General features: G+C 37.9%; 1 protein-coding gene across 1 annotated transcript; it reads left to right on the top strand.

The window, feature by feature from the left end:
- Positions 1-8,885: 8,885 nt before the first annotated feature.
- Positions 8,886-118,034, top strand: GRXCR1 (glutaredoxin and cysteine rich domain containing 1; the record flags this gene model as incomplete). Its single annotated transcript, XM_080920109.1, has 4 exons — positions 8,886-9,269; positions 70,530-70,772; positions 105,289-105,354; positions 117,855-118,034. The coding sequence occupies 4 exons, from the start codon at positions 8,886-8,888 to the stop codon at positions 118,032-118,034; spliced, it is 873 nt and encodes a 290-aa protein (XP_080776235.1).
- Positions 118,035-144,179: the final 26,145 nt, after the last annotated feature.

The following is a 144,179-nucleotide window of genomic DNA, read 5'->3' on the forward strand; positions in this document are numbered from 1 at the left end:
ACAAAAGAAGGCTTCATATCCCACAGACTTTTCTACAACAAAGTTATCTTTTTGGGATGCCGCATTTAAATAACTTTCCAACATATTAATTATTTTAGTCGTTTTGTTTGAATTTGCTGTTGTACCTTGAGAAACATCCGTGTTTCAGGTAACAACAGATGGTTGAGTTTGCAAATAATCACTGGTAGAATACGCTTTCATTACTTGATTAAAATAAAAATTTTCTTTTTCTAATAAACTTTTCTAGGTAACTAACTATAATTTCATCAAATCTTATTTTTAAAAAGAATTTCCCCTTCATGTTCCTTTCTCCAAATCCATAAACCATTTCTTGTTCTCTTTAAGATTCATGGCTCTCTTTTTTCATTAATTGTTGTTTTACACACACACACACACACACACACATACACACACACATTCTTAAAGACACAAACACATCTTGCTCAGTCTGAATAATGTTATTTCCATATATTTGTTTCCAGGACTGATCATTTGCTATTGGATAACTAATTGGTGTGCTCTTATTTGAATAACACCATTTCTCCCTCTTCGGTATCCTCTAGTTGCCTGCAGTTCTTTGTATAGGTTGAGGCTTCCTGGGCTTTTCCCCCTGCTCACTTTAGTATATCTGTTATCCTTATTCAACTTGTGTTTAGGCAGTAGTGTTGGTGAAACATTTGGGCTGTACCTTCTGACATTGCGAGAAGACACAATCTTAGAGTGGATTCCTGGGTCCTCTGTCTCTTACAGAATTTCTACCCTCTCTTCCACAACCATCCTGAGTGTTAGGTAAGACAGTTGTTTTGCAAATGTAGCCATTATATCTGTAAGAAAATGATACAAAATTTCCCATCTTCCCTTTGTAGTGAGTTGTGTCTCCTGGAAAGCTTGGAGTCCTGGATGATAGGGTAGAAGAAAGGAAACTAAAAATACTCTCAAAATTACAGAGCTATTGGCAGGTGGTAGCTGCTTTAGAAGAGGAGAATGTGGCCCCTGGTAGGTTTCTCAGACTCCAGTGGATGCCCCAACACCCATGGGCATATGGACACTGCTAACTAAACTTAGTGTGTTATCAAAAAACAAAACTAAAACCAAAAACCAAACAGAACAACCAAACAAAAAAATTCTTCTCAAGATGATATTTTCCACTGCTATTGGCTGCCTTCTACATTACAGAGCATCAGTGAGGATGTTTGCAGATTTCGACTAGGTGTAAGAAACCAGTGGAGGAATAGACGGAAGATGATGGTTCACTTGCTGAGGCCTCTAGCTCAGACTCTTTTGGAGTATGCATTGTTGCAAGACTTTGATCCATTTTGAACAGATGCCTGGAATGATAGGTTAGCCAGGCTTCATGGAGAGCTAACGTCACCACAGCTACAGAATGTCATTAAGGCTTGATTGCAATCTCCTGACATGACAGAAGTGAATTAAACAATAGAGGCTGCCTGCTTGGCAGCTCTGAGTCTCCACTGGTAAGTTCAGAGCAGACACAAGGACCAGGGAAGAAGAATACTGACAGAAGTTGGGCAGGCAGACAGGACTCTTTAATTCAAAGGGGTGAGTGTTAATTAATTTATTTTGGGTAGACAGATCTGATTTCTATGTCAGACTACAAGCTGTTGCAGCATAGTTGGGGACAATATCCCAGCAGCTAACGGACTATCATGAACTGTCTGGGTGGCCAACCTTATGTCTTATACATTATCCTATGCCCACAATAACTATCTTGTGTCTGCTGGATGTCAATAGATCATTTTTCTCACCCTTTACCCTTTCTTTTATTTCTTGTGCTCATATGGTTGTGTGGCTCTGATCTTGGTTTCTCTAAGAGCTTTCCTGGATCCTTGAAGCTTCTAGAGCAGGTAAAACAAAGAAAATAATGAACGAATTAGACATTGCTATCCTAATTAGATCGCCATAATTTTAAATATGTAAAGTACTGTCATACTATTCATTCAAGATGGTACAAATGGTACCCAGAAAAAAACAAGGCCTTGAAATTAAAATTCACTGAAGAAAATGTTGGACTTTTAATGTCTCGATTTTCTGTCTCTTCTGGTGCTCTTTGACTGCCAAGAATCCATTTTCTCTCTACGTGACTGTTTCACAAAACAAAGAATGTCCTCCTTCTTTTATCTATGGAAACATTTATGGAAGTAAGTAGTTTTTAAGATCCCAAATGGAATGATGTATAAATAAAATGTGAGCTGAAGTAAATGCCAGTTTTTGAGAAACATTTAAAATTCTTTTGGTGTGAATGAAAACAAAAAAGCAAACAAAACTTTTAAGTGTCATACAAAGAGCTGATAGTAGTAGGTCATTTAAAAATCTAACTTTTATTAAAATTCATCAATGTACATTATTAAAAGGGTGAGTTTTAATGTTTAGAAATTACACCTCTGGAGATGGTATAGTAAATTTTTCTAAGAAATAACTGCATTGTTTATTAACTATAAGGATAGACTAAATGCTCTCATAAAAGCTAGGCATAGTATGTCAGCCATGAAGTAACCACACTCTTATTTCCTTTCTGATAGATGGATTCTTTGCTGTTTGTCCCTGTTGAATGTTGGGAAGCATTGTGGCACGTACCCATATTTTGCTGACTCTAGAGACGTTTCTCAGTACTGATGGTACCTACAGTCTCAGATGGAGGGTGGAACTTTGATTTATGAATTACTAACAGAGGAAAATCGAAGTGCTGCTTAACTGTGGTGTAGATTTTGCTGTCATCTAAACATTTCATTTTAAACAAATGGAATATGTTTGGATGCCTGTACACCTAGGTTCTGCTCACACGTCACTTCTTAGCATGCATATGGGGTCCAGTACATGTGAAATGAGAACAGTGTAACAGGCAGTTTTATGCCAACCCATTTGAAGCTAGAGTCACTCACTCAAAAGGAGGGATCCTCAATAGAGAAAATGCCTCCATGAGATCTTTCTGTAGGGCATCTCTTAATGATTGATGGGGAAGGGTCAAGCCCACTATGGTTGGTGCTTTCTGTGGGCTCGTGATTCTGGGTTTTATATCAAACCAGATTGAGCAAGCCATGATGAGAAAGCCAGAAAGCCAGAAAGCAGCACTTCCTCATGGCTTCTGCATCAGCTCCTGCCTCCAGGTTTCTGCTCTGTTTGAGTTCCTATCCTGACTTCCTTCCGTGATGAACAATGACGTCGAAGTGTATGTCGAATCAACCCCCTTTTCCCCAAGTTACTATGGTCATGGTGTTTCATCACAGCAATTGAGTGACCCCAATTGAGACAACGACCCCGTGTTCACACCTAAAGTTGCAGTCGTTTGAATGAACTGTGCCTCAATTAAGCAGTACATTTTACACACAGCAAACTTAGTCCTTCCTTGGTCAAATGCATGGGTGGCGATGTATCGCTTTTTTACGAATGTACTTTGCTATTGACTCAAGGATCCTTCCAAGCTGGTGATGTCCTTTGAGTTTTGATACCTTTGTGTAGCAATGACAATTATGTAATGATTGTCAACAATTGACCCAAGGGTCAGATGTACAGTGGCCTCACAGATGTTTAATGTGAAAAAAAAATCATGCATTTGAACTTATAAAACCTACTAGGAATTTTCCGCGGTCCTCAGATCCCAAGGTTTGTCCTTTGAGGATTGACTGTATGCCAGATGGAGCACTTTACAGACATGCACTAAGAGCCACATGCTGCAAGTGGTGTTTGTGGTCTGGGAGAGCACTATCTTTTGTATGACTGGCAAAATCATTCTGGAAAAACGATCCTATATGTCAACAGAGATCTAAACCAGGTAAGTCAGATTATAGTAGAGTTCTACATGTAGAAAGGCTTTGGAAAGTGTGTTAATTTACCTCATAAAATCTGGCATGTCACAAAAATATGACTAAGGCTTTGTGGCCCTTTCCACATAATTGCATAATTGTTAATTTGGGACACTTGACTGGACACCATTATTTATTTATTTATTTATTTTTGGCATGGTATGTTTTTTCCAACCAGAAAAACTATAAATTGTATTCTATCATGCACTCCTTAGAGGGACTTTTAATTTAATTTTATTTTTTTACTGACCACTTTAGGATATATCTGACTCCTTTGTTCTACAAAAGAATTCCTTCTCAATTATTTGTAGACACAATACTGAAATCCCAAGAGAAGAGCAGAAGCATCTTCAGTTCCCTTAGTGAGCACAGGCTTTCTCTGGCTTGCTGCCTCTGTTTTGCCTCTCTTTGCCAGTTTTAATCTTCTTCTCAGACAGCTGCATCAATGGTCCTGTTTCCTTGGAAACCTTGATAGGCTAATAGAATTAGGATGTCTCAGGGCACCATTCTAGCATCATGCTCTTAGAACAGAAGAAAACAATTTTATTGGGAAATACAATTTATAATAGTCTAGCGTCTGGGGGTTATTCTTTTTAAATTTATGTCTTAAACTGGTACAAAGTTATGTATGTTTAAATTATAGTGAGTTAAAACAGTCAGACAAATAACAGCACATAAAGTCCATATTAAACAGCAGATTCTGTTATGTAAGTTTATCAATAGGATACTCTCGAAGGGTACTCTCATTTTTACTTTAAAGGTTTGAAAATTCTATGTTTTGTACAAGGCCATTCTAAATACAGAAAACCAAAATGACACTCTAAGGACTTGGCCTCCAAAGATTCCCCATTCAGTGCTGGCATCTGTTTACAATCTGTTTTGGAAAATTGCTTTCTGTTTCTGTGTTAGCTTTCTGCTATCAAGATAAATACTGGAGATGGCTGTAAAGAGCAAAGGTTTGGCTCCCAGCTTTGGAGGTTCTAACTCATAATTAGTTCATGGCCAGTGACCAACCTCCAGTGTTTGCAAGAGCAAAAATCACATGGGTATGTGAAACTAAAAGCCAGCAGCACACAAGGGTTAGAGCATTCACTGCAATGCAGGGCATTGAAAGAAATTCCACTCCAAATCCAGGGACATGGTTGAAATGACTTTCCGCCACACAAAACTGTAACCAGACATAGATGAGTGGGGAGGGGCAAGGTTTTGCAAGCAGGATGAGTTTAATTCTGATGCTATATCTTATAATCAGGACACTGTTGGATATTCCAGTAACAAAACTGACACAAACAAGAAATGTCCAGACTTAGATCTAGCTGCTCGGTTAGTGTTTCTGCTACTAAGTGAAGAAAGTTTATTTAAAAATTGGATTTATGAATTATAATATTTTTACAGTTTCAGAGCTTCTATAATTTATACATTACTACTTTAAATAAATAGATGTGACTTATATGAAGCATGCCAACGCTTACTATGTATCTGGGTTGATTATATGAGTTGTTCTATAGTTTCAGGTTTTAGAGAAGAAATTAAAAGGGAGTCTTGTTTAAGAAGAATTTTATAAGATGGAAGTCATAATTGTCTTTGGTCATTCTGATATATTTTGATTTTCTGAACAAGCCAATTGGTTTTCTCCTCAAGGACATTTACATATATGCCCATAGCTTTGCAGGTCCCTCCATCTCTGCCTCTCAAGTTTCCACGCATAGGTATCTCCTGATTTGGGGGAGACTCCAGGGTTACACTACCTTCCCCTAAAGGCTTATCATTTCCACTTGGCCTAAAAGAGAATTCTTACCAGGTCCTTTCCTGTTGTTTCCACTTGTGTATGCTTTGTAACCAGTCTCACATTTTCCATTCTGTGTTGTTTATGTTTGTATTATATCAGTTTATCCCCAAACAGGGATGTTTCTATTTCATTCACCTGTGTAGACTAGACCAAGAAATTATAATATTTGGTAGGTACTCAATAAACATTGCTAAATGAGGCTGTTGAATAGGTAGAGAAAGATATAGAAAGCAAGAAGGCCAATTATTTCAAAGAAAAGGAGTTCATATGCACACCAAATAGTCTGTATTAACTAGAGATAGCTTTTAAACTGAGAAAATAGGAAATAATTTTACATATTTCTATGTATCATATCTATGTTAGGTTTTATATTTGAGCAGCATTTAAGATATTTATTTTCTGGTGGAATGAAGAATGCAAAGATTTACCTACTGAACATACAGTCTAACTTTATTTTCTATTAAGACAGATATGAATTATAATTACTAAGGGTATGTTATACATCATGCATATAGCTCATCATACTACAGATGTTTCTGCTATGTGAGAACCCTGTGTAAAGGACAAAGATAATTCATTAGAAGGACTAAAAATTTTAGAACATTTTAGATATACATACAAAACTTATGTGCCATTTGTACATAGATGCGTATGTATTTATAGTATTTTATAGAATATTTTAAGTGAGTCATCTCCATTTTAAGGATGAACTGAAAGGCCAGCAAACTCATAGCTTGCAGCTAGCACTTTAGTGCAGGAATATTTACTATGATACCAAAAATCGAAACCAAACCAAAACCAAAACAAAAACCCAAGCATGTTAAATCTCAATGACCAGATTGTTTCAGAATATACAGTAGCAAATGGCAAAGGCATAGATATTAGCATAATTAGATTAAATTCATATGTCTTAGAGTTAATGACAGAGCTAGGTTGTTAAATGAAAGAGTAGGATAGTTAGTAAATTCAATATGAATCTGTATTTAACTCTATGGCATTATATAAATTATACATAGATTATGCCCACAAACATATCTATTATACTACACTATTATATAATAAATACACGACATAATTTCTCAATACATAATCATATGCACAGTAGTGGTAATGATTGTACAGGTCTCTTTGACTCTGTCTTAGTGAATTATTTTTGGTCTTTCAGTAAGTGACATTTTTCTTCAATAATAAATATTTTATTATTAATTCTCAGAACTTTCATACAGTGCATTTTGATATTTACCAACTCTTTTCCTTAACTCCTCCCAAAACCACTGCTATCCTGTTACTCCACTAACTTTGTGCTCTCTCTCTCTCTCTCTCTCTCTCTCTCTCTCTCTCTCTCTCTCTCTCTCTCTCTCTCTCTCTCTCTTAAACTTAATAACTCATTGACTCCAATATGTGCTGTCTGTGTTGTGAGTGTGCAGTCATCCAACCGCAGCATGGTTGACCTGCCAGGGGTTACACTCTTAAAGCAAATTGGATCTTCCTTACCTGGAAGCCATCATTTTCCATAGCTCTTTAGTTGTTGGTACAGCAAATCTGGTTAAGAACCCAAGGTTGGGGAGCTCACATACCCAAGGGTGGACCCACCAACTGTTATCTTGATAAATAGACAGTATCAAACAACCCTATAAATTCATCTCTCTCAAATAGGTTAGTACAGCTCTCAGACCTTATCAAAATAGTGTCTGTCTGTAGAGAAACTTGCAAGTGGTCAAAGTGCAGGGAATAATGACTGTGGAGTACTTAACCACACGGTCCCTTTTCTGCAGGGACCTTTGCAGAAAAGGGGGAAGAAAGATTATACAAACTAGAGGTTGGGAAGGGCAGGAGGAAGACAGCATCTTTTGGCCATGGCTGGACTTCTAGACTCATGAACTCACAGCAGCTATTGTTGGCTGTATACAATACATGGCCAAGCCAATCTGAAAAAGGGGTCAGAGGGCTTCAGCACATGTTCTAAGGGTTCTCAGAGATGATGGACAGAAGACTCTGCCTTAACCGCCTTGGTCCACAGGGGATTAATTGCTTTTTCTCATATCTTATTGGCCAATTCTAGCACTTTATTCCCTTTGACTTTAGAAATTACAAGCAAGTCAGTCAAGTGTTGGCCTTCTTCCACTCTGTGCACTGGAATAAGCGCACGTTTTCAGTGTGTCCAGCAAAATTTTAGTGCCTTTTGCCTTCAACTTTTTCTAGTGAGTAATTTATGAGTTTTGAAAAATAACATAAACAAAGAGATAGATTAAGGACATACAAATATTGACCATATAATACAACGTGGGTTAGGTGATGCTCTTCTAGGGATACAGATAGCTTACTGTACTCACTAGCAACATTTTCACACAAACTGCTAACTTCTGAGGCATCTTGACTGCTTGCCAGAGTGATGGAAAACACACTGAACAAGCAGAGAGGACCTGCTCTGTAGGCAGTCAATGGGCAGAGCATCTATCAGTGCTCATCACCTGGATCTCTGTGGCTGATCTGGCTGGCTTGGAGGATTTTCCATTCATCCTCTGTTGCTCCACATCTCCTTTCCAAACCCCTCCCTCTCTCAAAGAGAGTAGTCCCGACTATGAGAAGTAGGAGCACAACCAACCTGAAGTTCCTTGCATTTACCATGTGTTCAAAGTTTGCCTTTAGCAAACTCCCATGGAAGGAAGATGTCTTGAAAGTTCACCTCATGTGATGCTGGTGCAGTCAAATTGGCTCCTTACCTAGAATTAACAGTGCTGGTCATGTGCACGCAGGAAGGATATCCATTGGCCTTTAAAAGATCATCTGGAGAGAGTGGGTGAAGAAACCAACAGGTGGAGATGAGTGGTGTACCTTATCCTCCACATCTGATTCTAGATTTTGTTTCTGACTGCTATTTTAAACAGCAAACTATAGCATTGTTTCTGCTATTATCACTTCAACACACGTTATCCACTTTGACGTTTGAGCCTTCTAGGTTCTTGTCACATACCTACTTTCTGTCTCATCTCGGGCCACTTTCTTGCACTTGTTCTGACAGAGTCCACGATGGACATTTAATATTTAGAGACCGGGATCATGTTGCGGGTTTTAGTTTAATGGTAACCATAGTACACACACACATTTATTATTGATAGCCAAGGCACAGTGCATGTCCTTGGGCATCTTCTTTTCTTCCGATGTCACGGGAGGGCTGTCGTCTCTGAAATTCGGCTGGGCTGTAGCTGTGGCAAGGGGATGAACTGACAGCAGATCCATAATGGTGTAAGCTGTTCGTGTGGGTGGAGGTGATCATGCTAAGAAGGGACACAAAGCCAGAAAGTGACAGGCCTCGGAAAGTCCGGTTTCGGGTTGCCTCATCCCACAGCGGGAGAGTCTTGAAAGAGGTCTATGAAGATGGACAAGCACCAGGCTCTCTGGATTCTGAATGTGCTAGTGTCTGTGCAATAGATGGGCTAAGTGACTCTGAGGGACATCAAAATGGCCACATTGAATCAGAAGATAATGAACAGGAGAAAGATCAGGATAACCTGCTGGTATTAGCCAGGACAGCGAGTGAGAAGGCTTTCGGGACGAGAAGAGTCAACATTTTAAGCAAAAATGGTACAGTCAGAGGCGTCAAATACAAAGTGAGTGCTGGCCAAGCTCTGTTTAACAATTTGACCAAAGTGTTACAGGTAAGTCATTATACACTTTCCTGATCTGAGCTTTGTTCCTCACTCACCATCTCCACCCCTTTCAGTTCTCCCGGATAGAGTGACCATCTCATTCCTCCAAACTCCTGCAGACACTCTATGTCTAGGACACTGTGTACAGCCACCCATTAAAATGGGCTCATTGTCCTTGGTAAACTAGGTTGCCTTTGCGTCACCCACGTTCTGACATGAATGTGATCTCCTCTGATGGGTGCTGGCTAGCACAGGAACTCTGTTTCTTAATGAAGAAAGAGGATAACAGATTATAGTGTTTAACACATTTCTACAAGACCTAGATGTCAATTTCTTTTTGGTCTATCAAGCTGTTGACAAAGCTTCTGTATGACAATGGGTTCTGAATGTGGGCATTTCCTGTGGTTAGCTCAGCTTTTTGGTACTTGAATTGCTACATGATTTGGTGGTCTGTTCATAAAGCTGCTATTTAATTTTAGTGCTTTGATATGTTTATAACTTCTCAAAAAAAAACTGTCACCTATGAATAAAGATCATAATCTCCAAAGCCTACAAGAGAAACTCATTTCCTCTCTTGGTTTTCACCCCAATAATGTTTCAAATGCAAAATTGAGAGGCAATTTTCAAGAACCTTCAAGAACAAACTTTACAACTAGATTATCTTAAGTATCTACTTTCATTGTTCTCTGTGCATCAGAAACTTTTCTGATAATCTCATCTACCCCGAGCTTTAAAATAACCAGCATTTGCAATCGCAGAATTTGACTTTGTCTTTAGTTTCACCCCAACCATCATTATCATGAAATAAATGTTCTTTGGTCTCTACAGGGAGCACTGGTTAAAGGAGCATTGGTTTTGTACCAAGGCTGCCTGTTGCACTACTCAAAGGGGCTCCATTCATTTCCCTGTGAGAACAGTAGCTCTTACAGTAGGAACAAAAGACTTATGGAGCTGTGTGTAAAGAGAACAGATTTGATGCCCTGATACTTGATAAAGAATACGCCCATCACGAAGCATGTCCTGTATCTTGTCTGGCAGTGATGGAGATGAACAGGTTCCCATAGGTCTCTCACGGTACTAGAGAAACAGGTGAACAGTGGCAGCTCAACCTTTAATTACACCCATCATCTCAAACTTTCATCACACCCATCATGTCAACCTTTCATCACACCCATCATTGACACCAGGTGTGACTTCCTGGCTCTGTATTTTCCATAACTTCTGCAGAGTAAGCAGCAAACATCCTTCATGCCACCATAGCATAGTATTTTATTTCAGGGAGGAGAAAGTGAGTGGCCAGTTTCTTGGACTTGTGGTTAAGGTTTCAATATACAACCTGTCTGGTGAGTAAGGAACTGTGCTCAAAGAAACAAACCATTATTTCTGTTTTAGGTTATAAAATCTTAAAGCAATCAACTTGAAACTTGAGGGGAAGTGCTAAATAAAGATAAAACTATCCAGAGGACATGTGGGACACTTGGCTTCCTCTCTATTATTTCCTTGTGTGGCTAGTTCTGTGTCATTAAACACTGGAATCATTTTTCTAAAATTTCAGCTGTACAGGTTGATTAGATGGTATTTGAAAACCTTTGCTTTTTTACCCCTAAACTTTTGGTAGTACTTACTTAGAAGCTGGCCTCTAAAGTGGATGTCCGAACTAGTTCCTATTTTATTTGTTAGGTAATTTACACCACACAATACCAGATAATGAAGAATACACAATATTAATCAAAGTGATGGGCGGTAGTTACAGCAAGAAAAGAGACTGTGCTCACCTGGTTGTCAGGGGGACTTAGTAGAGGAATAGTGTCCAGATGAATCATTAAAGTATCTTCAGTTGATCTAAATTATAGATCTTCAAATTCAGGGCTGACTTTTTATTTATCACCCCATCCCCCTATAAATATCAAGAAGACAAGTCTCACTGAGGCTAATCTGGGACTCTGAAAACCTAAAATCTAGTCTAGCCTGGAGACACCCATTGGTTAAAAGTCTCAAACTAAAGCTTGGAGTTCGCTTCTGTTGGAAGCTTTTTGTTTGTTTGTTTGTTTGTTTATTCTTACATTTGTCAACATTTGAAAATATTTCACCAGCTGCATAAAACATAAATTTACCTGGGTCCTTAGTGTAAAAGAAGAGTCCTTCCCATTGCTTATGCTGTCAATGTTTAATGGGAAAAATGAAGGAGACATGCAGAGAGGCGAGATTTTGATCAGGTTAGGTTACTGGGAAGATCACCTAGGAGCTGATGATGAGCCATGTTTTCTAGTCACAGCTAAACTCACTGTTTAGTTGATTTAGGACAGACCCACAGGTGTTACCAGTGACATGTATGGTATGTGCTTCTCTTGAGCACTAGCAAGTCTACTCTAAGGATTTTTTTTCCCTAGCTAGTATTTTGATTTTACTCCCAGTTATTGGAAACAGTTATAAAAATCTCACTACTTCTTCCTTGCCTTTTTCCACACCAGAGCTAGTCAATTAACAGCTGGAAAACAAATCCTAAGAGTGTTGAGTGACACACAGCTCTTAAGGCCCAGTTTTCTGGATTAAATTGAGACATTGGTTCTTAGCTGTAATTTTCAAGTGTTTCTATGGGGCTCTGTGATACAGATACTTAGGGTTACTGAGGCTATGGCATATATTGTTATAAGTCTATATTTTAGATGGTTATCTTTCCCCGACTCTAGCCTCAAGCTAAGTTAGGATACATACCATTTTAGTTTCTATAATTTAATTTTCCACTTATCTAAATTTAAGACTATTAATGAAAACTGACTCCAAAAAGGGCCTTGTATACATATATGCTGTCTGCATGTATAAATTAATATTTTGTTATTGTAGATGTACTTAGAAGCATTTTAAAGTTTTAGGATACAAATGTGATATTTTGGCATAGCAGTTGCATTGTGTGCAGGGTTTTCTTGTACAATACTTTTACTTAAAAGTCTTATGAAAGAAGCAAGAAAATTACTGCTAAGTCCCTTATGATAAGTAAAAATTCATTCTTACTCTTTCATAATAACTTTTGTCAATATTCATTACAATGCATGCAATTCATTACTGTTCAATAATGCATGTTTTTACTGTTGTAGATCAAGTCTGGTTCAAAGTTAATAATACATATATTCTTACATTTTTTCCTCTTTTAAAAGTAAACAGCAAATATAAAAATGTTATCACTTCATTATGAGCTTTTATGTTTTATCATTTAAAAAAATCTCTGGCTTACATCTATGGAAGATAATATGTTCAGTTTTGGCAGTATATTAACTACTAAAGACATCATTTGTAATTGATTAAATTGTCAGGAAATTTCAAGGTTTCGCCTCAAGAAGGCCTAATTTTCAGAATTGTCCACTAAGTCAGAATGTATGATAGAAGTTTCTGGAAATCCTTTTATCTATCTCTGGTTCATGGTTGTATGTCTGTTAATATGCTATTATTCCCTGAATATTTCAGATGACTCTGTGGTTTCGATGGCTTATTTATAGCACGTTCTAAAATCAACAGTAATAATACCTCATGATTATTAAATAACTCAACACCAGGCCTTACTCATATTAGCTATGTATAGTGACATATTAATTCCTCACAGGAATCTTACAAAGTGCTACTAATTTTAGAAAATTATCTATTTTTAAATTCCTTTTTAAGTATGAGAAAATTAAATTGTAGAATTTAAAATGTCATTTGCCCAGAAAAATTGTTACAGACAACTTGTATGGATATTCTGCCTTCTTAGTTATCAGGAATTAGGCATAAACCTTAGAATATCATATAATGATCCCAAATATTTTAGACAATTACACTAAGAAAACTCTTGACTTATTGCCCACTGCTTCACCCCCTGACCAAGACAGGGTTGCTCTGTGTCGCTCTGACTATACTGGAACTCACTGTGTAGACCAGGTTTAAGCTCATCAATCTGCCAGCCTTGGCCTCCTAAATGTTGGAATTAAAGGCCTGCACCACCATTGCCTACCCTGTTCTTTCATCTTGATAACATTTGACACTGCTCAGAACCTCAGTGAACATCTTCATTATACTTCATTGTACTCAAAATTTTGTAAAAAAATAGGAAAATAATTATTATTGTGTCCCTCTTGAGAATGATTTTTAAGAATTCTCTTAACGCCACACTTACTTTCTGAAAGCTGTTAGTGAATTAAGTGAAACCCGCTTGATGGTTGTTTCCTTCTGTTCAGTCTTACTTGGGGATTTCCTATACAGGCTAGGGCTGGAGTTTGCATGCAGGAGTGCTGCCAGCTTGTTCCACTCTTCTCTGTATTACAGGTTCTTTTTACTAATGTAAAGACACCCATTGCATACTTACCATGAAGCAGAAGGCCTGTCCTTAATTGTCAGTGTTGTATTGTGGAGGATGGTCTAACGCAGGCTCTGAAAGACTTTATCTATGAATCTGGTTTTACTTTCTAACTTCAAAGGAGTCTCTCTGGTTTTTTGGACATATATTCTGAAATAGTTCATTTAAACTTCTTGAATGTTTATCTTTTTCTCCTTTTATTTATTTATTTTTTTTTGTTAGTAGGTCATCATCCCATTTGGTCCTTTGCTTTCCTTTTTTTTCTTCTTGTTTTTCTCTTTCTTTCTAGTTTAGAAAGTCTACCTTATAGACTAGGAACTGTAGGTTAATCTGTGTAACACGCACTATTAATTCTGATCCTCTAGGACTTGAGATAATTAGCACTCACCTAATTTCTGTGAATTTTGTTGAAGCCTTTAGCTCCATCAAATCACCCATTTCCCTCACTTTGTGAGACTCTATTTTATTTTCATGACATTTTAACTTGTGTAATCTTGACTTTTGGTTACATGAGACACTCATCGAAACATACGTTATATATAATACAATCCACCCACTTACAGTGTCCCATCAGATACCTTTAATGAGTTTACTACGCTGTGCATTCATCATTTACAAACTATTTAACAATGTTTTCATCATCCAAAAAGAAAGTAAGTGAGCACCAATCCTCATTTTTTTACTTCTACTTCTTGCCTTTCCTTGCTATATGAAATTTCTTATTGACTTTCTGTTTCCATTGCCTATTCTATTTCTAATGACTATTCTTGGCATTTAAATATATTCTTCCTTCCCATCTACCTGTAATTATGCATCCATTGGCCAACGGCTCCACATTTCTCTATACTTAATGATCACTCAAGTGTCTTCTAACTGCTTACTCTCTGTGAGGTCAACAGTCTACATGTATAGTCATGCGGCATTTATATGTGTATTTAGCCTAGTTTCAGCTAACCTGAATGTTAGCAATGTTGAAATTTTTCATTTGTTTAAATAGTAGGATAGTGTTCTGTTATCAGTATGCCACAGTCTCATATCCATTTCTTCACTCTGGTGACTGTCATTGATTCCATGTTTGAGCTGTTTGGACTAGTGCTGTAATGAACACAGAGGTATAGATAACTCTTTGCTTGGGGTATGTGTGCCTTATTGCACTGAGTTGAGAGTGTGTATTTTATAGCTATTAAATAGAATGTTCTGTAAATATCTGTAAGGTCCATTTTGTGTAGAGTACTGTTTAAGTATGTTTTCTTGATACACTTGTGTATGGACAATATGCACTTTGTCCACCACAGAAGATGAAATGTTGGAGTCCCTATCATCATCAGTGTGGCCTGATTCTTCCTTCATATCTATTAGCATTTACTTTATACTTCCAGGTCTCAGGTTTTGGGTGTATATACATCTACAATTGTTATTTTCTTAAACTGACCTCTGTGCTCTTATAAGACTCTCTTCCTGGTATCTCTTCAGAGTTTTGGGTGGTAAAGTCTTCTTTATATAAAGGAAATGCAGATCCTCTTGCTGTCTATTAGTCTCCATTTGCATGGAATATTTTTTCTCAACTTTTTAACTTTCAGCTGACAAATTTCTTTAAGGTAAAGTAGGTTTTATTCACATTCCAAACAACTAAGTCTTAGTTTTTGTTTTCTAATCCAGGCATCTACTGTATGCTTTTTAATTGCAGAATTTAACCCATTTATATTCAGGTTAATTATGGGCAGACAAGGAAATACCATTGTCATTTCCTGCATTATTCTGAACTTGTTCTGAATTGGTTTATGCTTGCTTCTGACATATTTTTGTGACTTTACATAATTTTTCCTTGAGTAGTATGTTTTTACCCTTCAATCTTTGGTTTTTCAAATATCATTATAGGTTTTTACCTTGTGGTTACTATGATACTTACAAAAACATGTAGTTACAACAGACATTTAATCTAATAGCAATTAACTATGGTCATAAAAATTTTTCCACATTTTTACTCTACTGCTTTTCCCACATTGAGGTTTTAATGTTATGTATAATTTATAACATTTCATATTGTGCATCCTTTAATGAATCATTTTAGTTATGATTATTTTTTCTTTTAGGGGTGTGTGTATATATGCACATACATACACATACATGTATTTGCATTTGGTCACATATACTATGTTGAGGCTAGAAGTTCAACCTTAGATATTTTCTCATGTACTGTACACCTTGTTTTTGTTTTTATGTTTTGTTTTTTGAGGCAGACTCTCTCAGTGGAACCAGTGTGACACTCATTTGTCTGTACTGGCTGGTCAATGAGCTCTAGACATCCACCTGCCTTTCCCTATCAAGGTGGGGAATTAAAAGTAGAAGTTGTAGAATCCTCCACAATCACCTTTTGTATGCGTGCTGGGATGGAACACACACCCTCATGCTTCTGTGAACCTCCTTTTCTTTAATAAGTTTGCCTTTTGAATTTCATTTAGAATACATTAGAGAATTCTAAGATTGATTTAGTGTTTACATTTACTACTGCCCCTAGCGTTTCTTACAAGACAAGCTCAGAAATGAGCCAACTCAGTTGTGTGTCTGAGCAAGTCTTTGTCCCTCCTTTATATCTGAATGACATACTTTCAGATTGCAGTGTGTTTAGTTGGCAAGGCTCCATCACCCCTTCAGTAGCTTGAGCGTGTAATCTCACCCCTCATGCCATGTATAGTTACTGTTGAAATGTTTGATACATAGGCAGTTCTTTGTATTGAATTTTCTTCCCTATGTTGGTGTTTTCAGAACCATCTCTTGGAATCTGGACATTGATAGCTCAATTGAAATATGGGCTCTGGTGCTTTTATTTCAATTAAATCTGACTGATGGACTTCTCCTTTTTTATACCCTGATATTTTTATCTTTCTGCAGGTTTGGAAAGTTTTATGCTATCACTTCTATAAATAAGCACTCTCTTCCTATTCTCCTTCTTGAATGCTAGCAGCTTGTACCTTTGCTCTTTAGATGCTATACTGTAAGCCATTGACACTTTCCTCATTCCTTTTCATTCTTTTTTCTTTTTTTCCTCTGATTGGAAAATTTCAATGTCTGGGTTGCCACCAGCCTGCCCATCCAGAAATCCAGGCTAGAATTAGTAAAGATCTAGTGGCACCAAAGAACACCAGCAAAGGTTCGAAGAGGCCATCATCTCATCAAATAAGCAGGCATCAGCATAAAGACACCTGGACAATGAAAAATCAGAGAAACACAGCGTCATCAAAAGAAACCAAGAAAACTCTAGAAACTGACCAAGATGAACAGGAGATTTATGAAATGACAGACAAAGAATTCAGAATTGTCCTTTTAAAGAAGTTCAGAGAATTACAAGAAAATACAGACAGAAAACTAAGTGAAATTCGTGAAATAATTAACGAACAGCATGAGATGTTTGACAGAGAAATAAAAGTTAATCACTTCAAAATAAAAATTCTAGAGGTAAAAAATACAATAAGTGAACTGGCAAATTCAACAACACTTTTCAACAGAAGACTCGATAAGGCTGAAGGAAGAATCAGTGAACTGGAAGATTGGACATATGACTCTAGACTTTAAGAGAGACCACCGTTTTTTGATGGCTTGCTTATGCTGGAAGAGTTTCTGATATATTTTAAAATTTGTATAAAAACAATATAAATATTTATTCTATAAAATTATACACTTATATAAATATGCCAATGCCCGAGTCCTTATTGAATAGAAGACATTTACAAAATTATGAATTAAATAAAGTATACAGTAAATTTTAATTAAGAGAAGTTTATTTATGTGCACAAATACACAATGATTTGATGTCTTTTTTTCTCAAGTTTATCTTTCCAATAATAGTTATTTTGCCTAACTTTTGACAAATTATACCTTACAACATTTTCTTTGGAATAGAAATAAATTGTAATTTTCTTGAAACTCGTAAATTTAATAAACAATAGTAGTATTCAATGTCAATTTCTAAGCAACAAGTTGGAATTGGGGAAAAAGTTAAGTTGATTTGTTCTTTTCCTCTGTTTTATAGAATTTCTGGTCTATAACTTTTCTGCATGAAAAGCCTGTAGAAGCTCAGTTAGTACACAGTGGAGTAGAATAGTGAAATCCAGTGTCCTGATTTATCCCATATAGTTTATGGGAAAAGAGAAGGGGAAGCTAGAGAGTCTGAGCACGAAACTTGTAGGGAACTTGCGGGGTTGTCTTAGGTGTAATGATGAGAAGAGCCAGAAGAGCTACAATCCCAAGGGAAGTTGATGGGCCCAGAGATTGAGAGAAGTGACTTCATAGGTTAAAGCATAAGAGGTTCCCAGTACTCTACTATGAAACTGAGCCTCCATTTTTATTTATATATTTCTGGTACTATGGAGTTAGGTTCATGTGTTCTCATGGGAATCTCATGAGTACCTTCCTTTGACAGCTATTAGCACCACATTTGCATGGCATCTAGAAAAAATCATATAAAGATTTTTCCTGAATTCCTTCAACCTGTTCCAATTAAGCATGTATGCTTTCCTTGATCCAAAACTCTCAACTAGTCTTCAATTGATGCAGAAATGAATCACTGTTAGTTTTGTGGTTTAAAACAATGAAGAGGTATTGCTTTATAGTTATGGTGATCAAAGGCCTGCATGTTACAGGATTAAATCAAGGGTTTGGCATAGCAATTTCTCTGAAGATCTAGAGTATATTACTTTTATTTTACAGCTTCCAGAAGATGCACACATTTCTCTGCTCTTAGTCCTGGATAAGTCCCACTCCTGCTTCCATTAGTACATCTTCTCTGACTTTCTTGTGATTGCTCTGAGCTCACTCAAATAGCCAAAGTCTACTTATCATTATTATTAAGACCTGCAATGACTTGTTAAAACTCATATGTTAAAGACTTGGTTCCCAACTGGTGGTAGAAACTGGAGGTAGCAGATGGAATGGAACCTGATACTTTATAGAAGTTGGTCACTGGGAATATTTTACAGCTTTATTTTTGCCTGCCACTTTCATGTTCTTTTCTTCTATTTCCTGATCATTATGAAGTGAGCTTCTTTGCTCTACTGCACTATCTCTGACATGATGCTTTGTCTTATCACTGGATGAAGAGCTGCGAAGCCAATGGACCATGGACTAAAACCTTCAAAAAACGTGAGGCAGATTAAACCCTTCTTTCTCAGGTCTATCCATCACAGTTTATTTACAGATGAACTAATACTAATTAATGGAGTCATTGCTGTAACTATATTCAGTGATATTTTTCAGAGCTTTAAAGTTGCTTTGTAGAAAGAGTTTGGAAAGTTTTGCTAATGTGGACCGGAGTAGTCCAAGAATGTTGTGAGCACAGATTAATGGAAGACTGTATTGATCTCAGAAGATCAAAGTGATGATAGTAACAGAGATAGTAAAGAATGTGCTCTTGAAGTTTCAGATGGGAACGAAGACTCTGCTGAAAATTGGACTCGAGAACTCATGCTGCATTGTAAAGAAACACTGTCCATTTAGGACAGGCCTAGAAGATTTGTGCCTAGCAACCTTTAATGTAATAGACTACTTAATCTGGTGGTGAAAATGTCAATGCTTTTAGGTTGTGTCATGGTTATGGTTGGCTGCACAAAGCCTGATTTACAGTGAGAATGAAGACAAAAGAACAGAGTAGAAAGACTTCAGATCCTTAAAGTTGGGGCCAGAGGAAGTATGGCGGCTCACAAGATTAGTGCCATTAGAAAGAAATCAAATACCAGGAGAGAGAGAGGTTAATAGGGATTAACTTTCTGTGTAAAATTTGCCCCTGTCTCTTCTTGTATTTCTTTTCATTGCTCCTCTGTCAAGAGTGAGACCATTTTGCTCTACCACCTGCTTCTTTCTATGATCTCTGAAACAGGAATCTGGGAGCAGCAAACATAGGCAATGCTGACAGAAGCCTCAGAAATAAATCATTGGTCCTCTTAGGTTGTGGCTGATTTTATTTTATTTTATTTTATTTTATTTTATTTTATTTTGTGGTAGCAACCAGGACATACTGCAGCCACTTGAATAGATTCTCCGTGCCTACAAAAATCCTTTTGTCATGAAAAAGAACATGGTTAGAGGTTGTGAGAATTACGATATGGGCATTTTATCCCTTACTATTCTGCCAATTGTTCTAATGTGAAGGTAATTGTGCTAGAGGTTATCAAGTTTGTGTAATAGACTAATGTTTTATCCCATAATATATTTTGTTCTATATAGAGGTGTAATATTGCCATATATGTGTCATAGGCACTCAAGAGCAGAATACAACTCTAAACTTTGATGTAGGTGCTGGCTAATAAGATGGTAATAAATATGACACACAGAGGTTCAAAGTAGACGTGAATGTTTACACTCATATTTTCTGCATTGTTACCACAATCATGAGAAGGACATGTTTGAAAAATCCTGTTGTCTCAGAAGCATGAAAGAGGCAAAGATGTAGATCCAACTGACAGTTTGAAGCCAACCCTGTAGAGCTCATCCTTGTTCGGCCGGATTCCCAATAGTCTTCAGACTCATGAAGTACCTACATGTTTTATTTCATTCAGTTTAAGTGGTCTGCTGGACAGCGGAAGAATACTGAGTATCCTGCTCAGAGTTTTACAAATGGTAAGTTTGTCTGTGTGCTTGATTTCAGCAGTTGGACCCTTATTCCCTAAGCAACCATAGATGACTGCTATGACTAATAATGCAATGTCAAAGGCATATCATGATATATGATTTCTCAGAGCAAAAGCTTTGCAGAAAAATACCTTAAGTGTCAGAATCCCATGATAGTAAACTCCACAAAAACTGTTGGGGGTAGTGTGAAGCCACCTATTATCTACACCAGTGTCATTTAAGGCTAATAATTGTCAGGGTCACACTGTGTTGCTATGATGTTGGCTTCTGACCAATTTGCATGTCTTTTTTTGTTCGGTGATCAGATTCATGAAATTAAAATTTTAAATAGAACAAATCATCTATGTTTCCATTCTACACACTCACTAGCCTTCTTCCTGTGATTATTATGTTCTAGGCATCTGTTGTTCCATATTGATAATTTTGATTAGGACAAATTATCAGAATGAAATAGGAAATGTCTTAAGAGTAAAAATAAATGAATTCAAAGGTAAACATTGGCAATAAGGACCCTAGGGTTTCTTAGCAACTATTAGATATCAATAAAATTAAATACAATTAGGGAGGGGAGATAATCACAGGCGGAAGAGGGACTGATGATGTACAGTAGTTTTGACACTGTCCACCTCAGGTCTGGGGATTCCATGGTTTTCCTTATCAACTTCTTTTAAGAATGCCTTTTCAAAATTTATTTTATTTTATTTTTTACACTCCAGATTTTATTTCCTTCCTGGTCCATCCTACAACTGTTCCACATCCCATAACTCTTCCCTGCTCCCCTGTCTCCATGAGGCTGTCCCCACCCCACCCACTCCACCAGACCACTAAACTCCCTGGGGCCCCCAGTCTTTTGAGAGTTAGGTGTATCTTCTCTGACTGAACCCAGACGCAGCAGTCTTCTGCTGTATATGTGTTGAGGGCCTCATATCAGCTGGTGGATGCTCTCTAATTCAAACACAGGGGTCAGCAGCTTCTGTCGATTGTTTGTGTGCAAATATCTGTCAGCTGATTGTTGGGTCTTTCAGAGGACAGTCATGATAGGTCCTTTTTGTGATGTCAGGACTTGGAGCCTCCCCTTGAGCTGGATCCCCCTTAGGGCCTGTCACTGGACCTTCCTTTCCTCAGGCTCACCTCTATTTCCATCCCTGCAGTTCTTTCAGAAAAGAACAATTATGGGTCAGAGTTTCGAATGTGGCATAGCAACCTCATCCCTCACTTGATGCCCTGTCTTTCTGCTGGAGGTGGGCTCTACAAGTTCCCTCTCCGCACTGTAGGGCATTTCATCTAGGATTCTCCCCTTTCGAGTCCTGAGGTTCTTTCATCTCCCAAGTCTTTGGTACATTCTGGAGGGTCCTCCCAATCTCCTACCTCTTGAGGTCTTCTGTTTTCATTCTTTCTGCTGTCCCTCAGGGTTCCAGTCCTTTTCCCTCACTCAATACCAGATCATGTTCCCCCCACCCTGCCCCACTCCTTTTCTTCCCAGGATTATCCCACCCCCTTGTGGTTGTTTTCTTCTCCTTCCCAAGTGAGACTGAGGCATCCTTACTTGGGCCCTTCAGCTTGTTGACCCTTTTGGGTTCTGTGGACTGTATCTTGTGTATTCTGTACCATTTTTTGTGGCTAATATCCACATATTAGTGAGTACATGCTGTGCATGTCCTTTTGGGTCTGAGTTATTTCACTTAGGATGATATTTTCTAGCTCCATTTATTTGCCTGCAAAACTCAGGATGTCTTCCTTCTTAAAAGCTGAGTAGTATTCCATTATGTAAATGAACCACACATTCTGTATCCATTCTTCTGTCCTGGGACATCTGGGTTGTTTCCAGCTTCTGGCCATCACAAATAAGGCCACTATGAACATAGGGGAACATGTGCTCCTATGGCATGGTGAGGCATCTTTTGGTGACTATTATGTGTTACTCTTGCTATGGCAGGAAATTTATTAATAAGAGTCACTAGTTTGTGCATAATCACTGCTAGTACTTGACTATATACTACTAAATATCATGTGTTGGAAATGCATGTGTTATGTTGGAAGATAGGCCCTTTTAGGAATTTTTTTGAGTGATGGATAGAGCCCTTGTTAATGGATAAATTTTTTCTATCATAGAAATTGGTTGACTCTAAAAGAATTTGCTTTGCTTTCTTCTTTTGTGCATGTATCATCTTTTCTTCCAGCTTCCTCCAGCTTAAGACATACCATGTGTTCTTAATAGATATGGCCACACAATCTTGAACTTAACAGAAGCATGAGCACAAGAAAAACTTCTTTCTTTCATAAATTAGGCAGTTCAAACAGTTTACAGTAGCGGCAGGTTGTGGAATAAAAAAGAAAATTGATCCTGAGAAGGTCAGCAGGTTTATATACATATCTGAAAACGGGAAATAACTTTGTAGCTGGGTAAGAGATGAAGGGTAGAACGGGTTGGAAAGACATGTTGGAATGGCGATGCAAAGCTCTCAAGGGCGGTTTTGGTGAAGACTTAGAAGACAACAAAAGGTGTTGGAAAGTCTGGGATTTGCCAGAGATTAATTAAGTGGTTTTGATCAGGTCGGCGATAGAATCAAGGAGAGTTGTGACCATTTCCATGCAGTCTCTGATGGAAATGAGGGCCATGGTGTTGAAAACTAGGATCAAGCCTACTCTTGGTTTTGAAGCATCAAGGAGTTTGCTGAACTTGGCTCATTCTTAAGGGCTTTATGGACAGCACAACTTGAGAGAAAAAAAATTACTTTAAAGTGGTAAATCCCCCAAAGAAATGTGTGCTTTGGTTTCTTCTAACTGACTACAGGGAGCTACAGGGGTAAAGGAGTTACTGAAAGGCATACTTTATGATTAAAATAAAAAATATTTGAAAAAAAAGAAAATAGAAGCAATATCAAAAATCCACAGCCTGTTCATATAAATGATTACAAAAGCATCAGGAAAGTACAAACAAGGGCATCCCCAAAAGAATAAGTTCCTGGAGATATTAGTGTGAACACAGAGGTAGCTGTTAATCACAATAATGGAAAAGTGGAGTCATTTCAGCAATCTCACTGCTGCCTCTTCCAATACCTTCCCATGAATACATGATTTTGGAGGGCAGAGTGGGGCTTATGAAACTTCTATAGCCTCTCCATCCAGCTCACCTCATCTGCTCCCAACAGTCTGTTGCAGCACTCCACAGTCCTGGCATGGCCCTGGCAGCCAGTGTGTTCTGCCTCTTTAGGAAGAGATAGATGGCTCAGAGAATTCGTACTAGGCAATGTCTGCTGGAAACAGACATTGCCTAGTACAGAGTAGAACCCTGACACAGAGACCGCGAAACTGTAGAGTGTCTGTTGTTTAAGGTCTACTTCAGAAAGCTGCAGGCACTGGTGAGAATTACTAACCCCAGAGATCTAAATCAGAGATTGGATGAGTCTTAGGAGCAGGGGAGCTCTTCTTAATGTTTGAACTGTGTTGGGCCTGTGTTGGGCCTGTTTCTATTTCTTCTTTTGTGAGGGTCTCTTTCTCCTCTTGTTTCTTCTTTTCCTCTTCCTTCTCCTATTTCTCTCCTTCTTCCCCCTGTTCTTTCTCCTTTCTAAGATTTCCTATCTCCTACTTTTATAATAGTGGTATCTGTTATTTGCTTCCATGTTGCATTTTGGAGGTAGACTGTTTGTTCTGAGTTTACATGATTTTAGATGGAAATTCTTTGTCTTTAGTCTTGAATGGAACTTTTGACTTTTGAGTTGACTCCATATAAATAAAGCTTAGACATAATTGAGAAAGAAAAAAAAAAACGTATTTTGTATTGTGAAAAGTACATTTGCTTTGGAGGCCTGGGTAGGAATACTATGATATCAGCATGCTACCAAAAATCTCCACATTTTGAGACATTAATTATCGAGCATGGCAGTATTGAAAGATTTATACTAGTCTTGGTTGGTTTGGTCATGGAGGTGGCATGTTCAAAATGAGTTAGTCATTTTCTAGAATAGTAGTCAGCCATCACAATAGTTTGGCCCTCTTTCTTCTCAAGTTCATGCATTTCTCTCTCTCTCTCTCTCTCTCTCTCTCTCTCTCTCTCTCTCTCTCTCTCTCTCTCTCTCTCTCCCTCCCTCCTCTCCCTTCTTCCCCCTTCCATCTTCTCCCATCTTATAAAGTAGCATGGAACTCACATTAGATTCATCTGCCCAGTCTTGGACTTTTCAGCTTCCAGACACATAAGCCCAAACACATTTCTTCTGCTTTAGGCATTCTGAATCATTAGCTGTCCTGGTTCCGGAGTCTGAGGAGGTTAGCTGGCATTTTCAGGAAGTACATAGTTTGTTGGCAAGACAGGAAGGCTGTTGAATAAGCTGAGTCAATAGTCAGCTCCAGCATTGGAAGTGGGCACTTGGAACTCAAACTCAAGCAGCTTCCTGTGCAACCCAAAGGAAGTAAGAGGGGCCTGCAGGCTGAAGGTTCACCTCTTTTCATTTCTGTCAGGTCTAGTAATATAGTCATCCATTACTTTTCAATTAAAAGGAATATTCAACATTTACACTGAGGTTACCTTATATAAACTAACCTTCTGTACAAATTCCGCATCTCTTTCTAACTATACAGAAAAAAAAAAAAAAAAAAAAAAAAAAAAGAAAGAAAAAAGAAAAGAAAATTTGGGACAGGGATTTATAGATTATCTTTTTTTTCTTACAACTTTATTTAAAAAAACAGAGATATATGTATAAATTTTAAAGGCATTTTGGCATAAAACCATATGAATATATTTTTGTCAGTACTTGATTTTTTTTTAAAGGTTTGATAGTATGCATTGAAATCTTACTAGTTACAATAAGCATAAAGTACATGTAAAACAAAACAGAACATGAAAATAGTTAAAGTTTTCTTGGTGTGTATAGATTATTATAGATTATCTTAATTAAACCACACTTTCTAATTTTTTTGAAAGAAACTTCACACAATATATTCTGGTCACAGTTTCCTTTCCTTCACCATCTCCCAGTTCTTTCCCATTTCCCCACCCACCCAACTTTACATCTTCTTGCTCTTTTTCTTTAGAAAACAGACAAAATATTAAAAGTAAAAATAAACAATTAAAAAGCAAAAGAAACATCCGTACAGAAATACACACATTCATGCAAACAAACCTAATAAAAGTGTAAACTCAGAAATCATAATGTATATGCAAAAGACTAGTAAAATGAAAAAAAGCCCGAACAAAGCATGATGAGACAAAACAACAAACAGAAAGACAGACAAAACCAATAAAACAATGAAAGCTCTAAAGGCACTATTTTGTGTTGCCATATTCTATTGAGGATGAGGTTTGTTCTTAAGTGTGGTTTGTATACCCAGTGGGACTCCACTGGAAAAACTAATTTTAACTCTTAGAGATAGCTTCTGGCTAGAGATGAGGCCTTGTGTCTCCTTCTTTCAGTACTGGGGTCTCATCAGCCTAGAAGCTGTGAGTCAGTCGTGTTGTGTCTGAAGACACTGTTTTCCTATAGTCACCCATCTCCTCTGGTTCATGCATCGTTCTGACTCCTCTTCTGCATGAGCTTTGAGGGGAATGCTGACCCCAGCATTCATGGCTGGTCTATAATTATGAAATCTATAAATCTATCTGTATCACATTATCTATCTATCCATTTTTTTCATCTCCTATGTTTCTACTTAATTACCATGAGAAACCAGTATTCCCTGACTAAGTTATAAGTTTACCTTCTCAAAGACTTTTTTTATTGTAGAAAAAAATTTCTTGGCATGGAATAAGGACCCCAAAGAATGGGGTTGATGATGGATGCAAAGGAGAACTGAATTAGACACAGGACTGGATACATGGAGTAGCTGTTGACAGTGATTAGATGAGTCCTTTATTCTCATTTCCCCTTTCTGTTATTAGTCATTGATGACCAACTAGTGCCTGCACAGAACATTATTTGACTTGACTTTCCTCTATCAGACTGAAAGCAGTGCTTAGCTTCTATTCTTCAGAGTAGGCTAGAATGTCTGTCATGGTTTTTCAGGTACTTTCTCTACTCAGTGATATCAACACACCTGGGGTTTAGGAGACCTAAAAAAATTGTCTCTGACTCGGGGGCCTTAATGTCTCCATCACTGTCTCAGGGGTCTTAATGTCTCCATGCCCTGTGATGTGTTCCTTGTGTTGTGAGTATCTCCCACTGCCTCTCTCTCAGGGTGCCCACCTATGGATTATCCTAACTCTTAGAACTCTTCAATTTCATTGCTCCTCACCCCGGCATTGGAAACACACTCTTGACTTATTCAGAAGCAAGAGAAGACTCGAGAATTTGGAAATCAAGTGCCCATTTTTTTTCTCGTGAGAAGAATAGAAGAAACAAATTATTCTTTAGTAGTATTTTAAATGATTAATGTGCTTACTTTTTCTCCTTTGGTAAGTGACTGGAGTGTGCTATGGGGGGACATGACCTGTTTTCAGATGGAGTCTATGTTTTTTTTTTTTTGCTATGTATTCTAGAGAAATACATTTTTATATACTACAGTTTCTTTACTGGTAAAGAGAAGATAGTTGTAGTGACTGTTTCCTATGATGTTGATAACCTACTTTAAAACAAGCATTTTGCCCAATGTTTAGCTAATTTCTAGTGTCCAGTAAATACTGTTAATATTTACATATTTTCTCTTTAAATTATATGCAAGGTACTATTAAAATACAGAGAGGAGAAGAAATAGTGTCTCCCTAGGAAAAAAACATACCAGCCATTTATCCAATACCAAATGATCAGCCTTGAATACACATACATATAAGTAATATTCAGACTAAGCTGGGTGTATTTAGGATATACATAAATATATACACTTATATGTATATGTATGTATGTATACGCTAAAAATTAAAAAAAAATGGGCCATGAATTTGAAAGAGAGGAGGAGGTATGGAGGCAAGAAAAAGAAAAGAGCGGTTATAAAATTATATTACATTATCAAAAATTAAACTGCACATTACTAATATATTTTCCCATTTTAAAAATAATATTAATATCATGGGGAAAAAGAATTCCAGTAAGCAGTGAAGGTTCAAAGATTAATAACACAGAATTTCTATTCTGAGAGAATCTTGGTTTATTCTTAGGACAAATGTCACACATTGGTCATGCAAAGCATGCTATACACAGGAGCTTTTAGGGGACAGAGGTAGGACATTCTGATCCAACTGTGTAAATCTTGGTGAGATTTGGTTAATCCCAGACAGTGTCCTTTGGTCCTGAGTCTGCATGGGAAGCAGTGTATCACTGAAGGATTTCTTGCCAGGAGGCACTTGGCTCTAGGAGTCTTGGCAGTATCTCTAAACTTGGCTCAGCTGCCACAATAACTGTTTTTTTCTGAGGCCAATTCCTATATTTCTTGCCGTGGCTTTGGCCCCTGCCGTTGCTGTGGATGGTGTGGTTTTCCTCTCCTCTGTACCTGGCTGAGTAGCCAGTTACCCACAAGCCTTCTGTCTGGTTCCCTCTCTCACACTTGTCACCCCAGGGATAAGCTACACTTTCTGGGTAGAGGAAAATGCACTCTCTTCTGGCTTAATTTCTTGTGCTTTTCTACACCACCCTAGAATTATTTTTTCTCTCAGAAATGTTTTTAGTTCCAAGCCGTAGATGACACTACAAGATGGGGCTTAAAACACACAGGACTTCACATTTTACAGAGGAAGTTTGGAAGCAGCAGTTGCTAAGGCTATTTGGTGAATTAATATGTGATAAAAAGCTCAACTTTTTCTGATGTTACATTTGACATAGGGGGAAATCAAAGAACCCTCTCTTGGGGTTCTTTGCCTCATTTATTAAACAGTTTAAGAGTGAGCTCAAATAGAAGCTCAAGAACAGTCTCATTAAAGCTAAAAAAAAAAAAAATAACAAGAAGAAAACCAAAAACCAGGGTAGGCAAGCTGTGCACTTGAGCTCTGCTTCCTGGCAGAGAATGGGAGGTGGTGAGAGGAAACTCAAAAACAGAAACAAAAAGACAAAAACAAAAGGCATGCCATTTAAATTGGCCTGAGGTTAGGGACCTGAAAAACAGCCCAGGAGGATGGGAAGGAGGGTTTTCAAGAAAGAGGAAGGAAGCCCAGACAGTTAGGAGAAAAACCCAAAGTGTCAGGGAGACAGCTTGCTTAGAAAGAGAAAGAGGAAAAATGGAAGTTATTCCTGAATAATTTGTGGAAGCAGACAGACTTTTGATCTTACATAGGTACCATCCACAAGCTACTGCAATAGATGTGGGGCCTTTGGGAAGAAGACTTACAGTTCTTAAGGACTAATTATCCCCCACCCATCTCTTTAGCATGGCTTAAGTGAGCTTCCCTTCCAGGGACACCAGCCCAGCTGGGATATTAGGTCCTTACCAGGGCAAAGATCCAATTCTCGACAAGAAGTTTTTTCCTTAGCAGGCCTTCCTTTCTGTTATACTTTGCGATCCTAAGAGTGTATGTACTACATGAACAAGTCAGGCACCGCCTTAGGGAGTGGAAAGCCCGTGCAAGATAAGAAATAGAAAGGGAGAAGGGCAAATAAGAATATTCTGTTCAGGAGGGACTGTTTAATTAGGAAAAGTCTAGAAACATCTTCAGTATTTTGCCTCCTCTTCTTTCTCTCTGTCTGTCTTTGTATCTGTCTCCCTCTCCCTCTCTCATTCTTCACCCATACATTAATGCCAACCATAATTTCCCCTCCATTTTTCTCAGTCCCTCCCACCTACCTCCCTTTCCCCCAGATCCATTTATTCTGTTTCCCTTTAAAAAAAAAAAAAAGAAAGAAAGAAAAAATGCAGGCCTCCCAGGGATATCAAGCCAACATGGCTTAAAGTTACAGTAAGATAGATACAAACCCTCATATCAAAGCTGGATAGGGCAACACAGTAGGGGGAAAAGGATTCCTAGCTACACCATTATAACACGTATGTAGAGGACGTAGGTCAGAGTCATACAGGTACTCTGTGAGTCCATATGAGCCCTGGTTAATTGATTCTTTGGACTGTGTTCTTGTGGTGTCTTTGACCCCTCTGAGTCCTACAGTCCTTTCTCTCTTCTGTGAATTTCCTTGGGCCTCACTTAGTCTCTGCATCTACTGCCATCAGTTGCTGGGTGTAACCTTTCCTGTGAGGATTAGACTAAGTACCGATCTATGAGTCTTGGGGAATTTCATTAGGAATTATTGCACTGAATTTTTATCCTCATTCGTGTGTTGGTATCTATCTATCTATCATCAATCTATCTATCTATCTATCTATCTATCTATCTATCTATCTATCTATCTATCTATCTATCTATCATCTTTCTATCTATCTATCTATCTATCTATCTATCTATCTTTCTATCTATCTATCTATCTATCTATCTATCTATCTATCTATCTATCTATCATCTTTCTATCTATCAATTTTTTCTCCTTGACTTCAGGCCCAGAGCTTTTCAACTGACATGTGTGCATATTCTAATATAATCTTTCTTACTGAATGCTACATGTTGACCTGGTTGAAGCAGCAGCTTCCACATAGCATGCACATGGCTTTATTTCTTCCTGATGCAAGTCAGAAATAAAGCATGAAACACAACTGTGTTCATTCTCACATCTCCTTTCCTTCCTCCTTGTCTCAGAAGCCAATCCCCTCAGGGCCTCTGCAGGCACTGGGCTAGAAGTCATTTCACATCTGAGAACAATGCTCAAAAGCTCTCTGCATGTAGACCAGGCAGATTTATTCTACAGAAATCTTGAATAAACTCTTCAGGCTTGTCTGGTTCTGCTAGTCACAAACAAACCTATTTTTCATTTTTGAATTACTTGAAAGCATACTACAATATTAGGGATAGGAGAAAATACCTTATTGAATACCTGTGTTAAAAATATCTATTTTTTATTTATTGAAACTACATTTTTTCTTATATAATGTATTCTGAGATAATTTTTCCTTTCTCTACACCTCCTAGTTCCTTCTCATCTCCCTCGAATCTGGATTTATATCTTTTTTGTCTCTCATTAGCAAACCATTATTAAGGGATAATAATAAATAAAGAAAATATAAAATATTGGAGTTGGGCAAGACAAGCAGAAGGAATTTGGTCTAAGGGACTATTAGGGCTCAACTCCAGGACAAATGATGACATGTCTATTTAACATACCGAAGTATACCTAGCTGCCAGGTTTCCCCAACATCCCTCTGTCCCTACCAGGTATGGCTGGCATATCCCACCCCTAACCTATACTTCTTCCAGCTGCCCTTCCTTATATAACCCAGGTATTTTGGTTACCACCCTTTACATCTACATTTGACTCTGGCTCTCCCCTCTCCACTCTCCTCACATGGCCTGGCTGAGGGCCACGTTCACTCTGGGCTCTCCCAGAGGTCTCTGTTTTTGGCTATGCTCGACCTCACGCCCCTAATAAACCTCCTCCACCACACCTAAGAGCCGTCATGTGTTTCTCTTTTAATTTTGTTTTTCATTCAGGCACAAAAATCAGAGACCACTGGTTCACATACTCAGAAATCCTGTAAAGAATACTAAACTGGAGATATATGTATATATATATATATATATATATATATATATATATATATATACATATATATATATGTATATATATATATATATACACATATATATATGTGTGTGTGTGTGTGTGTGTGTGTGTGTGTGTGTGTGTGTGTGTAGTGTCAGGCTGTGGGTTTCTGTATTTGTTCCCATCTGCTGCAGGAGGAAGCTTCTCAGATGGTGACTGACTAAGGCACCAATCTGTGACCATATCAGACAATCACAGGGGTCATTCTAGTACTACTTATTTGTTTGACCAGTAGCATTTGGCTTTAGTCTAAATCTCTAGCCAATCTAGTCTCTGGTTTCTTCTCACCCAGGCAGTGTCAGGAGTAGGCCTTAAGTAAAATCTGATACTGGTTGGTTCCCACAAATTTTGTACCATTATTGCCCCAGGGCAATGGCTCTCAACCTGTGTGTCATAGTCATTTCGCAGGGGTCTCATATCAGACATCCTGCATATCATATAATCACACCACAACTTATAACACTAGCAACATTATTGTTAGAAAGTAGCAACAAAAGAAATTTTTATGGTGGGGGACTCACCCCAATGTGAGGGACTGTATTAAAGCGTCAGAAATGTCAAGAACCACTGCTCTGTCATAGCATGCAGGCAACACACCACTGTGGATCAAAGCCTATGTGGCTGGCTTGCTGGTTATATTTAACTTCTGGTGGGATATTTGGTACAGGAGTACCTTTCTGGACCAAAGAGCCTAGAGTGTAGGGGTGAAAACTCCTTATAGGTATCTAGCTCAGCTTCTATCTGTTCAAGTGGTGTTACCTTCAACAATGGGTCCTTTCTGTCAATTTGTAGAGAGCCACCTACAGTCGCAGCGACAGGTAGTATTTTAATAATACTTGGCAACAGTGATATTTTTAATAATAGTGTTTTGTTATTCCAAACAGCGAATTAGTGAGATGGATCTTAACCCTTTATTTTATACAGCTTAAGATGAAAGCATACCTCAATAATGAAAAAGACAGTGGAAGTGACTCAGCCTACATTTCTGTCTTCCCTTTGACCTTCCTGCTTCATCCCCAACTTCTTTATCTCAAAGATCCTTTTGATCTTGAGTTCCCAACAAACAGATCTGGAGATAGGATTCTTGTGGAAAGCAAGTTATGAGAGATACTCTCAAGAAGAGAAGGTTTATAGGAAGTAGCTGGTGCAGCCAAGATGCTGAGTAAGAAGTGACCAAGTACCAGCATCAGTTCATGCATTCTGGATGATACAAACTCAACCTCCCTGGAGGGTCAGGTTTCATCTGTCAGTCTGTTCTTAGCCCCTGGGTGTGAGCTTTAGCAGCCAGTGCTTTTGGCAGCTTAGAAGTAGGTTTGTCAATCCAGAGGACATCAGCTCAGTTCTCCTCTTGGCTCATTTGCTTCCTTGCCACTACAGTTGGTAGAATTATAGTTTCTAAGGTGCTGTGGGTCTTGAAATGATAACTTGTATTCAGCTCTTCCACTTTATTCACTCTATTTACTAACCCTGTACTCTGAGCTAGGACTTCTTGCTCACCTTGGAGGCTTGCTCATATTGGAAGGCCTGTCTTCTCAAAACCTGCAGTTTCTGAGCTCTTAGAATTCATTATACCTTCATCTGTTAGTGGTTGCTGTGTTTGCTCATTTTTTAAATCCCTCTGAGTGCCAAGCGAGGCAACTGAAGGTCAAATACATTTCACCCTGGCCCAATGTGACAGTCAGGGTCAATTGCCTTTGTTATTATGGAAACTCCTTTTGATTTTACTTATTTGAAAAGATTTGTTGTTGTTGTTATTGGTGGTGGTGGTGGTGTGTGTGTGTTTGTGTGTGCATGTGTGCATCATGTGTGTGGCCTTACAGAGGACAATGAATACCCTAGAATGAGAGTTACACATGTGAGTACTGAGGACCAATGTTAAGGTCCTCAGAAAGAGCAGCAAGTGTCCTTAAGCACTGAGCCATGTCTGTAGCTCCTTACACCTCCCCTTTATACCAGCTGGATAAGGGTTGTGATATGTCGAGGTGACACGATGTCCACTGTACTTCATAGTTTACTGAACTTCTAACTTGTTATTAGAAGAAGAGTTCCTTTCTGGGATCAAGGAATTATACTACTCTAACAATGCAGGGCTGTAAAGCAGAACTCCTCAGGTGGGTGACTGGGAGTGATGGAGAACGGTTCCTATGGTTACTGGACTCAGGAATGATACTGTAGCTATTGGCAACACATCACCATGTGATGGTGGCTGATTAGGTGTAAATGTCAAGCCGAAGAACAAGGCCTCTTCCCTCCAGGTATCTTCTCCTTGCAGACACAGCAGCTTGATCCATATTCATGGTGCTGCTCTAAAGCTATTTGGTGGCAGGGCTGGGTGGTGTGGCATGCAGTAGGGAAATGTTTATATGTAATCTGTTTATATCGCTTGAATCTTTGAAACTCCTAGAGTCTGATCTTAGATGAACTGATCTTTTTTTTTGCGATAAGATGCTACTATGTCTGCCTGACCTGTGATTTTAAGTGTGTCCATGTAGATATGTTGGATGCTGAAGGGAAATTCTGATGTCTGAGCATGGTAGATGTTCATATTTCCTAAAGCTTAGACCATGCCAGTAGCTTTTAATCCAATGTGAATCTCTCTTGCTTATGTTTTGGTCCTAGAGCTCCAAGGGTCTAGGGTCGTGGCTATGACTTTCATATTGAGACAGAGTAGAGGGAGATTCCAAATTGTGACTTTCTTTACTACAGATAATTACAGCATCATAAGATCTACTGAGATGTACACACTAATGTTCAGGGCTCCCTATGCCTCAAGTTAGAGCTGTTAAATCCTTCTTTTTGGATCTTACACCAAAACCAGTAGCCTCCTATTCCACTGGAAAATGGATTCCGAAACCCCAAACATCCCACCATCTATGGTGCTTCTTCTTTAGAGGGAAAAATTAAAAATCTGGTAACTGGTCCTTTGCTTTTATGAAATGGCTTCAGCATACATACCCTATGTCATTCGATTCTCATATACTCCAGTAGGAGTGAAAAGGTCTTGGCTTTAATTGTGATACATGTTGGGTTTATCTCAGGTCTGGGGGAATACATTTTTTCATCAAGTCATTTAGAACCTTAGGGAATTTTTGTTGTTCTTCCTCATTTGTTCTCGGGCTTTATTACAACAATGTTAACTGCTGCTTAAGGGCCAGCGTGTGCTCCGTGGCTCATGTTATGACTGCTGGTTGCCACACACAAACCTTTTGCAGGAAATAGCCCCAGATGGAACCACTTCTCTGTCTGGACAGAGGGGCAGCTTGAAATAGCTGGGGATGGCGCCACAGGTCGGTGCTGGAAAGAATGGAGAACAAAACCAGCATCCACTACATGCTTGTGGTGTCCATGTGAAGTTACATCATCTGGAAACAAAAGATGGGTACCGGGGAACAGAAGGATGAAGACTCAAGATCCCTGGATCTCCAACTGATGCACTGCACTAGAAAGCAGAGAATGGCAAATGTGCTTTGGGGAAAAGAAAACAGAGAGAACTGGTCCGTAAGAAACTCAGAGGTCAGCTGTTAAATCTATGGCAGTTTTCATTGGCCATGGTGGCAGTTTTACACCACAGAGATCAGAAAGTGCCACAAATTTGGGATCTTTGTTAGAAGCAATTTACTCTTGTCACAGGATCTTCACCTTACCCAGCTTGGCTTCCTGATTCTTGTGATTTCTGTTGAAAGAATGCAAAAGAGACACACAGAGTGAAGAGTAGAAGATAGCTAGACAGAATGAAGTAGGAACCTTCAAGAGACTCAAGTGGGCCATGGCCAATACTGCTGAAAATACTCTCAATTTTGAGAATGGGTGATGGCTCAGGCAGCCATTTTGCCAATCCACATGTAGGCAGCCTTTATACTATTTACATAGTTCTTGGACTACATGGCTTTTGTAAGGTTTGTTTTCCTGATCAACAGACCTATTGAGGTTGCCTCATATAAAGACACAGTGACATGTGATTGTTCTGCACAGAAGAACATCCTTCTCTTCTACTATCTTATATGGCTCCTGGAACTAGGTTTAGTAGTCATCAGTTAAATGACCATCTGGACAGTCTAATATGTCCCAGCTGCTTACAGGGCCAAAGACATGGCTTACATCCCTTCCTCTGGCCAGTAATTAGAGTTCTGCAATTCCAGTGCTCACTTTCTTTTTTTAAAGATTTATTTATTTATTTATTATATGTAAGTACAATGTCTTCAGACACACCAGAATCAGGCATCAGATTCCATTACAGATGATTGTGAGCCACCATTTGGTTGCTGGGATTTGAACTCAGGACCTCTGGAAGAGCAGTCAGTGCTCTTAACCACTGAGCCATCTCTCCAGCTCCAGTGATCACTTTTAAAGGCTGCTTGTTATAGGAGAATAGCCCCCTCCTCACCCCTTTCTATCCCCCAAATGTGTACCTAGCTGTACAAAGCTTTCAGAACTGTGGAAGGAGTGTTAAAACAACAAACAAACAAACACTTGTCAAAACAGGAAAGGCTGAAGAACAATAGTGTCTCTTGCTTTTCTGTTCCCCCCAAACCCTACTGTAATCCATGAACACACTGTATATACCGAGTATTATCTCCAGCCAGGGCTACTGCCAGCATTTTCCCTTTTCCAAAAATGCAATCAGAAAGTGCCATCTGGTTAGTCAATTTTTGGAGTCATTATTGTTATTTTCTCATTAAAAAATTCATCTGCCTCCTGGGTTTGATTAGTAGCTGTCTGTCTACCTTGCAGGGCATAGAGACAAGCTCTCATCTTTTTTTCCAGCCTCCAGTCTTGCTCTGAGCTCAGAGGATTGCAGAACTGGATGGCCGCTCTCCTGTGCCATAGCGCTGTTGATTCTCCGGAGCATTTATATTTAAATCAAATGTCTTCGTTTGATGTAGATGCCTGAATTTCTTGCAGGGGCAGAGTATGAATTATGGACATGCACTCGGGTAGTTTACTGAGCCAGCATGTCAGAAGCAAGAGGTGAGGAAGCTGAGAAGTGTGGGGGTGCAGAGAAGTATGGGGAAGGAGGAAAAGGGAAGGCATGGGTATATGAATTACTGCTATGGATGTGTAGGCTTTGGACTGGACTGCTGGGGCATTCTGAGGACTGTCGAAATGCCTTTCAGAATTGATGCCATCAAAGGAAAGGGAAAAGCATTGTAGACTTCCTCTCCAGTGCTACTCAGGGGTACTTGAAGAGATGAAATCTTGCTACACTTGTAGGCTAAACACACATATACACTCAGTAGGCTTCTGTTATGGCAGCTTCAGGGGAGATGGAGGAAAAAAAAAGCAGGGCAGAAAGCAGTATTGGGCACTGCAAGCTCTTACTGAGTTTCTAGTTGTACAAAGTGAGTTTATGTTTATATGAAAATGTTCATTGAAGTTGTGTCAGGAATATGACATGAAATATAGAGGTTGTGAGCTGGAACTGCAGATGTGTATATATGTGTTAATAACTACACATGCACAAAGGCACACACGTACACACACACACACACACACACACACATACAGATGCACACACAAATACACATATGCACACACACATAAATATATGTACACAAAAATACACACATGCACACACATGCACACACACATATACCATATACACACATGCACATACACACTTGTGCATGCATGTGTGTGCACACACAAGGTGTGGGATAGGAGAGGCTTGGAGAGGGAACATGGCAGGAAAAGGATGCTCTTGTGGTTTCCTATTCTACCTTCTCCAGTCTTATTTCTGGACATGCTAACCCTTACAACCTACACACACCAATGCAGACAAGATTTCCTATCCATGCCTTACCATTTCATATTGATAAGGGAAAACTTGGGCTATCATTGAGTTTGAGAATGGCTGAACTCCAAGTGGTTATGAGGTTCTTACCTTGCAAATTCCAAGGAGAAAATTCATGGACCAAGGAAGGCAAATTTTCAGAGAAGTTTAATGCAGATACATTGTTAGGAGCTTAGGAAAGGAGCCCGGGGTAGAGCTCCTGTATAGTGAGAATGGGCCCTAGGAAATAGAACATCAAGCCTGAGGCCTTTTGAAAGAACTATGGCAGAAGCTGGGACATAAAATGATGAAGATTGGGGTGAGTCCATATAGACCAACCACAAGGTGTCCAGTTGCCTTCTCTCAGTTGGCTGGTCGTGTCCTCATCAGTACCTTGTGGGCAAGGATTCCAGAGCCACAACCCTTTTCTGACATTTGTTGCCTCCAGCAAAGATATTCTTAGAACTGAACTGCTGCTTTTGGGTTCCTGCCCTACCTGACCACTTTCTATTCCATGTTCTCATCAGTAGAGAAATTTTTTTCCAGAAAAGTACCTATTTATCCATGGTTCAAGACTTTAACCTTAGATGAAACTTTCTGCTGGTGTACTTTAGTCCTTTGTAGTTTTTGTAACTTACACCATCACTCTGCAGAAATTCGTATTTCTACATCTATAGCTCCAAAACAGACACTTGCTTGCTACACAACCTGGCCAGCATCTAAGAAGGATTGTACCTTTTTATTTCATATTCTGAGTGGCTACAATACATAATTGACTTCATAATGAATGCCCTACAAATAACTGTGCACCACATGAAAGACTACATTTTGATATTGCTGGTAGAATGTTAAACTAGTATGTTGCCAAAAAATTAGAAACCAGTCTCATATAAGCCCTTTCAAAATGACTGAATGGGTAGGTTTTTAAAAAATATACTATGTAGCTAAATAAGCCTCCTATGTATAGAATCAACAAAACAGAGACAATGTAGTCAACAGAAAATACAATAAATCAGTATAATAGACTCAAGTATCTAAGAATTGGGAAGATAAGATACCAAATGGTGAATGATCATGAAAGAAAGAGAGCTAAATTGCTATGAGAATGTATGGGTGACTATGAAAATAAATAAAAGGTAAAATTCCTGTAGCAACAGAAATGATCTTTTGGGAATAAAATTTGGTTTGAAGTAGGCAATTTATTGAAAAGTTTACCACAGTGACTGGAAAAACAACAACAACAATAACAAAATCTTAGGTTCAAAACTCTGGTCACATAGAGTTCATTCTTTGTTTTACTGTAGGTAAATTTTAGTTACCTTATCTCGAAGTTGGAGTTAATAATTATACTCAATCCATGCAGTTATTGGGAGGACCAAGTCAATGATGACTTCTGTAGGTGTTAACACAGTGCCTGGTATAGCAGTTTGATTTCCTTACATAAAGGACAGCAAAGGGATGGGGTATATTTAGGTCAGGAGAGAGCTGGTTTATGTGTAGCAAACTTTGTGTGGGAAATAGTAGATATAATTGGGAAGCTGTTTGGATTTGTAGCAAAGATCCCAAAGGTTAAATAGAGCCAATAATGGGAATGTGTATATAGTTTTCCTAAATTATTTCCAAAAATTATTGTTTAGTAAGTCTTCTGGTATCATTATCAGAACTTCCATTTTAGTGTCCCTTTCAAACTAAAAATATCAAGAATAGAGGTGATTCCTGTGGATCTGGGGAAATGTCCTAACCTTAGGCTGTGTGTAAAATGCTTTGGGGGAAGTGATACTTTGCAAGTGGGGAGAAAACTTGAAACCAAAAAAATGTACAGATAATTCATTAGAATCTATTCATCATTTTACAAATTTACAGACATTGATATGCTCTCACTGTAATTCAAAATAATTAAGTAAATAACTGAAATTGTTTCATGAATCAAAAAGTCAGTAGTAAAAGGCTAGAACTTATCATAATTAAAGCACATAGCTCCAGTGTTTGGGATGTGCTTTGCTTCACACTGAAGTGGCAATCAAGGACTGTTGACAGGCATGGAGTTCACAGCTCTGTTCATCAGCTGGGACCATGACCTACAGGATTTGAGCAGCACCTTCAGCACTGGACATTATCTTTATGTAGTGCAAGGCACTGGGAGACATGTGATGCTTGTGCCATGAAACAGAGATCCCATAACCCGAGTGAAGTATGCTATCATTAACTAGCCACTATGTTGAGGGGACCCAGGTCCTCTCCACAGCATGAATAAGAGGAATGTTGGGGGTGGGCTTGTGGTGAACTTTATTCTTGGTTCATTGTTTAATGATAATCATGATCATGCAGAGTGAGCACATGAGGAAAAAAGTCATGTTGGGAGAGCAAGGAAGTCATGAAAATCTTAAATGGACAGAGGTTGTCTTTGGATCTCTGGATGTGCTAACATTTCCACATTACATGCACTGACTGTAGAGTTTGTAAGTTTGTTTTTGATGGAGCCTTATTTTTCACTTCCCCATCTGCTTTCCCATTTAGTAGTTTTTGGTATGCACCCCCGAGTCTGAAACCACATCTCAAGTGGAGATTTCAGACTCATTCTACGGCAGTTTGGGAGTGTGTCTTAGATGTAGTTAGACAGCAAGCAAATATCTTGCTTAGGTCCTGCTTGTGAGCCTCTGTTTTTAATCTCAGCCACATAGGGCTTTTAGGCAATGATTGGGCTTCCTTTCCTTGCAGCTGACAAGAACTGAGGGATGCCATGTTACCCTCATTCCAGACAGACTCTGCTTCAGCCCAGGGCTTTGGAACTTTGGCTTCATGTGATTACTGTTGTACTTTTTTTACATTCCTTGATATCATGTCTTGACTTTTAACAAATTTGTCTACTTCTGGTTTATGTCTCATTTGGAAGTACTTGGAACATTTGGTTGGACGCACCTGAGCTACACCTTGAGTAGACATCGCTTCAAAAAATAAATGATTTTGGGAATTCGCCACACTGATCTTCATAGTCCTGTACCAGTTTCCGATCCCATCACCAATAGATAAGGAAATCCTTTATTCTCACATCTCCTAGCACACCGGCTCTCAGTTTTCCAGTTGATCTTTGCCATTCTGACTGGCTATGATAAAATCATAAAATTATTTTGATTTGCATTTTTTTAATTGCTAGGAAAGATAAACCCGTTTTTTTTTTTTTTTGGTTGTTTTTTTTTGGGGGGGGGTAGGGGAAGACATTTAAATCTTCACATTTTCTTCTTTTCTTGAGAACTGTCTATTTATGTCCTAGACTCAGTTTTGGAGTCTTTACTTTTGTAAATCTTAATGTATTATAGATATTAAACATCTGTAGCTAGCTGGCAAATGTTCTCTGTTCTTCTGTGGGCTTCCTCTTTGCTTGTTGATTTAGTTGTACTGAAGCTTAGTTTTATCTTCCCACTTTGTCAGTGGTCAGCTTTAATTCTTGGGCAAATGGAGTCCTGTTCAGGAAGCCCTTCTCCAGATCTATGTTGTGTAGGGGCCACTGATGTTTTCTTTTAACAGTTTCAGGTTTTAAGTTGATTGTCTAGTAACAAAGAGTCAGCCCCGAAAACATTTGATGGGTAACATACATACCAAACAGATTATATTTAAGAATATATATCTATACCTGTATGTCTGCTATAACAATTAAATTACAACCTCAGAAAAATTTTTAAAAAAATGATAGATTTAAGTAGATAGTTCAGCTCTCAGCCAAGGATAGAAGAGACATTTTCCATTTGTTCAAAGATTTAAGAGACTTTATATTTCTTAAATCATTTTAGAAAAAGAAATTGCTCAAGAATGTAAATTTTTAAGGTAGAAAGTTATAGCCTAGGAGATCATATGATTTACAGTTCACAAAGCATGGGGTCTAACTTGAGAATAGTAACAAGAGATCCTTAGAGACAGTTGTTCAACATCTGGACCAGGTTGGATCGATAGACTAAATGGTGGTGGAGGGACCTCAGACACCAAGGGAACCATCTGTGGTGCACAGACATGTTAAACAAGAGAAAGGCAAAGAAAGAAAAAATGCCAAATAATAACACTGCATGTGCCAATATAGAAATAATAATTCAACTACAAGATAGATGAGTGTCCTTGAGACAGTTGATCTACAGCTCTCTGCTTTATGTGACATAATCGACATCCCAGAGATCCTATAGACTGTGACTCTATTTGAGTTTTTCTGACATTTCATCATTGGTGGAGTTAGGTTACACAGTTTTCAGAAGAATACTAGGAAATTGTATCCTACATAGAATATATTTGAAGACACGTGGTTTCTATTTTTATCTCAGCTAATGAGGTTAATCATGACCAGTGTGTTATGGAATTTTGTTATTTCTCTCCTGTACAGTAAAATTTCCCACTGTAATTAATTTTTGGAGATACTTTAATCATGTATCGATGTGTTATTTATATGTGCACATACATGTAAATGCCCTTATCAAACTTCTATATACAAGGTTAAAAATCATAATTGATTTTTATATGAATCAATTTTTTGAGTTATATTTGCAAAATTGACAGGCCTGGTGGTACAGACCTGTACTTCCAGCTATTCTGGAGGCCAAGACAGGGTTGCTGTAAGTATGAAGGTAGCCTGGGCTACAGTGGGTTCAAAGTCTTCTAAAATTATAATTTTATATATATATATATATATATATATAATCCTGTATTTTCCACAAGGAATACCATTTACCTTTCTCTCACAGATCCATTTATCTATCTACGTATTATCAATATTGTACTTGTGAGTTCTAGTCACTGGGTCATAATCTACCATTGTCCATAGTTATTTCTTATAAATGTTCCAGGTTTGTCAGGTGGAAGCACCATACAACAGGTTCTGGTATCTTTTCAACGTGTCCCTACCAATTTTGGGAGCACCTTTGTACTTTGGGACCCATGATTGTTACAGGTTTACTTTGTATTTTTCCTGGCTCGTCTGTGATTCAGTCTGCTGCATTGAGTGTAGAATGGTATTACACCCCAGCCAGGGGGATGGGCTGCTCAGTCCTGCATTGTTTGAAGCCCATGATACTTTCTTCTTCTTGCTGTGCTTACTTTTGTTTATCTTATTTTTGCTGCTGCTGACTTTATCATTTGCTAGGTATTGTGACTCGGATCCCCATCGTTAGCTGGATCTGAGATCCCAAATCTGTCCAGGTGGTCCTTATTCAGGCCTCTTCAGCCTTTTGGATCACTAACATTTAAATGGGGACTTTCGATATGTAACTGTGCATGCTGATGGAAGATATATTAATCTCTCTCCATGTAATATTTTGCCCCAATGCAGTTGCTTTAGAGTCTAAGATCATAATTTTATGTAACAAAATTTACTCTTTAAAAATAGGTTTGATATGAGGCTGTAATTTGAAGTTATTTTCTGCATTTGGAGGTGGTGATGTCTTTCTAATACATGTAATATACACACAGACACACACATTTGCACACACAGTTACACACAGGCACAGATAGACACACAGACACAGACAGATACACACACACACAGCACACTCACACATAGAGACACAGACAAACACACAAACACACACATAAGCACACACAGACACAAACATAGGGACACACAGATACACACAGGCACAGACAGACACACACACAGAGACATACAGACACACACACAGACACACAGACACACTCATACACAGGCACTCAAGTCACACACAGACACACTCACAGACACACAGAGACACACACAGTCACACACAGACACACCCACAGACACACATATATCTATGATCTATATATACCATAAATATACACACTATGTAAAAGTACTATACTTGGCATTAATGAAACTCTGGACTAGTTCACTGCTGAAAGCATCGTGGAGAGAAAAAAAACTGTGTCCCAATTTCTGCCATGTTGACAGCACAAATGTGAGCTGAGCACTTTATTCTGGAAAGACCGTGGCTTTCATTAATCTCACCCTCGCAGATGATGAATGAAAATTGTTTTGTCACACTAGGCAGGCAGCTCCTGCAGAGTAATGAATCCCAACTGAAGGGCTGGATGGATTGCCAGTAAAAATGTTGTGTCTGCAGCTTAGCTGAGACTCAGCAGTGAGAATTTTATGGGCGGTAATTCCAGACTCTCCCTTACATGGGAGAGAGTGACAAATGAAGCCAGAGGCACTCATGTTAATTACACAATGTCCAAAAGCAGCTGGCCAGCCAAGGAGGAAGGTTAACCACTTTCCTGGGGTGCATGAATGCTCTGTAAAAGAGTCTTTCTTAGAAGAAAAGGGACTTTGGGGCAGGCACTCACTGGGGAAAAAGATTCTCACCAAACCCCACAAGTTTAGAACCCAGGGATTCAAATGTTGAAGGAGAGAACTGGATCTCACAGGTTGTCCTCTGAGCTATGTGCACACACACACACACACACACACACACACACACACACACACGAATAATTAAGAATAATTAAGAAAATTAAAAAGTGACTTTGATATTTATGGGTAGACCCAGATCACCTGGGGTTTTATTAAGCCCAAACCAAATTCTGCAATGTGGAAACGAACAAACAAACAAAAGATCGGATAATCAAAGTGAAGAAGACATAAAACATTCACACTAATGTTTGGTCATTCTGGAGTCTAAGACCTGAACTGGAACTTAACTGGGGACATGGTATTTTCAGTATCTAGGACAGCCAGGTCATATGGATGTCTGTGTTGGTTGGTTGTGGATCTATCATGGTGCACATAATAGCTATCCAAAACTCACCCTCGCCACATTAACTGAAGGCAAAGACTACAACTGTCTCATGTATTTCTTGTGTAGTGTTTGGTCATTTCTTGGTCTAACAGTTCTATTTTTAGCTACTACATTCCTGGAAGAATGCAGGGCTTTGCTTCTCAATCACCCAGGAGAAGAAGAGACCAGCATCAGGACCACCAGAAAGACGGTAGGAGTGTGGATTCTCTGGCATCACTCGGAGCTACTGAAACAGAATGTACACTTGGGACAAGATACTCAGAACAGGTCCTTACAAAAACAAAACCTTGAGAAGCAATACCTGAGAGCACAAAACTTCTCCATTAGGAACTTTGTCTAATTAAGTCAACTTCAACAAAGTTCCCATGGCTAAGACTTGTATAAAGAGTGGAAGATTATTTCTCTCAATCCCGAAAGCAGAAGTATTCAATACTGACAATTTGCTAATTCCCATTTCCAACATGCCGTCTTCTGGATGCATCCCTGGGGAAGAACATTCTTCCTTACCTGGCAGAGACATTAAAGGGATAAACACACTTCTGAAAGCCATTTTCTTCTAAGGCATTTGTTTCTTTGTGAGAGAAGTGCCCTTGTGATACCAACACCTCCCAATACTGCTTCATTGTTATGCATCTAACACTGGTGCCTTTTAGCCTTTTAGAGGACATTCAATTCTTAGTATTGGCTTCAGGAAAATTTCCTCCTCTGTCTTGGTCCCTTTCCTTCTCCCACTATGGCAAAGGCTTATCCTGTGCTGAATCACTGTTTGATTATCAGATACTGCCCCGAAAATGACCATGTCCCTATGCTGAAGTTTTTGTACTTAACATTAACAGGACAAAATCACACTGTGTTTGTCCTGATCTCTGTTGGTTTTCATCATCATCATCATCATCATCATCATCATCATCATCATCATCATAATAATAATAATTATTATTATTATTATTTGCAGTAAATATCACTTTTAACCTTTTCCATTTTGGCACATGGGTTCCTTCTCAGCTGGTGTCCCATTTTACTCATATGAAAATCCTTCCAGGACTTTCTTCCTGAAATTACATATTACATGCCGGAATAAATCTATTTTAGGCTCAACTTGGGAGCTCATCAAGATGCCATTTTAATAACATCCAATGACCATTTGAAAATATCTGAGCTAAAAACATCTTATATAGTCACCAATATTTTTAAATCAGGAGAGTTTATGTAGAATTCAAACTAGTTTCATCTCGACAAAAATGGAACACGGCAAAATAAGGGCTGCCAGAATTTTTTCATTTAGTATCAGCTGGAGATGTAGAATCTGGCCCACTTTTACTTTTTATCATCATTTAAACTACAGGTTGGGGGTCTCAGGATTTCCCTTAGTCTCTTTTGTTTTCTGTACCCAGCCCATGTTTCTAGTGATTGCACATCTCCTATGGCTACTTGAGTTCGAAGTTATGGTCCGTCTTCTCTGATACAGTGTTTTAAAAGTATCCAGCTTGCTTTGGCTCTTCCTTTTAGAATTTAGTTCCTTTCCTGTCATCCTAGGATACTGTGGTTCTAGACATAGAAATACTGGTACCCCTTAGAAGTCTGCTTTGAGCAGAGAGCTGACAATGGAAAGGGATGCCGGTGGAGGGCACCCACAGGGCACAGCTTAGCTCTTCATAGTTCATATCAAACCTCTTAGAATAGTACAGTATAATTTTTTGGGTATTTGGGGCACATATCTATGGCTTTCTTTCTCAAGTTATTAAACCTCATATTTTGATGTGTATGTATATGCATACATACCCATACACATGTGTGTTTATATATTATGAATGGCTAAATAAAACTAATGAAAAATGTATTTCTTTGTATTCAAATGATCATTTTTATGTATGCTAAAGTACTTAAAATGTGCTCTCCACAATTTTGAAGTATTTCATGTTTTCGGGCGTATGTGTGCTGTTAATTATAGTCACTAAGCATTATAATTAATATCTCAGATTTGTTCCTACAGTTTGTCTTACGTTTTGTATTCTTTGACCAACCCCCTCCCCCACTGGTGGCTTTCTCAACATCTGCCTCTGGCACCCACTGCTCTGTCTTCTGTTTTCTAGTGTTTGATTTTTTTTCCAACACCTGTCTCTCCACACACTTCATCCGTTTTTTTAAATTTTCATTAAGATTTCAAACAAATACTACCATGCCTCCACACTTGTCTCGTATTGAAACATTGCTTTGCTTGTAGATAAATGGCTACAGGCAGAGACAAGTAAGCGGGCAGCCTGCCTCTGGCACACGCTGGCTGCCTTTCCCTATCACACTCCCCTTCCCAGCTTCCTATGCTTGGGTTGCTGCACAGAGAAAGCTGAAGGAACGTGATGAATGGTTTGCCTTTGCTTCTGGGCCAGCTCTGCCTGGTGCTCCCTCGTATTCTTCCCTACTATCTGCTGAGTATAGAGGGCAAGGGAAAAATGAAAAACTAGACTGACATCTAAATACATTACGAAATTAGTTACCAAGGCAACAAACTGTGAAATCCAGTGTATTCTTTGCCTTTGTCTTTACAATTATATGATAGGCTGACCTGAAAATCCATCTGGGGTTCAAGGTCTAGAACCCTCGTCTCTCCTGTCTTGTGTCTACGTCTCTGGTGATCAGAGCCTCCCAGCAATTGTGTGTAATCACCCCACAGGTTGTTCATTTATTTTAGCTCTTCTTATGTGTTTCACACAGCAAGCTCTTTGTTAAAAGCTATACTCCCATGGAGAACAGACCGAGAAAGCCTTGTGGGAGCAAAACTGATGCCACTAGGTAGGAGAATTCTGCAGTAGTGCATACGCAGAATGTGAGCTACAGAGGGTGCAGGTTTTGCATAAGCTCATGCCTTTGCCCACATGGAGAAAGTCATGATGATAGGAGAACCAAGCTTGAGTCCATTCTTATCCTGTCTCCTTTCCTTTTATTCTTATTTGAGAATTTCACACATATATTGTGCTTTGATCAAACTCTTCCCCATCCTTACCTCTCCAGTTCTTCCCCTATTTCCTACTGCTACATTTTCTGGCAGATTCTTGTTCTTCCCTTTCCCACCTCCCACAAACCCACTGAGTCTATTTGGTGCTTCCCGTGTGTGCATAGGAGCGGGGCAATCTTTCGCAGCATGTGTAGCCTCTCAGAACATACATCCCTGAAGAAAATGCACATGCCTACTAGCCATCTGTTGTTTGTTAATGGGGCTTCAGAGGAGGCTGGGATTTCCCCACACCCTCCCTCATACACTTTAGGACTTTGGCTTGACCTCCTGAGGTCCCCATGTCTGTAATCACCACCACTGTGAGTTGATTTGTACAGTGTTGCTGTTATGTCTGGCTTCCTGCCTCTTCTCCCTCTTGTCTTCTTCTTTCTTTCCCTTCTCTCCTTTCTTCTCATCCCTTTCTGTCTCTCTTCTTTCTTTTTCCCTCTTCTTTATAGACATGCATGGCAGACACTGTTCGCTTGCGAGTGTTATCTCATGGACACCACTGAAGTCAGTGCCCCACTCCTGATGTGTGGTTTTCACCCCTTTCTCTGTTACTAACAGAATATTTTAGAGTGCTAAAGAATGAGCATGAAGCGATTATGGTAAGCCACTTGCAAATGTCATGTGATGGGCACAGTAAACCACCCTCTAAAAGCTGTGGAATGGCTTGTAATACTGGTGTTGTCACTAATTCCCTAGATGAGACAAAGTAAAAGAAGCCACATTCAGCAAAGTCCTCTAATGAAGCGAGAGGATTTGACTCTTGAGAGGGACCCGAATTTACTGTTCTGTATTATCTGATATTGTTTTCAAGCCATCCACAGTTTTATTGAACTCTCTAAATTGTAATATTACTCTGTAAGCAATAGGCTGTCACTAGCAGAAACTTTTAGCTGTTTTCTGTAATGAATTCAAAGCTTTCTGTTAGTAATTTTTATATGTGAGAAATTATGCATTTGCTCTGGGTCTCCCTACCAAGAAAAAGAAAGCTTGTGAGATATTAGAGAAAACAAAACAAAACAAACTAGAATGCCTGTGTGGGTTTAAGAGACATTTTACATAGGCTACAGAGTGAGTGTGGCCCTATGTGTTAGTTGAGCACACTTTTACCTGGGATGAATTGATTTCATGCGGTTTGCAAGGGAAAGGCAGTTAGATGGAATGGAGAGGCCGGAGTGGGATTTTGAAGGGGATTAGAGGGGTGGATTGAGATGGAAGAGAACATGAAACTAGGTATCTGAAAACAAATTAAAGCCCGACTTTGTTTTACTCAGAAGTACAAGAACTGTCAAATTATTTAACCACAAATTCAAGTTAAAAGAGAGGCATTGATAGGACACATGAGGACCTTGAATTAGCAGCTCATCTAAGGATACATTGCAGCAGATAACTACATTTCAATGATTTCAACATTTTGTTTTTCCAACCATTTGATTATAATGTGTTTTTAGCATTCTTTTTAATTATCATCTCAAAAAAGTACAACTAACACTTTTTAAAGGTGCCAAATCTGTATAAGTAAAAATTTGCAGTCCGTTGCCTTCTTCACCCTAACAGGTGAGATGGAATCCCTTGGATTCACACCCATGCTTGTCCCTTTTCCTAGTTGGAGATTTAATGATTGGAAACACAATGAGATAGAGACAGAGGAACAGGGGAAGGGAGAAAGATGGAAAGGGAGAGGGGAAGGGGAGAAGGAGGGAAGAGGGTAAAAGGGAAGGAGGAAGAAGGGGGAGAAAGAGATAAAGAGAGAACTTGTTTTGGTAGGGCCTAAAATTAAATGCCGAGAGGCAGGAGTAGAAACAGATGATTGAATTAACCTCATGACATTTTTTACATCCCCAGAAGGGAGGCAAATGATCAAGGTCTTTGATCAAAGACAGCAATATAGGAGTGTGGCTAGAAGTTCATAGCAACGTGATTTGCTCGTAGCCCTTCCAAATACTTCCAAGAGAGAAGTTGTTCTAAATGAACATTTCTAGCTTCCAGAAGAGATGGTATTTCTTTTCCTCTGATTTTTCCAACCAGAAGTTGTTCAGTGATTGTTGTTTGTTCATTGTTACTATTGAACAAACTGGGGAGAAAGGCTCCAAATATCTATTAAATATTAGTTATGAGAATATAATAGACTTATAATAAATTTAAAATGTAAATGGGCAATTGAGCTAATATTCTTCATTATACAATTTGAAGATGGAGAAAAACCATGTAGACCTAGCATAGTCCCCTGGCACATATGAATGCCCTACATAAATTTCTTCCATTCTTTTCTTGAGGGTGATAAAGCCACAAAATTCACTTAAAGATGAATGAGAAACATTTAAAGGAAGCAGCTAACAGTCTCAGTAGCAAGGGTTGTATTGAAGTGTGACATGCAATATATGAGATATTAATATTCCCTGTTACACTAGCCTTCTTAAAAATAAACATTTAAAAAATTAACACTTAAAATTTCCACCCAGGAATACTATGTGAATCTTGATTCTCTTACTCAACTTTTCATTGAAAAAATGCAAATTTGATGGGAAGAGATAGTGTGAAGTCAGTTATTTAAATTGAAATGTTCGTTACCTTGTCTCTCAGTAACTTGAATAACTTGATAATCTTTACCAGCAAAGTGATTTTGGAACATCATAAAACAAAGAGGACCTGTAACCATCCTGTCATGTTTCAAGATGCATATGGAGATTTTAGCTAATCAAGTGTTTTTCAACAGTGTTTGAAGAAGTGGGAATCTATCAAGATTGTTTCTTCTACAGTGATCTTGAATATTTGAGGAGCTGAAGAGACAGCAGGAGGGCATCATTACTGACTCTTATTTATTTATTTTGAATATTCTCTGTCTTTACATTTCAAATGTTATTCCCCTTTTCCACATTCCCATCTCCTCTCCTCCTCTCCTTGCTTCCATGAAGGTGTCTTCTCTCTCAACCACTTTCTCCACCTCAGCGACTTGGCATTCCCCTATACTGGGAAAACATTCCTTCATTGGACCAAAGGCCTCTTATTCCATTGATGCCAGACAATTTCATCCTTTGCTACATATAGAACTGGAGCCATGGTTCTCTCCATGTGTGCTCATTTGTTGGTGTTATAGTCTCTGAAAGTGGTTCTTCCCATGGGGTTAAAAACCCTTTCAGCTCCTTCAGTCCTTTCTCTTGCTCCTTTATTGGTGTTCTCATGTTCAGTCCAATGATTAGCTGCAACTGTATCTGTATGACTGTGGCAGAGCCTCTGCAGGAATCCATATCTGGCTCCTGCCAGTAAGCACTTCTGGGCATCAGCAATAGTACTTGATTTTGGTGGGATGTGGGGTGAATCCCCAAGTGAGGCAGTCTCTGAGTGATCTTTATTTCAATCCCGGCTGCACTGTTTATCCCTGTATTTCCTTTCCTGAGTGTTTTGTTTTCCCTTCTAAGAAGGACTGAGGCATCTGCATTTTGGCCTTTCTTATTTTTAAGCTTCATAAGGTCCATGAATTATTTCTTAGGTATTCCAAGCTTTTTGGGCTAGTATCTGCTTATCAGTGAGTACATACCATATGAATTCTTTTGTGACTGGGTTACCTCACTCAGGATGCTAGCTTCTAGTTCCATTTATTTGCCTAGGGATTTTTATAAAGTCATTGTTTTTAATAGCTGAGTAGTACTTTATTGTGTAAATGTACCACCATTTCTGTATCCATACCTCTGTTGAAGAACATCTAGGTTCTTTCCAGTTTCTGGCTATTATAATTAAATCTGCTATGCTATGAACATGGTAGAGCATGTGTCCTTGTTTTATGTTGGACTGTCTTTTGGGTATATGCCCAAGAGAGGTTTAGTTGGGTCCTCAGGTAGTACTATGTCCACTTTTCTGAGGAACCGCCAGACTGATGTCCAGGGTGATTACCAGAAAGTAGTAGAACCTTGAAAAAGTACAGTCCTGTGGAAGACCTCTTTGCTCATCGAAGGCATATCCTCTCCAAGGGAATTGTGTTACTCTGGTCCCCTTTCTTCTTTTACTTTTTAGCCATGATGGGTGATTTTGTTTCATTATTTATTTATACTATGATTTGCTACCTTCCACAGGCTCAAGAGGTTATGGATTTGAATCTCCAAAACTGAGTCCAAAGGATCCTGTTCATGAATTATCTCAGAAATTTTTGTAATGATGGGTTGTTGAGTAATATGGTCTAGGTTTTCTGAATTGGTAAAAGGCCAAGTTGAAGAGGTATAAATAAATAAATAAACTAGTACAATAATTGAAACTTTGACCTTAATTTAAAGGTAATTTCTTCTGGGCTCAATTTGGGTTCGTAGTGGTCTGTCAGACCTTTGGTAGGAAGGAGGGCTTGAGGACGTTCTTCTTTTTTCTATTTTCTTCTCTTGCTACTGCACACTAGCATTTATCTGGCTTCTTCAGAGGTTTCTTATTAGATGGTGAAGAAGTATTTCACACATAAGCTCTGTGTGTTACCTTTCCCAAAATGAGTCTGCCTTTCTCGAGAAACTTGTATTTTTTTCATGTGTATATATAGTATATATGTATGTGCATGCACCCATGTTTGTGTGTGTGTGCCTCTTTCATGTGTAGGGGCAAATGTATGTGCATATGCAAATGAATGTGTGTGTGTGTGTGTGTGTGTGTGTGTGCATGTGTGCATGTGTGCAAGTGAAAGGCAGAATTGATTTCAGCTATCTTCCTCCATTGAATTCTATTTATTGGTGGGGAGGACATTTTGCTGAACAAAGAATTTGCCTATTTGTCTAGTGTAGCTTTCTAGTTTGTGTCAGGTATTCTTTTTTTTTTTTTGCCTTCTGAACACTTGGATTTGGGGTAATTAAATAGGTGCTGGAGATTCAAACTCAGAGCCTTACCTCCTGAGCCATTTTTCCAGTCCTTCATGGCACATGATACTTTTATACATGTATCTGTGATCTTCTATTTGGATCCTTTCAATGACTGACTTTTCACAAGCTATTAACTGACAAAATTCAATCTATTTATTATGTACAGCATGTTTTGTAGACATAGCTACATAATGCTGGGTAACATGCCCTACCCTATATTCTCATCTTTGTAACAGCATCTAAAATCCTGTAATTTTAAAAGAAGTTCTTTGAGAGGGTCATACCTCTTTTGATCATATTAGTTACCTCTCTAACTCTTTCTAGATGCCTTCCTCTTTCTTTACCTGCACTGCATCATACCCTACATTAAAAAAAAATCCTTCAAGACCAATCTGTAGTTCTTAAATATTTTTTAATGTGTGGCCTTCCACTGCACAGTGGTTTACTTGGAGCTATACTCTTAGAAAATTGTTTGTCCTCTGCCCAGAAGCTAAAAATTGCCCATAGCTCCAAGTTAGGGGTAGGATTGTATGTCCCACTTCCTTCTCCATGCTCAGATTTCGTCTGGTTTGTGTTTTTACAGGTTTATAAATACAGTACCTATCACTGTGAGATCATATAAGTAGCTAGCCTGCTGAGTCCAGTACATTATGCTGCCTTGTAGTCTACAGCCTGTGGCTCTTAGACATATCTGCTGCCTTTTCTACAGTCATCCCAGAGATTTGGGACAAGGCTTGTGGTATGTAGTTTCCATTCACTACTAAGGAGTTTTTGATCATTTATCCTCTGCACCTTGGGCAGCTATGGATCTTTATATCAATCACCATCTACTGCAAATAGAAGCATTTTTATGAAGGTTGAGAGTTACATAAATCCATAGGTATGATAAAACATTGAGGATTAGTTTAATACTAAGTCTATTTTTGCAATTTATAATTACAGCAAGTTCTATTTTAGGATCTCTGACCTATTGAGCTGCTAAACCTTAGCTTGATAACAGAGCCAGCTATGGATTCTATCTTGTGGTGTGGGAGTTAAAGTCACTCAGAGAGTGATTGGTTACTCCCATGATGTTCAAAGCAATATTGTACTAGTGGGCATGACTTGCCAGGCCAGTAACTTTTGTAGTTCACAGTGTTCATAGCTGGGTATGATTTTTGAATAATTTAGTTTGGATAGCATCTTCCAGCTCTATGAAAGCTCTCTGTGAGAGATGAAGCTTTTATGTCTCAACCAAGTTGTTTGCACCATGATCAATGATTAAAGTGTGTGCTTTAAACATTATTATTAATTATGCTTACTGTACTGTAAAACATAGCTTGAGCTTATTCCTCTGTCAAATGCAATTTTATTTCCGTGAACCATCATTTCAATTGCTATCCTTCCACGACATGTAATTTGAAGCCCCATCCCCAGCCAGGGTGCTGTACTGACTCCACCTTTGCCAACTGGGTCCTTATAACCTATCTCTGAATGTATCTCCACACCGGTGTCTCACTTGGGCAAGATTCATGCAGCTTCAGGATGCTCCCTGTTTCACAGCTTATATTAAAAAAAAAAAAAAAAGCCATATTAGCCCTTAAAGTTGATTTGAGTACAGCTTTCTGTTTATTACCACAGCTTTATTACACAATCATGGCTACTTAGACAAGCCTATTGCTTTCTGATTTTTCATTAATTGAAAGAGAAATAAGCCAGCCAAATTCTTTAGACTTCCTTTCTGACAATAGCTAGGTAAAGGGACAGAGAGATATTGTGCCCTCCAATAGCACATTCCAAGGAAATTTCTCTGCTCTTCATTTTCTGGTTCAACCGTCTTATCCAGTGTAGATGAGAGAGCTTATTGATGATGTAGATTGATTCCTTAGCATGTACATGGCATGAGAATTCCCTGGGGGATGCTGCTAACTCAGTGCAGGATGGAGATTCCATGAGTTATGCATTTTAAAATGGCATCTCTATCAGGTACTGTGCTTATGCAAGGCCTCAGAAGAGCATAGACCCCATCTTCCTGCTGGTGGCTAGGTTTTATTTAATGAGTGAGGATTTTTCCCCCTATGCAGTGAATTGCAATAATAGCAGGAATTAATTGCTCATGAATACCACACTGCTGGGAACCCAGCTCTCCAGGTTGGTGAAGAGAATGTATTTCTCCAATGACCACCATCCCAGTCTTTGAGATGCAGAAACAACAAGAAGGGCAAGTGATCAGTCTTGTCTTCCTAATCTAAGGAAGGAGAAGGTTGATTTTAAGACCGATGAAAGAATTATATCTTCTTATTGATTCTACCCAGTCTTGATTTTATCTCCATCTGCAAGTGAAAACATTGTTCCCTGTAGGAAGAGAGTATAGGAGGAGAGGTTTGGTAGAGTAAGTGGTAGAGTAGAGGGAGGAGGGGATAATGAGTAAGCAAATTGCAGTCAGATGAAAAGAATAAGTTCAGAAGCTCTATAGCATAGTAGAGCGATTCTAGACACAGTGAGTAAAGATGCTTGCTACTGAGACGGATGTGCTGAGGTCAGTTCCCAGGTCTTAGGTGATGTGTGGAGAGGAATGGTTCCCATAGCTCATCCATTACCTTCACTTTACTTCACTTATTATGAAATCAATCAAATATAAAAATGACAGAAATAGGGATCGGAGACAGGTCAGTAGGGTAAAGGCATTTTCTCTACAAGCATGAGAATCTGAATTCAAATCTCGAGCACCCATGTAACTATCTAAGCCTGGCTGCATGTGCTTGTGACATGTGGGGACTGAGGGCTCCTGGTCAGCCAGCATAGCTAAAACAGTGAGCTTCCACTCAGTAAGATATTCTGTTTCCAAGGTAATAGATAAGGGCAATAAAGAAATACTCATGAAGTCGTGCTCTGGCCTTCAAATATGTGGGTACTTACATGTGCACCTGCACAGTCATGTGGTGTGCATGTCATTTTTCCTTCCACATATACATATACATAAATAAAAATTGAAAATTACAGTAGTAGAAAATAGATAAAATATTGAACTCCAGATGTTTCTATCAGTTATTCACATTTCTGAAGCTACAGAGATGCATTTGCTGTCTTACAGGAATTGTAGAGGGACATTTAGCCACACTTTCTTCTCTTCCATTTTCATTTTGCTGATGGTAAGATCTCAGATACACGTCTTTGGGTGCATCTCTGTTTTCAGACTTTGTTGCCTCTGACTGCTATAGATTCAGTTCTTTCACTGACTCACAAAGAAGTTCCTTTCCCTTTCCCTCCACCATCTTTTCCTGTGGTGGAAGTGGGAGAGAGCATCTCCAAGCTCTCTAGATGTTAGAGATGGGGCTCAAAATCTAACTCTGCTTTGTAATGTTCGTGACTTCATCTGATATTTCACACAGAACATAATTAATCCCCATGACCAATTGCAACTGCAATATTCCTATAAATGGCTTGACAGTATTAACTATATTCTAGGAGTGTCTTCAGTTTATTTTTCAGTTCTGATTTTCTGACCATATTAGCTTTCCAACGATTCCACCAAACCCCTTTTCTTTGAATGTTAAAAATTACCAAGAAGGGTTGGGAATTTTAGTGGGGACAAAGGCATCTTCACTATTGAAAGTCACCAATTTTTAGGCACCATTCTAAAGGTAATTGGAAACCCGCTCACCGCCTTCTTCATTTTCCTTCTAGGTGGGGATGGGCTCAGCCTGGGAACTAGCAAGAGATGGAGGCTTTTGTCAGGAGCCTGGAGAAATTTGTGAGCATCCCTTCTAAGTCCCAGAAGTTTCGACTCTGAGTGTGCTCTTGCTCTGCCTTCAAGAGAGGGAGTAAAAGTGACATTATGTGTGTAGGACCAGTGTTCAGAGGGAGCTATTCTAGTAACTGGCATGGGTACAACAGTGAGATCACTCAGAAAACAGAACCAGCAGCAAAACAAGTTGATTTGAGTATCTTACATCTGGTACACTGGAAGCAACGTGACACAGATTCAGCTGGAGAGGCTGAGCGCTCTGAGGTCGAGGGCCCATAAAACGGCTGTGAAGTGAACTGGTTATGTTTGTGTGTGAAGTCACATGCTATGATGCTTCACACTTTTTTGAAAAATAAAATCAAGGAAGGGGAGTGTGGGTACCTGAACCTGACTCATCGCCACCTCTATGGGAGGTCTGAATTAGGAAGTTTCCTTCAGAAAGGAGGAGAACGTGACAAGTCACCTCCCCTGACAGTCATAGAAACAGGCAAACTTCCTGTAGAATGTTTATTTATTCTTCACGGGGTACAAAGAGAACGTTCTGTTTTAAAATTAAGTTTTATCGCCAGAATACGGAGGAAATCATTACTAAGTAGTCTTCACTGTGCATCTGGGACACTTGGGGCTTTTTACTGAGGTAGACATATTGCATAAGATCCAATGCTGATGGAGCCTGGGACTGATTTCTCCATGATTGCTGATGCCATGATTCATGGACCACATTTCTGAAGCTACAGAGATGCATTTGCTGTCTTACAGGAATTGTAGAGGGACATTTAGCCACACTTTCTTCTCTTCCATTCTCGGTTTTATTTTAGGAGTAAAATCATACACAACAAATAGTAGTAGTAATAACGACTCAAAAAAAAAAAAAAAACATTGACGGTTTGACTCAGTACAATCTGCTCAGTACACAAGAGAACATTATTTATGGCATGACAGCTGGCTATGTTTTTTCAGGGTGAAGTACCTGCCAACTATGCATAAGGGCCTGGATACAAGCCTCGGCAATGTATAGTAATTAGACTGTGTAAGAGCCAATAGAGATTGGAGAGGAGGTCATGAGGGGACTTTAGAAGAAAGAAATACAATACCTTTAATAGAAGGGCTGAGATTTGACAAGTGTGTATGTAGCATCCCATTATTAGTTTGGGAGATAAAGGTACCAAAATTCAATTCTCATTTCCCAAATGTTAGCTATGGGAAGCAGAGAAAATTGTTTTATGTCTCTGAATCTCAGCTTCTACATTGTTTCAAAGTCTGAAATCACATTAGAGAGTTGCAATAACAGAAAATTACTTGCACAGGGACTGATGAAATCTATTGCTTCTTCATAAATACCTACTGTCCTTATCATCAAAAAGAGACTTGGATATAAAAATATGAAGACAATATACTGAAAATAAAATCTGGGGAGCTCAGTTTCTCATGATCAATCAACTATTCTTGTCTTTAGATATAAAAAAGGCCCCAGGCTTGTTCCTAAAGCTGCCGAGTCAGGATCTCCATTGAAGATCTTGACATGCTTAATCAGAACCCATGTGTTGACTGGGGAACAAAATGGCTGAAGGCATGCTAAAGTGAAAGAAGGAAAATATTTGTAGATCACCAGAGCCCAGGTATGGTAGTCTACACATCCTCCCCCCCCCCAGGAGAGTCTCTCAGCATTCATATTTCCACGCATGGTTCCAGATTAGTGCTTCACAGCTGACACAGATTTGCTCATGGAAGGCACTTGACAATGTCTGGAGACTGTCTTTCACCATTAGGATGTTGCTATTGGACTCTACTAGGTACCCAGGAATGCTGCTGATGACCCAGCCATGTACAAGACAATGCCTGGATCCCCTCATATTTATTATCTGTTCCATAGTATTAATAGTGGTAAGGCTTTTGATTTTAATTTTATAGTAAGAACATGTTCAAAGTCATAAAGGTAAGGAAAAATTAGGAAGTTCAGGGTAGCTTATAAAGAAAGTTATAAGCCAAGCTGAGAAGTTCGGATTTTATGAGGCAAAATAGGGGCCACTTTTTTTGCCTAAAGTATTGAAAAGGGCAAAATTATAACAAAATTGTTAATGAGTTAGGAAAAATTTTGCTGCCATTTATATGTATATACATATAACATGCCATATCTTAGAATGGACATTTAAAATATACTGGTATTTGTGGGAAAGAGACAATGTACTCAGAAGAAACTTAAATTAGACAAGGCAACTAGGATAGAGTAATCTAGGTACCAGAAGGCAGGAAATATGAGATCTGAGGATTGTAAGTTCTGACAGAGTACAGGCAAAGGGACAGGAGAGAGTATTAATCAGGACATATCCAATGGAGGTGGATAGGGTTTAGGTCCCCTCAGTAGACTGGATGGAGGCGGTTCCTTACTTATTAGGAGATAAACAGTCCGTAGATAGAGAAAGAAGATAATAGGGAATATGAAATTCTGTAAAAGCTTGGTTTTAGATATGCTAAGTCTGAGGTTATATCAAAATTTTAAAAGAAAAATCTAATTTGTGGTGGATAATGTGAGCATGTAGGTAGACTTTACTTATTTTATAAATGTCAATATCAACTGGTTATGGCTCCTCTTACTGGAGAGAACTAATAGTAGGAATCACAATGGGCTTCACCCTCCCGGTTCAGAATTCTTAGTATGAGCATCAGAAGGTGAGAGGAAAGAAATATCCTGAGCTGTGTGCTCATTAAACTCAAGCCCTGGTCACACGGGAGCGTAAAGGTGCATTTATGTCCCCAGTGTGAAAACTGTTGTGGCTGTCATTCCTGCAAAGAATGCAGTTCCTAGAAAGTTCTTTTAGGTTTTGCTTTTTGTTTTTATTTTTACTTATGAAGAACAAGACAAATCTATGAAGTTTATTCACTCTGGTAGAATTTTGGGTATTGTATCAATGTCTTTGTTAGTGATCTGAATCTCTGTCTCTCTGTTTCTGTCTATCTCAATGTCTCTGTCTGTCTGTCTGTCTCTCTCTCTCTCTGTATGTGCATGTGTGTCTTCATATGTGTGTGTGCACATGCATGTGTGCCCTGGCATATGTACACATGAATGTTAGAGGACAGCTTCAGCTATCATTCCTTCAGTGCTCTTCCCTTTGTTTTATTTCAAACTCATTGGTATGAAACTCATCAAATAGGCTAGGCTCAGTGGCCAGAGCCTTAGATATTTATCTGTATGTCCATCTACCCACGCACCTATCCATCCATCCATCCATCCATACATACATACATACATACATACATTCATCCATCCATCCATCCATCTATCCATCCATCTACACATCCATCCACCCACCCACCCACACACCCACACACCCAGGCACCCACCCACCTATCTACTATCTATCTATCTATCTACCTATCTATCTGTCTGTCTGTCTGTCTGTCTGTCTGTCTGTCTGTCTCTCTGTCTATCTATCTATCTATACAGTTTATGATGGTTAAATCAAGTATAGGAATATAGGAAATAAATGTTAGTAGAGTCCTTAGCTATAAATGAACATCTATACAATGCCCCCTTTTGCATGACTTAGAAACTGCTGTGGCAGAAATATTGTCACACCTAACAATGACTTCTGGACCTAAAAATGCTGCTTCACCCATGTACTCACAGCATCCCTGGTTGCTTGTATAAAGTTTGCACATGTTAAAGCCAGTAAATACTGCAATGGAGAGCAATGCTTGTTTTATTTTTCAAGACAAGGTTTCTCTGTGTAGCCCTGGTTGACCTGGAGCTTGCTCTGTAGACCGGGCTGACTTCAAACTCAGAGACCTGACTGACTGCCTCTGCCTAATGAGTACTGGGATTGAATGCTTGTGCCAAAACCACTTGTGTTGTAATGTAGAATTTTTAACTCTTTTCATTTGTATTGCCCTTTGCCATAGAAAGTGTCTCCCACACTTGGTCATACTTCATATCTGACTTTAATAGCAAGTTCCCAGACTTCTCTGACAATGGCTTTAGAATGGCAAAACTTCTCTGACAATTGGAGGTAACACTTATTGCAAGGAAGAGAAGAGATAGAATATAGTCTAAAGGTCATGAGTCATGCCTGACTGTCAAGGACACACCACCTCCTTCTCTTTAGGGCACTGGTTTTGAACCTATATCCTTCCCGTTTCTTAAGTATCAGCTTGAGGAAGCATCTTACAGATGACTTTATGAAGGTTTTAGAAGAGCAAGATGATGTTTTGTGCTTCTCTTTTGTACTTCTGCTCAGGTTGTAGTTTTAAAATATATTGATAACAAGGAAGCAATTCACAGGTTTAAGTGTTTTTGACACTGTTATACATTTGCTTGAACTGTACTGAATTAACTTCAGGCTTTGTTTTTGGTTTTGGTTTTTTTGTGGGTTTTTTTTTGGCTTTAACATTGTATAACTTGAAGTCTTTGATTCCTATATTTATTATCTGGTACTTTAAAAATCAATCAATATGCATAGATGTACAAATGTGTCTATTTATGTATTATCATCTATTTACATATCATCTATCTATATAATCTTTTACCTGTGTCTGTTATCTGTGAAATTATTTGTTTTTGGAAGGCAGATGGATGATAACTGTGTGTCCTATTTCGAAAGTTAACTGTCTTATAATATCCAGAAACTATGACTTGGTTATCTTTCAGTCATAATGTCTTCAAGTTAAAACGAAACTAGGCATATTAAAATGAGAAAAATGACTAGATTATTAACTAGAACTGCAATAACCATGAGGTGGTTACAAGGGGGCAGCAGGACGGGGTGAGAATCCCAGAAGCAGAATGATTGTGGTCAGATGCTTGGAAGCTAGGGAGTGGCCATGGGAGGACCAAGGCTCAAGGAACTCATTCCCCTCAAGAACAAAGCAAGGCTTTGAAGGCGGTGTGGCTCAGTTGGCACCTTGATATTTGCTCACTAAAGTCTTCTGACTCCAGCCTTGTCAAATAGAGCTTGTCTTTCCAGGACATTAAGCTTACAGTTATTTGCTGTCATGAAGCTAATCAATATGCTATTTACAACCTTTATCCATGAAAGCTTATGATTCGTAAATCCTATATTGGTCTTTTTAATTTCATGCTCTTTACCAAATAAAATGAGATATAAAAACAATCACAGTCAATAAATAGTTAATAAGCTCACATAAAGTCATAAATTCTATTATTTGGATTAAGTACCCAGTTCATTATTTTTATAGTGGCTTTAGGGAGGACATGCTAGGCTGTAACTCAATGTTTTATCTTTTGAAGTTTAAATGGTAAGAGTTTTTGTCTTAAAGTATTAAAGGACTGCCAACTCCTCAAAACACACACAACTCTTATATTATTATCTCCCATAATGCTCTACACTAATCACTTCTATCATTTACAATATGAAAACCAGAGAGTGAATAAATTTAGTTGAAGTTGGAACCACTGTCAGCCACACAGTCCAAAGGACAGAAGAGTTAAATACAGAAGCCCAAGAGAGAGTTGGGATGAGGAATCTGCCTGAGGCTAGGTTCAGGTTTCTGAACTTTTGAATTTTCAGTTCTCATTCTATTCTGGGAATTCCGCAGAGGCTGATATCACTTCTCTTCATGCTCCATGAAAACAGAAGCTAAAAGGAGGTACTGCAGCCCCTGAAGTAGGTTTTTATCTCATCTGAATGCACAAAAAAAAAAAAAAAAAAGGTTATATTTACCTGATTATTCAGACATTTCCCTTGGCGTGGAAATTAAGGACATTCTCATTTATCATTGTTTAATTATTTGGGAAAATGGAAAGAAGGACTCTTTTGATATATATATATATATATATATATATATATATATATATATATATATATATATATATATATATATATATACATACATACATATGTGTGTGTGCGTGTGTATGTATGCGTGTATGTATATGTACATTTACATTTCAAATGCTGCTCCTCCTGTTCCCCTCTCACAGGGTTCCTCTTCCCATCCCACTCCTCTTTGCCTTTGAGAAAGTGTCATCTCTTGACACCCCCTACCTTGGTGCAACAGGCCTCTACAGGATTAGGCACATCCTCTCCCACTGAGGCCAGACTAGGAAGCCTTCTGCTGCATATGTGCCAGGGGCTTTGACTTTAAAGAAAATTACAGGCTCTTAAAACATGAGAAAATGGTTAACATGGAACATTCTAGCCTCTTATTCTGATGTTACCATCCAGTGTTCTCTTCTGGGTTAGCAAATCACATATTTCAAAGGATGAGAAGAAAATAGACTTTAAGAAGTATCTCTGTTTGCAGGATGCACCTGATTGATTTGCTGTCTGGCTTTTGTTGTTTGAGAGCCTAGTGATTTGGGACTGGATGCTATTGCATGTCGTTATCTTGGCACTTGCCTTGATAAAAATTTTATCTGTGGAGATAAGAAAATATCAAGTACCAGTCAATAGTGTTCGAAAATATCCCATCAGAGGAAAGATTATTCAAATGGGAAGGGAGGCTTTAGAGGAACATTGTTTCCTCAGAAAAAGAGGCTTTAGATTTAGACAACAGTCTCTCCCCTAGGAGAGTATTGAGCAATAATGACACTGGCATGCTTGCAATGTTTTATAATTCATAATATATGACCAGGCACATTTTACATAGGACATCACAGTTTCCTTGTGGCTAGTTCATTGTGACTCCCACATCAGAGGAGAAACTCTAATCTTAGAAAGGACAACTGTTTGTCACACTCATATGAGTTTGCTTATATAGTATATTATTTTGATGAATTTCCATATATTGAACTATTCCTTCATTCTGAGATGAACTCTACTTGGTAATGATGAATGATCATTTTGATGTGTTCTCAATTTGGTTTGTAAAGATTTATTGAGTATTTTTGCATCAATGTTTATGAGGGAAATTAATCTGAAGTTTTGTTTCATTTTATGGTCTCTGTGTGGTTTAGGTATGAACATAATTGTGGCTTTGAAGAATGAGTTGAGTATTGTTTCTTCTGTTTTTATTTTGTAGAATAGTTTGAAGAGTATTGGTATTAAGTATTCTATGAAAGTCTGATAGAATTCTGCACTGAACCCATATTGTCCTCCGCTTTTCTTGGTTGGGAAGCGTTTGATAGCTGCTTCTATATCTAGGGTTTATGGGACTGTTTAGAAGGGTTTCTGATCCTGATTTAACTTGGTATCTGGTATCTGTCTAAAAAGTTGTTCATTTCCTCTAGCTTTTCCAGTTTTGTTGAGTATACAATTTGTAGTAGGAACCATTGATTTTTTGTGTTTTCTCATTTTCTGTTGTGATATTTTCCCTTTCACTTCTGATTTTGTTAATTTGGATTTTTTTGTGCCCTCTAGTTAGTCTGGCTAACAGCTTATCAATCTTATTGATTTTATCTAATAACCATCTCCTAGTTTTGTTAATTCTTTGTATAGTTCTTTTTGTTTCTACTTGGTTAATTTCTGCTCCTAATTTGATTATTTCCTGCAGTTTACTCCTCTTCTGAGTATCTGCGTTGTTGTTGTTGTTGTTGTTGTTTTAGAGCTTTCAGGTGTGCTGTGAAGTTGCTAGTGTATGCTCTCTCCAGTTTTTTTTGGGGGGGGGCAGCACTATGAGTTTTCCTTTTAGCACTACTTTCATTGCATCTCATAAGTTTGGGTATGTAGTGCTGTCATTTTCATTAAATTCTAAAAAATTCTTAAGTTCTTCCTTCCTTCCTTCCTTCCTTCCTTCCTTCATTCCTTTCTTTCCCTGCCTCCCTCCCCCTTTTCTTTCTTTCTTTCTTTCTTTCTTTCTTTCTTTCTTTCTTTCTTTCTGTCTGTCTGTCTGTCTGTCTTTCTTTCTTTCTTTCTTTCTTTCCTTCTTTCTTTCTTTCTTACTTTCTTTATTTCCCAAGTTATCATTGAGTAGAACATTGTTCAGCTTCTACGTGTATGTGAGCTCTTTGTTGTTTATGTTGTTATTGAAGACCAGCCTTAGTCCATGGTAATCTGATAGCATGCATGGGAATAGTTCAATCTTCTTGTATCTGTTGAAGCCTGTTTTGTGACCGACGATATGGTCAGTTTTGGAGTAGACTGTGAAATGTTTAGAAGGTATAATCTTTTGTTTTAGAATAAAATGCTCTATAGATATCTGTTAAATACATTTGGTTTCCAACCTCTCTTAGTTTCACTGTGTCTGTGTTCAGTTTCTGCTTCCATGACCTATCCATTGATGAGAGTGGGGTGTTGAAGTCTTTCACTATTATTGTGTGTGGCTCAATATATGCTTTGAGATTTAGTAGGGTTTCTTTTATGAATTTGGGTGCCCTTATATTTGGAGCATAGATGTTCAGGACTGAGAGTTCATCTGGATAGATTTTTTCTCTGATGAAAAAAAGTATCCTTCCTTATCATTTTGGTAAATTTTGGTTGAAAAATCTATTTTATTCAATATTAGAACATCTACACTGGCTTGTTTCTTGGGACCATTTGCTTGGAAATTTTTTCCCCATACTTTTACTCTGAGGTAATATCTGTCTTTGTTAATGAGATCAGTTTCTTGTATGCTGGATCCTGTTTACCTATTCAGTCTGTCTTTTTTATTGTGGGAATTGGGTCTATTGATGTTAAGAAATATTATGAAATAGTGATTGTTGTTTCCTGTTATTTTTGTTGTTAGAAGTAGAATTATGTTTATGTTTCTTTATTCTTTTGGTTTTGTTGCAAGAAGATTATTTTCTTGCTTTTCCTAGGGTGTAGTTTACCTCCATGTGTTGGACCATTTTTACTATTTTCCTTTGTAGGTCTGGGATTTTAGACAGATAGTGTGTAAATTTGTTTTTGTCCTGGAATATCTTGGTTTCTCTATCTATGGTAATTGAGCGTTTTGTTGGATATAGTAATCTGGGCTGGCATTTATGTTCTCCTAGTGTGTGTATAACCTCTGTCCAGGATCTTCTAGCCTTCATAATTTCTGCGAGAAGTCAGGAGTAATTCTGATTTATCTGCCTTTACATGCTACTTGTTCTTTTTCCATTACTGCTTTTAGTTTTCTTTTTTGTTTTGAACATTCAGTGTTTTGACTATTATGTGTCAGGAGAAGTTTCTTTTCTGGTCCAGTCTATTTGGAGTTTTGTAAGCTTTTTCTATGTTCATGGTCATCTCTTTCTTTAGGTTAGGGAAGTTTTCTTCTGTGATTTCTTTTGAAGATTTTTATTGGGTCTTTTATTTGGGAGTCTTTGACCTCTTCTACACCTATTATCCTTAGCTTTGGTCTTCTCATTGTATCTTGGATATCCTGGATGTATTGACTGATGTGTCAGTATTTTCTATGGTAACTTCTGTGTCTGACATCCTATCTTCCATCTCTTGTATCTGTTGGTGATGCTTGTGTCTATGACTCATGATCTCTTTCCTAGTTTTTTTTTTTTTTTTAAATTTCCAGGGTTGTCTCCTTTTGTGACTTCTTTTTTTGTTTCCATTTCTGTTTTTTAATTCCTTCATCAGTTTGGTTGTGTTTTACTATAGCTCTTTAAGTAATTTTTGTGTTTCCTCTTTAAGGGCTTCTACTTGTTTACTTACTTGTGTACTCCTGGTTCTTCTGTAATTCTTTAAGAGAGCTATTTATGCACTTCTCGTGGACTTCCATCATCATCACGAAGTATTACTTTAAGTCCATATCTTGTTTTTTTGGTGTGCTAAAAAATCTACTACTTGCTATTGAGGGAATACTGGGTTCTGATGTTGCCAGGTTGTCGTGGATTCCACTGCTTAGGTTCTTGCACTTTCCTCTTGCCATCTTGTTATCTGTGATGTTAGGCAGTCTTGTTTTCTCTGACTGGAGCTTGTCTCTCCTGTGGGTCTGTGGGCTCATGGGCTCAGGAGGGAGATTGCTTCTGGGTGTTCAGCTCTCTGAGGGAAGGCAGTGAGTTCTGATGGCAGTGTCCCTGCTCTGTTGCTGGGTTGGAACACACTGTTCCCAGTCAGCATTGTGCTACCTATACCCTGAGAGTTCCTGGAATCTCTCCCCAGATAATCAGTGGGGAAGGAGCATGGGCTCAACTGCGAACTCATGTGGGAGAGTGATTCTGAGGTCTTCTAGATGCTCAGTAGTCTGTGGGCAGGCCCCGAGTCTTCATAGTGGCGACCCGACTCTGTCTCTTAGATAGTACCATCCTGGAAATTACAATGAGAATTAAATAGACAAAAATTTATAATTATCATTGTGTTTGACGGTGATGTTTGAAGACATTTAAAGTATATTATTATTCTGACTGTTATTATTTTAATAATGTCTTAAGACTGGAATTTCTGTAGTTGGTTAGATGTAGATTCTTTTAGGCCTTGAAGGCACACTTAAGCAAGGCTCAGAAGACTGTATCAAGAAGTCTATCCAGCCCTGGCTACTACCTAACAGACAGCCACTGTAAATATTCCACTGGATTTGCTCCAGGTTGAGGGGCTGAGCCTGTATCCCACTGTTCCCCTGAATGGGATGTGTGGTGACTAACTCCAAGGACTGACCAAGTGGAGTGAAGGCTTCAGAATGCCTAAAGATGAATAGCGATGCAGGTACCTTTTCATAGTGGCTATTGTATGGACAGGGCACACAGGCTGACTCACAGCCTCTTAGACTCATTCATACCCATCCTTTTTTTCTGTCTATTTGCTACACAGATTGTGGGGAAGCTCCCAAACATCTGCAAGACTCTTCTTTGTAACCCATACAGAGGAAGAAATGCCTGCCCTTATTACTCTCTGGGACTCTGAGACCAGCAGACTTCACAGAGGTGCCTTATCTATGCTGTTCCAGGGCCTTCCATCTTTTCTATCCTCATGCTATTCCCATGGTAACCCTCTTGGAGGGTGAAAACAGCTAGTGTACCACTGAGACGCTATTCTTAGATTTCTGGCCAGATGCTTTGACAAATCTGTTGAGGAATAGGAAAATAAATCAAATATAGACACTTTCTGTCAACTAAATTATTATTTAAAATTCATATCATAAAATTAGAAAAACAATCTTGAAAACTCATTCAAATATTACTACCTCCAGACAGGCATACTTCTAAATTATGCATAATATTGTAGTCTAATATCTAGCCATGTTCTGTAACCTCAATTTATCCCACGTTCATTCAGCCTTTGTTCTCAGACTGAAGGAGCTGGCAGTGAGGTTGAATATAATTATTCAGATTGTGGCCTACATAACTCTGGGCAAACCATTTATTTAGATTATGCTACCATTAGCACTGGCTACATTTGTGTGGTGCCCATCTTATATGCAACTGTGCCACTGGCCTTTCTCCATTCATCTTCTTGAAATGTTAATATGATTCAGTGCAACTTGCATCATCCTTTATGCATATCATACTCTTCTTAAGTTAAAGGCTCTTGAGATTTAAAGTGGCCATAAAATACATGGCAAGGGCCCTTCAAAGAGATCTAGAGGAGTTTGGTAACATGTAATTTCCCCTCCTTTGTGTTTTAAGAAAAGACATTTGAGGCAGCTCAAGCATTCCAAGCTCCTCCCATCCCATCAGAGGAGCAAGCAGTATTTTCCCGCAGAGTTTTACCTAGCCTTATCCTTTCACTGTCAGCTCAGATGTAGGAAATGGACCTCTAAAGCAACCATAGAAAGCATTCTGCACAATGCTCTTCTAGCTACTCGAGCATTAGTCTCTGTGTACCTAGCAAGTTGCGACACTACGTTTACTTGTGTATTCCATTCTTTCAGACTGCAAGCCATATTGCTGAAGACTTCTTTTGAGACATACTTTGTGCATAGCACTATGTTTGTTCATTCTCATGACCGATAGGAAGGCAAGCAGCTATTTTAAAAAGATATAAGCCCAAGTTCTCTATCAGGAGGAGTTGGTAGTTATAACAAATCCTTTCCAATTTAATATCCACCCAGTTCAACACCTGTTTGTGACAAAGCTTCGAAGAAAACTTACTACAGAAGGCAATATCTTTATCATAGCCAAGACTGTGCCTGAGGAAATTCACAGCTAACACTGCAGTTAATGAGGAAGAAGAAGAGGAGGAAGAAGCGTACAAGGAGAAGGAGGAGAAACCACAACCACTGCCATAACCACAACAAATGTTTCTCCCCTCAATATGTCTTGTGCATGGTGAATTTGTCCTTTGTGACATCACTACTTAACGCAAAGTTAGACCATTAGTACACAGGGTTAAATAAGAATAAAGAGAGAAATGAGAGTCCAATTATAAAGGAAGGAAAACAGAGGCCCTCCCGAGATCAGAGGAAGGAGGATTTTGCCAAACTCAGAAGGCTCCAGTGTGTGCATTGGCTCCGCCTCTATGGGGGTGAGTGGGAGGAGGAACTGCTGACCCAAGATGCTTTGGTCTAGGAGGGAGCATGTCTGAATGTAGAGATTACCTGCTTTCACCATTGTTCACCTTCATCTTTCCTCTAACATCTTGTGTGTTTTCAATCTTAAACGTTTCATATGGGAACTGTAACTGCCCCACACCAGCCCCCACACCAGACTTTTTACTAGTTTGTGTGTTAGTTTTTACTTTTCCTTGTCTCCACCCCTCCTCTTCCACACTTCCATCCCCTAACACTTGGAAGGAGAGAAAAAGGGATAGAGGGGAAAGGAGGTGACAATCGTTAGACTTCTTTCTTCTGATTAGAGACTTTGGTTTCTTGGGGCAAGTTTTATCTTCACCATTAGGATATTTAATTTCTTTTTTGTCTTTGCATATTACTACTTGACAAACTACAAAAACTGCAACCAAGAGCATCCGGCCACCAACTGGCCAAACAGCCCCTCCTATGGAAGCTCTAGCATTTATATATCCTTTGAGAAGTCCCCAGAATTCCAGACACCACATTATCTGCATCTGGAAACCATGGCTTTGCTAGAGCAGGAGGCAAATCATAGTTTGTTGTGGACAATCTGAAGTAGTACCATATATCCCTCATCTGGGAGCAAAACAAAAACATTTTCCCATAATGTCGCTCTCTCCTCAAATTCTTTCTCCTCTCTTTTTCCCTGCCCCCTCCCTCCACCACACGATTTCACTACATCCCTGTTTTCCTCTTTAATTTTGAACACTGAGCTACCATTTAACATCCTGCTAATTGCTTTTATAGTCACTCTTACTTTATCTTCTCAGCAAACCAGTTAGAAAATAATAATGCCGTTATTATTACTCTTTATAGAGAACAAAACTGACACTTACCAGGTCATTTGATTCCCAAGCACACACAGACAGCCTGAGTTAGAACCCAAGTATATATAATTGACAAGGCCATGATTTCTCTACCCTAGTGGTTTATACTATGACAAAAATTATATTTAGAATGTGCCCTAACAGCCCGTATGTAAAATCTTTATTCCAAGAATGGAGCTGTTGGAACGCAGTAGTATATTTAAAAATTCAGGGCTAAAAGGTGGCTAAAAGTAATATCTCAGTATTATTATAGATAGAACTAGGTCCTTCCTTCTCCTCTTTACTTCATAAAGTAAGCAGTTTTACTGCAGCACACAACCCCACCATAGGCCCATCATAGGCCCAAAACAATTGAGTCTCCCAATCTTGAACTGAAACTTCTCAAGCTGTGAGCTAAAGTAACTTTTCTCTTGATAAGATGATTTCCTCAGACATTTATCATAGTGACAGAAATTTAACATACATAATATTCAGCTTTCAGATACTTGGTCTATGTGAAGTTTATAGAACATTTTTATAATAATTTATTATGTAGTATTTTATGTGCATTGGTGTTTTGCCTGCACATGTCTGTGTGAGTGTGTCAGACCCCCTGGAACAGGAGTTAGACCGTTTTGAACTTCCTTGAAGGTGTTGGGAATTGAACTTAGGTCCTCTGGAAAAGCAGCCAGTACTCTTAACCCCCTGAGCCATCTCTTCAGCCATTTCAAACTTTTAAAATTTGGTCAAATAATTTACAAATCAGATGATTTCCTAAATTAAAAATTTTAAGCTTGTATATAAGTAATTATGTTTGACACCAGTAGGGCCTCATGCCTTTAACCCAGTGATTTCATGAAGCCATCTAATTTTTCAGATTCTACTCACCCTGTGTTCTTACCATCTCTGTTCCTTCTCCTGCCTTCAGAGTTGTGAGATTACTCATTCCTTCTATCTTCTGGGTTTTTAGCTTAATTGCTATACTCTGTTGGAAAAATAAGTAATCCCTATACCTTGACTTTTTAAAATTTTGATTACTTAATACATGTATACAATGCCATATGATCACATCTCCTCCCAGGCCTCACATTTCTCCCCCAACATGAGTCTTTCTCAATTTCAGAGGAATCAAATCTTGATGATGTGTCCATCATAGGATTCTCATATTCTAGTGTATTGTCCCACAGTCATACACATGTGAGGAACTTAGTACGTCATTCCTATATCTTTATTAAATATGTCATCAAGGAAAAAGTTTTTCTTTCTTGGAGGGAAGGCCATTATGTTGATATTCTTATGGCTTTGGATTTCTTTATTACTGTTTTTCCATTTGTATCTTGAAAAATTCATCTTCTTCGAATAGAAACTAATGAAGTTCTGTTTGTCTGGTTTTAGCATTCAGTTGTCTGGAATGTTTCTAAACTAATTTCTCATTTCATGGGAATTTAAAGAGTCATGGGGTTGCTTTAAGTGACCATAACCCTGTTGTGTTAGTTGACTTTACATATCAGTGTGATAAAATGTTTAAGATAATTAATTTAATGGGCAGGGATCTCAGGCAAGTAGCTATAGGCATGTGGTTTATCAGAAATCATAGAAAAAATTATTAAATCAAACAATGTCATCTTGACTTAGGGTATTTCTTTCCTCTCTTCTGGCATGTCCAACTAAACTAGAGAATTTTAGTTCAACAATTAGTCCCTTTGCCCTCTTGTGCTTGCTTTGATACACTCCCATTATGCACCACCCAGTCCTAACTCTTTGTGACAGAGCCTTTTTGTTGCATATTTGAGGCCTGTCACTCAGAAAGTACATCAACAAGTGCTATGCTCTTTCAGCTTTAAAACCTTCCCATAGTTCAGTGTTTATTAAGTCATAGGAAACTGTGATTCAAAAGTCTAGGAATTTTCAACTGTTTAAATATTAGCCATTCATATTTGGTGTATAAATATTAGCCATTCATATTTGGTGATGGCATCTCATTATCAAGCTTTCAGATTATCTGTGTTTTCTTTAGTGGATTTAAAAAGATCTGAACAACATCTCCATATTAAAAAATCAACTGTTCATTATTTTACCACCTGGTATCCCTTTAATATTAATCATAATGAATATTAAACTTATTTCATATGCTACTAAAATGAAAAAACAACCAAAATTCACTATTTTATTCTTATCCATCCTGCCCACACATACAGTGATCTCTGTCTCCTTCACCACCTAAGCAGTCATTTATTCCTTTACGTCACATATATTCCATCTTCCATCTTTAACTACTGCCATTTCTTTTGCCCTTTATATACCATAAATAACCACACACATCTAGATTCTGCATGTGATGGAAAACTTCCAGTTTCTTTCATTCTGCTACTGAGAGCACATTTCAGTCTTAGAAACATATGACTTTGAATGTACAAAGCATTCATTCTACCTTTGTGAGTGTCTTTTAATGTATAAGACATTTACCCAAAGCTGTTCATTCAAACTGGGCACACACAATAAGATCTCAGAAAGCAAAGCAAACACATTTACACTTCAATGCTTTCTTTCCAGCAACCATCTGCTGACCTGGAATTTGACCGTGTGGTGATTTATACAACCTGCCTTCGAGTGGTGAGGACGACCTTTGAGAGGTGCGAACTGGTTAGAAAGATCTTCCAAAACCATCGAGTAAAATTTGAAGAGAAAAACATAGCTCTGAATGGCGATTATGGGAAAGAGTTGGATGAACGATGCAGGAGAGTCTCTGAAGCTCCTTCCCTCCCCGTTGTCTTCATTGATGGCCATTATCTTGGGGTAAGCATACTACAGAAGAAACTTCCCTTGCCATATGTTCCACCTATCAACTGTATGAAAAGGAGGCCTGTGACATGAGCAGCCAGACATTTGCTTTTGGCAGAGCTCAGACCTAAGGGCTTGGATTCTTATTTCTATTCCAAACAATACACTGCCACGTCGCTCATCCTTGCAGAGTAACAGTGAAACGAAGTCAGTGTGAAATTGCTTTGTTGAATAGCAATACATTCTGGACAGGCTCAGTTAACTCTGACTCCTAAACACTGACCCAAAGATAAAACTACATTTTTAGTGTAAATTAAAAATTCAGCATTTATAAGAAAATCATTTGGAAATTTTAATTCTCCATACTCAAATAATCAAATAATTTCTGGCCCCATGACCCAAAGATGGCATGCCTGAAATAAAGTCTGGAGCCAACATTTCATCTGATTGCTGTTTAGTATCATTTTGTTCTTCAGTTTAGCAACAGAGCAGCGTGAGATAGATTCATACAGAGCGATAAGCAGAAAGAACCCAATTTGCAGAAGAGCAACAAATCTGCCTCCTTCTGGCTCATTGAATAACACCGTTAGTGTCCTTAAACCCCCTGATCTCTGAACACACTTGGGTAAGACACCCCAGGATGAGAGCAAAAAGCCTAAAGGGATAGCAACCACTAAGAGTAGTATAGCCAGACAAATGATCCCTTATCAGGGATCAAGAACTTGCACACCTTAGACGGATGCTTAGATCCTGGTCATGCTCAGCATCTGATCTTAACCTTTAATATTGGGGGAATGAGGAAGGAAATCTATATCAGGAGCAATGTCTGCTTTGTTTCGGAAAACTGTGTTTGTTAAATTGACTACAATCATAGTTATTAAAGGAAAGATAAATGTTGAGCACTCATAATTGCATAGCTATGGCGACATGCAGTTTTATTTTAATCAGAAGGGGAAAGGCACAGGATTTTGAAATAGAGTCATTCTGACTTGAAGTATTGATCTTCTACCCGTGTGTTTCAGCATACACTCTTAGGTTCCAGCAAACTATAATAGTGGCTGTGAGTGTAGCGTTAAAGATAAGGACAGTGATGGGGATACCTTATGTTGCCTTCTCAATCTACTGTTGTGCATATGTCTGATCCTTAGGATACTCTACTCTCAGCCCTCCCATGGATGTTGGATAATAAGCAAATGATGGACTCAGGCAGCCATGTTTTAAATATCTGCTCTGATGTGTAGAAGCTTCTCACCCAACTAACATAGCTGACCAATGGGAATGAATCTGGGTTAGGTCTGTCTGACACTCTGAATTCTTGCTTTGTGTAAGGCTTGTTTGAGCAATGGGACTTTACTATACGTCATAATAGCAATTAGAATAGGGCTTTGCATGAAGTAGATGCTCCAGTGAATTTAGATCGACGTGGTTATGCAGCTTCCTTATAGCTATGTCTTCTTTCCCTGGCTTCCTCCATAAACCAAGGATTTGATCTTTTCAAGCACCCAGAGAATGTAACTTACAAGGACTCCAGAATGTGGCTAAGGATGTGGTTGGCAGAATGTTTGCCTGTTATGCACAAAGGCCCCACGGCATACCTCATTTCTGCACGAACAGGTTATAACGGCACATGTCTGAAATTCTAGCATTTACACTTGGGAGGTGGAAACAGGAGGCCCCTAATTGCAAAGTGGGTTTGAGGCCAATCTGGGATTCATAAGACTTTATCTTAAAACACAAGAACAGAAAGCAACAGGCGACAAAGATAGATGGAAACTTGCTTTTAACTAGGGGCATGTTCCAATAATGTAAAATACTTCAGACTTACTGTGTAAGTTCAATTTCAGTGGAACTAAACAGTTAAAGTTAATGGACAGCTTCGTGCATCCTCAGATATAAGGCGACCTTCACTCATATGTTGTTCCTGACCCATTGTATTGCATTCAGAATCCAGAGTACTTAAGTTCTGCATGCTACCGAGGTAATGCACCAGGCTGTGATATCAGTTCCATCATCTGTCTTTCATTTGGAAGGACAGAAGGTGAATGCTACAAATGAGGTCAGGGTCCTGGCTCTTTCCCAGTTGCGTCTTCTCTCTGATCTCTTTATGTGCACACTCAGCATCTGGGAGAGAAGGCCACAGGGATAACTCTGCTGTTTCTGCACCTGGAGGGAGCAAGTCATAATCATCTGTGTAACAATTCTCCTCCAAGCCCAGGCAAGGCAGCTGTTGTCTGAATCTAGACGAAGAAGCATCATGGGAATTAGATTGCACTAAAATGGTTTTTCTCTGCATGATTCATGAAATGGAAGGATGCCCTCTGCTGGGTTTTGGCAGATTACAAAACATTTATTTTTTAGGGAGGAAAATTTGGCTGCTGCCCTAGTAAGTTGGTGACTTCCTTAACATTAGTGGTGTTTTAAACACACACATGGAACCATTTAATTTAGCTTGAAATTAAGTAAGTGAGAAGAATTGCGATTTGGGATATCTATCTATCTATCTATCTATCTATCTATCTATCTATCTATCTATCATCTATCTATCTGTCTATCTGTCTATCTATCTTCTAATCTACCATCACCACCAAGACCCAGGTAGGTGCTGTTTGCTGAAATCATTGTGTTCTTCCAGGAGAAGTCAGTGAGGTCATGAGAACAAGAGAGGAAGAATCAATAAGAATATTTTTTCTTCAGTTTCTGACTCTAATAAGCTAAAAACCAAAGGCAGAGGCAAAGGAACACTTAATTAATTTAGAAAATAAAAATTCACTCTCCAGAGTGTTTCCTGTGGGGTAGTGGGGGATACATTCTTCTCAAAACTGGCTTAAGCAATTCTTCTGGTGTTTTGCCATCCAAATATAATCTCATAAAAGATTATTATCTATCTAATACATTAGTCATAAGTAACCTTAGACGTTCCACTAAGAAATGGGCTAGAAATTATGATTTGTCTGGACCAATCATCAAATCTATAACGGAAGCCAGCAGACTTCACATTGGAATGAGGCTACAAACAAGAATAAACATAAGGCGTATCATGATAAACAAGCGCTGGAGGACCAGAGATCTACAGAGACTTCCTCTACTAGCTGATGCTGCGGTCTCACAGCAGAACGTTCTTTATTTACTTAAAGTACGGCATGGTTCCATTTAGGAAAAAAGCAATTATTATCGAGCTCAGCTAGCTGGCAGCCTAGGACTACGATTCCAGGAACATTTCTCAACATTTCTAAGGATTGCTCTTGAAGGACAACAAACAAGAATATGAAGTATTTTTGTAGAGCTGTGCAGCGTGCTTGTGTCTTAGATTGATTTTACAGAGGAGACAAGAAGCTAAACAAAAACACTAGAAAAGAAAAGAATTGCAGTAAGCTAAGATTAACTTATGACAACTAAGGAGTTTCTGTTGAGTTTAGTGTAGACTGAGAAGTATATATGTGGTAATATGCAGGGTTTCCTAGGCTTTCGTACTCCCTTTCACTATTCATGGGCTGACATTTGCCAAACAACTGTGGTCCTATGAACTCATATGTACTATGATAATTACAGTAGCATGAGAAAACTCTTCAAAATTTCATGTTTTAGTCATCAGTTTGAGAACAAAGCACCCAAATGTATTTTTTCTTTAAAGGTTTTTAAAGTTAAGATCTAATACATCAGGTCCACTCTTCTTTGGTCCATCTCTAAACTCACCCATCCCTACTCCACTGCCTTTCAAACCGATGACCACTTTTTGGTATGTATATGTATGTATATGTACATGATGTATAATATATATATACATATATATATATATATATATATGAATGTTCATAAATATGAAACCATAACCTTCCAAATCCATTTAGTTTGATGTCTGTATGTGATTTCAGGGCTAATGCATTTTTATAGATCCTCTTCTATATTTAATATCTTTATATGGACAACATTGCCATCATGGTGCAGTTGACTACAGTAGAGTCAGTATCATGCTGTGTAGTTCTGAGGTGTAATATATGCGCTGTGTATGGAAAGCCAGCCATACAGGTCTGTAATAGTACACCCTGTGAGGCTCCATTCACAAGCCATCTATTGGAATGCCTATCTGCTGTTAAGGGACATATAGTATTAAGACGTTCCACAAGTTCTGAATGCTCCATTACACCACTGATAGTTCTAGCCCCCACCTCCTAAACTCAATGATGTGTAAGCGTAGTTTTTATTCATGCAGTGCCTTGTGCAATGTAACATGGTAATAATGACATAATAAATGAACTCGACAACATTATATCACCCGTGACATTAATTTCACTTGTTATTTCTTTTTTAGTTGTGCAATTCCCTTTTCCTATCTGCCATCATTTTATCTTTATTTCATGGAATTCTAATACTGCTTTTACAGTGTTGGTTTGTTATAAATAATTCCTGCTTTTTCCTTGTCAATTCATTTACTTATTCACTTTACAGTCCTGCCCAGTCCTTCTCTCCTCCTGGTCACACTCTTACAAGTCCCTCCTCATCATCTCCTCCTGTTCTCCTCAGCTAGGGGAAAGGGATCCAATGATAGGCAACAAGGTCAGAGGCAACCCCTGTCCCTGTTCCAAATGTTAGGGGATCTACATGAAGAACAGGAAGCACATCTTCTACAAATGTGTAGGGAACATAGGTCCAGCCCCTATCTGCTCTTTGGTTGGTGACACAGTCTCTGTGAGTTTCCATGGGTAGAGCTTAGTTGACTGTATAGGTCTTCTTGTAGTGTCCTTGACCTCTACCATTCCTCAATATTATATCCAAATTTTCCAAGACTTCCTGACAACTGTCTGATATTTGGCTGTGGGTCTCTGCATCTTTTTCTACAAGCTGCTGGATGAAACCTCTCAGAAGACTGTGAAGCTAGGCTCCTATCTTCAAGCAAAATATTATAACGGTGTCAGTTGTTGACATAACCTTCTCACTAGCATTATTTTTCACAAGAAGCCTATCATGTCCAGTGCAGTATGTAGGGTTCTTATGGTCCATGCCCTTTAGCTACTGTCTGGGGGGGTTGTTTTTATCAGTACTAGGCAGGAGAAAATTAACATCCATGTGTCTTGATAGTATTTGCCTTGTCTCTTGTGCTTAGAATTCACTGAGGATATTTAGATAGGTTTAACTTTAAAACTAAATAGATTAATAATTTAATTAATAATATTAGTGTATATTGGTGATGATGATGATAGGTATAGTGTTAAAAAACAATCAAGAAAAGTCCTGCTTTCTTCTCATATGAAACAGAAGAGATTTACCAAATAGGATATCTTGATAATTTTTTCTCATACCATGAAAACTTGTTACTCATTTCCTTTCTTTTCAAGATAACAAACCCAAGTCTATTTTTGTTTCACCTAGAAAGTGTTTCCCACAGCAAAAATGCTATCATGTGATACCTGATTTGCTTGATGTAGTTACAATACATATAATAAATTTAATGCTAGTCCTCAAGTAAGAGAAGAGGGCACTTTGTAATTTCTGAAGTACTGTGAGTATCTTCTATCCCTCTGATCCTCTCAAATTGTGCCTGAGTTTGGAAACTGGTATGGAATATATTAAATAAAATTACAGAAGTGCTTAATTATTAAGTTTTATGAAGGAAAATTCACACAAAATTCTCACATGAAATCTGGAGTCAGATCTGAATGAAACCTTGTCTGCTCCATGCTTTATTCTCAGAATCCTTTTACATATCCTGGAGCATTTGACAGTCCTATAACTGATTTATTCCTGAGTCTGAAAATGGTTTTCCATAGTGATTGAACTGCATACATCCCTACTCATAATGGACCAGGGTTTCAAGTTCTTTATATCATTACCATACTAGTCCATTTTAAAAAATGCTACCACTACTGTTAGTATTACTACCACCACCTCTACTACCGCCATTCCAGTGCTTATAAAATGATATTTTTTAAAATATTGTTTTAAGATTTACTTATTGTATTTTATGAATATAACTGTTTTGTCTAAATATATTTATGTGCACCACATCCACGCCTTGTGTCCATAGTGGTAAGAAAAGGGCATAGGATTTCCAAGAACAGATGTTACTGTGGTTATGAACCACTATGTGGGTGCTTGGAACTGAATCTGGGTCCTCTGCAAGAACAACCCCTACTCTTAACTACTGATTTCAGCCTTTGTGAAATGGTATCTTATTTTTGTTGTTGTTAGCATATGTTAACTATACAAAGGAATGAGTTTTACTAACATAATATTTTCAGAAATGTATTTTATATGTTTGGACCATAGCAATTTAAACAATCAAGTGTTAATAATAATGTCTTCAATCTATCATATTTTATTGATTTATTTAAATTAATTTAGTACATTTATTTATTTATTTATTGTACTGGCTGGCTTTGTGTGTCAACTTGACACAAGCTGGAGTTATCACAGAGAAAGGAGCCTCCATTGAGGAAATGCCTGCTTGAGATCCAGCTGTAAGGCATTTTCTCCACTAGTGATCAAGGGGGGAGAGCCCAGCCCATTGTGGGTGGTGCCATTCCTGGGATGGTAGACCTGGGTTCTATAAGAAAGCAGGTTGATCAATCCAGGGGAAGCAAGCCAGTAAGTGACGTCCCTCCAAGGCCTCTGCATCAGCTCCTGACATGCTTGAGTTCCAGTCCTGTCTTTGGTGATGAACAGCAATGTGGAAGTGTGAACTGAATAAACCCTTTCCTCCCCAACTTGCTTCTTGGTCATGATGTTTTGTGCAGGAATAGAAACCCTGACTAAGACATTTATTTATTTATTTATTTGTTTGTTTGTTTATTTGTGTGGTTCTGGGGATTGAATGAAGGTTTTGCTTTTAAAATAATTTGACATACATACAATCTTGCTAAGTTGTTTAGGGTAGCTTCAAACTTGTGCTGTAGACCAGGCTTGTCTTGAATGATCCTCCCGTTTGCTCTTCTAGAATGTTGGATTATAGAATGACATCATTAGATCAGCTGTGATACTCTTTTAATGATATAAAATTATTACATATGTTGATTTCAAATTTGACACTAGCTTCCTCTGTCCATTGAAAATGAAAACAACCATTCCTTTATCCTCATATCTGAAACAGTTTTTATAATAATGTTGGTCTGTCTTCTCTCTCCATGGTTTCTTAAACTCTGACAGTACAGTTATCATACTCGTTTCTATCAATTCACACTTAGGTCTTTAATTCCACCTTAATGTCATTGAATCTTCCACACTGTTTTCTCTTTGAGTATGACCTCATTCTTCTAGTGAAAGCAAGATTTAATTTAAATGTCTACCGTCTATAACTAATAGTAGTGAGTGTGGGACCAGTTAAAATTCAAATCTCTTTCCTTTTTGTCTTTTGATATATTCTCTCTCTCTCTCTCTCTCTCTCTCTCTCTCTCTGTGTGTGTGTGTGTGTGTGTGTCTGTCTGTCTCTCTCCCTCTTTCCTTCTCTTTCCCTCTCTCTCCTCTCCCTCCATCCCTCCCTCCCCCCTCCTCCCTCTCTCCATATGATATATGTATATGCTTAGATATTGGGCTCTTGGAAACAAGCCCTGTGTGTGTGTATATATGTGTGTGTGCATGTTGTGTGTGTGTTTGAAATATTGGTGGTGGTATTTTGTAATTTTGACTTACTACAAGTAGTCTAATATGGTGCTACCATTATTCTTTAGATCAGGTAGCAAAATCAACAAAACAATGACAATGTCCTAATACAATGTCTCAAAATTTTATCTTTAGAATTTGGATATTGTTGGCATGTGACTATAATGGTTAGCTTTTGTTATATAAGAAACTACCCTTAAATGTAAAGCTTAAAATCAGTTCTGTAAGTGGCAGCACTGGGGGTTTAGGCTGCTCTCTGTGGTTTGTTGTTGGCTTCCTTAAAATTAGACGGTCACAGATAGGCTCATTCACATATCTTTTAAATTACGTTAAAATTATTTTCCAATAATCTATTAATTTTTATTTACTAAACATTCTGATTACAGCCCTGCTTTTCTCCCAGTCTAACCCTTACAAATGCCTCCCCCCATTACCCTCTTCCCTTTTCCTCAGAGACAGAGAGTCCCCCATGGATACCACCCCACTCTGGGATGCCAGTCCCAGCAGGACTAGACACATCAACTTTCACTGAGGCCCAGCCAGGCAGCACAGGTAGGGAAAAGAGAATCCAATGGCAGGGGACAGAGACCAAGATAGTCCCCACTCTGCTTGTTAGAGCACCCACAGGAAGACCAAGCTGGATATTTGTAGAGACCCACAGCCAAATATCAGATGGAGCTTGGGGGAGTCTCATGGAAGAGTGAAGGATAGAAGTAAGCAAGTCTGAGGGGTCAGGACACACACACACACACACACACACGCACACACGACCTACAGAGTCAACTAACCTGAGTCCATGGAGGCTCAGAGCATGGGCCACCAACCAGAGAGCACGAAGGAGCTGGCACTAAACCCCCTACACATGTGTAGCAAATATGCATCTTGGATCCCCATTATTCTCTTTAAATTTCCTGAATTGTTTTCCTGCCTGATCTCTATTAAAGCTTCCTTTCTTTCCAGCCATACTAGTTTCTGCTGTCCTGGTCTTCACCCACATTTATTCTCATCTGAACACACTTATTTAACAGTTTGAGCCTAGGTTCACATGAATGAGAAGATATGGTATTTGTCTTTCTAAGCTTGGGCTAACTCATTTATGTTTCCAAGTCTTTCCATTTTTCTGAAAATTTTCCTATTTGATTTTTCTTTATTTAGTGAATTTCCACTGAATATCTGCATGACATTTCCATTATCTGATTATCTATCAAGAGATACTGAGGGTGAGCCCATTTCCTTATTATTGTGAATAAAGAAGCAATCAATCGGATGCTAGTATCTCTGTGGTGTGGCGTAGAGTCCTTGGGCACATAGCCAGAAGCGGCATAGCTGGCCTATCTGGCAGTTCTGTGCTTAGCTTTTGTGGCAAATCCTGAAATTTCTTTCTTAAACTTCTCCAGTAACCAGCTGTTGCATGTTAAAGGGCTTTCCAGTTGAAAAGGCCAGCCCCCAGTGTGCAAGCACCTCTGAGCTCTTTGTATAATGCTTTTGGTGTGTTTCACTAATTTGAATAGGACCTGTGATCAAGACCAGGTTGAAGACAGAAATAGACCGTACTTCTTCACAGCAGGACTGTCTGTGCCTATATCCTGCTATGTCTCTGAGGATACAGTAATCATGTGCACACTGGTGGTCATTACAGATTTGCTCTGTTTAATCCTAGGACTTTGGCTGATCCAAATATACCCACTGGTAACCTGCATGTTCAGGCAAAAGGACTAGGTACTTTGGATTGAACAAAGCATATAAGGCTTGAAAGTGCTTTCACTCTCACATGCCCATAAAATGTGCTTGTGTTTGATACTGAGAACCCAGCTTTGTGAGTGTAAATTAAAGTGCCATCTTTTCTCAAAATTTCACACTCACATGACACCAGCTTTCCGGTTTTTCAATTCTATGACATTACCCAATAGCATCTTGCTGTAGCCTTGGCCAAAATTTCATTTTCAGCCTCAAACCTCATGCTTTTATCTGCTTATTACCTTTTCTGTCTAATCTTATCCTCGTAGGAGAAATGCAACCTTCTTTTCTCCTCTCATTTTAGCATGTGTCTCTGTATTTATTGGTGTGCAAGTGCATATGTTTGTGTGTGCAAGTGGAGGACTGAGGTCAACCTCTGGGGTCTATTCTTCAGGAGTGCCTCCCCCCTCCCCTTTTTAAACATGGAGTCTCTCACAGTCTGGAAATTGTTAGGTCAACTGGCCAATGAGCTCTAGGTATTTGCCTCTGCTATCCAGGGTTGATATTACCCAGTGCACTATAACATGAGGCTCAAACTCAAGTTGTCATGCTTGCATGGTGTCTTAGTCACTGTTGTATTGCTGAGAAAGACACCACAACCATGGTAACTCTCGTTAGAGAAAGCATCTAAGTGGTGACTTGTTTATAGTTTCAGAGGCATGGTTCATTGACGTGGCAGAGAGCAAGGCTGTAGACATGAAAGACATGAAGATGGAGAAAAGCTGAGAGTAACATCTTGATGAACAGGCAGAGAGAATGAGACTTGGTCAAGCATGGGCTTTTGAAATCTAACAGCCAGAGACACAATTCCTCCATCAAGGGTATGCTTCCTAATCTCTCCACACCATGGAGACTAAACTATGAGCCTTTTGAGATGGGGAACCATTTGTATTCAAACCACTACGTATGCCAAGCTCTTTACTAATTGAGATATGTTTGTAGTCTAGTGCCTATGTTCTGATTGTAAATTATCGCACATGCTGTGTCAGTCAACTCGATTTTTAAAAATCTGAGCAGTAAGTACACTGAAACCTGCTAATGCACAATTCAGTTATTTGCTCCTGAAGCTTAATACCAATTGAAAGAATTTTTGATGAAGACAGCATTCTAAATTCTAAGACAGGGAGCACCTTCACCCACACTGAAGCAGAGACTTCTGGTTTCTTTGGGAACTCAGTTGTGTCACATGATGTTTTTCTGGAAGTTGAAGATATTTTGTTGAGATGGACACATGAGAAGATGTGTTCATGAAGTAGACACATGGAAGGGAATATGATGTTGTGCTGGAACAGATGCCTGAGAGAAAGTGTAATGTTTAGAAAGAGTATAAATATAACCCCGTGGATATGATAGGAGGCTCTTGTATTGCTACACCTTACAATGCTTTGCTGGTTTTGCTTCTACTCTGGTCTTCTCTGGGCTTCACTTTATAGAGAGAAATGCACCAAAGAACTTCTCATTGTATTCTGACCGATTCTTGACATTTCCGTTGACTCATGACAATTTGGTGGAGCCTTTCAGTTTCTGCTGGATTGAGCCCCTGCTGCTGATACCTTTGGTGTTTGTGATTGGACTGAACTGCTGATATCCTGAGAATGAAGACTGAAATTACCCTAAAGAACTACTTTTAAACAGGTCCATAACCGCCTTTTTCTATTAACCTTCTTTGTCTGCTACCTATGGTCAGTGACTAGAAGCAGGATTTAAGTGTTTAGGAACCCTAATTAAACTAGGTGTTGAAAAATCTAAACCCACACCACAGTGTTTCTTTAGTGTATTTTCTGTCTCTATCACTTTGCACATTGAAACACATTGTTATAATAGCCTGGGACATCGTTCCTCTTAATGCTATAGTCCTCTGCATGACTGAATACTTGTGAAATACTTGGTGGTCTATTTCTTAATACTCTACAGAATGTGTGAAAGCCTCAAGCTTAAGTTGGTGCACTGAATTTGTCCTCAACAACAACAAAAAATCTGACATAGATGTGTCTGTTTGAAATTGGGCTGCAAATTAATAAAGGCACGTGCCACACTACATATTAGAGCCCCTGCCCCAGGAAACAAACCATGTAGTTCTTAGTTCAGATATTAGTTAATATTTTTAATCTTACTAGAGAAGAAAGATACTTGTCTATTTTCAGTCTTATTTTAGACTAAAATTTTATGCAAAATATGCGAGATACTTTATTTCATTAAATTCATGATATGAATAAGGTGATTGGAAACTAATAGAGAAAATTTCCTAGGCATCCATTTCCAATCAAACTTGAAGTCAGTATTTCAGTGAAGAAAAGTGTTATTGGTTAGAAGCTCAATTTGGGCTCTAATGAGCCAGGATTTAGTGCCTTCCCAGCCACCAGATGGCTCTCTCACAACGTAAGAAACACTACACATATAAGAAAACAGAAATAGGGTAAATCATTTATAATACATTTTTGTTTGGGCCCAAATCAAAAATAAACATCTAAAATATAAGAATTGCAATTAAAAGGACAAATACAGACTTCTTCTCAAGAAAAAAAATAGACTAAAAGAAACAATTTTAAACTATTTAAAGCCTATACAAAAATAGTAAATATTTTGTAACCTGGGGTTTCATTCTGTGTCAAACATTTTATCTTCTGAATGGCAATTTAAGGAAAGTATGTGTGCTGACTCAGAGAGTATCTGACCTGTAGGACTCATTACTGTAAAAAGATAGTTGGTACTGAGATATCATACATGATCACAGGTGAGCCAATATCTTAAACAACTGCCACTGGTAAGTCCATTTGCACACCTCCTTCTGCTTAGGTGTGATCACCTTGCACTATGTTATGGTTTTATTTTCCTTTTAATCACACCCTGTCTCCCAGCCTGACTGAGTTTAACCAAAAGTACCTCTCTCTACAAAAGCAAAACAACACAAAAATTAAGCGAAAGACCTGGGCATTTGTCATATCCGGATAGTATCAGATTAGAAGGATTAAGGTAATGAGTAATATGGAGTGTACCATCTGGTCAACCACATGAGCAGAAGAGTCCACAGGATCCTTGTGGAGCTTGTTCTTTAGATGGGACCTTGTAAGGAACCTGCAGTGCTGGTACTCATGTTCTCCAGAGGTCAGGGTGTGCATCCATTTGTTTCGACATTCAGCTCTTCTTCCTGATTTGTCTTTCTCATTTGAGGCATTAAGGAGGTCAGAGGAGTGTTTCTTTCAAATTAATCTCTGTGGTACCCTAATGGCTCCTTCCTCCTTTCCTTTGAGGGCCACATGGAAGTGAAAGAAATTTCAAGTTCTCCCCCAAATGTAAACCACAACTTCCATTTTACATACATTAGTGTATGCTATATTCTCCCCCTTGAAAGACTAAAAATACACAAAAACATTCTGCAGAGTAACTTGGAGAGAAACACTGAACCGAGTGTCTGAACCTCTTCCTGGCAATCTTATGTCATTTGGGTCTCTCTGGCACTTGGTAAACTTTTGTATAGCATGTCTACATTCAGTAGAACATATTCCTTTTTTTATACAGTTTGCTCTATATCTAAAAATTAATCATCTTGTAAAAGCTGCCTAACTTGTTCTGTGAGCAGTAGTGAGCCCTCTTTGTAAATACAGCACCGTTCCTCTAATTCAGGCTAAAAATTCAAAGATAATGTCATGCTTGGGGTGATGAAACCACTTGATGCTATAATATTTGTAGTAAGGATTAAATTAACAAAAGGACCAAGTCTGTTTAGAAAGAGGAAGTAGGGATACATACTTTAACTAGGATCATACTTTTTAAGGATGATTCGACAAAAGAGGTAGCATTTGAACTGTGCTTTGGAACATGTGTATGATTATGATGAGTGGGTGGAAATGTGTTCTTGGTTCTCCACTATTGATTTTCCCAGCATGAACCTTCAGGAGAGAATAATGATTGGTGCACCTGATTAATAAAGACCTGTGGTTCTCTCTAACTAGGTGCTGGGAAGTATCCAGGCAATAAAACCACAGATGGAAGATCTCTGGCAATTCGGTGATATTTTTCCTGCAGTCCCTTTTCACCCCCTCATTGGGATCATGAGATAATGTCACATTCCTTGGAGTGTGCTGTGCTCTGGAGCTTGAAACGAGCTAGGAGTGAACTTGAGCCTTCAGATTTTCCCTTGAGTGATTCCAGAGAGTGTGTGAGGCAGGAACCTGGGAACCAGGAAAGCTAGAGTTTTCTTAGCAGCAATATGTTCACTGACGATCTGCCTTCAACTATCTGTTGAGCTCTGTCACTGGAGGAAATAGGACAAGACCTACATTCCCTGATTTTTTACAAGTTGGAATAAGAAATATATGAATCCCCTTCTCCCACTGACAAGCTCTGATGTAGAACCACACAGAATCCTAGTCACTTCCTGGACACAGGGTACAATAAAAACTAGAATAAGCTCTGTTGTGATGATTACCACATTCAGTTGCTCTAGAAACAACAAGACTCAGGTTAAAGAGCAATTTTTTATGGGTAGAAAGACTGTGTGGAGGGAATTCAGGTTACTGCCATTGTATGGGGGTCAGAGGACAATTTGTGGGAGTTGGTTCTTTGTTTCCACTACTGGACTTCCACCATGGATCTAACTCAGATTCGTAGACTTGGCAGTCAGTGTTGCTGCCAGGTGAACCCTCTTGCTGACCCCTCTTATCGTCTCCCCACATTTCTGCTCCCTGTCAACAAATTAGATGTTTCTTCTGTTCCCTTAGAACTGTGATTCTCAGCCTTCCCAATGTCGTAACCATTTAACAGTTCATCATGTTGTGGTTACCCCAAGCTCCTTCATAACTGTTTTTTGCACCTGTTATGCATCGTAATATAAATATCTGCCATGTGGAATATCTGATATGTCACCCTTCATGGGTTGCAACACGTATGTTGAAGATCCTACCTTAGAGAGTTCCTCCAATCCCCAAGTTGGTAAAAACACTGTTTTTCCTTCTACGTACAGGACACTTTCTGAAAGAAATCCCAACACCAGGCTTAGCTACAGCATACTTCACCGTATTTGTATTATTGTTTGCTAAATGATTTCAGCACTGTATAAAGGTTTGAGTCAGTAATTAAAGAAAATCATTATTTGAAAACTTCAGTAGCTTCCGGGAAGCCCAGTACAGACTAATCCTAAGATAATTTTTTTGTCTTCATAATTAATGGATTCTATTTCAGCCTTTATTATTTTCTCCCTCTTGTCTTGCTAGCATAACTCAGATCTTCACTGTGCACTTTCTTGAATTACATTAGTTCATTTTTTTCTCTAAGGAATAAGCACAAATATCTTTCATGATACAAGTGAATTTTATCTGTCATATCTTAATTTTCATTGTAATTATGGTCAGTAGAAATTTTGTTTTTTTTTTCTCCTTTCTATAAAAGTTCTTTAGAGAACTTATAAGTTTCCAAGAAAGTGAAATTTTTTTTTTTTAGTGGTCATTATTTGTAATTTTATTACATCATGACCAGATAAAATGAGAGCAAAGCCTTGGGTTTGTTCCTCAGCACTGAAAACAAAACAAAAAGACCCCATTCACAACAAAAACAAACAAACAAACAAAAAAAAACCCTCTAAAAAAATCAGAAGAACTCCTCAATAAAGCCCCCAAACCAAAACCAAAGCCAACAACAACAAATAAAAACCCCATACATTTGTATGTATGCATGAGAACATAAATACAATTTTTCAGATTGTATCTTTATTTTATTTTTATGAACTGAGAAAGGACTCTGTAGTCCAAGCTGGCCTCAAACTTGCTATATAGCCAAGGGAGGTGGCGCCCCCTGTTGACGGCTGGGAGAACAGACATGCACCACAACATCCTGCCTAAATTATATTTATAACTGTACCACTCAATACTTTGTACTTTGCCCTAATGTAACATTTTTATCAAATGCAATGGTGTGATTTTATCAGTTAAGATTCATATGTTTAAATGTGTGCTGCTGTGTTTGTTGGTAGCCCCTCCCCCTTCAGCTTGATGATTTTTCTATTACAATATAAACATCCTTAGTTGATTAATGTTTTTGGCTTGAATTTGCCTGTGTTTTTTTTTTTTTTTTTAAGAATTTAACTTATGGGTTTTGTTTAGTTATTCTTACATTTCTTTGCTTATAATCAGGATTTAATAGTTCCATTTGTGAAAAGAAGTAATCTTGTATTTCATATTACTGACAGAGCCTGTAAACATTTATGTTTCAGCAAAGGAATTTAACCACTTACATGTATTGTCTTAAACACAGTTTCATCCTTACTGTCATTCCATCTGAGTGAACGAGTGCTTATGTACATGTGTGTGGGCATGTCTGGCTTACAGAAATATGAATGTGTGCATGTGAGGGTCAGATGTCAGTAAGGGTGTCATTCTTAGTCACTGTCGACCTTTAGTTTTAAGAAAGGGTCTCTCCACCAACCAAAGAGTACACATGGAGGGACCCATGGCGTCAGCCGCAGATGTAGCAGAGGACGGCACTGTCTGGCCTCAATAGGAGGAGAAGCCCTTGGTGAAGGCTTGTTTGCCCAGAGTAGGGAACGCCAGGGTGCTGAGGTAGATGTGTGTGGGTGAAAGGAGGAGCATCCTCATAGAGGCATGAAGAAGGGAAAGGCAGAAGGGGGAACCAGGAAAGGTGATAACATTTAAAATGTAAGTAGTGAAAATATCCAATAACAAAAAAATGGTTTCTCCTTTACCGGAAAAATCACATGCCCAGGAATTTCTCTGTTGTATTGTTGGTCGATAAACTCTTACTCTCTGTCTACCTGTCTCTCTGTCACACATGCACGCACGCACGCACGCACGCACACCCCTCTGAGTTTGCTTTTGTAGTTCAGGGAGCCCACAAGGAGAGAGTAAGTCACAGCATAGCTTCTTGGGCTCTTGTTCATGGCCCTTTGGTGTTCTTCATTTATTTTTGTGCTAAAGGCTAATCCTGTCTTTGCATTTTTCCAACTGATTTCTCACACTTAGACTCATAATATTCCCCATTTTGTGACCCTTATGAACATCTGTGCCATATACATAAACATATCACAGTATTTTATTTAGTCCTTCCTGATTCCCAGCATCAAGTTTCTTCGTCCAAAGCAAAAATGGTACCAACAATTCTTTGCTGCTCTAGATATTAATATTTTCAGCAGTGGTTTGCTTCATAGATGATTTTGGATATGAAATATTGCTGTTGTGGAATTGTGTTCCCAGAACAGTTCAGAACAGATGAGAGCACACATACACAAAAGCCGTTCAGCAATGCATTTTGGTGTCTCTCCGCTTTGGACAATTTACACAAGATAATTTTATTATAATTTTGAACGCATTTTTACATATATGTTTTCAAATGTAGAGAATGTTCATTCAAGGTGCTTCTTGTCGTAATAACTCTTTTGCTTAGGAAAGATGTAGTGTGTTGAGTAATATTTTTCCTATTGTTTTAGACTTTGCCTAAAATAGGTATTGTCACTACTAACCATTGACCACTAGAGAGCGCTAGTTTCCCATTGTTGCTCCGGAAAGACAAAACCAGGCACTGGGCGGGGGTCGGGGGGGGGGGGGCAGACATCTGAGCATTGGGGAAAGCCACAGGTACTGTGAGTCTTGTTAAACTGAGAGTGCATTAGAGCCTGAATGAGATTTCATGTTAAATGTATGCTGCTCTCCGCATTAATAAAATGAGTTAGTAAATCAGGCAGTGACATTTCCAATGTTTCGTGGTCTTCTCCCATTTAAGGAGAACAATCACACCTCTGGATAATTCAGTCAATTAAACAGAACATCATCTTTGAAGAATTAGAAGAGTTGTCAATAGGATTATGAGAGCCAGAATTTCACAGCCATATCATAACAAAGTTTTAATGACTTTGAGGTGCTTGAAACCAAGATATGGTACTTGGAAGAGATGGAGACCTCCGGTCCTAAGCAGATGCAGACACCTCCAATATGAAACATGCTCAGGTCTTTAGATTTCTTAATCACGCTGCTTTAGCCAAATCCAAGAGAGTTTTTAAAATAAATCAAGAGTATATAGTTTTTTTTGTTTTTGTTTTTGCCTACTGTTTGTTACATTAGAAGTATACAGGCACATCACACATTTTAAATTATGTTTTTAAGGATAAAATTTAGTGCTCAAAGTGATTTCCTTAGAAGAAAAATTACTAAGAAAGAGAAGTAGAAATTTAACTTGGTGAATAAATCTTGATTTAGATGTAGCACCACAGAAAACCATTTCTAATGTAGAGTTATAGTCCTCTGTCCTTTTGACTTGTGGTTTGCCCTGCTGCGCCTAATCCTGTCTGATTAAAAGTGTACATTATGGCAGGGTAGAAATTGCTTTGGTTACAAAATGACAGAGAACAAAGCAAAACAATAAATTTCAACATTCAGTGTGATTTTATGACCCTCATAAGTCATCTTTAACTTTGACTTAAACTTGTTTGGAGAATAAATCATCCTAGATTTTCTAACTTGTGTTTTTAATGTGTGAGAAGAAATCTTGACGTTTATAATAACTATTCTGTGCACTTTGAGGATGCACTATATAATTCTATTAAGCCTATAGGTTTTTGTGTGTGATCCAGTTTTAGTTTTTTGTTCTAAAATCGGAGTCAAATAGTCCTTTTCTTGTGAATTTATAGAGCAAACTCAGAAATACTGAGTGCAGATTTATTATAGAGCACTAGCATTCTTAATTATGTTATGAAGATGACTCTGTGAAATATGTACAAAATTGTAATTATAGAAGTTGCCAAAATAATATACTGCTTGTATAAAAGTACAACCATCAATAAATAACACAAATTTTAAGTTTATACATTAGTGGACTGTCAGTAGATTACAATGTGGATATATAGGCTTGCATCTCTGCCTCACCATAATATGAACACCTTTGGTCACGATCTCTTAAATCATAAGTACTTTATGTCTTCCTGAATGTTGTTTATGTCTCTTCCTTTCCCTTAATTCCACCCAGATTAGTTTAGACTCCTATTGCGGGTAGCCAGTAGACACTTTGGCAATCTTCTGGCTCAACTTTCTTGTATGTCATTTACATTTTAAGTGATATGCGTGTGCAAGCACTCTATCTTAAGAGAAAATGATCACTTATGTAGGACTCCAGCAGAAGGTGTGGCCCAGATTAAAGGTGTGCACCACCACATCTGGATCTGAAACTTGCTTTGTCTCAAGCTGGCCTTGATCTCAGAGACCTATTTGCTCAAGTCTCCTGGGTTTATAGGTGTGTACTACCCTGCCTCGGCCTAAGCTTTACATGGCCACTGTGCCTCAAGATCTGGGTCAGAAACCTGTCTCTTTCAACCTCAAGACCTGGATCACAGGTGCGCCCTTGATTTCCAGTTTGCAGTTCATTCCAGAGGGAGTCATGTTGACAACCAGGAATAGCCATCACACCAACCAAATGGATTGAACTAGGCAATTCCTCTCCTTTTAGACAATGCTAGGCTGAATCAAGTTGACAGTTACTCACTAACTAGAACAGGAATTCTGGGAATCCACCGTGGTTGTCACGTTTGTACACAGAGCACTTAGCCACTGACCAATTCTTCCAACCCCCTCAGTTTTTTTTTTTTTTTTTTTTTTTTTGCTAATCTTCCATTTTGATGACTTTATATCAAAACATTGAATTTTCTCAATATAATATTCATTAATGCGTTTGTAATGTGGTCTTTAAGAATCATAAATTTCCATCTTAGCCTGTTTTAGATACACTGAAGTAGTCTTAACACTCTACCCAGTTATGTGTCCAAAGAGCACATTGTTATATAAATAAAAGTGCAGAGACTGATATAGTACACCTTCCAGGACAAGTTTACATTTATATTAAGAATGGAAGAAATTTACATTTATATGCCAAACACTGTCTCCCCTACCCCATCCTGAAGTATCTTCCCCCATCTCTGCTCCCCTTCTTTTCCGAGAGAATAAGGTCCCCGTGGGTATCCCCTCAACCCTGGTGCACCAAATCTCTGCAGGATTAAGATCAGTCCTGCAGAATCTCTTTATAGACAGACAGTCCTTGGAGAAATGAAGAGGGGTTGTAGTTATTGTTTTGTTGTTTTACAAAGCAAATCCAGTAAAAAGAAGCATAGTTGAGATCTTGGGCTAGGATTATAGTTTCTGGCTAAGAAAATCTCATTCTCAATTTTGTTTCCTCACGTTCTCTTTATAGACTGTTCAGTAGCTTGAACTTGACCCTTTCACACAGATATTAAGTCTTCCTTTGCTATAAGATCCCAAGAACAAAACAAAGTAAAATTCCACTGAAATTGATGCTGGAAACCAATGAGATTATTTGATATGCTTAAAGGATATGGATAAAGGGTTACTGGCAAGAGTGTGGGTGATCCCAGCACAGCCTCACTGGGAAGTCTATAGCCACCATGAATGAGATCCCTCTTCTGTTAACCTTTCTCTGACTATATACCTGATGACCTCCCAAACATGTAGGCCCTGTGTCTTAGGGCATAGTTGCATGCAAATGGATGGGAGAGGGACTAGAAACTCGGAATCAACCCACCCATCCTTCTGTGAGGAAAATATCAAACACTTGGTGATAGACTTTGGCAAACAGCACAGCTGACTTCATGAATATAGTGGCTGTTCTTCTCAAAGGACTATGCTTTACATGATAGCCTCCAATACTCCAGGTTGCAAAACTAGTGTGTAATATTTATTACCCTCATAAAAGTTGAGGGACCCTGTAAGCTTAGGCTTTTCAAAACCTGCTTTAATAAGGGTTCTTAAACGGCTCAACCTCCCTTCTAGCTCACCTGTCAGAGGTAGGAAAAAAAATAGTTAATAGGAAAGAGGGCTGCGGACCTGTATAGAAGTAGTTCTACTGTCTTCTTTCTTTTGTTTTAAGTATAGTTATCTTTATTTTTTTTATTATTGAATATTCCTTAAGGAGGAGAAGGCAAAACTCATCACCTCTGAGTGGATAGTTACGGCATAGTCTGAACTTAAACTTTGCAAAACTTGTAAGTTTCTCTCTTCTTCCCCCCTCTCATATTCATGCACACATATGCATTGCCTCATTATTTATTTACATTGCTACATAGCTAGCATTATGAATCAGGAGCTTTGCTCCAGACGGGAGACCGATCTGTCTCTCAAATAGACATTGGGGCTGGCAACACTGCAGTGGGCTGGGTCTTTTCATCAATCACTAATTAAGAAAACATTCTGCAGGGTTTTCTACAGCCAGGTCTTATGGGGGCATTTTCTCAATGGAATCTCCATCCTCTCTGATCACTATGGCTTGTGCGAAGTAGATATAAGTCTAGTCAGCACTGTGAGATGTTTAATCATGTATTTCTTCCACACCATGACACAACTTGGGTAGTTGCTGAATTGCTCGTAGCTTGTTTGTTGTGGGATCATCTCTTATAAGGTGGACAGTAGTACACTTTCCCCAGAAACCTCTCAGCTTGAGATTACAGTTTTCTGGTTCTGACCGGCATGTTGTATACCACCAGGCCTGTTGTTGACCAAGCCTTGCCTACATTTCTGAACTGTGGGCTTCCATTGAAAACTCCTCAATAAAATCCTATGTGTGTGCTACCAGTGTCCTGTGAGCCTCTTAGAAGCTATTTTATGTTTTCTCTGTGAGTTAAAAAAAAAAAAAACAACTCTCATTAGACAATCTATGCTTCTTTACTGTTGTAAAATCTTTAAAATGCACTTTTTATATTTTTGACCAGTAAGTGCAGTATAGAAAACCTCTCTGAGGTGACAGCTGGGTGTGGTGTGTTTGTTGTTCATGGCTATGATCATGTTACCGTTAGTAACATGAATAATGCAAGAGTCTGTTGAATGGGAGCTCTGCAGTGATCTCTTTTCAGGAACCAATCTATGTTCAAATATCCACAGTTCCCATCTGGGAAAAGAGCCCATTCAAGTTGGAATTACTTCCAATGAGTGGGATTTTAATTGACATTTTGATCATCTAATTATATTCCTCAATTACTATCATAATGTAAGTCTTTCTCAAATGTTTTTTCTGCTGACTGAGTAAATACACATACTGTTCCAGAAAAGCAATTGACTCAATTTTTCAGTTTTTCAGCAATGTTAACTAATTGTTCTTAGGTTTTTATTTGTTTATGGCTCTTCAGTGAATCCTAACTAAAAGCTAGATAAATCTCCCATAATAGGCAATATTTCAGCTATCTTACAACTGAACTGAAAACTTCCTCAGGTTGGGGAAAAATGATGAAAATTCATGTGACTTTTCTTCAGACATTCACAGCCAGCCATTGGACCGAGCCCTGGACCTCAAAGGAAGAATTAGGAAAAAACCTGAATGAGCTAAAGGGGATTCCAACCCCATAGGAAGAACAATGTCAACTACCTAGACCCCACAGAGCTCCCAGAGTCTAAACCACCAACCGAAGAGTACACATAGAGGGACACATGGCTCTAGCTACATATGTAGCAGAGGATTTCCTTATAAGGCATCAGTGGAAGGAGAGGTCCTTGGTCCTATGGAGGCTTGATACCCCATTGTAAGGGGCATTGTAAGGGGATGCTAGAGAGGTGAGGCAGGAGTGGGGGTGGGTGGGTAGGGGAGCATCCTAACAGAGGTAAAGGGAAGGGAGGATGGGACGGGTCGTTTTCAGAAGGAAAACCAGGGAGGGGACAACATTTGACATGTAAATAAATAAAATAACCAATCATTAAATATTATTTACTCATTTTGTGTGTGTACCTATGTGAGTGCATGTGTACCATGTACCTGCAGAAGACAGTGAAACCCAGAAGGAGGTGTCAGCCCTCTGAAATTGGAATTAGAGGTGGTTATAATCCACCATATGGGTTTTGAGAACCAAACCTTCTACAAGAGTGGTAAGGGTTTCTAAGCATGGAACTATCTTTCCAGTATTTCTTTTCCATCATGATGAATAGGCACATGTTAAGCTCAACCATTCTTTCTCCTTTAAAAACAATGTAGTATGTCTTATTTTAACTTACAGTAACACTATCTAAACTTAATGGAAAACATTGTGGTTTAACATTACCTGCCCCACAGAAGACCGGTAGTCATTTTATTCCACAAGTGCTAGCTATTTTATATTGTTGCTATAATATGCCTGCAAGTCACTGACAATTAATAATAACGACTCAGAATAAGGTCATGCTGATTGCATCAACTGTTCCGTTCTGTACTGTATTTTCTGAGGATTGCCAGCCTTTCTTTCTTTCTTTCTCTTTCTTTCTTTTTTTCTTTCTTTCTTTCTTTCTTTCTTTCTTTCTTTCTTTCTTTCTTTCTTTCTTTCTTTCTTTCTTTCTAGTGGATATTTCCTTTACATACATTTCAAATGTTAACCCATTTTCAGGTTTCCCCTCTGGAATTCCCCCTATTCCTTCTCCCCTTGCCTTGCCTCCATGAGAGTGTTTCCCCACTCATCCATTCCCTCCTATCTCTCTACCCTAGCATTCCCCTCCAATGTGGTATTGATCTTTCACAGGGCCAAGGACTTCTCCTCTCCTTTATGCCTGACAAGACCATCGTTTGCTAAATATATTGCTGGAACCATGAGTTCCTTCATGTGTATATTTTGGTAGGTGGTTTAGTCTCTAGGAGCTCTGGTGTGTTTGGTTGATTGATATTGTTGTTCTTCCTGTGGGGTTGCAGCTTCTTCAGTCCTTTTTCTAACTCCTACATTGGGGACCCCATTCTCCATCCAAAGGTTGGTTGAGAGCAACTGACTTTGTATTTATTAGACTCTGGTAGAGCCTCTCAGGAGAAAGCTATATCAGGGCATAATCAGAATGTACTTCTTGCCAGCCAAATTATTGTCTAGGTTTGGTGACTATATATAGGATGGATCCCCACAGTCTCTGGATAGCCCTTCCTTCAGTCTCTGCTCCAAATTTTGTCTCTATATTTCTTCTCGTGGATATTTTGTTCTCCCATTTAAGAGGGACTGGGCATCCCTTCTTTAGTCTTCCAACTTCTTGAGCTTCATATGGTCTGTGAATTGTATCTTGGGTAATAGGAAATTTTGGGCTATTATCCACTTATCAGTGAATGCATACCATGTGTGTTTTTGGGGGATTGGTTTACCTGACTCAGGATAATAGCTTCAAGTTCCTTCCATTTGCTTAAGAATTTCCTAAAGTCATTGTTTTTAATAACTGAGCAGTACTCCATTGTGTGAATGTACTACAATTTCCGTATCTATTCATTATGTGCAGAATATCTGGGTTTGTTCAAGCTTCTGGCTATTATAAACAAGGCTGTTATGAACATAGTGGAGCGTGTGTCTCTGTTAGATGTTGGAGAATCTTTTGGGTATATGCCCAGAGTGATATAGCTGGGTCCTTATGTATAGATTTCTGAGAAACCACCAGACTGATTTCCAGAGTGTACCAGCTTGCAATCCCACCAACAATGCAGGAGTGTTTCTCTTTCACCACATTCTTGCCAGCATCTACTATAACCTGAGTTTTGAACTTACTCATTCTTACTGGTGTGAGGTGGAATCTCAGGGTTGTTTTGATTTGCATTTCCCTGATGATTAAGGTTGTTGAACATTTCTTTAGGTGCTTCTCAGCCATTTGATATTCTTCAGTTAATAATTATTTGTCTAGCTCTGACCTCCATTTTAATAGGATTATTTGATTCTATTGGGTCTATCTTGTTGAGTTTGTTGTATATATTGAATATTAGCCTTCTATTGGATGTAGGATTGGTAAAGATCTTTTCCCAATCTGTTGGTGGCCATTTTGTCCTATTGACAATGTCCTTTGTGTTACAAAAGCTTGGCAATTTTATGAGATTTCATTTGTTAATATTTCCTCTTAGAGCATAAGCCATTTTAGTTGGGTTCAGGAAATATTTTCCTGTGTTCAAGGCTCTTCTGCACTTTTTCTTTTATTAGTTTCAGTGGATCTGGTTTTATGTAAAGGCCTTTGATCCACTTGGACTTGAGCTTAGTGCAAGGTGATAAGAATTTATCAATTTGCATTCTTCTACATGCTGACCTCCAGTTGAACCAGCACCATTTGTTGAAAATGCTGTTTTCCCCTCACTAGATGATTTTTGCTCCATTGTGAAAGATCAAGTGACCATGGGTATGTGGGTCCATTTTGGGTCTTCATTTTTGTTCTATTCATTTACATGCCTGACTCTACCAATAACATACAGTTTTTATCACAACTGATCTGTAATACAGCTTTAGTTTGGAGATTGTGACTCTCCCAGCGGTTCTTTTATTGTTGAGAATAGTTTTAGATATCCTGATTTTTTTGTTATTTTAAATGAATTTGCAAATAGCTTTTTCCAACTCTATGAAAATTGAGTTGACAGTTTGATGAGGATTGCATTAAATCTGTAGATTCCTTTTGGCAAGATAACCATTTTTATTATATTAATCGTGCCAATTTATGAGGGTGGGAAATCTTTCCATCTTCTGAGTTCTTCAATATCTTTCTTCAGAGATTTGAAGTTCTTGTCATACAAACCTTTTCACTTTCTTAGTTAGAGTCACACCAAGGTATTTTATGTTGTTTGTGACTATTGTGAAGGGTGTTGCTTTCCTAATTTTTTTCTCAGCCTGATTATCTTTGAGTAGAGGAAGGCTACTGATTTGTTTGAGTTAATTTTATATCTAGCCACTTTGCTAATTTTTTTTCTGGGGCTTATGAGTCCTCTGGTGAAATTTTTAAGGTCACTTAAGTATAATATTATATCATCTGCAAACAGTGATACTTTAACTTTTTCCTTTCCAATTTTTATTTCTCTGACGTCTTTTTGTTGTCTAATTGCTCTGGCTAGGAATTCCGGTACTATATTGAATAGGTAGGGAGAGAGTGGGCAACCTTATGTAGTTCGTGATTTTAGTGGGATTGCTTCAAGTTTCTCTCCATTTAGTTTGATGTTGGCTAATGGTTTGCTGTATATTTCTTTTAGTATGTTTTGGTATGAGCCTTGAATTCCTGATCTTTCCAGGAATTGAACATGAAGGGGTGTTGAATTTTGTCAAATGCTTTCTCAGCATCTAAAACATGATTATGTGTTTTTTTTTCTTTGAATTTGTTTATATAGTTGATAATGTTGATGAATTTCCATATATTGAACTATCTATGCATCCCTGGGATGATGCCTACTTGATCATGATGGGTGATTATTTTGATGTGTCCTTGAATTCTGTTTAAGAGAATTTTATTAAGTATTTTTGCGTCAATTTTTATAAGGGAGATTTGTCTGAAGTTTTCTTTCTTTGTTGGGTTTTTGTGTGGTTTATGTATATTGTAATTGTGGTATCATAGAACAAATTGGGTAATGTTCCTTCTGTTTCTATTTTGTGAAATAATTTGAAGCGCATTAGTATTAGGTCTTCTTTGAAGGTCTGATAGAATTCTGCACTAAATTCATCTGTTCCTGAGATTTCTTTTCTTTTTTTTTTTTTTACAGTTGGAAGACTTTTGATGACTGCTTCCAGTTCTTTAGGGGTTATGGGACTGTTTAGATGGTTTATCTGATCCTGATTTAGCTTTGGTACCTGGTATCTGTCTAAAAAATTGCCCATTTTATCCATGCTTTCCAGTTTTGTTGAGTATAGGTTTTTGTAGTAAGATCTGATGATTTTATAAAATTTCCTGTTTCTGTTTTTATGTCTCCTTTTCATTTCTGATTTTGTTAATTTGAATACTGTTCCTGTGTTCTCTGGTTAGTGTAACTAGAAGGTTATATATCTTGTTGATTTTTTCAAATAACCAGCTTTTGGTTTTGTTGATTCTTTGTACAGTTCTTTTTGCTTCTACTTGGTTGATTGATTATTTCCTGCCATCTACTTTTCCTGGATGAATTTGCTCCATTTTGTTCTAAAACTTTCAGGTGTGCTGTGAAGCTGCTAGTATATGCTCTCTTCTGTTTCTTTTTGAGGTACTCAGAGCTATGAGTTTTTTCTTAGCATTGCATTATGTGTCTCATATGTTTGGGTATGTTGTGACTTCATTTTCTTTAAATTCTAAAATGTGTTTATTTACTTTCTTTCTTTATTTTTTTCTTTGACCAAATTATTATTGATTACAGTATTGTTCAGCTTCCAGGTGTATGTGCTTTTCTATTGTTTTTGTTGTTGTTGAAGACCAGCCTTAGTTCATAGTGATCCGATAGAATACATGGGATTATTTTGATGTTCTTGTATCTGTTGAGGCCTGTTTTGTAATACATTATATGATCAGTTTTGGGTAGTTATCACAATGTGCTAAGAAGAAGGTATATTCTTTTGTTTTAGGATGAAATGTCCTATAGTTATCTATCAAATCCATTTGGTTCATAACTTCTGTTAGTTTCACTGTGTCTCTGTTCAGTTTCTGTTTTTATAATCTGTCCATTGATGAGAGTGGGGTGTTGAAGTCTCCCACTATTATTGTGTGTGGTGCAATGTATGCTTTGAGCTTTAGTAGAGTTTCTTTGTGAATGTAGTGCCCTTGTGTTTGGAGCACAGATGTTCAGGATTGAGAGTTTATTTTGAAGAATTTTCCTTTGATGACTATGAAGTTTCCTGCCCTATCATTTTTGATAACTTTCGATTGAAATTCAATTTTATTTGGTATTAGAATGCCTACTTCAGCTTGTTTCTTGGGACTATTTGCTTAGAAAATTGTTTTACAGCCTTTTTGTGTGAGATAGTATCTGTTTTTGTCACTGAGATGAGTTTCCTGTATTCAGCAAAATGCTGGATTTTGTTTATGTATCCAGTCTGTTAGTCTATGTCTCCTTATTGAAGAATTGAGTCCATTGATGTTAACAGATGTTAAGGAATAGTGATTGTTGTTTCCTGTTATTTTTGTTGTTAGAGGTACAATTATGTTTGTGTGGTTTTTTTTTTTTTTTGGTTTATTGCAAGAAGATTATTTCTTGATTTTTTTGTATTTTCTCTCCTTATTTTGGAGATTTTTATTTATCATCCTTTGTAAGGCTGGATTTGTGGAAAGATATTGTGTAAATTTATTTTCTCATGGAAAATCTTGGTTTCTTCATCTATGGTACTTGAGCGTTTTGCTGGGTATAGTAGCCTGAACTGTCATTTGTGTTCTCTTAGGCTCTGTATGTCTTCTGTCCAGGATATGCTATATTTTATGGTCTGTTGAAAAGTCTGGTGTAATTCTAATAGGTCTGCCTTTATATGTTGACTTTTTTTCCTTAATGCTTTTAATATCATTTTTTTTTGTTTTGTGCATTTGTTTTGACTATTATGTGATGGGAAGAATTTCTTTTCTTGTTTATTTGGAGTTCCTTAGGCTACATGGTAATCTCTTTCTTTAGGTTATAGAAGTTTTTTTTTCTATAATTTTATTGAAGATATATACTGGTCCTTTTAGTTGGGAATCTTTTCTCTCTTCTATGCCTATTATTCTTAGGTTTGGTCTTTACATTGTGTCCTAGATTTACTAGATTTTTTGGTTAGGAGATTTTTGCTTTTTGCATTTTCTTTGATTGTTGTATTGGTGATTTCTGTGGTATCTTCTGCCCCTGATATTCTCTCCACTATCTCTTGTATTATGTTGTTGGTGCTTGCTTTTATGATTCCTGATCTTTGTCCTAGATTTTCTATTTCTAGGGCTGTCTCTGTTTGTGATTTCTTTACTGATTCTATTTTTATTTTTAAATCCTAGATGGGTTTGTCTAATTCCTTCTACTGTTTTGCAGTGTTCTCTTGTGTTTCTTTAAAGGAATTATTCATGCTTTTCTCAAGTCCTTTATTATCATCATGAGATATAATTTCAAATCCAAATCTTGTTTTTCAGGTGTGTTGGGATATCCAGGACTAGCTGTAGTGGGAGAAATGGGTTTTGATAATGTGAAGTTGCCTTGGTTTCTTGTTTATGTTCTTGTGCCTGTCTCTTGCCATCTTGTTGTCTCTAGTGCTACCTGCCCTAGCTGTCTCTGACTGGATCCTGTTCTTCTCGAGATCCTGATTGGCCAGGTGTCTCTGTGAGCCTGTGATTCTGGGATCCTATGATTCTGAGGATCCTGAGTGTGTCAGAACTCCTGGAAGTCAAGCTGTCTCTGAGATAATGAAGTCTCAGTGTGACCAAGTTCCTGATGTCCTTGAGTGTGTGAGAGCTACTGTGCTCCTGGTTGTGTCTGATAACCAGGGAGTCTAGGTTCCTCTGTGATCCTGAGCCTGTTAGTACACCTGTGTCCCTGTGATATTGTGATCCTGTGATTCTGTGGTTCTGGGGTCCTTGGCATGCTAGCGCACCTGGGTGAAGGGCTTTCTCTGGTTGGTGAGAGATTATGTGCAGCACTAGTGCCCTAGGTCTGCTAGGGCTCAGGTTCAGATCGGAAGGGAGAGGTTTGTTAATCTTAAGGTATTTCACAAAACTTTATGTAAGACCCATCAAGTTAAAGGTCAATATGAATTCTTATGGCTTCAGTTCCAGCTGACCACCCAGCATTACCTGTGCCTGCATATGACCTCATTGTTGGTTTTGTGGCTGATACTGAAAAAAATGCTGATAGTAAGCCAAAAATTATGATTGTAATGCTCATGCTTTGTTATCTTAGTGTTCTGAAATCTTCCCTTTCACCACCCATTCAGCACCTCTTCTACCTCGCCCTGGACCACTCAGCATAAGTATTATCTGATGATACTTTGTCTACTAAGGTAAAATGCATTACTTTTCCTTGCTTGCCTTTTAAACCTTTGAACATGTTTTTTTTTCTGATAAAAACAAAAACAAAAACAAAAACAAAAACCTTCCCTGAGAACAGACTTGTACCACAATTAGGTTTTTGATTCCTTTTGGTGGTCTTGGTCTGATTAGTATTAGAGTCTGCGTTCAATAAACCATCCCTGTCTAACTGAGATCAGTGTTCATGTGGTTTGTGGAGCCACTCCTAGACCACAACAGAAAATAGTTTTCTAGACTCTACAGATCGATCATTTCTTGTTTATAAACTGACCTTTGTGCCCTGCATTAGTTTTTGGCAAATTTACTCCTGTGATTGTCACTTGAATGATATTTGAGTTTCCAGTCAAGTGTGATGCATACTTCCAGATATTTTCTATTCTCTTATGTCATTTCAACATTATTATACCCACTTATCAATGAGTTCATAAAACATTAGAGCACACAGATTAACTGTTAAAGTTAACTTCTAAGTGGAGATATTAGAATTCTAATCTGTACTTTCTTAGTGATCTAAAGTACTGCATTAAAAGTCAGTGTTCATAAAAGAATTTGGGAAGTAACAAACAAAAATCATGAATCTATTATGGAGAATAATTCTTAGGCTCTTGCCAGCTCAATCCTCAATATTGCCACAAAAACAAGACAACAAAAAAACTTATTGACTTGATAATATCAAGTTCATATAACTTGATTAACTGAAAGAAACATGACATTCAATGTCAGAAAAAAAAAAAAAAAAAAAAAAAAAACTTCTCCAAGATCGTCTGTGTTGGTGATGTAATTTCTGTTATGAAATGTCAGGATTACTTTCACTGGGAAATTACCCTTTTCAACTATAATGAAAACACTGGTTCAACTCTAATTACATTAAGCCAATGACACTGGCTTTGTCAGTCATTTTTCTAACACCCAAGAGTCTCTGTTAAGTAATTGCCTAATAACTAAATTATTTTAGTTAATTCTGCAGCTAAGTTATCCTGCTGGCCCACCGGAGCCTTTGCTGTACTTTTTAACATTGGTGGGTTATTACTACACCTGCTTTGAACAGTTTCTAGGTCTTTGTGTTTGATGCGGAACTCCAGAGATGCCATGCTTGTTACACACTGGAGAAGATTCAGTGCTTAGTCCTGGGGGAAATACTCACTTTGTCAGCAGGGCTTAGGTGGCCTGTTTCCAGGCATCAGGGATGTGAGCTCCCATTTCCGATGGGCATGGCAAATGTAGCAACAAACACTAACTGAGCACATATTTTGGCAGGAGTGGAGCTTCGTTCTAGTTGAGCTCTTTCAGTGCCAAACATGCCATCTGTTCTCCTGATTACACAGCAGAAGGCATCCTTACCAGGCAGGATGTCTCAGTCCCAGTCACCTGGTCCTCCCCAGAGACGGACTTTGGGAGTGTTTATCTGCATGCTTCTCTGGTCCTCTGACATTCTTCCCTGAAGCCAAATCATCATGACCTCACCTCACAAATACTCAATGTGATGTTTCCCCTGCTTGCTTAACTTTGCTGAGTTAGAATTGATGATAAGAAATACCTGTTTAAAAGTTAATGCTTATTTACTCTGAAATGTTGAAGATAAATAATATAGTACATCTTCATGAGCTGTTGATGGTACAGAGAACACTGTATACCTAAGGATGTCATAAGCTTCTAGTCATCCTAGCGTGGTATGCAGTGAGTCAAATATAGATTGCAGATGACTGATTTTCCTGAGAATTTCAAGGATGCTTTATTTAGACTTACCATTTTTATTAGATTTGAATGGTGTATTGCAGTATTTCTGGTGTAGAGTGAGGAGAAGGACAGAGGAAAATTTAGGCAATGGGTGGAGATCCTATGTAAAAATCTAAGGAAGAGAGGAGGGAAGAAATTCAGGAAGTTACAGTAGGAGGACACACCACTTGAGGGGGGGGTGGTGAACCAACTGAGCTGCCATTTGTGGGCCATGCTGAAAGTGTGGGGTTTTTTGTCAGTCATGAGAAGATTGTGTAACACTCCATGTGTAGTATGCAGCAAGACAATGATAAATACATGGCAGGGAGTCAATTAAGTAAAAGAATTCTTTCATCAGGAAGCTAAAAGTTTTACAGGTGGGTTTCAAGAGCATGATTTTTAATAGCATTTATTGAAAGCACAATTTATGTATAAATGAAGTATAAGCTAAGATATTATTTGTTGTATGAGCTGTTTCATCTCTTGTACCTGAGTTGTGTTTAGACTCCTGCGCTAAAGCAGACTTGCTTTTCCCTGAGTTGCTGATTGAGAATCTAATGTAAGCCTAAACCTTTGCTATCTTTTTGGGATGTGCTTGGGGCATTTTCTTCTTCTTGAGTTAGTAAATATATTTTTATTATCATGCCATGGTATGGGTCTGTTCTTAGAATGATGAAATGATATAAATGAGTGAATATGAACAAAACCCAAATAATACAGGCATTCATATGAAACACAATGAATAGGGATATATACATCACACACACATACACACATACACATACACACACACACATACATACACACACACACACACACTTATGAGGTAGAACCTATCATGGCACATACAACACACAATGAAGCCTTAATAACTGGGTAAAATACAGTGCTGAAATGGACAAAATTAAACTTGTTTCCTTCAGTTCTCTGGTGTGCCTATGTTGATGTGGGGTCCACCCAGTGAAAAGTGCTTGTCCTGGAGATTCAGTGATTAGCAGCTCCTAAGCACACCATGATTTCAGATTTCATAGTCCCTAGACTAAGAGTTCTCAGAGATCAGAAAGTCACCAGAGTCTTCTCTCTCTCTCTCTCTCTCTCTCTCTCTCTCTCTCTCTCTCTCTCTCTTCCTGTCTCTCCCTCTATCCCAGTGCATATTTTTTATTCTTTTCAAACTTCACTGCCTTTTTAAAAAAGTTTCTAATTACTTTGCAGCATTACTACTCTTTTCAGGATAATATTAATTTTAACAAAAATGAATAAAAATGACTTATAATCAATTATAAAAGACAGAACAAATATTAAAGTTACCCAAGAAGTTTTGGTAAACCCGATCATATACCTGTATGGTTAACTTCTGTTAGCTTGTCGCTAAATGGTGAGTTATAGATAAAAAGTGTCAAACTCTGATATTATTAGCCAAATACAAGAAAAAATATATTTATCAAGAATGTCAGTGTTTAGGGTAGTACAGTCTCTGTTGTGGACACAAAGGTATTTTGGTGATTCAATTCATAGATTAGATACATTTGATTGAAAAGGGGAGTGGGTAAGACTTTTGGAATACTCAAATACTCAAAGAGGAGAGCAGTGGGAGTCCTGTGCCATGCTGAACCTCAGCACGAAAGAAACGGTCCAGTTAGGCTGACATCTTCATTCTGGTTGCTGCTTTTAGGAACAGAGGGTTCCGAGAACATTCTTGTCTACTCCCCACAACTCCCATTCTAAGACCTTATACATTAACAGGCCTGTAGATAGATATGTGGGAGTCAGTAGAGAACAGGAGATTTTGGTTACTGTTGCTGCCCCTCAGCCCTTGTTACAAAGACTAGAAACTGGTTTCACAATACAGATCTGAGCATGAGTTAAAGAGTCACGGTGGAGACTCTTAGGGTGGGTGAAGCCGGGGTCAGAAAGGAGGCAGGTATTCGGCTCTCTGCTTCCTGTAACTGGGAAACCCTTTAAACATCTTGAGCACTTGGTATACTACCTATTCACTGACATTCAGTTATCTTGAGCATAAGGATCATATGTCTTCTTCCACCCCCAATCTTGATTTGAGCAAAGCTTAGCTCTCTTCTGTTGGGTCTTCTTCGCTCCACAAATTATTTGACTGAGAAAGAGAGGATTCCATGTTTTTAAGGTAAATGAACTAGATCCCTTTTCAGCACATATTACATTCTAACCAACTGACAGAGGCACATTGCATTGCTAGGAACTAGGAGGCCGACCAGCCGCAGGTTTTAAGGGGCATTCATTTTGTTTCCTGTCTTTGTGGTGCTATTTTATTTCATTTGAGAAAAATGATCTGTATATTATCCTTGCTGACTTAGTTCTTGTGCCAAATTCTCCAGAGGATTTCCCCATTTTAGCCTGGTTAGGTCAGGCAAGGAAACAGAACGCTGTAAAAGTAAAATATTACTGGTTCTTTTCTGAGTTTTAGCCACTGTAGTATTTGCAATGGGCTTCTGTCTCTCATGTTGTTACATTGACTATCATGACTGTGTTGTGTGACTGGTAAAACTATCAACAAATTCATGGAATACGATGTACTTCCTAGGCTCTGTGCATTTCTTGCCTCTCTGTCCATATCTCTGTAGTAGATTATAATATATTGATTCGACATTTCTGATGCTGTTATTTGTTAGGAGGTAGAATACACTGAAATGTAACAGAGCTAGAGGTTCCTAGGCAACAAGGGGGATCATCCTGTCTGCTGAGATGAGTCACATGTTCTTTATGACCCAAAGAGATGATAAAAGGACACAGTCACTAATCCCAGAAGACAATCTGAAGCTTCATCAAGCAGATCCTTAGCCCAAATTTGCATTCTTTGTCCATCCTTCGCTCATCCCGTTCTTTTAGTATTAATTTTCAATTCTTCAGGTAGATTATTCTTTTACATGTGTTCACAGAAAATATACTTTGATCTTTATTTAAACTAAGATGTCATTATTTTTTTAAGTGAATATTAGCAGTGTTCACTGCAAGTAAAAAAAATGGTATGATCTTCCTTCCTGACTTGTTTGACTCTTACTCTAAGCAACACAGGGACAATGTTATGAAGTTACATACAAAGTAGAAATGGGTTCAGCCTTTAATTGGTAATAGTTACTCATACTTTTCTCTCCTCTTTCTGCACTGTGAAAAGTGGAGTGGAAGAATGTTAAGAAGAAGGTAGAAAAGAGAGGCAACCGCAATGGTTGGAAGCATCATGACGCATGTGTGAGGACATACACGCGCAGCTCCTAGTCTTGTTCTCACAGGATGCATTAGAAGTTAAAAACATCAGCTCTGGAATTTCCCCTCTCTCTCTTCCAACCCTTTTTATGCTTTCTCCAAAGGAGTCTTTGGGGTTGTTCTTTAATTTTACTAAGGGTCAACTCCGACTAATAGCAGAGTATTAAATGAGATGAAGTGTTCTGTCTGACAATAGTGTTGGTTGAATGATGATTATTTTTTTTTAGCTGGTAATGCACGACTTTAAAATAAAAAGGGCCATGTTCAAGATGCCTAGGAGAGGGCAGAGTCAATCCCAGCTGTGTATTCTCCAGAGGGAACATATGGCAATAGGCTCCATGTGTTGCTATAATGGATGCAGTACACCCCAAAGCATGCCCCTGTTGGCAGCCTTCTTGGTTCCTAAAGTGACCCTTGATACAGGAGTAGGTATGTGACAGTGAAAATCTTTGATCTATATTTAATTTTACTCTGACATGAGGAGAAGATGTATTCATCATGTAATGAGTTAACCTTTCCTGGGTACTTTCAAATACTAACACAACTAATTTTCTTTTCTCCTCTAACCCTCTCGTTAATAGGGTGCTGAGAAAATTTTGTCAATGAATGAATCAGGAGAACTGCAAGACCTTTTAACAAAAATTGAGGTAATTGTGCTTTTAACAACCTATTTCTAGTAATCAAAATGTTAAGCACATTCTGACCATAATTGGTTCCCTAGCTGAAGTTTTATCCTGTGTTCATACAAATATATAACACTGTGTGTGTGACAGTTGTAATTGGGTACCACCTGCCATTACATTTGCTCCAAGTAGGGTGATTTAAACATCTGCTTCTAACAACCTCGTCCTATTAACTGAACTTTTTAGTTGGCTTTATCTGAGACTAATTATAAGAGAGATATTGGTGAAGTATTAAACTCGACAATTGTCTTAAGGCACACTTATTCCCATAGACTTATTCATAATTATGAAGGCAAAAAAAACACCATTCCTATGTGTTGATTTTTGTTTTTACCTTTTACAATTATAGCACCAGAAACACAGTATATTCAAATATATAGTGCATTAAATTGATGTGCAACCAGGAAACCCTTAACATTTCTCTGATGAATGATTGTAGCAGCCTGTTTCTTCTTTGTGTAAGGAGACCATGTGCCTTATCATCCAGATGGAGACATTTTTACGAGTGGAAATTATGCATTCATAATTATCTAGAGTTTTCCCAGGCTAACAAGGCCATCCAGCACCCACATGCTTTCACCAGCTCTTCTTGTTCTCCCCCTTCTATTTGATTATTTCCCATACCGCCAGCATCAGTCAAGGCTAAGAGCTAAATGTTTGAGTTCCTCATTATATTTCACTACCTGTATGGTCTATGGTAGTGATTTCCAGCACCACTTCTAAAAATACAGACTAGTTTTTCCTGCCTTATCTTCATGAAATGTTGTACTGAGTGGTAGCCAAAGAATTCCTTTTGTCCCTTTCATTTGGGTTTTTAATTTTCTCCCAAATGAGCTACTTCTTAGTTTTAATAGTCACTTTTTAATTTGATATTTAGTCTTTCTCAGAAGGAAAACAAAATATTTTCACTCATTTGACAAATAGTCTGAAAGTTGCAGTTTGCGAGCATTTTCCTTTGTGAGACAATAGTGTCTGGGCTCAAAGATTTGCTTGCACATAGCAATAACTCAGAAGTTTTTGTGATAATTCCTGTCATAATAATAACAGGTGTATTACATTTGTGCACATTGGTCGAATAAAGATGATAGTTAGAGAGAAAGTGCTTCTGAACATGGGGTGTTCCTGGGATATAAGAATAGAATATGCCATGATATGAATTCCTAAATTTTCTTATCATACATAGTTTGCAAATTCTGAAGTATTATTGTTTGAAATTTGGGAATTTAGCTGGAAGCTCAGATATAATGATATTTATGTAATTTTGAACACATTCCTTTACCCCTTGGTATCCTGATAACTTCAGGTATCAAATGAGACTGTGCACTTGTCTAAATTTTCATTCAGCTAAAAATATCTGAGTGGGTAGATTACTTTCTTTCTGTTCCTATAAACTACTTCAGTTCCATAAAGCTATTGATTTTGGTTAATGTATATCTTTTTATTCAGCCCACACCATTTGAATAGTGTATATTATTTAATATTATATAGTTTTCTGAGCATGTTTTAATGTTATGTGGTGATATTACAGAATACACACCATGATTTTATATTGATATTTGAACATTGAAGGCATTTAGTTTAATAGTTGTGTATCTATCCATAACAGCTCTTTCCAGTAGTTTTTGCTTCCACAATGGAAACACTTTATGACTGAACTGTCCAAGATAGTAACCTCTGGCTTCCCATGGCTATTGAATACATGGTTTTGTGAATGAGAAACTGATTTATTTAGTTTTTGAGATGGGAGTTTTATTTAGGTCAAGTTAGCTTTCAATTCCTTACATAGCTGAGGGTGAGCTTGAAATCTGATTCTCTTGCTTATACCTCCCAAGGAAACAGATTTTTAAATTTTATTAATTATTTTGAAAGACTCAGAGAGCCTTTGTATCTAAGAGACCCCCCCCCCCAAAGAGGCACGGAGGCAGCGATCAATGCAATAGCAAGAGGTTTATTAGTCTGGAACGTCAGGGTCGTCCTATACCCTGAGGAGAGGTGACCCCAAAGGGTTGTTAAAAGTAGTTTTTATGCTTCTTAGGGATATAGGTTACAAAAACAAGGTTATGATTCAAATTCATTGGCTAAGCATATTGACCTTTAAACATATTGGCTAGTGAGCATATGTGTCAGAACCCTAACTGGGACTTTTCAGAGGGTCAGATGACTATCAGTCAGCATATTCTTTGATTCTCCTAAGAATTATTTACTCAAGGAAATCCCTTAAGCCTAAGCAGGGTGGGTCCTTTAATCTCTATTTGTCAGGCAGGAGAAGAGAGGAGGGGAATCTATGGAATGTAGAGGGCAGGAGGGTCAAGGGCTCAGAATATCCACAGTGACTTCTTAATTTTATTCAAATGGAAATATCAATTGCCTTCTGTATTATATGGTTTATGTTAATTTGACACACATTGGAGTCATCAGAGAGGAAGAAGCCTCAATTGACAAAATGCTTCCATAAAATCAGGATATAAGGCAGTTTCTTAATTAGTGATCCCTTGAAGACGGTCCAGTTCATTGTGGGTGGTGCAGTTCCTGTGCTGGACTGGTGGTCCTGTGTTCTGTAAGAAAGCAGGTTAAGAAAGTCATGTGAAGCAAGACAGTAAGCAGCCTCTTGCAGGAGCCCCTGCCTCCAGGTTCCTGCCTTGTGTGAATTGTGGTCCTGACTTCTTTGTTGATAAACAGTGATGTGAAAGCATAAGCCAAAGAAATCCTATCCTTCTCGTCTTGCTTTCAGTCCTGGTATGGTATCATGGCAACAGAAACCCTAAGACAAGCATTTTAATTCTATACATTAGTAGTGTGCTGTGGATTGCTGTTTGTATTTTGCTGGTAATTCTGCTCCCTCAAGAGGGGTGCCCCAAAGTAGGTCACATATTCAGATGATTTCAAATAAAATCTTATTTGGTCAAATAAAGACTAGAGTCTATGATTGGGCAGTGAAAGGAAAAGGTGGGCCTGGAAATTTCAGAGAAGAAGGAACATGGAGGAAAGAGAGATGGAAGACAGAGAAGAAGATGGATAAAGAAGAGGTGAAAGTTTAAGCAGACCCATGTGGTCTGGAGAAGCAAGTAGCTAGGGATCTCATATATGGGCAGTAGAGTCGTGGAGTGATATATTTGTCCAACTTAGGTGTGTACTTGTAAATATATTAACTGAGTTGTGGGTTCTTTGCATGGGCATATTGGAATTGGAGATTTATCAATATAAAACTGTCTACTATAAATATGTCTCTAGTGTTTTCCTTTCATGGGGCTAGTGGGAGCTGAGTGAGACTGGAGTGTTGTTGACCTTCTGCAGACCAGCCATGGGAGGGGTCATGTGAGAGGGACAAGGGAGGGGGAGGAGGGATGGCCTGAGAAATGCTCTAAGTTTCTAGGCAACAACTGGTCTGGTCAGTTTAGCAAGCCTACCTAGGCAATCAGGGCCAGATGGCTGCTTAGAGCTAGCCACAGGTGATGGAAGGGATCACTATTGCCAGTACCTAGATGGTTTTAGCATGGATTATTAAAATTACATGCTACAGTAGTGCCTTTTCAGTCTTACAGGATAAATGAGCTTTGATGGATTTATTTTTATAGATATGTAATTGACTTAAAGGATCTGAACATTTATTCCTTTGTCTCCATGACTTTAAAATTCTGCCATTTGACATTAGCAGGCTAGATTAATGAAACTGCCCTTTCTCTTCCAGTCTACAGAGCTTTGTAGGAAACATTTTCTCTAAGTTTGTCCCTGTTTTACAATTAGTGCAATGAAGGTAAAAATATTAAGAATATTTCTAATTTTTAAAAGGATAGTGTGCCAGTGGCTTCTATTCTTATAGCAACTTTAAGGTACTACAATTTAGTCAGACCTCTTGTCTGAAGGGTAAAACTGGTAGAGATTTTGTAGTCACCCAGGAAATCTTAGAACTCTGGCCACTAGGGAACTAGGGTTTAATGAAAACCAACCTAGATTTAAAAAAAAATAAAAGACTTAGAGGGCATTAGATAATCAATCAAACTAGATGAGGATTCAATATTCAAATCTAAAACATCCAGTACTTCTGGTTAACTTTGGTAGGAGTTATTTATAAGATCAGAAATATATAATTACTGATTATGTCACAAATAATATGCTTGGTATTTTATATATGCTGAGTGATTGAAATAGGTTTTATTATTATTCCCATGATACCATTTAAGGAATATGAGCACAGAAAAAGACTAAATTATTTGCTCAGGATGCTACAGAAAATAGTTAATTCCTGAATGAGATCAGCTCGACTTTGAAGCATGTTTATTACTATTAATTATGAAGCTATGTTTCTGGGACTCTCAATTCAAGTGACATACAATAGGCCATATGACTTTATCATGACAGGACAAAAGACTAACTGAAGAAATTGTCTGGTGTATTAAGTGCAGGGCACAAGCTATTCCAGCACTGTGGTCTGTTTTTTATGGAACATTCCAGATGATGTGGATAAGTGGTTATTCTATAATAAGACATTAGTCAGGTCCTATGAGTTGCTGATCTGGGTACCACATGATGGTCATCACCTGCCCTTGGTCCTCATAGTCCAAGTCCCATTCTGAGTGTTATCTGAAATGAAGATGTGGGACAAGGCTCTGAAGTTGTAAGTAGCCAACAGAAGGAAATAGGAAAATAATTGTACATTTTTCTAGTCAAGAATGGCTGTTCAAGTAAACATTTCGCTTGCAAGCTAAGTGGCTAGCACTTATTGATAGAGATTTTCCGTGTCCCTATGCATGAGCAACTGGTCAAATAGAGAAGATTTACATCACTTAAAAGCAACATATGTCATTGAAATAGTTAATTTTTCTAATGGTAATAGAGGTGGTCTCAGAATAGTTTCATCTCTGTGCTGAAAGCATCAGAATTAGCAGGTGACTCAAAGGCATATTTACTTTTGCTTTACAGAGAGATGCTCTTAAACTAGAAAGCTAATATTTAAACTTTCAAACCAAAGAGCTCAACAGGGTAGAACATTGTTGACTCACGTGACTATGAATAATTTAACTAGAGACAACAGCTGGAGAATATGACTTAAGGTAGAGATTTATTAATGGAATAATGACTTATAATGTCTAAATTCATTTTGTACCAGCCAACATTCTATTTGTCGTATGTGGATTAGTTCACCGAATCCTGTCAATAACTGAGAAATCAGAGAAAAACCTCATCTTACAATTCACAAATTCTGAAGTTGAATTTTAAGATGGCCTTGATACACCAGTGATTCAGTCAATATGAGAATGTGGATTTCAGTAAGATATGTTTATTTTCTCTTAGGCAATTTATCACTTGTGACTTTCAGATAAATTATGAAGTCAGAGTGGACCCTTGATACTAGTGGATTTAACATCTGATGCTTTTACTTATCAAAAGTAATTTTGTGAACTCTATTTCAGATATATGATGTGCAATAAATTCTAATTCTGTTGCATTACAATTCTGTGTTCTATGTACTGACAAACTGATGCTCAGGGTGTCTGAGTGATAGACATAGGGAGTCCGAGCAGCTGAATAGACTCCATAGTTTATTTTTGCTATTTTTTCATCATAAACATATTTTCTGGAAAAACATATGCTATTCTAACATTTCATCATTTACAAGTGTCTTGGATACAGTGGGAGATGGCTTCAGACAAATTCCACCTGGTGTCTTTTTGTGTTTCTTACTGAAAATGCTGAGGCACATGTTTTAAAAACTACCAATAATTTACATTAGTTGATGCTTTCTAAATATTACTCTTATTGCTTAACAGCACCTGTTCTGTAGGCTACCACAAAGGCTTGATGTCCATTTACATTTTTTCTTACAACTTTATTTAAAAAGAGAGATACATGTACAGATTTTTAGAAGCATATTGGCATATAAGTATGTGCGTATATTTTTGTTAGTACTTGATTTTTTTAAAGGTTTGATAGTATGCATTGAAATCTTACTAGCTACCATAAGTATAAAGTACATGTAAAACAATATATAACATAGAAATAGTCAAAGTTTTCTTGGTGTGTATAGATTAAACATAATTATTTTTAAATACCAAAAATTGCCACAAGACTATCGTCTTATATTTTGAGTTATTAGTGATTTAAGATCTAGGGTTACCACACTCTGAGTGGATGCTATACATTGGCTGTTTTTTATTTTTATTTTTTCCTATGAGGGAATGAAGCTTCTAATTCTGGCCTTTCTTTTTTTGAGCTTCATATGATCTGTGAGTTGTTTCTTGGGTATTCAGAGCTATCTGGGGCTAGTATCCAGTTACCAGTGACTGCATATTATCTCTGTTCTTTCGTGATTGGGTTACCTCACTCAGGATGATATTCTCTAGATGCATCCATTTTCTTAAGAATTTCATAAAGTCATTGTTTCTGATAGCTGAGTAGTACTCCATTGTGTAAATGTACTACAATTTTTGTATCTATTCATCTACTGAAGAACATCTGGGTTCTTTCCAGCTTCTGGCTATTATGAATAGAGCTGCTATGAACATTGTGGTGCATGTGTCCTTATTGTATGGTGGAGCATCACTGGGATATATACCCAGAAGTGGAATAACTGAATATTCAGGTAGGACTATGTCCAATTTTCTGAGGAACCACCAGACTGATTTTCAGAGTGGTTGTACAAGCTCACAACCCCATCAACAAAAGAGGAGTGTTCCTCTTCCTCTACATCCTCGCTAGCATCTGCTGTCATCCGAGCTCTTGTTCTTAGCCATTCTGACTGGTGTGAAGTGTAATCTCAGGGTTGTTTTGATTTGCATTTCCCTGATGAATAGAGATGTCCAGGACTTTCTTAGATGCTTCTCAGTTATTCAATATTCCTCAATTGAGAATTCTTTGTTTAGCTCTGTACCCCATTTTTTAAATAGGATTGTTTGATTCTCTGGAGTCTAATTTCTTGAGTTCTTTGTATATATTGGATATTAGACCTCTATGAGATGTCGATTGGTAAAGATCTTTTCCCAATCTGTAGGCTGCTGTTTTGTTTTCTGGACAGTGTCCTTAGCCTTACAGAAACTTTGCAATACCATTAAGTCCCATTACTCGATCCTTCGTCTTAGAGCACAAGCCATTGGTGTTCTGTTCAGGAAATTTCCCCCTGTGCCTAGGTGTTTTAAGGTTTTGCCCACTTTCTCTTCTAATAGTTTCAGTGTTCCTGGTTTAATGTGGAGATCTTTGATCCACTTGCACTTGAGCTTTTTACAAGGAGATAAGAAAGGGTCTATTTTCATTCTTATTGTGCTGAGTGCCAGTTGAGCCAACACCATTTGTTGAAGAGGCTGTCCTTTTTCCATTGAATGTTATAAGCTTCTTTGTCAAAAAGTAAGTGACAATATGTGTGAGAGTTCATTTCTGGATATTCTATTCTGTTCCAGTGATCTACCTGCCTATCTCTGTACTAGTACCATGCAGTTTTTAACACAATTGCCTTGTAATATAGTTTGAGGACAGGGATAGTGATTCCTGAAGATGTTTTCTGGTTGTTGAAAATAGATTTTGATATTCTAGGGGTTTTTTGTTGTTATTTTAGATGAATTTGCAAATTGCTTGTTTCAACTCTATGAAGAATTGAGTTGGAATTTTTATGGGGATTGCATTGAATCTGTAGATTGCTTTTGTTAAAATGGCCATTTTTTACAATGTTGATCCTTCCAATCCATGAGCATGGGAGATCTTTCCATTTTCTGAGATCCTCCTCAATTTCCTTCTTTAGAGGTTTGAAGTTCTTGTCATACAGGTCCTTCACTTGCTTAGTTAGAGTCACACCAAGGTATTTTATATTGTTTGCGGTTATTGTGAAGGGTACCTTTCCCCTAATTTCTTTCTCAGCATGGTCCTTTAAGTAGAGAAAGGCTACTGATTAATTTGATTTAATCTTATATCCAGCCACTTTGCTGAAGTTGTTTATCAGCTGTAGAAATTCTCTGGTGGAATTTTTAGGGTCACTTAAGTATGCTATCATGTCATCTGCAAATAGTGATATTTGTACTTCTTCCTTTCCAATTTGTATCCCTTTTATTTCCTTTTGCTGTCTAATTGCTCTGGCCAGGGCTTCCAGTACTATGTTGAATAGGTAGGGGGGAGAGTGGGCAGCCTTGTAGAGTCCCTGATTTTACTGGGATTGCTTCAAGTTTCCCACCGTTAAGTTTGATGTTGGCTGTTGGTTTGCTGTATATTGCTTTTATTATGTTTAGGTATGGGCCTTGGATTCCTGTTCTTTCCAAGACTTTTAACATGAAGGGGTGTTGAATTTTGTCAAATGCTTTCTTAGCATCTAGTGAGATGACCATATGTTTTTTTTCTTTGAGTTTGTTTATATGGTGGATTACATTGATGGATTTCCTTATATTAAACCATCCCTGCATTACAGGGATAAAGCTTCCTTGGTTATGGTGAATGATTGTTTTTGGCATGATATTGGATTCGGTTTGCAAGGATTTTGTTGAGTATTTTTGCATCAATTTTCATAAGCGAGGTTGGTCTGAAGTTCTCTCTTTGTAGGTTCTTTGTGTGGTTTAGAAATGAGAGTTATTGTGGCTTCAAAGAATGAGTTTGGGTAGTGTTCCACCTGACTCTATTTTGTGGGATAGTTGGGAGAGTATTGGTATTAGGTTGTCAATAAATGTCTGACAGAATTCTGTATTGAACCCATTTCATCATGGGCTTTTTTTGGTTGGGAGGCTTTTGATGACTTCTTCTATTTCTTTAGGTGTTATGGAATTATTTAGATGGTTTATCTGGTCCTGACTTAACTTTGTTATCTGGTATCTGTCTATGAATTTATTCATTTCCTCCAGATTTTCTAGTTTTGTTGAGTATAGGTTTTTGTAGTAAGATCTGATAATTTCTTCAATTTCCACAGTTTCAGTTGTTATGTCTTCACTTTCATTTCTGCCTACTTTAATTTGGATACTCTCTCTTTATCCTTCTGTTAGTCTGGCTAAGGGTTTGTCAATATTGTTAATTTTTCTCAAAGAACCAGCACTTGGTTTTGTTCATTCTTTGAATTTTTTTGTTTCTATTTGTTTAACTTCAGCTTTAAGTTTGATTATTTTTTGCTGTCTATTCCTTTTTGGTGTATTTGCTTCTTTTTGTTCTAGAGCTTTCAACTGTGCTGTCATGGTGCTAGTGCATGCTCTCTTGAGTTTCTTTTTGGAAGCACTCAGAGCTATGAGTTTTCCTCTTAGTACTGCTTTCATTGCATCCCATAGGTTTGGGTATGTTTTGCTTTTGTTTCAATAAATTATAGGTAATTTTTAATTTCTTTCTTCATATTTTCTTTGTCCATGCTAATGTATAGTAGAGCATTATTCAAGTTCCTTGTTATATAAGCTTTTTGTTGTCTTTCTTGTTATTAAAGACCAGCCTTCATCCACGGTGATCTGATAGAATGTATGGGAGTATTTCAATCTTCTTATATCTATTGAGGTTTCTTTTGTGACTGACTATAGATTCAGTTGTAGACATGGTGCTGTGAAGTTATGAGAAGAATGTGAACTTTTTTTGTTTTAGGATGAAATTTTTTGTAGAATCCTTTAATTCCAATTGGTTCATAACCTCTGCTTGTTTCACTAGGACCTTGTTCAGTTTTTGCTTCCATGATCTGTCTATTGATGAGAGTGGGGGTGTTGAAGTCTCCCACTGTTATTGTGTGTGGTGCAATATATGTTTGAGCTTTAGTAGGGTTTCTTTTATGAATATGGGTGTTCTTTTATTTTGAGCATACATGTTAAGAATTGAGAACTCATCCTGATAAATTTTCCCTGTATTAAGTAAAAGGTGTCCTTCCTTATCTTTCTTGACAACTTTTGGTTGAAAAATCTATTATATATAATATTAGAATGGCTACTCCAGCTTGTTTCTTGGGGCCGTTTGCTTGGAAGGATTTTCCCAGCCTTTTACTCTGAGGTAGTGTCTGTTTGTCCATTTACATTTTAATCTCACATAGATTGTTTGTATTTTATTTCAAGGAAATATATATGTATATAAAATATTTGTGATCTGTCTGAAATTAAAACTTAACTGAATATTACATTTATTTGCATTATGTGGCACCCTTGTTCTACTAGGAATCCTGACCTATTTACAGTCGAGCAGTAACCAATAGAGTCTGTAACTCCTGAGCCCTACAGCTCTCTTTTCTAAGCTCTAGGCTGGCCTGATATCTATTTTGTTATATATAAAATATACCTACATATCTGTGTATCTATCGATCTATCTATCATCTATCTATCTATCTATCTATCTATCTATCTATCTATCTATCATCTATCTATATCTATCTCTCTCTCTATCATCTATCTATCTATCATCTATCTATCTATCTATCATCTTTCTATCTATCTATCTATCATCTATCTATCTATCTATCTATCTATCATCTTTCTTTCTATCTATCTATCTATCTATCTATCTGTCAATCTATCTATCATCTTTCTATCTATCTATCATCTATCCATCTATCTCTATCATCTATCTATCTATCTATCTATCATCTATCTATCTATTTATCTATCTATCTATCTATCTATCTATCTATCTATCATCTCTCAAACTTGCCTCAAGCTCATTATGAGTAAAAATTAACCTTAAACATTTTATTCTCTTTCCTGTACTTCTGAAGTTCTGAATTTACAGGCATGTACCAAAAATCTCAGCTTGACATTTTTGAATGTATTCTCCTTTCAAAATTTTAGTGATGTCAAGTATGTATTGACATAATCATTTAATTTCTGAAATGTGATGACACCGTTGCTTGCTAATTCTCCTATATTTAGCTTTTAAAATATATTTTTCCTTCCAAACATTTAGGAATACTTTTTAACATAACAAAAACAAAAAAAAAAAAAAAAAAAACAAAAACAAAAAACTAAACCAAAACCAAACCCAAATAAAATATTAAAAAGTCTAGCTCACCCTTCTTTGTAGGAATCAGTTCTTGGAAAGAACAGTTGCAAAAACCTAAAATTAACATTTAAATTCAATCAATCTGTTGGGAAAATCTTTGAATCTCTTCAACCTTGATGGCATTTCCAGTTTCCAAATTGTGTCATACAAATTGGCAAAATATTCTTTCCATTAAAATAATTATGTGCTGTTAAGAAATGAGACATTGCATAGGTTTTGTGTGTCCTACAATAACAGGTACACTAAAAGGAAGTTAGTAGTTTTTGGAGAATGTATATATATTCATTTTCATATTTATATATATGAAAAGAGATTTGAGGATGTATAATGCAATGTGTCATATTCAAATGTTCACTTACCAAATTACATTCTGTAACTTTTAGTTGTAGATAGTAGGGATTTGAAGGGTAAATCCAGTTTGTTTAGATTCCTTTTCCATTGCAATTGCTGGATATTTTAATGTGTAATTTTGTACTGTCCATGCAAATCTGTATGTATCTGTGTGGTTTAAATAGGTTTGTAAGTGTATGTGTATGTGTTTGTGTGTGTGTGCGTGTGTGTATTTGTGTGTATTTGTGCATTTTTGCCAACCTTTCTTAACCTTTTGCACAGCCATATTTTCAAACACTGCTACTAATCTTTGTACTGCAAGTTAGAAAATTTGCATCAATTCTGTTGGAGTTCATCCTGTAATGACTTCTAATCACCCCTGGCATGATGTGTTCCAACAGCAAATTCTGAGAAAGCTTACATGAACTAAGAAACCAATTGAAACAGATGTGAATATTTTACAAAGCATTGTCTTCCATGGAGCCTGGCTGGATTTATTCTTTATTTGAGATCTTTTATCTTTGCTTGAGGTGGAAAGGCTGAAGGCTATTAAGAAAGGTTTGTGATGTGCAAAAATGTCTCAAGATACCGACTTTTGTTTCCTTAAGTATCAAATGATGATAATTATGCTTGAATTCTGTCTTTCCTTAAGATGGTGCCTATGGACGAGTGGGAGGGTAGAAGAAGGAAACATTGCATACAGATACACTAGAAAGTGCTTTGAAAATATTAAGGAATTATTCAAATTGGCAATGTCATGATGAATCTTCAGTTAATAGTAGCTCCTTCAAATTTTAGCTCATAGGTTCTTGGATTTTCAAATTCTATATTAGAACTTACTGTTTTATAAGACAGAAAAGTGTTAAGAGATGCACAAGGTAAAATTAAAAGTGTTTTCCTTCTCATGACAACCGGAGTCTTTTATTATATTCAGTTGACAAAATAATGATTTCATATGATAAAATTCTTGAAAGCATGTAACACCCAACACAGCCTGAAATTGGCTAGACTTTATAAACAAGCGTGTGCTGCGTATGGCCATTAGGGAGAGCTATGACAGAACCTTGCAGTTGTCCTTCCACTAGGTCCCATGGTTATAATGGCAAGCCTATTGCCACGATTACCTTATGCTAATGTTTTACGTATCGTAGTTCTGACTGAATTGTGCACTGTAACGTATTTTCTCTTCCGTTTCTTGCCGCCCCGTTCAGAGAGTCCAGCATCCACACGAGTGTCCCTCCTGTGGAGGCTTTGGCTTCCTACCATGCTCTGTGTGCCACGGGAGCAAGATGTCAGTGTTTCGCAATTGCTTTACGGACGCGTTCAAAGCCCTGAAGTGCACAGCCTGCAACGAGAACGGTCTTCAGCGCTGTAAGAACTGTGCCTGCTAACTGGACCTTCTGCCTAGAGAAAGCCTCATTTCATTAAACAAAGGATAGAATTTGGCTTCTAAGCTTTTTTCTTTTCTTTTTCTTTTCTTTTTTTTTTAAAGAAAGTCATTTTTAGATTAAACAATAAAGTTTGTATATTATAATTACCTTTGTTTTAAATTTTGGCTAAGATCATTTTTGCTGTTTTATTAAATAAACATGTATTTTTCTTTTTGAGAAACTACCATGGACCAAGGCCCCTGATAGATATTGGTTTCTTATAGAAATTATGGAAAACCCAGTAGAATTCTAACGTATCTAAAACCTGGCTCCCCAAATGATTCTTAAAGGAAAGTAAATGTAACTTAGCGCCTCTTGAAGTTTTGCCTTTTTGTTCAGGATGATTTATTAGAACTCTCTAGGTGTATAATGCATTTTACACATGTCTCAACTGCAGGGAAACACTCAGCTTTGAAAAGTGAGAAATAGTGTAGTCTGTATTCTTAGGCCATAATTTTTTTTTAAAGTTATGCAATAGTGTCAGAACAGATACTTTAATTATACATTGTCAATGTTCTCAGACAGAGGTTTGGATGATAATATAAAATCTGCCAGACTAGCTGGGGAGAAGGTCCAATGAATAAATTACTTGCCATACAGCATGAGGACCAGAGTTTAAATGCCCAAACTCACATAATGCCAGATGTAGCAATGTTCTCTCATCTGTCGTCTCTGAGCTAGTACAGTGAGATGTGAAAGAGGCAAGAAAGTCCTTAGAATCTTTGAGTCCAGCTAGCCTACTTATGTGCATGCTTGAATAAGGACTTCTGCCTCAAACAAGGCAGATGATGAGGGCAGATAGGGAGTTGTCCTCTGACCATCACACATGCCGTGGCCCTCATATGCCCCTACCACTATACATACATACATGGACTGACGGATGCACACAAACCTTGCCAAAGACATTTAAAATTACTTTGTGTTTCATTTAAAAAATATTTGATTTTATTTGTGTCTCTGTTCAGCTCCTCATAAAATCAGGGCATAAAATTATGCTCTTGAGGTGGCAGAAAACGGCATCAAGTGTGGCTATGTGAAACTAAACAGTATGAGTAGAGTAAGTAAAATATATTTTCATAGAATTATTTTCTGCTTATCTGCATATGTATGGATTCCCTGATTTTTAAAGAGTTACCTCTGTCTTAGTTACTGTGACCAAGGCAACCTATAAATACTCATGAGAGGAATTAATGGGACAAATAGAGGAGCAGGGAATGGAGAAAAGATCATCCAGAGACTGCCTCACCTGGGATCCATCCCACATGCAGCCACTAAACACAAGCACCACTGCTGAGGTCAAGTAGTGCTTACTGGCAGGAATCTGATATTGATGCCTGCTCAGAGGCTCTTCCAGAGCTATACAGAGGAGGGTGCTTACAAGTAACCATCAAACTGAACATGGGGATTGCAATGAAGGAGCCAGAGAAAGGACAGAAGGATCTGAAAATATTTTCAACCTCATGGGAAGGACAAAATTAACAACTAACCAAACCTACCACAGCTCCCAGGGACTAAAACACCAATCAGTGAGTTAACATGGAGAGACCCATGGCTCCAGGTACATATGCAGCAGAGGACAGCATTCTCTGGCATCAATGGGAGGAGAGGCCTTTGGTCCAGCCAAGGCTTGTTTTCCCAGTGTAGTTGAATCCTATTATGTTGAGTTGGGAGAGGGTGGTTCGGAGAGCGAGCACCCTCATGAGGTAATGGAAGGGGGAGTTGGGACGGGGTTCTGAGAAAGGTGATAACATGTGAAATGTAAATACAGACAATATACAATAAAAAAATAAAAAAAGTGCCAGGAGATTTTTGTAACACATAATCTATATAAGACTTTGGAGACAATTTAGACAATTAAAACTCTTTAGACATGGAAATGAATGAATATCATATCTTCTGTGTTTAACTCACACTTTTATATTTTATATTTTATATTTGATTAATTAGAATCCACAGAAATAAGCTCATTACAAACACATAAATAAGTTGCAGTATTAACATAAAAAGCATTCATTAGAAGTGAATAATTTTTGACTTGGTAAAGAAATGAACTAACATTTATTTTATGTGTATGCATACATTTAGAAGGAATCTTAATTATTCTCCATAACATCCTTTAAACTTATGTATATATAAATTTATGTATATGTGTATATATATATATTTATGTACACATGTATATGTGTATATGTATATATGTCTATGTATACATGTGTGAATATGTATGTACACAGCATGTGTGGCAGTTATGACAGATGTGGGTCATAACTGAGGTTGGGATTTTTGGATGAGCAGCAAGTTTTTGGGCTACTAAGAGCTCTATCCAGCACTCAATATCATGTAATCCTAAAGCAGTGTTTCAGAGAGGTAATTAATTTTGAAAAATCTTAAAATCAAAGTTAATTCCCTATGTCTTTAGTGTTCATGTAAGCTGTATATGTTTATGGCATAATGTGGGAAATCAATCGGGTAAAAATCAAATTTTTTAAACTCAAACATTTATGTAACCAAAAGAATTGGAACAAAAATAGAATTCTATCCTGAGTCCCTGTGCTCTTAAAACTTCAAGGGAAGGTCCCAAGACTTGACACTATTACTGGGGCTATGGAGTGCTCACAACAAAGGGCCTATCATGACTGCTCTCTGAGAGACCCAACAAGTAGCTGAAGAGTCAGATACAGATATTTACACCCAACCAATAGACAGAAGCTTGTGACCCTTGTGGTTGAATTAGGGAAATGCTTGAAGAAGCTGAGGAGGAGCTGCAAGAGAACCAACAGTCTCAACTAACATGGGCCCCTGAGACCTCTCAGACGCTGGACCACCAGGAAGCATACACTAGCTGATTTGAGGCCCCCAGTACATATACAGCAGAGGACTTCTAGGTCTGAGTTCAGTCAGAAAAGGTGCACCTAACCCTCAAGAGACTGGAGGCCCCAGGGAGTGGGGAGTTCTGGTGGGGTGCAGATGGGGTGGGGACACCATTATCCAGACTGGGGTGAGTATGGGATGTGGAACTGTCAGAGGGTAGACCAGGAGGGAGATAATATTTGGAGTGTAAAAATAAGTCTAAATTTAATTAAAAAAACTTTACGTGTTTTTTGTAACTAGTAATTTTAAAGGGTGGCACTACTAGTTACCACCAAAGGGTATATGATAGTGAGATCCAATCAAGACTTCATCCATTAAGTTAAAAAGCAACAAATCAAATCAGATCAAAATTAAAAAAAAATTTGAGAAAGAGTTTTCAAAAATGATCTAATAATATAACATATACTCCTAGAAATTATTTTCTCTTGCAAAGGTCCTCCTAAAAATTATTGACATCAACCATGTCAATGTTTAGAAAATTGATTTTATTTCATCTTTCTTGAGCAGAACTCACACATGTTTCAGAAGACAATTGGTCTTCCTGGTAAGTGAAGACTGAGGATCCAGCAAGTCATCGATCTCCTTGCGGAAATTATTTCAGAATTTTATGACCATTTCTTCAGAAATGCTTATGTCCTCATTCATTAATTTGAAAGTAACTTTCTCTTAACATCCAGCTTTGCAGAATAATTTTCAGTGCATTGAATCAAGCTCTCATAGATTAGTCAGTTTACTTTCTTATTCCTCTTCCTTCTTAATAAATCCCTGCAGGGAAGAATGAAAATTGTATGTATGGAGCACACACACACACACACACACACACACACACACACACATACAGACACACACATCTGTCTGTCTATCATCTATCTATCTATCTATCTATCTATCTATCTATCTATCTATCTATCTATCTATCTATCTACCTACCTACCTACCTACCTACCTACCTACCTACCTATCTATCTATCTATCTATCTACCTATCTATCTATGTATATATACATACATACAGGCTTTGTGTTTACATAGCAGAAGCATGCAAACAGACAAGGATGATTGTCTTGATTGTAGACATCCCAGAGCTTGGGGAGGGGGAATTTTGCTTACAAGGCTTGAGATAACTCTTGTGCCATAGCATTTTCGAGCGGCATTGTGGGTAATATGCCTAAGGCCTTTCATCATCGCTGTTTGAGGCACCTTTCAGGCTCTAAGCAGCTGATGTAGTTAATGAAGGCAGTGTTTAGCTGGAGGATCAACTATGTTGGGAAATAGGGGTTTTGTTGCAAGTAATCTCCCAGAGATATATCTCATCTTCCCATTCAGAAAGAGATAGTCTCATTCCTCATACTGTCCATTTGATGGAAGTGACTGCAAGGGATCACTATCAGGATCACTATCACGATCATTGTCAGGATCACTATTGTGATCACTAGGGGATCACTATCGGGATCACTAGGGGTTCACTATCAGGATCACTATCGGGGTCACTATCGAGATCACTACCTTTTTCTTCAAGGATCCTGGTGTCTTTGGAAATCCATTGGCAAACTGGAAACTCATCCATAGAGAATATTTTCAACTGTAGTGGAGTGTTGATTCATTAAAATGCCATCTCTCTTGGGTGAGAAAACATCATGAAACAGCACACACTTGTTCTAATTCTATTCTGGACTTTCAAAACTATTTCCTTAAGCATAAAAGAGAATACACTGGAAAAATTTGGAAATGCACAATTTAGTGAGAAGGTGAGTTAGAAGAAAAGTATTAGCTTTCATAGAAGAATATAAGATATCCTGAAAAACATTGCTTATAGGTAATAAAAGTGAAATTTAAGATCAGTGCTAATTGATACCCAGAAAACCAATCCACATTGATTCTTTTCTGTGCTTCATTTATGTTCTATGCCCTTACTTTGTTACCTTCTAGTCTATGTATGTACCCTTATGTCTAAAACACAGTCACACAGATTAGACAGCAAAATGTCACATATACAATGCAGACAACGCTGCTGTGACACAGCATTAGCTTATGACTGTGGATGAGAAATATTAAGGCTAATGGAAAATTACGTGTTTTGCATTTTCAGTCATCTACTACCCTATTTCCTGTGTTGTTTGCATCTGAGAAGTAAAGATATAAAACCCAGACATTCTAGAACTACCGGATAGTCCCAGGGCTCATCCCGGAAGGCCACGTGGTGCTTTATTTTTCTGAAGCCCAGATCTGCTTTAGGTTTTCTGTCTCCTGTAGATTTTACCTGGAGATAGAAATGTTAGTCTGTTTTTCTATCACAGTTTTGTTTTCTAGCTAGACAATTTTAGATCACCTTTTATTCCTTGAAAAGAGAATTATAACTTTTTTTCTGTCCCCCAGGTAAAAGTGTACTTCGTGTTTTTTCAGTAGTTGCTATGGCTCCTGGAGCTATTATAAACATGCAAGCAGTTTTGTAATTCGTATTTCTCTTCCTGTTTCTTCTCTGCCTGTGTCTGTACAACTAGGGTTCAAGGAAGGGTTTGTACCTTATAGAGTAAACATACACCAATCTGAAAATACATTTAAATTTGCTAATAATGTTATGATGATAATTATAAAAAATTTCCTGGCTTTCTGGTATCAAGTTTAACCATATGACAGTAAATTCAGAAACATACCAAGAATTGTAGGGGACACAAAGATACACATTACACAGCTTTTGTTTCCAAAGTGACTGAAGAGAGAAAGCATGTGGCAGATAGCTAGGATACAAACTATCAAATTACTGACTGTCAGATAAGTGGTAGAACTACTAAAATTGGATGCTCAAAGGAGCAAAATCCAGGGGCCTTGTTGGCTGATGTACTTTGTAGAAGTGTCTTTGATAATAGTTACGATATAAGTAGCAAAAGCGCAAATGTCAAGACCTAGCCAGATATAAAATCAAGTAAGGGGTAAGCAAAGTGCTTGTGATAGTGGCTGGCCAATTCAAGCATTCGCTGTTGCTTCAAATCCAAAGGTGACAGTGATAGGCGGTGCATCCAGGAACTTAGGAGAATAGGGTCTGGGTTCTAAAGTCTGGTTTGGATTTCCCAGTGCCAATATTTGCATATTGGGCAACATTTAAGGAAGTTATCTGTGCTTTCTCTTCCTCTGCTTCTTAGATATACATCTAGAAGTAATGCTAATACCCACAAAACTAAAATGATTAAGTAATGCATTGAGAGAATTTTAATACTTTTCACACAAGGTTTAAAATCATTTTTGTTCAGATGGTGAAAAGCTCAAAGGTACAGGAGCCCATATTCTTTGTGAAGGCACTGAAAACATGTTTGATTGACAATTAAATGGTTCTTGCTATGACATTTTAACTTGTGGAAAGAATATAATTATATACTTAACAAGCAAGAGAGCTGGGAAACAAGAACTTGAGATTTGGGAAGCAGTTTCTACTCTTATCAAGTTACAGTGTTCTTTAGGAAAATGAAAACTATGGACAGATGATAAAGCAATTAGGAGTGCTCGCTGCTCTCCTGGAGAATACAAGTTCAGTTCTCAGTACCCTTATTGGGAAGCTCACAATGGCCTAGAACTCCAGCTGCAGAGATTCTGATACCCACTTTTGATCTCTTAGGGTACCTACACACAGGTAACCCTTGCTTCACTCACAAGAATACAGAAACACATAAACATAAATGAGAAAAAGAAATCTTTATAAATAATCTTATGGCACTGTATTCTGAACAAGCAGAATTTATTATTCAAAAGCTTATTCCAAAGTCTGATAATGATGAGACTGAAGATCTTTGGTACATCGAGCTATTGTTAAAGCTGTATTAGCAATTTGACCCAGAGTTCTTCCTTCTGAGATCAAAATAACAATGACTCCATTGAACTAGAAGTTGAAACCACCAGAGACCCATTTTTAGCTCCTGCTGTCATCAGACTCAAAGGCAAAGGTCACTACTTGGCTGACTGATGGATTCTCCTTGCCAATACAGAACAGCACTATGGCAGGCAGGATGAAGAAGTCTTGAACACAAACAGCTTTTCAGAGATCCAGAGTAATGAAAGACTATTGCTCTGTAGCAAGAACAGGACCAGCAAAGTGCTGAGGTCTCTGTAGATAGGTTGTCAGTCAGGAACAAAAGTTTAATGAGTTGCTGACTGACAGTAGACATAACATGAAATAAGTTACAAACACAGACCAAACATCATTACCTTCTGCAGAGACATGGGTAAGAGCAGTCACTCATAAGATACTGGGAGCCTAGGCGTTAGACAGATTCCCTGGTCAGGAGAAAGATGGGGTGAAGGGCCAGGTAATAAAGGTGGTGAATTTCTCAGATGGCCAGTTTCTTCTTCACCCTCCTGACTTGATCCTAAAGCCTGGCAATGTAAAACAAAGCCACTGTTAGCTTTTGTCTCCCACCAGCAGGTCCATGTTGGTAGACTGGATCAATAGGTCTAGGTTAGATCAGGGCATGTGACACTATTCACAGACAGTTTGGGACCAATCAACCATCCTATTTCTCTTCAAATTTACCAACCTAAACCAATTGGTGTGGGAGTGGGGACAGAAAATTCTTCAGAGGCTTCATAACCATCAGCCTTCAAGAAGAGACTGGAGTTTCAGCAACACAGAAGGTTTTTTATTCTCTGTGTGTGCATTTCTTCACACCCCAATGAACACTTTTCTTCCAAAGCAGATTCTGTTTGTGGTGCTTGAGATTTCTCTGCTGTTACCTGTAGATCCTAAGATGTTTCCTGTCTTTTAATTAGTTTTTAAAAATATATTTTATTTTACATTCTAGTCATTTTACCTCTTGGTCTCCCCTCCCACAGTTCCACATCCTAGTCTACCTTCCCCTTGCCTCCTAGAGGGTGCTCCCTTGACCCAGGCTTTCCCTTCCCGTGGGGCCTCAAGTTTCTCGAGAATTAAGCTTATCTTCTCATTGAAGTCTGACCAGGCAGACCTCTGCTATATTTGTCAGGGGCCTGGGACTGGCCTCTGTATGCTCCTGGTTGGTGGCTCAGTCTCTGGGAGCTCCCTTGGGTCTGGGTAAGTTGAGATTGCTGGACTTCTTATGGGGTCACTCCCACCTTCAGCTTCTTCAGTTCTTACCCTAATTCAACAACAGGGGTTCCCGACTTCAGTTCAATGGTTGGGTTTAATTATCTGCTTCTGTCCCAGTCAGCTGCTGGTAGGACCTCTCAGAGGATAACCATTCCAGATTCCCATCTGTAAGCACATTATAGCATCAGGTCAGGCATTGGTGCCCACCCAAGAGATAGATACCAAGTTGGGCCAGTCATTAGACCACCTTTTCCTAGTGTCTATTCCTGGTTCTCAACTTTACTATATCTAGAATAAACTGTAATCCAGAATTGGAAGGCTCACATGTAATCCTAATTTTTAGGCTGGGAGATACAAGTTGCTGACCTGGATCTTGGCATGGAGATCTTGAGGCACAGTGGCTATGAATCCCAGGATACTAGGGTAAGAAAATCTCTGAGTTCAAGGTCATCTGGGACGAAGTAAGTCCCAGATCCAGGCCTGGTGGTACATACATTTAATTTGGGATGCACCATTTGTTGGAGACCTACATAAGGACACTGGAAGAAGGAAGAATCTCTCTTTGCCTGCTCACCTTGTGGGACTGCATCTGCTAGATCCTTGGACTTCCACTCACAGCTGCTGCTGACAATTTGTGGTGAGTTGGACTACAGACTGTCAGTCACCAACAAATTCCCTTAGTATATAGAGATTACCCCTACGTTCTGTGACTCTTGAGAGACCTGACTAATACAGTTGAGATGCTAAATGGGGGCAGATAGAGAAAAATATTAGAATACCCCCTGGAAGACTACTGAATAATTCAAGAACAGACTTAAAAGATATTTATATTATAAAATAAAAGAAACAGTCTAGACCTTCACACAGTAGTCTTAAGCTGTACAAGGAGTACAATGTATCTGGTGGCTCACGATTTCTTTCATTTTTCTTGGAGCTCAAAATGTATATGTCATAAACCCAAGTAAATGTATAGTTCAATAATAAAATATGAAAATTATGTTTAGAGTTTATTACTGGTCAAAAGTCTTTTGTTCACTGCTGCAGTATGCAGTGATACGTTCTTTTCACTGGAAAATTTTAATACAGGGTGAAAAAGGTCATACAGATAACTTAAAGCTTTATTTGTGTATTCATTCTTCTGTGTATACGTGTTTACATATGTGAGTTTAAGTGCATCACATGCACAGAGGTTCCAATAGAGCCTAGAATAGGGCATCTGTTCCTCTGGAACTAGAGTTACAGGTAGTTACAAGCCTCCATATGGATTCTGGGATATGAACCTGGGTCTTCTCTAAAAGTAGTAAGGACTCTGCACTAACTGCTAAGCCTTCTCCAGCTTCCTTCATTATTTGAGTAGAACAGACAGAGTTTTAAAAACAAACGAACAAACAAAATGTAAATTTGAGGTGGATGAATTACTGAACTGTGAATAAGGCTTACTGCTATTGGCCACTCATTGAGAGGCTTTGCTGAGCTATGCATGTGCTCTCCGAGGTTCTTTATCTCTTGTTGAAGTTCATGCAACATGCAGACACTACTGCCCCATTGCACAGCCCACCAATCGCCTTATTACTGTATTTGATTTACTTATTCTGTGCCTATTTCTCCCAATGCTCCAAAATGAATTTAATATAAATTCAATATCTACAGCAAATCTATCAACCAAAACTAAATAGGATTTACAAAGAGTGTCAGAATGATGAGTCATGCTTTGTACTGTGAACATACAGTCACCAAGGAATTGTGAGGGTTTATATGAAGTTTTGAAGTCAAAGATGTTTGGGACTTTAAAATGAATACATTTTTATAGAAGATCACTTCTAAAATGGAAGAGTGTTGCAGTTAATATTTAAAAAGTGGTGTGACCCTGGCTTTCTCTGACTTGGGCAGTTTCTCCCACACTAGTTCTGGCTCTATTGCAGGCTCCATTGGGTTATAGAAACTTGCACTAATTGTCTCAGCAGCTACACCCTGGCCCTCAGGACAATCTCTGGTCCCCAGAAAACTCTCTGCAAGCTGTGCTAGTATGGCACCTGCCACATTGCTATCACTCACAATTCCCTTGGTGAATTGTTACTACACCAAGCCCACACATCCCAATTCTGTGGCGGGCTTGGTGCATCCCACCACTACACCTTCTCTTGAACTCAATTAAGTGGCTACATGGAAGAACACACCAAACATTAAACTCTGACCCAATTTATAAGATATAATTTTCCCATCTAGACAGCACAAAATCTGGTACACACCCATCACTTAACAATTTTCATAACCACCTGTATGCACTAAGAAGAATCTTTCTTATGTTTATAATTTTTATTGGATATTTTCTGTATTTACATTTCAAGTGTTATCCCATTTCCTCCCAACCTCAGCCCCCTTCTCCCTTTCCTTGTTTCCATGAAGGTGCTCCCTCTCCCAACCACCATCTCTACCTCAGCGCCTTGGCATTCCCCTACACTGGGAAAATGTGCCTTCACTGGACTAAAGGCCTCTTTGGAGCAGAATCTTAATATCAGCTACCATGTTGCTCCCAGCCATTCTCCTTGCTCCAGCTCCTTCTCCTCTTTCTAAAACTTTGTCTTGCCCATCCTTTCTTCTCATCCAATGACAGGTGTCATTTTTTCTAGTACCTACCTTGCTATATAAAGACATCATCTTACAGAAGAGAAGAGGTAAAGTTAGCTCTTTTGATAATAGGTGTTCATGATGTCTAAATATTAGTCTTTGGTTTTGATTTTTTTTCTTTGCAACAATCTTATTCTGTGGTCAAAGCTGGTCTAGAACCCCATTCTACAGTCTCCACCTCCTGAATTCAGTGATTACAGACATTAAAACCTACCTAGTCTTCATATGCCTATTATTAGTCTTCACAATGAATTCCTAATCACCACTACATGTTATTTCTAAAACATTCTGGGTATTTTAAAGAGAAACAACACGTTCAACATATAGAATACTCTTATCAAAAAAGTCATCACCAGCAAATGGTGAAATTAGAATACTTTGGAAAAGTTTGTTCTTAGGAGAACAAAAGAAACTTCATGTCAATTCATCAGACCACACACAGACAGAAGGGATGCTTGAAGTTAAAACAAAGCACAAACATTCATTAAATTTAACTAAAGAATGATTTCTAGAGAAAAAAATTGTTTTATTTTTTTAAATGAGAACTTTACTTTTTAGTTGAAAATTTTTTTTGTGCAATATACTCTGATTATATCTCTTCCTTTTCCAATTGACAAGAGTAAAAACTTCAGGTTAACAGGTTAAATAAACTTTTTATCAATCATGATTTGATAAAAGACCATATGCAAATCATAAGTTTTAAGGATGCAGAGTTAAACATGTTTGACAAGGAGACGTGTTACTTAGGAAAGAGCTGGTATTAAGGAAGCTAATACAGAATTGTTTACCCTAAGATTTCAAACTGATGATTCTTAGTATCTCCTATCAGTAAGGTGCTATAGTTCTCATGCATCTGCAGGACATTCTCGTCAATATATAACGTAGGCAGAACTGTTTTGTCATTACTTAAAAATATTGGCTATTTGGAAATTGGACACTACTCTGTACGTGCTGTGGGAGAAGCTTGGGTTTCCCGACTGACTAGAAATCACTAAATCTCATCTGATGTCTCTAGTAAATATTATTTTTTAATTCTACAAATCTTATATGAATGTCTTTCCTTGGAAAGCCCTAACCTAAAACCATAGAATAAAGAATATCAAGGAAACTGGACCTTTCATTCTGGTAGAAAGCAAGGTAATTTAGCAGTAAAATTTCCAAACAAGTTTTGTTTTTAAACACAACTTTAAGTAGCAGAGAAAACTTGTTAGATATAAAATTATTAAAACTCCAGCAATGTGGACACTGGAGTCAGAAAACAAAATATTCAATTTATATACTATGTGATGTTTAAAAAAGAAAATATAATTTTACATGTATGAAGACAAAATGTAGATGATTAATTTATTAATATTTGACTAATTTTTGTAATTTTGGAAAGTTATATGTAAATTACCAAGGGAGAAAGGCTAACAGACTTACTAAATTGAACTGCCACTACAACCTTCTCAACAAGATATGCTCTTTGGTGTAATAGTGGCACAGATGTTATAGGGGTAACCAAATATTTCTTTATTGTCTTTAAAGTCCAATTCACAAAGTAGAACCCATGTTTTTTATTTTTAATTGGGCTCCATACTCATGTTTATTGGTGGCTATACCATATGCCAGAGAGGAGAACCTAATATTATTCTGCTAAATCGACATGGAAATGAACTGCCACTTAAAATTCTATATTTGAATCACCAGTGACATTTATTATTTTATCTTTCTTGTTTGTTCCTTCACTATGTCTTTAATCAGATATTCTTCACTCTATTTTAAATTTTTTAAATCTTTATTTACAGCCCTGTTGTTATCCCCATTCCATCCTGTCCTCTGATAGTTTCTCATCCCATTCCTCCTCTCCAGTCTCCAAGAGGATGTTCCCATCCCCACCCCACCCCCACACCCAGCACACTTTCCCATTCCCTCAAGTCCCTCAAGGATTAGGTCTATCTTTTCTCATTGAGATCAGACCAGGCAGTCCTCTGCATGGGTGCCCTCCAAGATTCTATTTTTATCCCCATAGGTTAAAGCACATCTTAAATTTCATCAAAGCAGCTTCTGCAGGCAGTAGATGACAACTAATAAATCCCCACAACTGGTTATGTATAGAGAATGTGGAATATTCAGCTCTAAATGATATGTTTATATCATACTCACTACTCTTAAAGCTCAGGGACCATCATGAAAGAGATGGAGAAAGGTTGTGAAAGTAAAAGCTACTGCAGAGAAACAGTATTTGCCAGACATGAAATGGATGTTGCATAAATGAGTCAAAATGGCTAGAAATGCATGCATCATAACTGTATAAGTGGAACAACCCAGTGGAAATATCAGCATGGATTGGGCATGGGGTTATACAAGAAACTAAGGAATTATTGGCAATTGATGTCCAGTTTCATTCAAGGATATGTAGCACCTCCCAGAAACTTCCCACATGCTTGTTACATGCATATATGGGTAACACGAGTAGACTCAGTTTTGGCTTTTCTGTGTTTTTTAAACAGCAAGAATCAACACATGAAGGTTCAATAGAAAAGTGGTAGACAGGGGCAAAGTAAGAATCAAAGGGAAATAATGGGGAGTTTGTTTGATGAAAACATATGATATGCATGGATGGATTTCTTTCTCAATCAACAAAAGACTACACATTATTAAATTAACTTGTAAGGACTATTTACTTCTAAATTGATTAGGCAGAGGTTTAGTAGATGGCATAATTTTAATATCTATTCAACTAATGAGTGAATAAGTGTTCCTTTTATATGGAAACTTTTTGGCATCTGTAGTCTCCTAAGCCATAGGATATTCAGGAAATCTTTACCTGACAGTTGATTGGCTCCACAGGGAGGTATTTGACTTAAAGTTATATGAGAAGTTGCTTTATTCCTATAATTTTAAGTGAAATGGGGATTCTCCTGCTTAAATCATAGTTTGACCTGGAAGTATGAGTCAGTCATGGTCTACATGCACACGGAGAGCAGTGAAGAGGAAACAACAGAAAATCAGGTCAGTAGATTTAGGGAGAGTTTCCAAGCCCTCGGATCTTTAGTCTTGGGATTCCTCGAACTGCTTGCTACCTGTGGAGCCTATGACATAACTTGTTTGTACAGAAAAGTTCACTTCTTACCCATCCCCTCTATTTATTTCTTAAAGTGCTGTTCGTTGAGTTGGTTTTTTACTTACAGCCATAAAGTTATAACAGAATAGAGTCACTGTCTTTATAGAAGTGTTTAGTTCACAGTGTCTCACTCAATTCAATAGAGAAGCTCTTGGAAATTTAATAACTCCACTTCTTTTTGTCCTTCTTACTCTTTTCCATCATTGGATTTTGTTTTCAATTTTTTCAGTTGACTCTTTGCCTTTTTTTTTTCAATTTTTTTATTCCTCAAAACTGTGTAGTTTTCATAGAAGTTTGGTAGATTAAAGCAGATTGGCAATTAAGACAGCACAGAAAGGCCTTTGTCTGGAGGCTTCAGGATCTTTCGCTGAATGAGGGCTTCATAGCCAGTACACCATAATCTATTTGGCTTTTACTTGTCCATTAAGTTAAAGTTATATTTCTTTTTTTAAATTGAACAACTTTATTTTAAAAAACAAAGATGAATGTATAGATTTTAAGCATTTTTGCATAAAATATATAAATACATTTTTGTCAGTACTTGATTTTTAAAAAATGTTTGATAGTATGCATTAAGATCTTACTATTTACAATGAGCATAAAGTACATGTAAAACAGGTTGTATGTCTCCATTAATCTGCTTATCTTGCCCACAAGAAGATGATGTCAAACAAAATCTGAAATTCAGATCACGTGTTTGGGACTTGTTAAAAATCTCCAGTATAAGATAGACAATTAAATGTAACGACAAAAACAAGGTTCTATTAAGGCTTCAGAGTAGTGTGTTCTTACACCTATGGGGCAAATCAAGCATAGTACTAACTTCTAGCAGTGCAGTCAAAGATTTACTCCAGAGAAAACCCATTGGATTTCACATAAAATGACAGATTGCCTTATCCTCTTCAAGGTAATTGGCCACACTGGTAGCTATATTATCACCGTAAAGCATTGTAGTAGGTATGGAAATCCGGGCCAGCAACAGCAGATTTAGCATGCAAGTGATGACTTTGGCAGAAGAACATTTATTGCAATTGGCTTTCACATCAGGTGATAGACACACACCACAGAGGAACAATCTATTTTCGGTGCAGGCTTTTATTCCAAAACCTTAAATGCATAATATGGTGGCAGTCACTTAATGTATAATATATAGTCATTGAGTGAAAACTGTGAATCACTCAATGTATAATATCTAGTCATCATTTTTGTAATATTGCATCAATGCTAATTTTATTCACCCAGGACAAGGCAGAAAGCAAGGCTGCAAAGCATTCAACAGGAAACATTTATGCCTTAATAATTCAGGCTGCAGAAAAGAACTAAGTTTGCTTAGTTCCTCTTAAATAATTTAGACATGGTACTTGAGGGCACAGATAATCCACCCATGAATTTAGAAACAAAGTTTCATTGCCTAATGTTTTGATATTTAAAATCTTAAAGGACTTTCCTCTTTCATCTCATCATAATAGATCTGAAAAACGAAATTATGTAAAAGTATGTGTTCTCAGTTTATTCATAAAGTACCAACTTTTAGTCATACTCTTCAGAATGTGTGCTCTGCAAGATCACAGCCAGGGATTAGTAGGAGCAAGATCTTGTTATTTCCTTGGAAGTATCATTTTTCTCCCCCTCCTGCCCCTTTTCCTCTTCCTCCTTATTTTTGAGATAATATCTACTTATTTAAATAAAATATTTGGATGATGCGGTGCTATCATGTATGTCTGTGCATATCTGCAAACCTCCTGTCTTTGGAGGTCAGACGAAGGTGTCAGAGTGCAGGGAACTGGAGTGACTGATGATTGAGTGCCATGTAGGTGCCCCATGTCAAACCTGGGAAGAGCAGCCAGTGCTATTAATTGAGCCAGCTTGTTAATGCAAGGTACTAAATTTTTTTAAAAGAACAAATGTCATTCCTTGAGATGTTTGGTGTATTGCTCTGTAAAGATAGTCCTATAGCAATTAAAATTGCTTTGAGTTTTGGGAAATAAAATAGCATGCTCAGTTATAATAATGGTTTTGTTATTAATTATTTAAGATATCTTAAATAATAATAGATCATGAGGTTATAGGATTCTTTTTTCTGACTAAGCCAACAAAACTTATTGAATTGCTTGGTTTCAAAACATGTAACATTGTTTTGACAAAAAATAATTAAAATAAATTAAAGCTATGAGGATAAAAAACACATTAAATACAAAATTTACATAATGAAGCTCTTTGGTTTAGAAACTGCTTTACCAATGAAATGTTATTAAATATGTAACATAAAATTAAAGAGAGATAAGTAAATTAAATACTTGCCAGGTTATTACATTTGCTAGCTGATTAAATTCTAGTAAACAAACAGATGACTAAGCATTTCATTACTTTTTATTGAAAATACTTTCATAGGAGAAGAGCTGCAACTTTAGAGAAATCATTGTCTTAAGATTTTACTGTGTGTTTCTACTGTCATTTTATTATCACTAATATTTATTTCATTTTAAAACTGGTTTCAAAGAGGGAAAAATTATAGAAAATAGGATTTGCATTTTTAAAGGTATAGCTTGACAATATGCACATACTTAACAGCACCTTCCTGTAGAATGTATCTTTATCACTCTAGAGAGGTCTCTGAACCCCTGCTGGTAGTCCACCAGACAGTCCACCCATCCTCCTTTAGAGCCAGACAACTTCAGGTTCACCTTCTTTTACTACTGAGTTAGTTTGCTTTGTTCAAATATTCCTATTACACCTCACAACTTGTCTATATGTGTCTTATTTCCTTAAGTATCACATCTATCAGATTCTTCATATAGCTGCATGCATGGGTGAGTTTTTTTCACTCATTTATAAAGTACTATGAATGTTTTATAAATACACTAACATTGTTTATTTACCCTTGGATAGACATTTTAGTTGCTCTTAGCTTTTGTGTCATTTTATTTAATAAAAAAAATTGTCAAAAAATTAACATTAAAGAAAAGAAAACCCATAGGTCTCACTGTTCTTTAATCATTTCAAAATGGTGTTAGGCATAGTGGTGCATTCCTATAATCTTAGAACTTGGAAGTCAAGGCATGAGGGTCAGGATTAAAGCCAAGAAGAGGAAGAGGAAGAGCTCTCTCTCTCTCTCTCTCTCTCTCTCTCTCTCTCTCTCTCTCTCTCTCTCTCTCTCTCTCTCTCTCTCTCGGTGTGTGTGTGTGTGTGTGTGTGTGTGTGTGTGTGTGTGTGTGTGTGTGTGAGTGTGTATTTGTGTGTGTTGGTGTGTGTGTGGTGCTAAGAGGGAGGAAAGCTTAATTTGCTTATATTATGGTGGTCTGTTAATATGTACTTGTGCATATAATTCCTATAAAAAGGATATTCTCTCACATAAGCCATTCCATCTATTCAAGTTAACTTCACATGTGACAATCATCAAAGGACACATCTTATTTACATTTCTTAAGATTTGTCAGCCTTAGAGTGCATATTGTTCACTGAAGAAGTTTGTGCTATGTGAGTTGGAGGCAGTTCCTAGCTCTTCTATTGTCTACTAGGTCGTAACAGCTTTTGAAGTTACCTGGTAGATTGTTCCTAGTTTGGGATTTGTGTGATAATTTCTTTTGATTAAATTTGTTATATTTTATTAAATTTGCTCTAAAACTGTTTTCCCAAGTATTTATAAGTTTGCCTGTCTTAAAATTTCTAGACATGCCGTGAACTGCAGCATAATTCAACACTGCACAAAAAGACTGTAACCTTCCTTGCAGTAGGGAAGTTGCAGCCATTCACAGCAGCCAAACTTCATCCCATAGAGGGACCACTATTGGAGCAGGTTTAACAAGAGTAAGCAGATTGTAACTGATGTCTTTGTGTGTGTGTGTGTGTGTGTGTGTGTGTGTGTGTGTGTGTGTGTTTGTGTGTGCACATGTGTGTGCACGTGCATGGGCACTCATGTAAGTGCCAGCAATTTTGAACTTCTGGTCGTGGCTGTCAATTCGCCCATCTTCCTGTAAAGCTGAGCTTAATGATTCTCTTACATATTAATAGAATCACATTATGCATTATGATCAAGACTGTCAGTGAAGCACTGTGGCCTTTTCATTTCACCCTAGGATGCAGTGCACATAGTTCACAGCTTGATGGATTATTTCTGGCTATGTTATCTCAGAGTGCTTGACTGAGGTGACATCTGATATTCTTCTCTCTGCAGAATCCCGCACCTTCTGTTTTAGGTTTAATAAATGTTTCCTATGGGCTCATTTTCAGACTTGTACTCTCCCATGACTCATCAGAATGTCCGCTCCTTTAGCATTGATTGGTATGTCTTTGTGAAATAAAGACAACTAGACCAACTTGCTTTCTAAATCTACCATTCATACCAATGTGGTTTTAAAATTCTACCATTCATCTTGCACATATTAGTCAACATTATAAAGAGTGAAATGGATTTCTCTTATCTGTGCCTGCTTGTTTACTTGTATCTCTATGGATTCAGAGTCCTGGAGTCAGAATCCCTTTTAGCAATACCTTTTGGCCTTTTCATTTGTTCTTTGAGCTCTTTTTTGTGTCTGATAAAATGTTTTGTTAGCTTCCCATCCCCCACCAATCCCTGTTCCTACCTAGTTCTAACATTAGCTATCCAACCTAGGAGTCTCTCATTCTTATTAATGAATAATGGTATTCAGAAACCTATATAGAACTAGATAGTGACCATGCTTATTGCTATTAGTAAGTGATGGTGATATCTCATAGGTATGCATATGTGTATTTTGGTATATAACACTGTCTTACAATTCAAGTGTATATGTGTTCGTGTATATATACATGTGCATATATAAAGCCATGAATTTATTTATTATTCTCAGTTACAGTTTGGTAACAATGATTCCTTTAAGTTGTTCCCTTTGCTTTATTTTATTCTCTTCTCTGGAGAGACAGGGTGGGTTCAGTAGCCCTCTATTTCAATCTACTCAATAAATTCATTCTTTTCATATGCTTATGACTCCCACTATGATGACAATCATTAGCTCTTTCATTATGGGGCTCTGTTATTATTGTGCTCAGGGTTTGTAAACACTTTTCATAGACAGATAACAATGTACACTCATTCTTCTTATTTTGTTGGAGCCTAAATAGTCTATGTTAGGCCAATGGTATAAGCTCTGCCTGGTTATGTTCTCTTGATGTATTCAAGAAAATAGAGAAAGAATAGAAAAAAAGAAACAAAATGAGGAAAGAAGTAAGGAGAAAGTGCTAGTACTTATATTCAATGAACATTACCTTATTAGAATTTAAAAAAGAAAAAGAAAACCAAAAATATATTACAAGATTATTACTTCAAGGAGTACAATATTATAATATTGTACTAATTAGAACAATATTCTAATATTGTTCTAATATATATACATAAACACACACACACATATATGTATATCACAGACATTTTAGGCTATTTCAAATTATTATGGTTGACCTTCAGAGTTTGATGGTAAGATCTTATTGCCTAAAATACCAGATATTTCCATTGAGGGACATTTGGGTTGTTTCCAGCTTCTGGCTTTTATAAATAAGGCTGTTATGAACATAGTAAAGCATGTGTCCTTGTCTTTCTTCCTAAGGGGTTGCAATCTCCTTCAACTTCTTCAGTCCTTCCACCAACTCCTCCACTGGGGTTTCTGTGCTCAGTCCAATGGTAGGCTGTGAGTATAGATTCTGAAGTATTCAGTTGCTGGCAGAGCTTCTCAGGGGATATCTATACCAGCATTTTGTTAGCAAATATTTCTTGACATCTATAAGAATTTTTTGGTTATATGCACAGTAGTATTATAGGTAAGTCTTCAGAGAGAACTATTTCCAATTTTCTGAGCAAACACCAGATTATTGGTACATTTATGCAATGGAGTATTACTCAGCTATTAGGAACAAATAATTCATGAAATTCACAGGAACTAGGCACAGCCCACAGTTGAGTGATGGGGCTACTCACCCATCTCAAAAAATTTAACCCAGAATTGTTCTGGTTTAAAGGAAATCTAGGGACAAAAAATTGTAGCAGAGACTGAAGAAAATGCCATCTTAAATTTAAAAAAAAATTAAACCCACCTAGGGATTAATTCCATCTGCAGACACCAAACCCTGACACTATTGATGATGCCAAAAAATGCTTGTTGACAGGATGCTGATATAGATATGCCCTGAAAGGTTCTGCCAGCACCTGAATAATACAGATGTAGATACTTATAGTAGACCACTGGACTGAGCACAGGGACATAACAGAGGAGTTAGAATGATAGAGCTGAAGGAGATTGTAATCCCTTAGGAAGAACAATATCAACTAACTGGACCCACCCAGAGCTCCCAGGAACTAAATCACCAACCAAAGAGAATACATGGATGGGTCCGTGGCTTCCGATGCATATGTACCAGAGGATTGCCTCATCTGGAATCAATGGAAGGGGAGGTTCTAGGTCCTGTGGAATCCTGTTACCTTAGCAAAGAGGATGCTAGAGATGTAAGGGAGGAGTGTGTGGGTGAGAGGAGGAGCACACTCATAGATGCAAAGAGGAAGGTGTAAAGGATGGGAGGGCTATGGAGTGGAGACTGGGACAACATTTGAAATGTAAATAAATAAAATGACCAATAATTTAAAAGTGATACCAGATACTTGTGCAACAAATAATGAAAATAAAAATTGGTACTCATCTGGAAGTTTTGTTCTTCCTGAATGTCTTTCATGATGATATATACTCTGGTGAAAGTGAAAAGAAAGGCTCAACATTCCTCAGCCGAGAACCTTTCAAGCTATACCAATAACCAGCTTGGCAAGATTGGCTCACTACTGAAAAAATGGGATAAATATAGGAGCAACCAACTACTTTCTGACTGGGTCAAAGACCTGGTCCATAAGAGAAAATTGTTTTTTGTCAATATGAAACCACTATATACTTGTGGTTAGATAGGGTCAGAGATCATTGGGGGGAACCCATTTTTTTTTTAAATTCTGGTAACTGCACAAAGTATCAAAATAACCTCTAATGACATATTGCTATACCAATAGATCGGAACATCTCTGTCTTTATTAGAGAAACTTCTCCCTTCAATAAGTGGAAACTAGCACAAAGATTCCCAAATTGGTTAAAGAACAAACAAAATAAGACTTTGGAGAGCTCAGAAGTAAAATAAACATTCATATTACACCCCTTCCCTTAAGAGTCTTATCACAGAAACTTCTTTGCAGAAGTAGATGTAATCAGATTGTAATCCCAGAAGTGGTGAATATCTTTAAGAAAACAGTTATTTTCCAAACAGAACATGGCAGATGTATATATTAATTCATATTGTGACAGCATGCACGAGATCTGCATAAACTCTAACTGCACAAAATTCTAGTATAATGTGGGAGGTAGCCACATGTTTCAAACACTTGCTGAGAATGTATTGATCAATGCAAACTGATCATTTCTGTTCATATATTATAACTTAGCTAAAAAGAGGTTAGGTTATTTAACCAGTCAAACATTGAATTGAAAGTCAAGCATAGGCCACCTGGAACAGCAGAGATTCAGGAACACAGGACCGGTGAGTTTGCACTGTGAGTAACCAAAGAGAAGAGAGGGCTAGGTGGAGAATGCAGAAAAGGTGTCACTCCAGCCCACAGTAAGAGCCAGGTCTCTGGCATAGGGACTAGGGATCCACCCGGAAAGTCTGTGCTCCCAGCCTAAATGCACAGGCCCACGGTAAGACACAAACCCTTGTCAGTGGGAACTGAGTTCTGTCTGAGAAAAGGAATGACTGAAGTTCAACTCTGCAGGACCTCTTACACCTGGACCAGAGGAAAGCCTGGCACATAGGCCCAGAGAGAGTACACTGGGAGGTCTCAGAGAGGAAAAAGTACAGTGCTATCTGGAAAAGGGTCTGTTTCAGCCTAGAGAAAAAGCCAGGTCCCTGCCAGTAGTACTCAGGACCTGTGGGCAGAGGCCAGAGCTTTCCGAATATCCCCATAAGAGCTCCCACAGATGAGCCCACAAAGACAGAGTTGAGTCATTGCTACCAGAACTCACTGCTTGCCCACTAAAAGCTGAACATGGAGAAGCAATTTTCTCCCTGAGTCCACAGTCCCGAGACCCTCAGGAGAGACAGGTGCCAGTCACTCACAACAAGACCACCTATAACCACAGATGAAAAGATAGCAAGAGGAAAACAAAAGAAGGTAAGGAATGAAAACCAAGACAACCTGGCAACATCAGAACCCAGCTCTCCCAACACAGCAAGCAGTGGATTGCCAAACACTCCAGAAAAAGAAGACTCAAACCTGAAATCATACCTCAGGAAGATGATGGAGATCTTCGAGAAGTGAATGAATAACACCCTTAAACAAGCATGGGGGGGACACACATAAACAAATAGAAGCTATTAAAGCAGAAACTCAAAAATTACTCAAAGGACTACAGGAAAACACAACCAAACAGATGAAGGAACTGAACAGGGAAATAGAAACAATAAAGAGAACACACACACACACACACACACACACACACACACACACACACACACACAGACAACCCTGGAGATAGAAAACCTAAAAGAGAAATCAGGAGTCACAAATGCAAACATCACGAACAGACTTCAAGAGACAGAAGAGAGAATCTCAGGGGCTGAAGACAACATAGAAAACATAGACAAAACATTCAGAGAAGATGCAAAAATCAAAAAGCTACTAACCCAATGTGTACAGGTGATCCAGGACACAATGAGAAGGCCAAACCTAAAAATAATAGGAATGGAAGAGGTCACAGTAAATATCTTCAACAAAATTGTAGAAGGAAACTTCCCTACCTTTAAGAATGAGATGACCATGAGCACAAAAGAAGCCTACGGAACCCAAAACAGATTGGACCAGAAAAGGAACTCTTCCCAACACATAATAATCAAAGCAACAAGTGTTGAAAACAAAGAAAGAGTACTAAAAGCAGTAAGAGAAAAAAAAAACATATAACATACAAAGGCAGACCAATCAGAATTACACCCGACTTCTCAACAGAGACTATGGAAGTTAGAAGATCCTGGACAGACATCATACAGACACTAAGAGAACACAAAGGTCAGTCCAGGTTAATCTAATCAGCAAAATTCTCAATCACTATAGATGGAGAGACCAAGATATTCCAGAACAAAACTAAATTTATACAATATCTGAACACAAATCCAACCCTACGAAGAATAATAAATGGAAAACCCAAAACAAGATGGGAAACCACATCCTAGAAAAATCAAGAAAATAACTAAGCAATAAAACAAAAAGAAGAAAGAAACACAGGCATAATTCTACCTCTAAAAGCAAAAATAGCAGGAAACAGCAATCACTATACCTTAATATTTGTTAACATAAGTGGACTGAATTCCCCAATAAAGAGATGTAGACTATAAGACTGGATACATAAAGGGAATCCAGGTTTTGCTGCAAACAGGAAACTCATCTTAGAGACAAAGACAGACACTATCTCAGAGTAAAAGGCTGATTAAAAACAGCCCCAAGAAATAAGCTGGAGTCGCCATTCTAATATTGAATAAACTAGATATGAAACCAAAAGTTATCACAAAAGATAAGAAAGACACATTTTACTCATTACAGGGAAAATTTATCAGGATGAATTCTCAATTCTTAACATATATGTTCCGAATAAAAGAGCACCCATATTCATTAAAGAAAAAAACACTACTAAAGCTCAAAACATACATTGTACCGAACACAATAATAGCGGGAGACTTCAACTTCCCACTCTCATCAATAGACAGATCATGGAAACAGAAACTGAACAAGGACACAATGAAACTAGCAGAGGTTATTATCGAATTGGAAATAACAGACATCTACAGAACATTTTATCCTGAAACAAAAGATTACACCATCTTCTCAGCACCTCACAGCACCTTCTCCAAAACTGACCAAATAGTTGGTCACAAAACAAGCCTCAATAGATATAAGAAGGTTGAAATACTCCCATGCATCCTTTCATATCACCATGGTCTAAGGCTGGTTTTTAATAAAAACAAAGACAACAAAAAGCCCATATAAACAAGGAAACTAAACAATGCTCTGTTAAACGATAGCAGAGTCAAAGAAGAAATAAAGAAAGAAATTGAAGATTTTCTAGAATTCAATGAAAACAAAAACACAACATACCCAAACCTATGGGATGCAATGAAGGCAGTACTGAGAGGAAAACTCATAGCGCTGAGTGCTTCCAAAAAGAAACCGGAGATAGCATACACAAGCAACCTGACAGAACAGCTGAAATCTCTAGAACAAAAGGAAGCAGATACACCCAAGAGGAGTGGACAGCGATAAATAATCAAACTTAGGGGAGAAATAGACCAAATAGAAACAAAAAGAACCATTAAAAGAATCAACAAAACCAAGAGCTGGTTCTTTGAGAAAATTAACAAGATTGGTAAACACTTAGCCAGACTAACTAAAGGGCAAAGAGAGAGTATCCAAATTAACAAAATCAGAAAGGAAAGTGGATAAATAATAACTGAAGTGGAGGAAATTCAAGAAATCATCGGATCCTACTATAAAAGCCTATACTCAACAAAGCTGGAAAATCTGGAGGAAATAGATGAATTCCTAGAAAAAAACTAGATACAAAATTTAAGCCAGGATTACTAATTCCAAAACACCTAAATAAATAGCAGCAGTCATCAAAAGCCTCACAACCAAAAAAGCCCAGATCCAGATGGATTCAGTGCAGAATTTTATCAGACATTTATTGATGACATACTACCAATACTCTCCAAACTATTCCAGCGAATAGATACAGATAGAACACTACCGAACTCATTTTTGAGGCTACAATAACCCTCATTCCTAAACCACACAAAGACCCTACAAGGAAAGAGATCTTCAGAGCCATCTCACTTATGAAGATTGATGCAAAAATACTCAACAAAATCCTTGCAAACTGAATCCAAAAACACAAAGAAAGGATCATTCACCATGATCAAGTAGGCTTTATCTCTGGGATGCAGGGATGGTTTAATATACGGAAATATATCAATGTAATCCACCATATAAAAAAACTCAAAGATCAAAACCACATGGTCATCTCACTAGATGCTAATTAAGCATTTGACAAAATTCAATACCCCTTCATGTTAAAAGTCTTGGAAAGAACAGGAATCCAAGACCCATACCTAAACATAATAAAAACAATATACTGCAAACCAACAGCAAAATAAAACAGTGGGGAACTTGAAGCAATTCCAGTAAAATCAGGGACTCTACAAGTCTGCCCACTCTCCTCCTATATATTTAACATAGTACTAGAAGTCCTGACCAGAGCAATTAAACAGCAAAAGGAAATCAAAGGGATTCAAATTGGATAGAAAGAAGTAAAACCATCACTGTTTGCAGATGACATGATAGTGTACTTAAGAGACCCCAAAAATTCCACCAGAAAACTTCAACAGCTGATAAACAACTTCAGCAAAGTGGCTGGATATAAAATTAACTCAAACAAAACAGTAGCCTTCATCTACTCAAAGGACAAACATGTGGAGAAAGAAATTATGGAAAAGATACCCTTCACGATAGTCACAAAAATATGAAATACATTGGTGTGACTCTAACTAAGCAAGTGAAGGACCTGTATGGCAAGAACTTCAAACCTCTAAAGAAAGAAATCGCGGAAGATCTCAGAAAATAGAAAGATCTCCCATGCTCATGGATTGGAAGGATCAACATTTTTAAAATGGCCATCTTACCAAAAGCAATCCACAGAATCAATGCAATCCCCATCAAAATTCCAACCCTGTTCTTCAGTGAGTTGAAAAGAGCAATGTGCAATTTCATATGGAATAACAAAAGACCTAGAATAGCGAAATCCATCCTCAACAACAAGAAAACATCTGCGGGAATCACTATCCCTGACCTCAAGCTATATTACAAGGCAATTGTGCTGAAAACTGCATGGTACTGGTATAGAAATAGGCATGTGGATCAATGGAATAGAACAGAAGATCCAGAAGTGAGCCCTCACATATATAGTCACTTGATTTTTGACAAAGGAGCTGTAAACATTCAATGGAAAAAGAACAGCCTATTCAACAAATGGTGTTGCTCCAACTGGCACTTAGCATGCAGAAGAATGAAAATAGACCCTTTCTTATCTCCATGTACAAAGCTCAAGTGCAACTGGATCAAAGATCTCCACATTAAACCATGTACACTGAAACTATTAGATGACAAAGTAGGGAAAATTGTAGAACACATATGTATAGGAGAATATTTCCTGAACAGAACACCAATGGCTTGACCTCTAAGGCCAAAGATTGACAAATTGGACTTAATGAGATTGCAAACTTTCTGTAAGGCTAAGGACACTTTCATGAAAACAAAATGGCACCCAACAGAGTTGGAGAAGTTTTTATCAACCCCACATCAGATAGAGGCCTAATATCCCAGGTATACAATGAACTCATGAAGT

The sequence above is a fragment of the Micromys minutus genome, assembly GCF_963924665.1.
Source record: "Micromys minutus genome assembly, chromosome: 1".
Classification (NCBI taxonomy): Eukaryota; Metazoa; Chordata; class Mammalia; order Rodentia; family Muridae; genus Micromys; species Micromys minutus.